This window comes from Macrotis lagotis, chromosome 1, assembly GCF_037893015.1.
Source record: "Macrotis lagotis isolate mMagLag1 chromosome 1, bilby.v1.9.chrom.fasta, whole genome shotgun sequence".
Lineage (NCBI taxonomy): Eukaryota > Metazoa > Chordata > Mammalia > Peramelemorphia > Peramelidae > Macrotis > Macrotis lagotis.
In genome coordinates, this window is record NC_133658.1 from 130992324 (window position 1) to 131114219 (window position 121896).

At 37.2% G+C, this 121896-nt stretch overlaps 3 protein-coding genes across 4 annotated transcripts; 1 reads left to right on the forward strand and 2 right to left on the reverse strand.

Moving 5' to 3' along the window:
* Positions 1 to 33406: 33406 nt before the first annotated feature.
* On the forward strand, positions 33407 to 35074 carry ASPRV1 (aspartic peptidase retroviral like 1). The gene has a single exon (XM_074224854.1). The coding sequence runs from the start codon at positions 33706 to 33708 to the stop codon at positions 34456 to 34458; it is 753 nt and encodes a 250-aa protein (XP_074080955.1). The 5' UTR covers positions 33407 to 33705; the 3' UTR covers positions 34459 to 35074.
* Positions 35075 to 53016: 17942 nt separating this feature from the next.
* On the reverse strand, positions 53017 to 85626 carry MXD1 (MAX dimerization protein 1). 2 transcript variants are annotated; one of them, XM_074208372.1, is made up of 6 exons: positions 85314 to 85626; positions 84101 to 84200; positions 77515 to 77544; positions 60217 to 60331; positions 58900 to 59059; positions 53017 to 58334 (listed from the first exon to the last, which is right to left on the reverse strand). In XM_074208372.1, the coding sequence occupies exons 1-6, from the start codon at positions 85393 to 85395 to the stop codon at positions 58147 to 58149; spliced, it is 675 nt and encodes a 224-aa protein (XP_074064473.1). In that variant the 5' UTR covers positions 85396 to 85626; the 3' UTR covers positions 53017 to 58146. The 2 variants fall into 2 exon arrangements, with proteins under 2 accessions (XP_074064473.1, XP_074064481.1); XM_074208380.1 differs by lacking the exon at positions 85314 to 85626 and adding an exon at positions 84418 to 84890.
* A 1051-nt stretch (positions 85627 to 86677) lies between these two features.
* Positions 86678 to 121556, reverse strand: SNRNP27 (small nuclear ribonucleoprotein U4/U6.U5 subunit 27). The gene is made up of 6 exons (XM_074208426.1): positions 121431 to 121556; positions 114623 to 114743; positions 112958 to 113070; positions 111950 to 112029; positions 100467 to 100531; positions 86678 to 99497 (listed from the first exon to the last, which is right to left on the reverse strand). The coding sequence occupies exons 1-6, from the start codon at positions 121462 to 121464 to the stop codon at positions 99443 to 99445; spliced, it is 468 nt and encodes a 155-aa protein (XP_074064527.1). The 5' UTR covers positions 121465 to 121556; the 3' UTR covers positions 86678 to 99442.
* Positions 121557 to 121896: the final 340 nt, after the last annotated feature.

Consider the following 121896-nt stretch of genomic DNA (forward strand, 5'->3'; position numbering starts at 1 on the left):
TCAGATTAAATGATCTTATTTGAACTAAATGGGATCCCTTCCAGTTCTGAAATTCTGTGATTATGTGAACTATGTTGAACCAAGAATTGAAGCCCTGTATAGATGAGGAGATGGGATAGAGCACAAAGCTACTCTGGATGCGTCCAAATATATGGAATCAATTTAAGTACATCCCAGGGTATTGCAAGAACTTATAATTGTGAGTGAGATACCATTTACTGGTGAGCTCATAGAGAATGCAAAAAGCACCTGGAGACTGGAGAAGTTCAGAAGTCACTCTGAGTGGGTTTGAAGTTGTTACTCTTGAAAAATTGCTAAATATAATGTGAAACACAGAATTTGTGACACACAAAAATCTACTTGACTATCTACAATAGACACAAATCTACTCAAATATCACAATACTTGACTATCACATGTTGTATTCCACTAACCTCATTTCAGAATATATTCATCATTATTATTTTGGTCTTGATTTGTAATTTTGTCAACATTGAGCAGGGCACCAAAGTTGTGAGTCTGAGTGACTAGAACCTCCACAGTTAAGGAGAAGTTAGGAAGAAGGCAGAGTTTTGGGGGCCAAAGTAATGAGTTAAATTTTGGACATATTGAGTTTAAGAGGTCTATAGGGTGTCCAGTTGGAGGTGTCAAATAGACAATGGGTCAGTGGAGTGGTTAGGGTTGGATAAGGAGATTTGAGGATTATCAGCATAAAGATGATATTTGAATCCATAGAGCTGATGAGATCACCAATTTAAAAGTATTTAGAGAGAAGATAAAAGTGCCCAGGGTAGAGTTTGGATGAAAGTCAGAAGATCTTTGTTCAAATTCAGATTTTATTATTTGTGAGACCCTAGGGATGTAGATCTCTGATGTTCAAGTCTCATCTATAAAATGATGATAATAATCTTTGTATTACCCTACTTCACAGAAGGATTATGAGGGACAGATAACATCATATACTTTATTCGAAGTCATGTGAGTTACTGTTTTTATAATATGTCAAGTTACAAACATTTTGTTACAAACACTTTAATAGGATGTATACTGCCTCATGATATATGACCTTTAAAAAACTGAGCAGTGGGATTAAGAGAAGTATGGTAAACCCCCCCAAATATTTTTTTTAGATTTTTCAAGGCAATGAATGGGGTTAAGTGGCTTGCCCAAGGCCACACGGCTAGGTAATTATTAAGTGTCTGAGGTGGCCGTGCTCTATTCACTGCACCACCTAGCCACCCCCCCCAAAATATATTTTTGATGGGTCAAAAACAAATGGCAAAAACAGAAGCTAGATAACTATTTAACAGTGATGCTATGGAAAGGATTCTTTTATGGAGGGGGAGGTTGAACCAATAATCTCCTGAGAGTCATTCTATCAGCTGAAAAATTGTAAGGGGAAGTGACTTTGAAAACAACTAATCAATGAGCATTTTTTAATTTTATTAAACATCAGGCACTGTGCTGGGTACTGGAGATACAAAAATGAAATTGTAACTGCTTTCAACCAGTTTATGCACTAGGAAGGAGATGACAGGATGCTATCTTTTATTTTTCTTTGTCTTCAAATGCTTAGCACAATGTCTGATTATAATAGACTCTTTATAAATGCTGATTGATTGAATGATTCTTTATATAAAATAACATATGCAAAATAAATAGAAGGTAGTAGAAAAGGAGTAAAAAGTAAGCAGTTGGAAGACCAGGAAAGTCTTCCTCTAGAACAAAATTTTAAAATTTTGAGTATGTGAATTTCTTTTAAAAAATACATTCTAGGTCAATAGAATTGGTTTTCTATATAAAGCTATGTATTTTATTTTATGTACTTGAAAACATTATTCTGAGAAGGGGGTCTGTAAGCTTTACTCCAAAGTGGACACACAAAAAGGCTAACAACCCTTAATCTCTGGAAGATGGTACTAGAACAAACCCATAGAGTAAACTAGGGGTTCTTTGGAGAAGGGAATGGCTTCCAGGCATAGGAAACAGACAGCACAATGAGACATTGAAAGACCCTCCTGCTCCAGGAAACTAATCACTTGGACTATGATTTGGTTTGAAAGCATTTGGGGGCCCTATTACTTCACAGACCCATGCTCCCACCACTGATCTCAGCAGTCAACCTACTTAATAGGGCATGACAAACACCTTATTTCCTTCCTTGGTATAGAACTGGCTGCCTGTGGAGAGGACCTCCCTCCCTGTATAATTCTTTCTGACTGGCTGGGCCAGTTGAGCAGGTCTTGGTGTATGTGTGGGCACTGCCATGCTAGCTACACTCAATGTAAACAGCAAACAAAATCTATCTTTCTCCACCCTGGCATCCCCTTTTCTCCATTTCCCAAAGTATATTAGAGAAGCCAAGTGATCTTTTTGTCCCCAAAAACTATAATAAAAAAAAATCTTAGCATTAGAAAAAGTATTTAGAGTCAATCTAGCCCAACTGATCCTTGATCAGGAATCTCCTCTACAACTTCCCTAATAATTTACTTGTTCATGTGTCTTCTGCTTTAGGACCTCTGGTGTGGGGGGAAACAATGATCCTCTGAAGCATCTAAATCTACTTTTAATCAGCTCTAAGTATTAGAACTAGTTCAGTTTATATTGAGCTGATATCTACCTCTACTATGTCTACCCATTCCTTTTCTGTTCTCTTGAGCCAAACAAAACAAGCTCCTTCCCTCTCTACTGCTCCATGTACAACTATATGATAATAGTGATAATAACTAGCATTTATAGAGCACTTTACATATGTGGTCTCATTTAATCCTCAAAATAATCCTTTGAAATTGGGGCTATCATTTCTATTTTACAAATGAGGAAACTGAGGCCGAGAAGCTGTCAGTTAACAAACTTTTCTTAAGTGTCTACTTAAGTGAGTTGCTCAGGGTCGCACACTAGTAAATATCTGAAGCAAGATTTGAACTCAGATTTTTATGACTCTAGGTCCAGAGTTTTATCCATTGTACCACCAAGCTATACAAAAAATTCTACAAATTCTTGAATATCAATAATCAATAATTATCTCCTTTTAAAAGCTTATCTCAAGGCTAAAAGTTCTCAGATCCTTTCATCTATCCTTAACAGGTTTCAAGTGGCCTTTACCATCTTGGTTACCATCCTGTGGACATGTTTCCATTTGTTAATATTCTTCCTAGAATGGTACCTAGAGCTGAATATAGCACTCCAGATATAACCTTACAAGAGCAGAGTACAATGAGATGAGGTTCACTTGAATAAAAAGTTTGGTATGATGGCTTTCCCAGTACCTCTTAGGTTATACCACATAGTGACCAACTATACTCCTTGAGGTTGTTGTTTCTTTGACACTCACCTGCTATATGACTCTGAATAAATCATTTCCTATCTTTTAGTCTGTTTCCTTATCCATAAAATGAAACAAATATTGAAGTTTTAAATCTTGAAGGAAGGTTATCTAATCCAAAAAGCACAATAACTTTATGAAAGTAAGACAGAATTAATGGTAGAATTGGCAGAGCACTATCTGGCTTATGGTGCCATTGTCAGGAAAGTGATTTTTTTATATCTTAAAGAACTATAGAAATAAGATATCATTGTTGTTACCATTATCATTATTACTACAGTTCTGGTTGCTACTGTACATCATCTTTGCTCAAAATTTTTTCTATCTCAGAACATCTGTCTTTGGGCATTCTCTCAGTCAAGTAGCAATTATCACTGAATGGCCTGAATCACATTTTGAAAAGTCTTTAAAATAGGAGAGAAGGTCAAGAGTAGCTCTCATCTCTGTCCTCACCATTATCTACTGTAATTATTGTTCTTTGATTTCTTACAAATGGGAAGGATCCTTTCTTAGTCCCCAAAGAGTATCCCCCACCAAAGTCTGAAATTCTTTATTCTGTAAATGTTCATGCCTCAATAGACCTAATTCCCACCCCACCCCCAATTAATATTATAGTTTTGTATTAACATTTCTAAGCTCCCTTCCCACTCTACATTCTAGGATTCTAATATTTTAAGATTTTTCTCGTTCTCTGAAATTTCATAGTTAGAGATTCATTTGGGTCAGCAAATGTCCTATTTTAAGTAATCAAAACAATAGTTCACATTTATAGGATACTTTAGTTTCCAAAACACTTTACTCATTATAATTCTATGAGCCAGGGAACACAAATATTATTATCCTCATTTTATTTATGGGGCAATGGAATCATAAAGAACTAAACAACTGGTTCATGATAACAGAATCAGTACGTACTAGATTTGAGGTTTTCTGCTGTCTTACTATCTTTTTTACCATACCACACCACAAATAATCCATGGAATCTGTTTACATAACTTAAGTCAGTGAGCTGGCTTTCTTGCAAATACCTAGAGTAACGAGGGAAGAGACATTTGAAATGAGGGTTGTTAGCATGGGCTGCAGGCAGTAATACTAACTTTGAATAACCCCAGTTAATGGATACCTAGTACCAAAGGAAGAAGGGACACTTCATAATGAGATATGAATTTGGAAATTGAGGTTTGAAGGAACCAGAAACACATTTCACCTACTTTAAAATTTTGCCTTGGATCTAGTTATAGTTACAGGACTTCTCTTTGCAGGACACTGGGAAAATTAAATTCCATTTTAGCCCACCTGCCTTTATTTTTTCATCTGAATCATAGGAAAACTGCTTTTAGGATTTTCCAGAAGGTAGAAACCATCACTGAGAATACATGATATGTTAAAAATACTAGGTTCATAAGATCTGGAGTTGAAAAAGACCTTAGAGACAATCTAGTCCATTCCATTTTTCAGATGAGGAAACTGAGGCCCAATGAGATCATGCGTCATATGTAAGATAACAGAAATAGTCAGTGGTATAGCTGGGATTCAAATCCAACTCTGCAGTCTCCAGATTTTCTGGAAGAGCCAACAAAGATGATAGGTAATCAAGATACAATCTGACAGCTACTCCAAGATGAAAGAAACCTAGGGAAGAATGTGCGAAAAGTCTACATGACCATTAAGTGTGCCTTTATCAATACTAGTTTCTAACAAAGGAGACTATTCTAGTGTTTATAGCCTAATTTCCTGGGAACAATTTCCCCCATTCAGTTAATTCAGACCCATTCCATTATAAAAGCATCTATTGGGAACCCACTGTGTGCAAGGTGCTGTAATAAGTGCTTGATATATAAAGAAGAAACAATATAATTCTTTCCCTCAAAGAGCTTACAGTCTAATGACCTGTGTATGTTATACATATATAAATATAATACCAATTACAACATAATAAGAGCAAAAGAGAAATGCAGATGAAATATTTGTAAATTTCTGGTAAGAGATGAGTTTTAACTGGTATAAAAGATAGACTGGATTCAGATTGAGGAGAACCTTATAGTCCAAGTTAAGATATTTCTATTTTATGATGTGAGTAATGGGAGTCACTGAGGATCTTTGAGCAAAGGTATGGTGAGACCTAAACTTTGGAAAGTCTTTTAATGTTTAATTTCATTTTAAAAGATATTTAATTATATATTTTAAACATTCTTTAAAAATTTGAGTTCTAGATTCTTCTCTTCCTTCCACTCATTCCCCACCCCTGAGAAGGCAGATAATATAACAATTAGACATGTGAAATCATGCAAAACATATTTCCATATCATCCATATCATGAAAATAAAACAAAAAAGTGAAGAAATTAGGCTTCATATTACACTTAGCAGTCATTTATTCTTTCTCTGAAGATAGCATTTTTTTTCCATTATGATTACTTTGGAATTGTCTTGGATCACTGATTTGATCAAAGTATCCAAGTCTTTGATCATTTTTACAACATTACTGTTACTGTGCACAATGATCTCCTTTGCATTACTTCATGTGGGTCTTGTCATTTTTTTTCTGAAACCACTCCCTCATCATTTCTTATAATACAATCCATCACAATCAAAGGCACAATTTATTCAGTCATCCCCCAATTGGTTAGCATTTTCTCAGTTTCTAATTCTTTGCCACCACAAAAACAGATGCTATAAATATTTTGGGACATAAACCTCCTTTTCCTTTTCCTTTGATATCTATGGGATACAGATCTAGTAGTGGCATTGCTGGGTCAAAAAAGTATGTACAGTTTTATAGTACTTTGGGCATAGTGCCAGATATTCTCCATAATGGCTGAATTTATTCTACCAACACTTTGTTATCTCCTCCAGTTTGAGGTGATCCCTCATAGTTGTTTTCATTTGTCTTTCTCTAATCAATAAAGATTTAGAGCATTTTTTTCAAATAACTATAGTTTTAATTTCTTCTGAAAATTGCTTGTTTATATACTTTGACCATTTATCAATTGGGGAATGATTCTTACGTTTATAAATTTGACTTAGTTCCATATATATATGAGAATTGAGGCCTTCCTGAGTGAAAAATGAAATAAAATTTTGGGGGGATTTTTTGTTGTCTGTGGTTTCTTTTAGCAAAATATAGTTTTTCTGATTATCTCTTTCAATTAGGCCTAATTTTGATTTTCTTTCTCTGAAATCATGATTGCCTCCTCTGACCTCTTCACTTCAGATGAAGCATAACAAATTCTGTTTCAGTCCTTCATTTCAACTCTGTGTGTCTTTCTGTCCCAAGTGTGTCTCTTGTACACAATATATTATTGGATTATGGTTTCCAATCCATTTTGCTATCCATTTATCATTCTATGAGTTAGCCCATCCCATTCACATTCACAGTTATGATCATCAACTGTGCAATTATCTCCATTCCATTTTCCTCAGTTTATCCTTCTTTTCCTTTTATTCCCCTGGTCCCTCATCAAAAATCTGTCTTTCTTCCAACTACTACTTCCCCCAATCTACCTTTTCCCTTATGAACCCCTACTTTATATCCCTTATCCTTCTTCCCTCCTGTCTTTCTTGGGTCAGATAGATTTGCATACATATGTTTGTATATATATATATATATGTATGTATTTAGATATATAATGTAGTATACATATAACATATGTTTGTATTAGAAATTTTTTTGTCAGCTACATGGTGGGATTAAATGGATTGAAGATGGGGAAAGACTGTAAATCCAATTAAGCTATAGCTGTAGGTCAGGTAAAGAGGAACAAAAGGAGAGGGGTCCCAATTCTATATCACTAATAAAACATGCATTGGTTTCATTCTTATTCCTCTAACAAATTAATCACAAATTATTGAGAGGATATAATTTAATTTAATTTAGGTTTTTTTTTTGCAAGGCAAATGGGGTTAAGTGGCTTGCCCAAGGCCACACAGCTAGGTAATTATTAAATGTCTGAGACCAGACTTGAACCCAGGTACTCCTGACTCCAAGGCCAGTGCTTTATCCACTATGCCACCTAGCCACCCTGAAAGGATATAATTTAGCACAATGGGGAAAAAAAAGTTGGATTTGAACTCAAAGGATATCCATTTAAGTTTGTATGAGGATAGGCAAACCATTTAATCTCTGAGTGACTTATTTTCTTATCTCTAAAATAGGGGAGAGAGGTTGGACTGTGATCACTGTGGTCCCTTATAGCTTAAACTCAATGCCCAGTGATTGTTCACAGACATAGTGAAAATATCCTACCTATTGTGGAGAAAATGTCCTATCATTCAGTAGGCCAGTAATACCATTTATTAACTGCTTTCTAGATACAGAACCCTAGAAAGCCACATACTTCATCATTTCAGTCAATCAATCCATTTAGAAGCATTTATTAGGTTCCAACTATATGCCAGACACTGTGAGAGTTGCTGGGATCACAGACAAAAGTGAAAGATCTATGCCCTCAAAGAGTTCATGATCTAACAGGGGAGACAATCGTTACTGAAAAAGAATTTATTAATGTCGAATATGTAGCAGATGTGGGGATACAGTAGCAAAGAATACAAACGTGCTCACTCTCGAGTAGCTTTCCAGCAAGCACATAAACAGCATTTCCCAAAAGTCTTAGGGCAGTTAAAGTTATTAAAGTTTAAACCAATTAAACCCGTTAAAGCTTACCAAGCTATTAATGCTTAAATTGCTCTAAGACTTTTCAGAAACCCTGTATAAACATATACACAATAAAAGTAAAGAGAATACACACCAATAAATACAAGGTAGTTATGGAGGGAAGGCAGCTAGGTGGTGAAGTGACTTCAGGTCTGAAGATAGCAAGATTTGAATTCAAATCTTATCTCAGATATTTACTGGCTATGAAACTCTGGGCAAGTCAAGCCTGTCTGGCTTTAATATCCTCATCTGCAAAAGGAGCCAGAGAAGGAAATGGCAAACCACTCAAGGTATTTGCCAAGAAAACTCCAAATAGGGTCAAAAAGATTTGAATACAATTGAACAACAAAAGTTGGGAAGAACCAGGAAAAACTAAATGGAGAAGATGGTGAGTTCATTAAAGTATGTGATACATTTACTGACCCAGATCCCATCAACTCCATGTCCTGAATGGGCAGTGTGTATGTTAGCATGATCAAAAAATAATAAGCTAGTAGCGAATCGCTAGAGGCCCCTTTCCACACTATGCTAAGTGGATCATCAGATGATAGACACTTAGACTATTGCTGGAATTATGTTCCCCAGTTTTTCCAAGCATGGTAGAACATGCAAGGGCTTGCTTTCTAGCTCCACTCCCATAGTCAGAGAACTCAGGCTTACCACTGTGACACTGGAGGACTGTGGCAGAGGGAGGGATGTAAAGGAAATAGAAGACACAATAGCTACCCTGGATGGAGTACATCCTGGTCTGATTACTAAAGATAGGGTTTTAGAATGATAGAACTAGAAAGGATCTTATGGATCATTCTAGTGACTTTTTTTCGTGATGAGCCCCTTTGCTATCTGATGAAATTCATGGACTCTTCTCAGAATAATGGTTTAGAATGAATAAAATAAGATATATAAAATAAGATAACAAAAGAATCTAATTGTTTTGAAATAGTTATCAAATATATTTTTAAATATAAAGTTTTTTTTAAAGTGCATTGGCCCCAGATTAACTTCTGCTACCAACAGATACCATTTTATACACAAAAGAAGGCTTAACTTGTTTGAGATTACTCAGATAGGATGAAGCAGAAGCAGGCCTGAGAGCCAGTTCTCTGACTCCCCAAATCCGGCATCTTTTTCATCATATCATATTGCCTCAAAGGAGTGAAGGTATAGTCAGGGAATAACAAGCAGAAACAGTGTTTTTTTGGAGTTAGGATGCTGCCTTGAGTTCTCTGTCACAGAGGTAGCCAAAGCTTTCCCCACGCACGAGGTGGATCCCAAATTTTAGAGTTACTGTTTTCTGAACATTTTCTCTAGCCATACTCTAATGCTTTGTTTGACTCAGTCCGATATTTCTCACAATTTTGGTTTACAGACTTCCTGGGTTATCCTAGCAGCATGTCTTGCTCCAGAAGTCTGTGAAAACATGACCTTAGTGGGTTTCTGTATAGACACTGATATTAGCTGCTTGACCTCAAGCTAGGCCTCAAGAATCCCCATCAATCCCAGACTCTATGTGTTGAAAATTTCTCTTCTGAGCATGTACCAAGCAGGGTCCTCTACTCTAGTCATCCTCCTACACTGACTTCTGGAGTTTATGACTTTATGACAGGGATTCAGACCCATAGGGCCCCAAGGATTGGCTATGTAGTTATTCATGAATCCCTACTCTCCAGAAAAATATTCAAAAGTGATTCTTTCTATTTTTCTCTTCATAGTACCCCCCCCAACAATACATACACTAAAAACACAGGCACATATATACCAATTCATTCATATATAAACATACGTGCATGTCTTCATACACACATACCCAACCTCACAAAATATTAACAATCTTGCACAATACACACTTATATTTATTGTTGTTTAATTGTTTCAGCTGTGTCTGACTTATCCTAACTATATTTGGGGTTTTCTTCACAAAGGTACTTGAGTGGCTTGCCATTTCCTTCTCCAGCTCATTTTAAATATGAAGAAACAGGGGCAGATAGGGTTAAGTGACTTGCCCAGGGTCACACAGCCAGTAAGTATTTAAGGACAGGTTTGTTTTGTGATTGTTGTTTGGAGGTAATGGGGTTAAGTCACTTGCCCAGGGCACACTCACAGCTACCATTTACCTGAGACCAAATTGGACCTCAGATCTTTCTGATTAGGGACTGGTGCTCTATCCTTTGGGCCACCTACCTGCCCTAAGAGGCCAGATCTGAACTTAGGTCTTCCTGACTCCAGATCCAGTACTTTCTCCATTGTGCTAATTGCCCCCTAAAAACAAATATACACATTCAAAAACATATACATTCTTATTTTTGCATGCACTCACATGCAAACTCATAAACTCACACTCACATGATTATATGCACATTTGTACACATACTTGAACATGTAAACTCTACAATCATACACACAGACTATCATTAAGTCTTGATGTTGGTTTAGAGACCTTATAACATAAAGTTGCCATTTCTGGGAATCTGAGCTCAGGTGGATGGTGTATATGGTTAGGTTGTTCACTTACCTCCTGTAGGGGTTGGTTCAAGAAAACACTTCAAGTGTACTTCAAGTGTAAAACATTTTTCTTTTGTGGTTTTAAAGAACTTCCTACACAGCTCTAGATTTTTACTGTAAAGGGACCCTCCAAATCCAGTGAGAATTGGTGTATCTAGAATCAGAGGACCTGGGTTCAAACCCTGGCTCTATCACTTACTACTCATGTGACCTTTGACAATTTATTGAACCTCTCTGGGTCTCAGTTTCTTCATTTGTAAAAGAAAGAACCAGACTATATAGTTTCAGGGAACCTGCCAACTCTAAATCTATGATTTTATGAAAAAAAATCATAGAAAAAGAGAAAGCAAGAAATTTTCCTAGGGCAAAGATCTCCATAGTTTCTGTGAAGACCTCTTCAAGGACTCAAATCTGTGGGCCTTCCATCTCCATATTGCTCCACTACACTAGTCCTAATAGGTAGGTTACTGATTCAGAATTCACCTCATGATCGTGGAGACCTTGGATCTTTGCATCATTGATGACTAATGCAACAAGCAAAGAACAACCTGTGTTGGGCATGGGGAAGCAGGCCAACTTTATGAAATTCTTGTGAAATTCCTTGGATGGGCACTAGTGTACAAACTGAATATCAAACTTCCTATTTACAATTCTATGGATCATTTTCCATTCCAGAAACCTTTGTCCTAGGAGAAGAGTAGTACCTTTAGCAACATATGCTGAATATTGATTTTGAATATTAATTGTTTGATTAGAAGCTGAGAGGGACAACTTAGATAGGCTGTTAAAGGAATAGTTCATGAGCATTTAGGAAGGAAAGCAGTGATCACTAGAAGTCAACACTGGTACTTTAAGAACAAGCATGTCTCGGAAATGTAGCCAAGAAGGCAGAGTAGGAGAAAGAACTTCCCCAAATATAACTTCTCCAAGCAATGAAAAATCAAAAGATAAAAAAACACTGGGTCATTTTCACAGCCCAAGATCACAGATCCAAACAACAGGCAAATGACCAAGGCAGGGTCAGATCAAAGATGGTCCAGACCCATGCTAACAGCTTGAGTTCACCAGATTTAGAACTGTAAGCGAAGTCACCAGGGTAGGAATATCCAGAGCTGATCAAAGACAGCCATAGACCAGGCCAGGAGCTAAGGGTTTTCCAAAGAGGCCTGAAGCTCTAGACACAATGTTTAGAACTCCAGTCTAGGACTGGATAGCACAGGTGTCCAAAGTTGATCTTAGACTGAGCTCCAGTCTAAGCTCATTCTTCAAGGAGGAGAATGAGCTCAAAACACTGTCAGTTCTTGGCAGAACCCTCCCACCCACAGCACCCAGAACCTCCATCATGGGATTACCTAAAACAGATTATTAATTCAGGATCTCATGCACAGAATAGGATCAAAGACTCATCCCTGAAAGACCTTTGAGTCAGAGCAGTAATGCCAAGTTGACCAGAGCATATTACTAGTAGTATGACTAAACAGAAAAAAAGATAAATGGCTATTATTTATCAAGATACAAGCTACACGTGCCAAAGAAAAGAATAAGTGCAAACCACCTAGAAGTAAAGCCTCAAAGTGAAACACAACTTCCCCACAAAACCAGTTAAAATTCCTAGAAGAAATGAAGTGATAAAGATGAATTTTAAAAGGTATTAATTGAAATTTGAAGAGTATTTTGATTGAAATGAGAGAAAAGAATGGATAAAATAATTAAAAAAGAAATGAGAAGAAACTGATAGAAAGACAATTATCATCTTGGCATAAAATATACAAAACCCTAATCAAGTTGACAGACTCTCTAAAAAATGAGAATGGACTAAACAGAAGTGAATGACCAGATGAGAAAATAAAAAATATTGCAACATACTCAAAATCTTTTTTTTTTTAGCTTTTGCAAGGCAATGGAGTTAAGTGTTGTGCCCAAGGCCACACAGCTGGGTAATTATTAAATGTCTGAGGTCAGATTTGAACTCAGGTACTCCTGACTCCAGGGCTGGTGCTCTATCCACTGCGCCACCTAATCGCCCTCAAGAGCTTTTTTAAAAATTGAAGAAAATATGAGTAACCCACATAAAAACCAATTGATCTGGAAAACAGATCAAGGAGAGATAATTTAAGAACTGTACTAACTGAAATCTATGATCAAAAAAAGAGTCTGAGTATCACATTTCAAAAAATCTTGAAAGAAAAAATCCCTCTCTCTTAGAACCAGAAAGAAAAGTAAATAGAAAGAACCCACTGCTAACCTCCTTAGGTAAACTCTCAAATGAAAATTCTCAGGAACATAACACAATCCAGAGCTTTTAAGTTAAAGAAAAATGCTGCAAGCTGTCAGAAAGAGTTTAAGTACTGAAGAACCACAGTCAGGATTATAAAAGATTTAGAAACAAACAACTCTAAAGAATAGGAAATAATGGACTCTGATATTCCAAAAGAAAAATGAAGGAGATGGATCTTTAATGCAACAGAAAATTCTTGATGAAAATATAGGAGCTAAGTAAAATCTTTTAAATACAAATATGAGATGAAAGAAAAACATAAAAGATAACTACAAGTGAATGATAGCAAAATACTTTATAAAGATGAAATGTTTTAATTCTAATGTAGAGGGGAGGATGATAAAATCATTCCCAAAGAATTGTGATGTTAGCAGGGATCATAGAGCAAGTCAAATAAGAAGTCATTTTTATTACATTTTGATATTGGAGAGGAAAGAGAGAAATTAGGGAAGAAAGGGGAAAGAATGGGGCTTGATAGCTTAAACAGAGGGTACAAATAAAATGCATATGAAGGAGACAAGATGAGTAGGTCTCATTTGAACCTCACTTTGAACTGATGTAGAATGAAGTAAGCAGAATCAGGGGAATAATTTATATTTTAACAAAAACATTATAAAACAATGAGCTAAGAGCTCCGATCAACACAATGTTTTCAGAGGATTGATGATTTAAAACACTTCCCACTTCCTGATAAAGAAGTGGTAGACTAGATTTGTAGAGGGGGACATGCATTTTTGGATATGACCAATGTGGGAATGGTGGAGGAATGTCTCCTCCTTGATAATATATATTTGTCTTTGGGTTTTTTTTTTAAGTATTAGAAGGAGGGGGGGAAGGCAAATGCCTGTAATTGAAAAACTAATTTGCCAGATTAACTTCATTTACTATCTTCCCTGTTTGTTGTTTTTTAAAGACTTGCTTGACTGGTAGATAAGGGAAATATCATAGACATAGAATTCCTGAATTTCAACAAAACATTTGAAAAAAATTCCAAGATAGAAAAATGTGTATCAGATGAAAGCAAACTCAGATACAAATCCCATGTCATTTTATAGGGCAATATAAATGATTTGAACAAATTATTATGGAATACTTATCAAATTTGTGGAGGACATGAAGCTGGGAGGTGATACTAACATATGACATGAAAGAAACTGGATCCCCAAAGAGGCACTATCTCTTGTCAAATATATATATAGGCAGCTAGGTAGCGCAGTGGATAAAGCACTGGCCCATGGATTCAGGAGTACCTGGGTTCAAATCCAGTCTTAGACATTTAATAATTACCTAGCTGTGTGGCCTTGGGCAAGCCACTTAACCCCATTTGCCTTGCAAAAACCTAAAAAAAGAAAAACAAATATATATATATATATATATATATGTATATATATATATGACTACATTTTTTATGATTACATTAAAAATGGGGTGTTTGTACATTTCTGCATTTGGTTACTATTACATATACTTCTACAAAGGCATAAGATATAAATATGAGAAATTCAATTCTAGGTTGCATTAATAAAGGCATAGAGTTCACTGATGGTCCTATTATATATTCTTGCTCTGATCAAACTATAATTGGATTGTTGTATTCAGTATGGGGTACATTTTAGGAAAGACATTAACAAGCTGAAGTATATCCAAGAGGAGAGTGACCACCATGTGAGGAAACTTGAAACCAAAACCATACAAAGATTGGTTGAATGAAGGAGGGGGGGCGCTATTTGGTCCTGAGAAGAGAAGACTCAGCAAGAGTCTTCAAATGTTTATAGGGTATATTGACAAAGAATTAGACTTGTTTTGTTTTTGATTCCAAAAGGAAAAAAAAAAGCTGAGGACAATAGAAGAATCAGGGAGATACAAATTTCAGTTCTATTCCAATTCAATCCAATAAACAACAGCTTAATATAAGAGGAATGGGTAGCCAGCCTTGGGAAGGAATGGCTCACCTCTTCACTGGGTATCTTAGAACCTGGATGACCACTTGTCAGGAATGTCATAGAAGGGTTCCCTGTTTAGGCTGGGGTTAGATAAAATGCTCTCTGCAGTTCCTCCTAACTCTGAGATTCTTTGATTCTATTTAATGGAGTGGGAAAATTGCTATGGATCCTTTTAAAGCTAAACTATTAGGTGGCTAGTGGTGGTGTATTTGAGAAAACCAATAAGCTCTAAGGTTATGGCTTCCAAAGAATGTCAGAATCAACCCCAAAAATGAGCAGAGGGTTTACCTTAGTCAGTGAAATACTAACTAGTCATGATATTCAAAAGAGAAACCTTGGGGAAGCTATACACAATCAGTATATTTAAAGAGGTCATTACAAATTTACTTCATCCCTATCCCCAAAACCAATTTCTCCTCAAATTTTTTTTGACTATTTAATTACCAAATTTCATGCTCTGTCCTATCCTATTCTGTTAGGGAATATGAGCAAGAGGTGTTAACTTCATGTTCTATTCCAGAAATTCCCATTTTTTTCTTCAACCTCTCTTGCTTCTTCACATACATCCACAAGAGTCATCCAGGAAGTCACAATATAAATATAGTTCTATGTCCCCTCCTCTGCTCCTCTTCCCCCAAACCCTTATTAATAGTTTCATCTTCATGAAATCTGAGGAGAAGAAGAGGTTCTTGGACCAGTTTTGGTGTCTATTATCCCTCCCCAAAATCCTCAGAGAGCCTCAGAATTTAAAGGTACCTCAGAGATCATCCAGTACAACGTTGACTGAGACAAGAATCTTTCTATGCCATTCCTGACAAGTTACCATCTAGCCTCTGCCTTGATGATCCTATATATTAATCCATAAGCACAGCTCTGAGCTCAGTAAAAAGAGAGGTATAAGGATAATTACTATAGTCCCTGCCTTAATGGAGTTTAAAAAGACATTTTAGGAAAATAATCTTGTGCTGAATGGTTTTCCTAGACTTTTCTTTTCTGAAAGAATCTGAAAAGGGAAATTGGGAAATATGAATTTTATGCTGAAACTCTTTGCAAGATTGCCTAGTTAAGAGTTCCTATTAGACCAGAAGCTTTTTCTCTGAACCCAATAGCAGATCATATATTCATCATCATCTAAAGATCATCATAGCTAATTGGGGACAGATTACTCAGTAGGAGGGTGGAACCAGGTGATGTTTTTATAATTTTGATCATGGAAACTTTTGGAGAAGATCTGCTAAGGATTTGTGATATGTATTGGTGGAGGGAGATGCCACACTCCACACTGAAGTCATCTTGAAGAAATACTAGGTATAAGGTCCTTGCTTGACACCATATAAAGAAGAGTGTCTTCACTTAAAGGGCTTACTATCTAGATGACATGTCTTGAGGCACACCTACAGATCTTGATGGGACCCCACTCAATTACATGATAGTCCTACTATCTATGTTGCTTGTCCTCTGCAGTTCCTATACCTCCACCTTTCATTCTCTACCCCCCCTGTTCAAAAATTGGCAATAGAGCATGGGGAAACCCAGGATATTATGAAACACAAAGCATGAATTTGCAAGTTAATTATCAACCCCAAAATGTCACAAATTTATGTATCTGTTGAGAAACAGTGTTTTGCTGGATCAAGATTTTTTTTTTTCTGAACCTTAGCTTAAGTTGAGCTTAGAATAATAATGATCCCAAATCTTGACTGAACTACAGAACCTCAGAAAAGTATGCTAGAGCACTTTCAAGAAGTATTCATTAATTTTTTTTACAACTTTTTTTTTAGGTTTTTGCAAGGCAAATGGGGTTAAGTGGCTTACCCAAGACCACACAGCTAGGTAATTATTAAATGTCTGAGACCGGATTTGAACCCAGGTACTCCTGACTCCAAGGCCGGTGCTTTCTCCACTACACCACCTAGCCGCCCCTTCATTAAGTTTTTATTCTGTCCAGTGTTATAGCATAAGCCACAGGGATAAATAGACAAAAAAAAAAATTAAAATGCAACAGTTCTGCTCTAAAGGGCCTTAACATTCTAATGGGAGAGACAACATATTCTAAGAGAAAGAAGTTTGGGTTAGGGAAAATACAGGAATGGTGAATACAGTCACAGGATAAACATATATTCTTTCTAAGAAAGGTATGATTACCAATGGAGTATCTGCTGTGGTGATATAGCATAGCAATGGCAAAGGAGCAGAATAATGGGTTTCAGTAAACTATCATTGATATCAGTATTTGTTATAATAAGTATTAGAAGATTCCCAACTTCACCAAGTCCTCTAATACCTCTTTATGACAAAAAAAGTGACCTTAGGTTCATAAAGACTGTGACAAATCTCTGGCAGGTCTTATCAAGTTTGAAAGGCTATGAATATGGGACTTATAATGCACTTTCATCCAAGGACAAGCGCAGGTGCAGTTTGAAGTGCTCAGTCCCTATAGTTCATATAATTACCTAATATGGCATAAAGGGGTTCTTGTGGGGAGTGACCCTTTACATTATTATAGGGTCATCAGTCTAAAGTTGAGAGGGACCTTAGAGGCTTCCCTGTCCAACTGTCTTATTTAACAATTGAGGAAAATGAAGCCCAAACAAGGGAACTAACCTGCCCAAGGTCACACAGGTAGTAAGGAGCAGAGTTAGGGTTTGAACTAGGTTAAGTAAGGCAATTGCTACTGCCCACAAGGAGCTCACATTCTAAGCAAGGAGATAACCAAGATGGAAAGTTTCATCTGCAAGTCAGAGGGAAAGGTATTGTGGTCCTTAGGAGATAAGAAGGAAGTACATTCGGGGAGAACAACTGCACAGTTTGATAGGATATGATGTATGGTCTGGGGATCAACTAGATGATAGTAGATTAACTAAGTTTATGGTCAGAGTAAAGAAGAAAAATTGGCTCCAAGGCTGGAGTTTCAAAGTTGAGTGGATCTTCTTTCCCAGGAAGTGGGACATGAAACCTAGAGGTCTGCTACAGAGAATAATAGCCCAAGTGAGAGGAAAAGGGACCTGAGTTCAAGTCATATCTCTTATATCTACTTGATGTCTGACCATGGGCATCTAATTTAACATCTAATGACCCAAGTAACTCTATAAGACTGTATATTGTTGTTATTCTACTATTTTTCATATCTGATTTTTTTTTACCTCATTGGGATTTTTCTTGGCAAGATAAAGGAGCACTTTGCTATTTTCTTCTCCAGCTCATTTTACAGATAAGGAAATTGAGGCAAGCAAAGTTAAATGACTTGCCCAGTGTTCCATAGCTGGATTTGGATTCCAGTCTTCCTGGGAGAGGTGCTAATTTGCATTGGTGTAAGGAATTTCCAAATCAGAAATTCCTTACACCAGTCATAGCTCTAAGTCTTCCAAAAAAAAAAAAAGGCATGCAAATCTGAGAAGAAAAGTAGGGCAGAAAGACTTTTGCAGATGGGACACACAGTTGGGAAAAGCACTGAGCATGGGGTCAGAGGACTTGAGTTCTAATCCAAATTTTGCCTCTCATTAATTGTGAGCATCTGTATTTATTTTCAAATTAATTAATTAAATTTACCTAATTATTAATCAAGGAAGTTTTCAACATTCCTTTTTGTAAATTTTCTCTGTCTTACTCTTCTCTCCCCCCCTTCCCAAGATAGCAAGTAATATGTTATAGGTTATACAAGTACAATCATGTTACACATATTTCTATATTAGTTATGAAGCAAAAGAAGAATCAGAACAAAAAGGAGGAAATTGTGAGAAGGAAAAAACAAAAAGCAAATTTAAAAAAAGCCAAAATAGTATGCTTTGTTCTACATTCCGATTCCATAATGCTTTCTCTGGGTGTGGATGGCATTTTCCATCACAAGTCTTTTGGAACTATCTTTGTTCACTACTTGCTGAGAAGAACTAAATATATCATAGTTGATCATCACACAATGTTTCTGTTAGTGTACAATGTTCTTCTGGTTCTCCTCACTCTACTTAGTATCAGTTCATGTAAATCTTTCCAGGTTTTTCTGAAATCTGCATACTCATTCCCTAATTGATGGGCATCCCCTCAATTTTCAATTCTTTGCCACCATAGAAAGAGCTGCTGTGAATATTCTTGTACTGTGGGTCATTTTTTATTTTTGTGATCTCTTTGGAATACAGACCTAGTAGTGGTATTGATGGATCAACACAGTTTTGTTGTCCTTTGGATATAGTTCCAATTCTCTCCAGAATGGTTGGATTAGTAAACGACTCTGCCAAAAGTGCATTAGTGTTCCAGTTCTTCCACATCCTCTTCAACATTTGTCTTTTCCCTTTTCTGTCATATTAGCCAAACTGACAAGTAGGAGATGGTACCTCAGAGTTGTTTTAATTTGTATTTCTCTTGTAGTAAAAAAAGCATTTTTTCAAATGACTATAGAAAGCTTTAATTTCTTCATCTGAAAACTGCCTATTCATATCCTTTGGCCATTTATCAACTGGGAATTACTTGTATTCTTATAAATTTGACTTGATTCTCTATATATTTTAGAAATGAGGCCTTTATCAGAAACACTAGCTGTGAAAATTGTTCCCCATCTTGATGCTTTTCTTCTAATCTTGCTTTTATTGGTTTTGTTTGTGCAAAAACTTTTCAATTTAATGTAATCAAAATTATCCACTTTGTATTTCATGATGTTCTCTCTCTCTTTCTTTCTCTCTCTCTCTCTCTCTCTCTCTTTCTCTCTCTCTCTCTCTCTCTCTCTCGTTTAGTCATAAATTCTTCTCTCCATAAATTTGTCAGGTAAACTATTCCTAGCAAATGGCCTATGGCATCACCCTTTATATTTAAATCCTGTACCCATTTCAACCTTACCTTTGTGAGATGTTGATCCAAGCCTAATTTCTGCCATACTTTGTTCTAGTTTTGTTATCATCAATTAGTGATTCTCATTCCAGAAGCTGGAGTCTGTGGGTTTATCAAACAGTAGATGGTATAGTTATTTATTACATCAGTATTTATTAACCATCTATGATATAGCAAGCAAGGAAGAAAGGAAACAAATATTTATGAAGTTCTAGAGCACTGTGATAAACACTTTTCAAACGTCTTGTCTGATCCTCACAACAATCCTAATAGTTTCCATTTTACAGATGAGAAAACTGAGACTCACACAAGTGACTTACCCAGGGTCATACAACTAGTAAGTTTCTGGAACTCAGATTTGAACTCTGGAAGTTCAGATTGGAACTCAAGTCCTCCTGTCACTACATCCAATCTCTTAACAATGGCTTCTTAACAGTGGTAAGTCTCAGTTTCCTATTTAAGAGATCAGGATGATAATATCTGCATTACCTATCTCATAGGATTGTAGGTTTTGCAGACCTGCTATAGCAATAATACCTGATATCTTTATAATACTTTAATGTTTGCAAAGTGATTTATATACATTATTTAATTGGCTCCTCATTACAGTATTATGAGTATTTTAGAGATTATCTTGTTTTTAACAGATGAGGAAACTGAGGCTTAGAAAGTAAAGCAACTCGCCCATGGTTATATAATTGATAAAATACTCTAGACAGGACCAGAACTCAGGACTCTCCTGATTCTAAGTCATCAACAAATTCACTAAGCATTTGTTGTCTCTATTATAGGCTCTGTGGATTCTGCGGCAAAAATGAAACAATCCCGGTCCTCAAGAAGCTTCTATTCAGCTGAGTAGAATGGCTGAACATGTTCCCAGAGGAATAAAAATAAAGTGATTTTGGGAGGGAGAATGGTTGGGAAGGGAAGTATTCAGTGCTTTGGAAATAGCCAGGAAAGCCTAGCCTTGTTTCTACCAGGAAAATCAGAGCATGTTTAGGGCTAGTTTAGGGTTGGACTAATGGAGATGCAATGGAGGACTTCTTCAGGGAGACAATGAAGTGGGAGCAGAAAGCTACAGTGGTCTCAGAGTCCCAACACATGGATTCACAAATCAACTCTGATGTTTTTACTAGATGCACAAATCACTTAACCTTTTTTGCCACAGTTTGGAAGGGACTTTGAATCTAATCTAGCCTGACTTTCTCCTATGACAAATGGGGAAACTGAGGTCCAGAAAAATGGAAGCCATAGAGTGGGGACTTGAACTAAAATCCACTGATTTCAATCCAGAGATTTACTTATTGTCTAAGATTCTTTCTTATTCTAAAATTCTAGTATTTGAATGACAATTTAAAAAATAGGATAAGTATTTGGCTTTCTTTCTACAATAATAATAATCAAACAGCACAAATTGCAGAATAGTAGAAAGAATTGAATGAGAAAACTTAGATTTGAATCACTATTCTGGCACCTTCTAGTTATGTGACCCTGGAAATGCTGCTTCAATTCTGGGTCCTCAGTTTCCTCTTCTATAAAAAGGGGATAAACAATTCTCACTAAAGTGCAGTGTAAACTGTTTAAGGGGGCAGCTAAATGACCCATGGATAGTGCTATGTCTGGAGTCAGGAAAACCCATCTTCCTTAGTTCAAATCTAACCTCAGACACATATTAGCTCTGTGACTCTGGGAAGATCAATTTTTTCCCCCTCATTTTTCTCATCTGTAAAATAAGGTGAAGAAGGAAATGGCAAAATACTCCTATATCTTTGCCAAGAAAACCCAAATTGGTAGGGGTCACCAAGGGTCAAACATGACTGTAAATGACTGAACAAAAATCTGTATAAACATTTACTGATGGTGAAGATAAAGATACCATTCTGTCTTACCTTTTAAAGCTGACTGAAGGAAAGAGATTACATGACATAGTGGAAAAAGGATGAAGTCATTTTTGTGAGTTCAGAGCAAAGACCCCAGTTAAGCATTACATACAAAGGTCTAATCCTCCATTTTAATGATTTTTGTTTCTATGTTTTCATTACAGAATCTCAGAGTTAGAAGAGACTTCCAAGAAGACCTCTAGTTATAGGGTAATTCTAAATATAACAAAATGGTCCTAATATTAAACTTCAATTTCTCTCTCCGAGATTTCTCCCCTTTGTTTCTAGTTCTATTCTCTGGGACAAAATCTGATCTCTTGTTCTATAGAACAAATCTTTAAATACCTGAAAACAATAATCATCCCCCTTCCCAATAAACTATTCTCACCCTTTAAATTTTCCTAGCTCCTTTGGCCACTCCTCATCTGATATTATCTCTCTTCCTCTCCCTATCTTGACCATATATCTCTGGATATGCTCTAGGTTATTAATCTCCCTTATTGATGCCTAGAACTAGGCACAAACCAGTGGTCTGACTAGGGCAAAAGGATCATAGAGTGGGTTGCATGATATGCCCAAGGTAATAGGCATTAGAGATGGGATTTAAATCTTGGCCCTCTGATTCCAGAGCCAGTGTTCTTTTCATTGACTTTCCATTCCCCTGCCCCATCCATTGTCTCCTCCCTAAGGCTGGACATCATATCATTCTTAATTTAACCTAAGTCAGGTGAGGTTTTATGGTTATCAGTTAGTTTGTGGTCCACTAAAACCCCTAGATCTTTTTCACAGAAGTTGTTTTCTGACCACACCTGCCCCATTATGTACAGAGACAATTGTTATTAGCATCAGCCGAAGCTATTTTGGACTCAGTTCAAAGCTGCCTTTGAGGTAATTTGAGTTTGACAGAAGGCCGCTCAATGTGGGCCAAGCTGTATGTTTGGTGGAGTTAAATCCACCTGCATTGGGAGGGTGACCCAATTCTTATGTTTCAGATGCCTCAAAACTTCACACATTGCAGAGTTATTTACCAAGAGCTATTTGATGTTAAAGAAACTGTTTAAACCTGCTTTACAAACATCCTGCCCCTCTTTCTGGGGTGAAAGGAGATAAAACAGGGAGGGAAAGAAACAAAAAGTTGAATAGAAGCATTCTTTTAAGAGTAAATAAACTCTTTTAGGTTTTTTTTTTTGAGTAAATAAACTCTTACCAAATATATTGTATCCCATGCCTCAAATAGTCCAAAAATGGGAGAGTTGATATGACTCTAGGTTTCTGAAACATACTCTAGAGAAGGTTGCATTACAGTCTCAGACAGTGTCAAAATCTCACACTTGAAAGGTAATTCTGAAGTCTCTAATCCAACCAAGTCTTGATGATGGTATCTTCAGTAATTTTTTACAGTTGTGTTCAGTGATTTGTGACCCCATTCTGGGGGTTTCTTGGCCAGTATAATGGAGTGGTTTGCCATTTCCTTCTCCAGATCATTTTATAGATAAGAAAACTGAGGCAAACTGGATTAAGTGACTTGCCCAGGGTCACACACCTAGTAAAGTATCAGCCTAGATCAAGAAGATGGGTCTTTCTGGCTCTAACCACTGTAAACATTCAATTTTAAGGCATATTTCTGTAACTTATTTATAATGTATATATGGCCTTGGGCAAGTCAACTTTCTCTAGGTGTCCATTTCTTCATCTTTAAAATAAGTGTATCTTCATAGGATTAACTCCTTCTAGATCTATATGTTATGATATCTGAGACATTCTCTTACAGATTCTGTTTGAAGATTATAGGTGATGGTGAGCTCATTCACTTTTTGAACAACTGATTAAGAGGAAGGTTTTTTTTTTTACTTTGAGTCCAAATCTTCTGAAATCTCAACAACTAGAAAATGGTCACTTTTGAGGGGCTGTTTTCTTCCCTGAATTAAAAATCTTTAAACTTTTAAAAATCTTTAAAATTGGGGTGGCTAGGTGGCACAGTGGATAAAGCACTGACCCTGGAGTCAGGAGTACCTGGGTTCAAATCCGGTCTCAGACACTTAATAATTACCAAGCTGTGTGGCTTTGGGCAAGCCACTTAACCTCATTTGCCTTGCAAAAAAAAAAACACCTAAAAAAAATCTTTAAAATTTCTCTCTTTGCTAGGGTTTCAAAGCTAAATTCATCCCATACCTGTATTGAACATAAAAAACATCAATTCATTCAAGAAAACTTCTGCTTTACAAGTCCATGTTTTTACTGTTTCATGAATATGACATTCTCCTTCCTTTCAATTTTAGATGCCACCAATGTCCCAGGCTGAAAACCTCTAAGTCACCTTTGACTCTGCCTTCTGTCTCAACTCCACCCTATCCAATCTAGTTCTATGTAGCTTACCTTTGCACCACCCTGATTTAAGACCTCATTATCTTTCACATGAACTACTGTAATAGCTTCCTATCTCATCTCCCTGTCTTAAGTTTCTCCTCTATTAAATCTACATAGTTGCAAAAAAAATGCCCAAGTCTGACCATGTGTCTCCCTGATATCAAAACTTTCAAAGGTCACTTATTGCTTTGCCAAGTAAGGTTCAAATTCCTTAGAATGGCATTCAACAATTTGATTCTAACCCACCATTCTTATTATCTCAAACTACTCTCCTTCACACATATACAAGATGGATTTCTCACCACTTACTTGATTTGTCTTGTCTATCACCTGAATTCCCAATCAATGTTTTCTTGAATTGATATTTTTATGTTCAATATAGTTCAATTAATTTAAATTCATTTGAATGGATATTTATTGAGTACTAGGGTACTACTAGGTACTAGGGATCCAAAAATAAAAAATGAAAGTTTTTTTTCTTTGATGGGGTTGTATTAATGAATCATGAGAAAAAAAATAAAGAAAACAGAGACTGAACAAAGTCAAGTGTCCTGCCTAAGGCTATACAGGAAACCAGTTGGAATTTGAACTCAGAAACTCTAACCAACAATTCTGACTTCCAATCCAATGTTCTTTCCACTGTACCATGTGATTTTCTATGAGTTGAACTGGAGGCCTATGCAACTCATGGTCCTGAATGGGATCAAATACGAATCAAATAGCATAGTTTTTGATACTCAAGCTCCTTAAGCCTGATATTCAACTCTTCTTTGCTTTGACTTTCATCCCTAGCCAGGCTACATCTTTATGAGCTCTACCCCAGGACATGAACATTTCAAGAATTCAACATTATGTCTGCTGTCCAAACTTCCCATGAGTCTACAAGATCAGACTTAAGACATCCTTTAGATGCAGCAGTAATAGGCTTAAGAAAAAGATCACCCAATAGGACAAGACAAACTTAAAAATAGAATGTCAGAATTTAAGACCATATTAGAGACTGGAAAGGATCCTTAAAATAGAAAAAAAAATCAGAGCCATAAGGGAATCTTCTTACATAGAATCTGGAATCACTTTATTATGTGCCAAGCATTGCTTGACATTGAGGGAAATAAGAATAAAGTGAGAGTGCATATGACCTTGAGGTGCTTATGCTATTGGGTGAGAGAACACAGACATGAGCAAGAATACACAAAATTCACTTATTAAGTTAGATCTGGAAAATAATAATAGCTAGTATTTATTCTGTATTTTAATGTTTGCAAACCTTTAGGGAATATTATCTCATTTTACAATCCTGTGGATGTTACTATGTGAGTTTTACAGATAAGGAAACTGAGGCAGTTTGTGACAGTGGTTGTGACTTGCCCAGGATCATATAGCTAGCAAGCATCTAAGGCTGGATTTAAACTCAGCTCTTTCTGTCTCTAGGACCATTACTCCTTCTAATGTATCACATAGTCATACATATTTTTCAAGTAAGGAAACTGAGTTTCATAAAGGCTTTCCTAGGAGATAACCTCATTTATCATTTTATCTTTCCCTTTGGTCTTGGAGTGGAAGAATTGGATACAATGAGGCAATGAACATGGACATCACATGGAACCCAGATACCAACTACTTATGACCCATTTAAAAAGAGGCCACATTCTTTACAACATAACTTCCGTAGAGACACCTTAGGATCCTAGAATCAGAGAGCTGGTAAGAACTTAGTGACAACCTAATGCAACTCAGAATAGTAACTTTTGCAATTCCTAGACAAATGGTCATCTCTTATTCCCTAAGAGATTTTTATTTATTGAGAACTCGCCATCTTTCAAGGTGGCACTTTCCATTTCAGAAAGCCCTAATTATTAGGAAGTTTTCCTTCACATTCAAGACAAACCTTATCTCTACAATTTCCTCTCTTGCCTTGAGTTCTGTCCTCAAGGCTAGAACTTTTTACTGACATCTAAGAGTCCTTAATAAGTGCTTGTTGACTTGGTTCAACTGCTCCCTGGAAGATGAACCTTCTGTCTCTTGCAAGGAGCATTCAGGAGATGTTAATTGATAATAATGAGGGTGTTACCTCCCCAATACCTAACCTTATTTATATAATGATCTGTGATTTTCTATGATCTGGGAAGAGGGAGGTGTCAATCAAGACCAAGTTACTTAACTAACTCACCCATCAACATAGCAATCCACCTTTGCTTAAGTTACTCTTGGGGAATTTGAGGTATCTGAAGGGCCTTACCTCTGCCAGCCTTCTAATCCCATTTTTCTACCCATGTTTTAATCATAGAATGACCCTAAATCAATCACAGCCTGACCTCTAACCTCATGAAGGCTTCCCCTATTTCCCTGCCCTATCCCCATATCCCATAGTTAGCACTTGGTTTTCACTTTTCTATTTTGCTTATCATAGGATTTAGAGCTATAAGGGGACTTAGAGATTATCTAACTATCATCTCCTAGCTTTACAGAGGAAGAAACTGAGACCTAAGGAATCCAAGTGACTTGTCCAATATTATACAGTTAGTAAGTGGGACAGCTGGGCTGAAAAGTCAGGTCTCTTGACTCCAAATCCAATGTTTTTTTTCACTAATCCATACATACCTTCTCTTATGTATTGTGCATGATAGGGTTTTTTTTAGGTTTTATGTGTTCCATGGGACTATTTATCTTCCCAGGGCACCACTTACTGAAGGTTTGTTGAATACATGAACCCAAATCATAGATTGACTTTTTCTTTCCCATTGTCAAATACTGTCTCCCTTATCCCAGCTGTCAACTGACCATGTGACAACCACAGAGTGACTTCTAATCCAATATCTCTAGTCAAACATTGGTTTGTATTCTGTTTATAGACTGACAACCCTCCTCTCTCTTCACTCCTCTCCATACAGAAAAATCATTTCAATTGCCTGGGTGGTGCAGAGAATAGAGCACTGGACCTGGAGTTAGTAGGACTTGAATCCAAATCCAGGTTCAGATATTTACAAGTTGTGTGGCCCTGGACAAGTCATTTAATCCTGTTTGCCTCAGTTTCCTCATCTGTAAAATAAGCTGAAGAAGAAAATAGAAAACCATTCCACCATTTTTGAGAAGAAAATTCCAAATGGAGTCATGAAAAGCAAGACATGACTGAAAAGGATGCAACAACAACAAGCAGTAGTTTATGTTTCTGTCACAAGAAAGAAAGAACAGGTTTGTGTGTTTGTGTGTATGTGTGTGTGTCTGTCTGTGTGTGTATGTTTCTGTCTGAGTTTGAGTCTATGTGTATGTATAGTATAATAAAGTGGACAGCTTTGACCCAAGAATTCTAGTATGAGAGGTGTATATATGAGTATGGTGGGTATGGTCTCTTTTTTTGCTCTCAAAGGGGAGGTTCATAAGACTGGACTTTCCAGGGATCAGCCTATCAACATTTTCCTTAGTTTCTCCAACTTAGTTCTGCTGTCCTTTTTGTGGGTTGCTTAGCATTATAATCAATATTAAACATTAGAGTAGAACTTAAGAAGATAATAATAATAATAAAATTATAATTGTCATTAATGTAGACTTTAAAATATCTTTGACAATACATTAAAATAAAAAATTAACTAAAAAAATTAAAAATAAAAAAGACCTCGGGATTGAGCAGTTTCTGGGAGGAGATTGTTTTTCTGTGGATGTTATAGCATTCCACTGACATACTCCTTTGATGCTTCATCATGACCATCTGCTCTTCCTCTTCCAACCTTCTCTTCACCCCCCCATGACTTTCCTTTATGTTCTTTGTTTTATATTCTTATATTTACTTACATTTTGAATGAAACCAAGGACTTAATTCCTATTCCCAACTGTCTTTTTCTCTCTACTAACTAGCACAGTAATTTTTTTTACAGTTACTAGTACACTATCTTAACCATAATAGGCACCTTTTGTAGTTGTCTAGTCATTTCAGACATGTCCAACTTTTCATACCTCATGTAGTATTTGTTAAATTGAATTAAGTTGAACACCATGGAGGTGACTTCCTATGTTTTAGCAATGGAACAAAGGTTCTGACAGTTTCTACCAAGTTGTAAAAGACTTTCAATATGCTATAGACTTTGTAACCATGACCTTAGGTCTGGTCTCAATAAATACAGAGAAGCTCATTATTCGAGGTTTGCCCACCAACACATGAGTTTTTTTTTTAATCATAGTCACTCAGAAAGAATGATCTGCTAAGGCACAGAGGAAGGGAGAAGGGTGTGTTCTGCACCTAGAAATGGAGCACCCATGTTAATGGATGTTAAGGCCTGAACTGAAATATGGATTGAGATATGAAGCAATGGCCCTTGTCTGATGGAAAAGAGCCAACCATGGTTTATTCCAGAAGCAGACTAGCAATAGACTATGCTTTATTTCATGTCTTTTTAAAAAAAAACTGTAAAAACTTCTTGAAAGAAGTTCTTAGCAAAATCCCTAAGCTTGGAGTTAGCACTGAGCTTTTCTGGGTATGAGGTCAAGCCATAAGTATAAAATGTTGGGAGATATCATGAAGCTGTGGGAGATCAATAAAGTCACCAAAGGATTGGTCCAGTGACCTATGACACTCTGTCAAGTTCTAAGATTCTGTGATTCTAAGTGTGATCATTTGGGATTATACTTACAAGATGACAGGATCTGAAATCTTAGTTATTTACCCAGGAAAGTCATTTATTCCCTGAAGAGGTCTACTGGAATGTAAACCAGAAAAAACCATTAGCTAGAACCAGTAACGAAAAACAGAGTACTCTTGGGGAAAGTCTTGGAAAGAAAAGGGGAATCTTTTCTTGTCCTCATCTGGGTATCTTCACACACCTTTTGCTTGTGTCTTTTCTATCATGGACAATGAACCTGAGAGCAAAAGAAGCAAACAAAATCAAAGCAACTCACTCTCTTATCTGCAAAATAAGGATGTTGGACTTGATTAACCATTGATGTCCTCCCTAGTTCTAGCTCTATGGTCCTTAGTCCTCTTCAATGTCCACAGTGCTGAACCAGTTCCAATATATTGCACAGTTCAAAAGTCTTCATTGTCTTCCCATTGTCTCTGGGATCAAGTGGGAAATAATGGGAAAAAAATAAAAACCAAGATCATCCAACAGTGTCAGGAGATAAGGATTCTAGTTTTGGTTACTAACAAGCTGTGAAAGTTTATATCAGTGATCCTAAACTTCATTACTTTTCATCGGTAAAATAGTGTTGCTGTGAGAAAATTTAAATGTTATGGATTGGTAAACTCTGTTTATTATACTCTCATATAGGTGATTTGGTAGGTGAGACAGAGCAGGATAGAGCCCTAACTTGGAATCAGAAAGATTCATCTTCATGCATTCAAATCTGGGCTCAGGCACCTACTAGCTGTGTGACCCTGAGTTAAGTCATTATTCCTCTTTGCCTCAGTTTCCTCATCTGTAAAATGAGTTGGAGAAGGAAATGGCAATCTATTCTAGTATCTGTGCCAATAAAACCCCAAATGGGGTCACAAAGAGTTGGACATGATTGAAATAACACAACAACAACAACATAATAATAATAATAAATTCTTACTGGTTGATAGACTTTTCCAAAAGATCTCCAATCTCATCAGATTAGATACTTTCTGAACCTGTATAAGGCCTATATTTGCCTGCTTTAGCTAATGGTCTTTATGAGTTTATGTGTCTCTCCAAAATTCTATCACTCGGACCAAGCTTCTGATGAGGAGATCATGTGTGATAAGCTGGGCTAGGCCCAGAAATACAGCCTTTTTAAAAAAAGATCATTCTCAAAAGTTTTCCAGTTCCTCAGAACTCACACCCCATTTTCACAGACTTGGAAAAGACAGAGTCAACCTGTACTTGGAGACATCCTAGAAGATTCTTCCTCTGTGATACTTTGCATTAGCTATCTCATACAGTTGTTGTTAAAGAGATATCAAGAGTATCAAGAACTTGAAGGAAACAGAGTCAGTCAAAATCATTCATTTTACAGAATAGGAAATAGGCCCAAGTTCCAGAAGACAAATCAAGCCACATTTCAAATCTGTGACTTCTGACTCCAAATTTAATATTATTCTTTCCTTCTACCATGCTTTTCTTATATATATGTGTGTGTGGATATATCTATATATGTATATCTATATACATATTTGTATGTATAATATAGCGCATACACACACACATATATGTGAGTTGTCGTTCCGTGTTACTTATCCTCCAACAGCAACAGAATATATTTCTTGATCATTCAGTGGAACGAAGTAAAAAGGCTTAAGCTGAAGTCCAAGCACCTAGAAATCTTAGATGGGAAAGAGATGTAAACCCCACAAATAAAGACATATCCATATTTCCTAATATAGAGTTTTAGGGGGTCCTTACATTAATATTACTCTTCAGGTGATCTAGAGGGATGAGATCACATAGCAGGTTTCAGGCTTGAGCTCCTATTCAGACAAGAGGGAGCCTGGCCCAACTGCTCTTATTCAAACCTGCTCTGTTTCCCCTCCACCCCCGCCCACACTTGGTTGATTCCAAGTATCTGTCAATAGCAGATGCCAAACAATGTAGGACTGTCAGGTGAACCAGGTGATCAATGTCATCCGCAGACTAAGGTGACTGGACTGGCTTCTCTCCAGATGCCAATGACAGCACTGTGGGCCAGGTCATAGTGGAGGAGGCCTAGACTAGATTGGGGAGGAAGAGAACCTGGGAGGTGGATGTTTGCAGAAGGAGGTCATCCAAACCATTGAGGTGGCCAGGTCAACTCTTAGGGATCAAGGTTTTTCCACAGGAAAAATGACAAGGTGGCCCACCTTCTTTTGGCCCCTCCCCCCATTGCTCCATTTGCCTTCCTCTGGTTTTCTTGGAATGCTCCCTTGGGCCCCACCTTAGCCAGGCAGCCTGTTTAGTGAATTTGTAATGTGCCACTCTTTGAAGTGGTTGAAGCAGAGATCACCCCAAGCATGAAGATGAGCTGGAGGATTTCTGTTGGGATAGAGGTGGTCTAAAAGCAGTAGAATTCATGGCCAGAGAACTAGTTCTGAAGTTCCTGAAGAGCCTAGGTTTTAATCTTAGTGTTTCAAGTGATTTGGGTTCAATACTTTCTCTTTTTTTAAACAAGTTTATATTTTTAAAAATTTTATTCATTTTTGACAATGGGGTTAAGTGACTTGCCTAAGGTCACACAGCTAGGCAATTATTAAATGTCTGAGGCAGGATTTGAACTCAGTTACTCCTGACTCCAGGGCCGGTGCTCTATCCACTGCACCAACTAGCTGCGCCCCCAATACTTTCTTTTCTTTGCCTCAGTTTCCTTATCTGTCAAATGAAGTAGTTGAACTTGATTTTTAATGTCTCTTGTAGCTTTGTATCCCATAATCTTTTCAGATATTGGTTTGTTTTGTGGTCAAAACCCTTCTGGGATTTGGATCTTATTGCCCAGAAGTAGGGCATATCCACCACATAGCTAAAAAACCATGGCTCAAGATGATTACCCTTTGGCTATAAATGTGTTACCAATTCCTAGTTCTTTTCTCTTCTAAACACTCCTAGAGAAATGAGTACTCACCTGAACTTGATATGTCTTAAAAGGGGTCCTCTTGGTTCTAGGCACGGAAAGGGACTTTCAGGACGAAGGACTGGACCAGACAAGGGATCCCTTTGTATGAGATGCTTCTTATCATTGAACATTGGGGCCTAATGGTTAATGGTTTCTAATTTCCTGGGTGCATATTGCTTCAGACAGCTGAAGTTGCCTAGGACCTTGAAGTTATAATATCATATTAGGAAGAAATCAGCTAAAGTAATAATAATAATAATAATAATAATAATAATAATAATAATAATATTTTCATATGCCTTATAAAATGCTTTCATATTAGCAACTTTGTGAGGTAGAATAGTTTCAGTATAATCCTCTATGATCATTGTACAGATAAGCAAAATTCATAAAAAAAGAAGTAACTTGCTTAAGATCACACCATAGGCAAGTGACAAAACGAGAATTCAAAGCTATGTCTACTGGTTCCAAGACCATCACTTCTGTTTTACCAAACTTTTTCAATTGTAGATGTGATAGTACCTTTAGGAGAATATTCATGAAACCAGCATAGCCCCAATAGACTGGGAGCATGGGTCTCATACCATATTAGCTGATCTAGGATTCACAATCTACCACCACTCACTCTTGGCATTGGAAGGAAATCAGAAGCTATCCAGGGCTTACATAACATTTCTTCTATAGCATTCCAGAAAAGCGGTCATTGAGCTGTCATGGAGACTGAGAATGGGATAATAGATTTAAAGTTGTGAGGGAACTTGGAGGTCGTCTAATCCAACTTCCTCATTTTACTGAGAAGAAATATGATCATGGCCCCAGAGAGGTTAAAACCAATCTAATTCAATCCAACTGCATTTATTAGGCACCAAGCTTGGGTCAGGCTCAAGAGATACAATGACAAAATGAAAATAGTTCTTGTCCTTGAGAAAGTTACATCCTACTGAAGGATACAACATGGAAATGATTTGTTCATGGTCAAAGAGGTAGCAAATTGCTGAGACTGTAGCCCCTGACTCTGGATCCACCATTCTTTTCCATTACTACCTTGGCTCTCTATGCCTTTCCATTCTTCTGTGAACTTTTAAGCACCTAGCCTGTCTCAAATTCAAAAAATAACAAAAGCTCAAACACTATGTAGTACCTGGCCCTGGGCCAAGTTTTTTCTCTGTTCTCAAGATTACATAGTCTAATTCCTACTTGGGAACAGGTCCAAAAGAGCCGTGATAGGGAAGAAATGATATTGAATTTGAAATCAAAGAATCTGAGTTTAAATCTGCCTTTTTCATTTACTTTCTTAGTGACACTGAGCAAATAATTTAACCTTTGTGGAACTCAGTTTTCTCATCTGTAAAAGGAGAAGGTTGAACTAGATAGATTCGAAGGATCCTTCCAGCTCAAGGTCTACAATATTATGAACATACATAGGAGATGTGGATCTCCATTGAAGGAGCCATATTCTAATTGATCATAAGACCACATCTTCTTCCATTATTCCCCCAGAATTATAATAATGTGATGGCAAATCAACTGGATGATAGAGGTTCACATCTTAGTTCTACATCTATTATCTGTATTGCCTTTGGCATAAATTCCCTCCTTGGTTTTCTGAACTTTTCTTCCATCTTGGACCATATTGAAGCATTTTTCAGGTGCACAGCTCTCTCCTTTTTTTTCTAATTGCTGGATGGGGGGGGGGGGAGAGTCTCTCTTTCACAGCCTCTAATCACAGAATTTGAAGGTTTTAAGAAACTGAATACATGACCATGCATTCCAAACCATATATTAAGGAATCTCCACTAAAACATGTCCAACAAAGTACACCTGATGTACATTTGAATATCAAGACTTCCTCCATTTCCTAATCTGTTATTCTTGGGTACATGCTGAGGAGGGTGACTGATTAAGGTGGGGGGGAACCCTGAGTGCTATTTCTTCCAATCTAGTGGCATAGATGCTGCTGGGTCTCTGGGATAGATGTAGCAAAGGTGGGGCACCTACCCTGCTTGTCTGTCAGGATGCTCCACAAGGGGTGGGGTAATGAGAGGGTGGAGCCTCATACAACAAAGAAAAACTGGGTAGCCTCAGGTGGTATGTTGGGAATCAAAAAGGCACAGTCTGCTGCAGAAGGAAAGCTTTGTTCCAACAGCCTCAGCCAGCACAGAGCAGCTGAAGAGGAGAAGGATCCAGTCACTAGCTGCCCAAGGTGCTGAGAGGCCCAAGAGAACACCAAGGTCCCTTCTGCTGACCAGAGATCCAGAAGTTCCAACTCTTCAGGCTGCTGAAGAGTTGGCCTAGTTTCTGCTGAGATTTGACTGGGACACCTCCGTGATTGCTCCTGTCCTGCTCTGCGGGTTAATCTACCTTGTGTGGATTGTGCACGGAAGTCCGGTGGAGAGCGGCATCATGGCTGGAATAAGAATCAGAGACAGGAATCGGAAGACCCATGCATTCACCCCCGAGTCCTTTGATGGGCACAATTTAAGTGTGGACCGATGGCTACACCAATTTGATGTCATTAGTGACCTCAACAACTGGGATGATTCTACTCAGATGAAGTTCCTGACAGAGTCCCTCAAAGGAGAAGCCCTAGATGTCTACAATGGACTTAACCCAGAGATCAGAGGTGACTGTCACGCTGTGAAAGATGCTCTAGCTGATGCCTTCCGTTCTGACACTGAGCGTATGCAACCTCATGGCCCCAAGGTGATTATGTTTGCCAATAGTATGGGCAAAGGATATTATCTCAAAGGGAAAATTGAGGGTATTCCTGTGAGGTTCCTAGTGGATTCTGGAGCTCAGGTATCAGTGGTCCATCCAGATTTGTGGGAGCAGGCCACTGATGGAGACTTGGACACCCTCCGACCCTTTGAAAATGTGGTAAAAGTGGCTAATGGAGCTGAGATGAAGATCTTAGGCATCTGGGACACTACAGTGACCCTGGGAAAGCTTGAGATGGAGGCTGAATTCTTGGTAGCTAACGCAAGCACAGAAGAAGCAATTATCGGGACAGATGTACTCCAAGACCATGGTGCCATCTTGGACTTCAAGCATCGCACATGTACCCTGAGAGGAAAGAAATTCCGCCTTCTGCCTGTTGGAGGTTCCCTAGAAGAAGAGTTTGACCTGGAGCTCATAGAAGAGACCTCTGACAACTGAAGAGTCTCTCTTTACTTAAGCCCAGAAATGTGGTCTGGGAGACTGCCAGGGAGGTGAGGGGTAGGTGGGGGAGGAGGGTAGAACACATCCCCAGGAGGAGTTACATTTGACTAATCTTTTGGAACCAATCCTCTTCTTCTCCTTCCTTCTTGCAGGGCTCAGATCTGTTCCTATAGATATGGGGTGGGAGGGAAAGAGCAAAGGTTTCCAATGAATAATGCATTGGTTAGGGAGAGTAGGCCTGCATTCATTACAGAAGTGGTCCCTAGGTGGGTGGCTTCCTTCTCTTGTCTTCTTGTTCTCTGTGGTAAAGACTTAACAATTAGAAAACTCCATCTAACGGGGGCTGGAATTACAATCTTTGTAGACAGGACTTTAGTCCTCAATTCCATCTACTAGAGATAGTTAAACTAAACTTCTAGGGGTTCATATTGAGAATCTCTGCTAAAATATCCCTTGACTGGATATTTCAGAAATCTTCTAGTAGTGTGGTTCCCTGGGGGTCCCCAAACTCCTGTCTGTTATGCATGGCCTATTTATTTCTGTCACCATCTTCAAATGATTACATAGTTTCTAAAACCAATAAATACTAATTTAACCTAAGTACAGAGTGCTGTGTTTATATGATGGGAATAGAGTGTCAATGAAGGGTAGAGGGGAAAGAGGAAACTCACTGTTCAATTAATTTGGGTGTTTGGGGGGTTTGTTTTATCTTGAGAACTTGCCTCCTAGCTAGATGATATAATAGAAGCTTGTACCATTTTGACATGGAAGAGATTTATCCCCTCATTTTATGGAGGAGGAAACCAGGGGTGGTGGGTGAAGGGTTCCCCATATAGCAGGCAGATAAGTAAAGATCTAAACCTATGATTCCACATTCAGAATGCTTGCCACTAAACTGCACCAGGGTTCTGCCCAGAAGTCCAAGTGGGGAAAGGAGGCAAGATGTGTTTAAATGGGAAATTATAGTATCATTCAAGACAGGATAGGATTACATATCAATGAGCGAGCTAAAAAAATGAAAATATATTTTGATGAGGAGAGAGGGTCAGAGAATGGATTATAGTGGGCACTGATTATCTGGGGGCATTGTCATGAAGGCAGAGGGATTTGAATGGGCGATAAACTGAGTAGGACTTGATAAATTCTGTCTTAGCTAAACTTTACGTCCCCAAGGTACAATACAATGATAAATCTTTGTCAAACGTAGGTGAGTTGAAAAGAGGATGGATAGAAAGTAGTGTAGGTCTGAGCAATGTCAGGAATTCTCTTTCTCCTTGTTTCTTATATCCTGTTTTTTTTTCAAGGGAGAGAAGGGTATTCTTAGCAGCTCAACAGCATCACAAATTTGGGAGGAAAAGAGTCAGCCCATTTTTCCATAAGTGCTTTATGATTTACAAAGCATCCTTTTCATGCCAACTCTCTAAGAAAGGTGCTGCAGGTGATGATTCCCATCTTTGGGATGAGAGAGTTGAGACCTGGGGGAAAGAATAGCCAGCTGCCATGTAGCTAGGTTAAATGCTGGATTCAAATCAAACAGCTGAATAGGATCTAGGCCTCGTGTGATTTCCATTTCATTTTCAAGATGAGAGAGAGAGAGAGAGAGAGAGAGAGAGAGAGAGAGAGAGGAAATGGGCACATTTGTCCAAGATATGTTTACTCTCAAAAGCCCCTTGGACGGCATCTTGTGGAAGATTCTATGCTAACTAGCTGTAGGCCCTCACAGGTGACAGGTGACTGGGGAACCCGGAGAAGGGTTAGGAAAGTAGCTCTGATCTTCTTTCATTAATATCAAAGGTCTGAGGTCTTTTCCCTTAAATGTTGGAGGAAGAAGCAGAGGCAGTTTGTATCTGAGGCTAGGGAGTGCCTATAAAAACAGAACTGCTCACACTCATGTGGTGCGGCTTTTGGCCAAGTGCTTTGAGAGGATGAAGATGAAAGGTGGGAAATGCCATTTTTACCTCATCCAGGAGTGGAATGAGCATCACAGCTGGGCATCACTGGGGAGACCAAGTGGGAGCCAAGCCTGAAAAATAGTAATAACTCAGTTTCTGTCACTCATTAATGTTCAAGTAATTATATTAATCCTAATAAGCATTCATTAAGTGTCTACTATGTGGAATCAATCAATCGACAATTTTCTGTTTGTTGTTGACAACTATGAGTCAGTCACTGTGCTAGAGGTACTAGGGTTGCAAGTATAAAGAATGAACCCTGCTCTCAATGAGATTGCATTCCAATGAAGAAGCATATATATACATATATATATATTTTTGAATGTGTGTGTATGTGTATGTATATATACATATATAAAGTTAATAAATAGATAACTGTTTTAGGCACTGGAGGTTCAAAGGAAAAAAGAAACAATAGTCCCACTTTCAAGGAGATTACATTGCACTGGGGACAGGGGTTGGATGGGACTCAAGCAGGGATAGAGTATTTACTCAATTAGTAAATACAAAGAAAATGAAGGGATAAAGGGAGTGATCCAGACTAAGAGTTCTAGGAGATGGGGAAGGAGTCAAGAGAAGAGTTCATGGAGAAGATGACTCCTTTTATTCTTAAGATTTTATTTATTTTGAATTTTACAATTTTCCCCCTAATCTTGCTTCCCTCCCACCCCCATCCATACAGAAGGCAGTCTGTTAGTGTTGAGAAGATGGCTCCTAAACAAAACCTTGAAAGGAGATTCTGAAAAGTGGCGGTGAGGATGGAGTTCATGATCCCAAGAATAAGTAACAATTTGTTGCCAAAGCTCAACCCAGGGTTGATGAAGGTCCTACTGTGGGGTTTAAAAGCAGCCACAAATCCTGATCTGATGCAGAATTAATTATGGAACAACACCCAAGTCTTCCCCGCCTCTTTCCCTCCTACATATAGCAGAAATGAACACACCTGTATAAATATAAATGGAGTAAAGTCACTACCCTCAGTAGCCTGTTGCTTCCCTTATCATGAGTGAAAGAGATAGAGACAGTTAGAGAGACCGAGAACCTGAATGAGAGAAAGACATTGAGTGAGAGACAGACACAGTGAGCTTGCTATTCTCACAAGTAATCCTGTGAAGTTGGAAGTGCAATATTATTACCCCCTATTTTGCAGATGAGGAACCTGAAGTTCAGAGAGATAAAGTTTAGTATAGTGGAAAGAACAGTGCACTTGGAATCCTGACTTTGTCTCCTACTAGCTGGGTGTCTTAGGCAAGTCACTTCAACTTTATCTTTCAGGATTTCAGTTGGATTGGGGTGACTCCAAAGCTAAGGTCTCTTCCAACTCTATTATTTTGTTCCTTCCCCCCTTCCTCCTACCCCAGGTTTCCATGACTATTAAGAATCAGAGATTGGGGCTTGAACTCAAGTATACCAGGACCACTGCTTTTCCCACTATGTCCCATTGACTGTTTTTCTGCACTGGGCCGAGATCTTGTTTCTCATTCTTCTCATAGACCAGAAATTATTATTGTCACTGTAATTAGAATAGTGGCTCTGCACGTGTGGAGAACCGAACTGAAGAAAAGACAGCATGAGACATTCCTTTTGGCAAATTAACTATTTTAATTAATTCACTGCTATTCAAAGGCATGGACTGCCCATTTTATACATGTACAGGATAGCTTCTTACTTTGTGGAAGAGGCTGTAGACCTTTCAGTTATCTGTAATCCTGAAGGGTTTTATTCCCTACAGTGGAAGGAGTGCCTCATTCAGCCTGAATGGCATAAGTGGATCAGTGACTAATCACAGGCATGTTGATCAGTATTAGGTGTGTAATGGCCTCACACCCATGCACCCAACCCTAGTGTGGGTCCTGGGGGAAACTGCACATCATCCGACCCCAGAATACCTTTGGGCACTGCTCCAAAGTGCCCTCATCATACCTTCTGGTTGCTCTAAGACCTCTTTGAATTATCTCTCCCTAGCCTACCCTCCTAGGAAGTCCCTATCCATTCCAATTTAACAGGTTCCTAGTGTATGCCAGGCACTATGGTAGAGAAAAACAAAAAGAAAAAGAAAAAAATGGTCCCTGATTTCAAGGAATTTACATTCAATACAGTCTCTATACTTTCTACACTTTGATAAATATACTCTGCTTTACAACCCCAACCCCTACTCCATTCTCTTGGGGAAACTTTCCTGCTCTTAGTCACTGGAAAAGACCTTACAGCTTCATTCATCCTGAAGTACTAGTGGCTAATAATGGGTTCATAGCTAAATCTTGGGGATAGTTATAGTTTAACAGTGTCAATAATAAAGTATGTCAGCCGGAGTAGAGCTAGTTAGGTGGGGCAGTGGATAGAGCACCAGCCCTGAAGTCAGAAAGACCTGAATTCAAATCTAGTCTCAGACACTTATTAGCTATGTTATCCTGTTCAAGTCATTTAACCCTAATTTGCCTCCAAAAATAAAATAAATAGCAATAGAAACTCTATAGTACTTCAAGGTTGTCAAATAACTTTCCTCACAACAATATGGAGAAGAAATATAATTATTGTAATCTTCATTTTATAGAAGGAAGAAATAGTTTTTGTCAAAGGAATCAATCCCTAATAACAAAATTTCAGGTTTAATCACAGACTGATAAAGGAGTTATTGGGAGTTGGAAGTCTGGAGAGGGGAATATTTCTAATGACCTTCAAATCATATCACAGAGGCAGAGACAGCGACTTTTTCTGCCTCTGGATAAGGCTGAATATGCCTTACTCCAAGCCCCTTTGTCAAGTTCTCCAGGAAAACTAGGTTTGGGAATGTTGATAGACACATTGATAACTTACTATTTGAACTTGGTTAAGTATATTTAGATCTCAGTTTCCTTACTAGTAAAATTAGAAAGTTAGACTAGATGATCTCCAAGGTCTCTTCCAGCTTGAAACCTCTGATGTTAAATGCCCCCCTTAGCCCCACCATCCCCTACCTCCTATACAGTCATCACCCTGGTGCTAGCTCTCATCATCTCATAACTAGACTATTTGCAACAAATTACACTTCACTCTGATTCATTCTTTTGTTTATTTGTTTGTTTTTAGTTTTTGCAAGGCAATGGGATTAAGTGACTTGCCCGAGGTCACACAGCTAGGTCATTATTAAGTGTCTAAGTTTAGATTTGAACTCAGGTACTCCTGACTCCAGGGCCAGTGCTCTATCCACTGCTCCCCCTACCTGCCTCTCTGATTCATTCTATATTAGCTATCAAACTGGTCTTCCTAAAGTGCAGGTCTGACTATGTAACCTCTTATTCAATAAACTCCAGTTGTTCCTTGTTATCTTCAAGAACAAATATAATGCTCTCTTTAACATTTAAAGTCCTTCACAACTGGGGCCCTTCCTATCTTTCTAGTTTCCTTAAATTTTATTACAATTAACATACTATACTATCATGATCCAGCAACATCTGCCTTTATCTCTCTATTCAAGAGGCTTTTTCTTTTAACTCAGTCTTCTCATTGGCTGATCTCCATACCTCAAATTCTGTTCCCTATCACTTCTACCTTCTGGCTTCCTTGAATGCTTTCAAAATTCACCTCAAATCTCATCTTTGGCTGACTTTTCACACCTTCCTGCTCCCATTCTAGTGCCCTCCCTCTGAGATTACATTCTCTCTCTTCTGTGTATCTGTGTGTATCTCATATGTACATAGTCATTTATATATTTGTCTCCCCTATTAGAACGTGGGCTGATCAAGGGCAGGGGTTTTTGTCATATCCATAAACAATGTAAGTATCAACTATGTGCCTTTGGTCACATAACAAGAAGAGAGGAATTATTGGAAAGGACCTTGATATTGAGAAAGAGTGAAGGTAAAGGGAAAAGGGAATGACAGAAATGAGATGGATGGATAGTGTCATGGAAGCCATGAACAAGAGATTGAACAAACTTCAGGAGATAGTTTAGAAGGGCCTAGCATGCTGTGATCCAGGAGATCATAAAGAAAAAGACAGGACTGAATGACTAGACAACAAACAACAACAAAATATGCCAGCCATTTTATTATGTGATAGGGTTCAAAAGAAGGTAAAAACCAGTCACTGTTTTCAAGGAGCTCACAACCCAATGAGAGAAGCAACACACAAACATAACTGTGTACAAACAAGATCTATAGGATAAATTGGAGACAATATCAAAACAAAGATACCGACATTAAGGTAGACTGGTCTTTCTTCTTGCCAGAGATCATATTTTAACTGAGACTTGAATAAGCTAGAGGAGAGAAATGAAGAGGAAAAAGATTAGAGACAAGGGAGACAACAAGTGAAAACATCTAGAGTTGAGAGATAGAGTGTCTTGTGTGAGAAAAAGCAAGAAGTCTACTGTCACTGAATTTCAAAGTATGTGGAGAAGAGAAATGTGCAAAGTTAAACATGACAGGACTAGAGGCTGTGACAAGAAGAGTAAGAGGAGTTGAGAATCACCCCAGAGGTGAGATCCTGAGTGATTAAGAGGATGATAGTGCCTTCAATGGTTATAGGAAATTTAGGAAGAAAAGAAGGTATACTGGGAAAAATACAGAAGTCAGTTTTGAATTTGTTGAATTTAATATCTGTGGGACATTAAGTATGAGATGTCCAAAAGGCAGTTGAAAATGTGAGAATGGAAGTCAAGAGAAATGTTAGGGATGGATAAGTATATCTTAAGTTCATCTTTATAGAGATGATATTTCAATTCCATGAGAGATCAACAAAACAGTAATGAAAGAGAAGAAAAGAAGGCTCAGGACATACCCTCGGGGCACCTAAAATTAGTGGTCTGGCTTGGACAAAGCTCTAGCAAAGGGGACTGAGAAGAAGCAATCAGACAGGGAGGAGGAGAACCAAGAGAGAACAGTAAGAAGAAAGCCTAGAGAAAAGAAAATATCAAGGAGAAGAGGGAGGTGGACAGTGTCAAAGGCTACAGAGAAGGCATGATGGATTAGGATTGAGAAACAGACATTGGATTTGGCAGTTAAGAGATCATTGGTTAATCTAAGGAGAGCAGGTTCAGTGAAATGATTAAGTAAGAAGCCAGCCTGCAGGGAGTTAAGAAGAGTGAGAGGAAAGGAAGTAGAAGCACTGGTTGTAAATGGTCTTCTTCAGCAGTTTAGCCATGAAAGGAAAGGAGAAAGATATTTGAGGATAGCTAAGGAGTGCGGACTGATAAGTGCCTTTCCTTGTGTCTCTAGTGCTTAGCACAGTCAGTATCTTTTAAGTGATTAAGAAATGCTTGTTGGAGCGGCTAGGTGGCGCATTGGATAAAGCACCGGCCCTGGAGTCAGGAGTACCTGGGTTCAAATCCGGCCTCAGACAATTCATAATTACCTAGCTGTGTGGCCTCGGGCAAGCCACTTAACCCCATTTGCCTTGCAAAATCCTAAAAAAAAAAAAAGCTTGTTTACTAACTAACTGCCTGACTTTGATTTCATAAACCATTCTGAAGGAACTTCAGAACAACAGATCATTCCACCATAGTTATAGTCTAAGTAAAAGTTCATCAGTCTAGAGAAAAGAAGTGAACCCTGGGCTCCAGAATTTCCAATCACCTCAACCATCCATTCTTTATTCAAGGGAAATGTGGCCATTCATTTGATACTTTCATATTTTCCTATATTGGTTGATAAAATCATAGCTATTAAGGCTGTCAGAGGAACTTTAAAAAACAAAATATTAGAACTAGAATCAGAACTTAGAAAACTACCTTAGAGAAACAAAATAACTAACAAATGAATTATTGGTAGAATTGAGACTAGAACTTGTATCATATAATTCCCAATCCAGTGTTATTTCTATTGTGCCACAACCTACCTTGTATAGTATATTAAGTAGTTCACAGGACCTAACAAAGACTATGAAATTTTTTGAAGGTGTGATATGTTCTAAATTACAGTACAATTAGGCAGATTCAAACCTGTTTGAATGACTAGCAATAATTCATAGATTGAACTCAACTCATAGAAAGTCTCTAGCGGAGAGCCCTAGAGCTTTGTAATTTGCCATATTTTGTTCTACATTGTTATCACTGGCTCAGAGAAGGTTTAAATCATATGCTGACAAAAATCTGCTATTGACAGGAAGAAGAGATAGCTGAAGGGATGACTAGAGTCAGTTAAAATTTCTATGTGAACATTTATAACTCAGAAATGACCAAACTCTACAAATCAGGGTTTGATTGACTGTTTGGTTGATTGTCTAAGTTTAAGAAAGTGATGGAGGAAGTATTATTGATTCAGATTAAACTTAAAATGTATAGGGCATGCCTTTTTCCTAGAGAGCTGATTGTTAAACATTTACCAGAATACCCTTGGTATAAGCCAAGACATAGGATGACATTATTGGGATCTTGGAAGAGCAAAACAGACTTGAACAATGAATCAAATCTACTAGAATGAAATTCAGTAGCAGTAAACAGAAAATTCTATATCTGAGTTCAAAAATTACTTAAAGGATAGTGATATTGCTAGACAATTCATGTAAAAGAGAAAAAAGATGTGGGTTTTTTCACAGGACCACTTGTGGCATCCTGAAAAGTCTGCAGTCTTAGACTGCATCAATAGATCTAGAGAGGTAAATAATAATCAGACAGCATGAGGTCAGAAATTTTCTGAATTTCTATCAACATTCTCCCTGGACCTTAATGGCTGGTTAGGTTGATCGTTCAACTCAAAGCAACCAACGTATATTAAGTACCTTTTACGTACCCAGCACTGGGGATACAAGACTTGGGTGGGTGGGGGGAGACAAAGAGTGACAGAGAGAGAGAGAGAGAGAGAGAGAGAGAGAGAGAGAGAGAGACAGACAGACAGACAGACAGACAGACAGACAGAGACAGAGAGAGTGTAAATGTGAGAAGACAGAGAGACAGAGACAGAGTATGAGTGTGAGAAGAAAGAGACAGACAGAGACAGAGATAAAGTCAGTCCCTGTGTTATTTTTATTATGTAAAACACATCCAAGAGATAAGTAAATGCAAGAAATTTGAGGAGGAAATAATTGAAGGAATCAAGGAAGGCTTCATGGAGGTTGAGCTCTGACACAAGAGGAATTTGAGGAGTGAAGATGGAGGGGAGTACATTCTCTTCTTGTAAATAGAACTCCTCTAGCTTTATATGTCCCTTTAACTTACCCTCCTACCTATTACTTTCTTCATCTCCATTAATTTTAATTACTACCTTTATATCTGGATTCCTTGCATGTTATTGCATCTGCTTCTTCTCTGTCTTTGTCCAAATGGTCCTGCACGTCTGGAATATTTTCCTTCCTCACTTCCATTTTAAAGAACTCCTAGATTCCTTCAAAGTATAGTTCAGGTAATACCTTCTACAGGGGCCCTTTCTCAATCTCCCCACTTAATAACATTCTTTCCCTAATGAGATCATTTTGCATATAATTTGTATTTATTTATTTGTTTATAGACAGTTTATTCCCTTTGAGGGGAGAGACTTTTTTGATTTTGTATCCATAGCAATTAATACAATATCACAGTATCTTTTAAGTAGAAGAAGCTTAATAAATGTTTGTTGAATTGAATGTTTAACCTCTTCTGCATGCTTTTGAACTTATCGGTATCCTTTACAAACTGTAGTGCTGAGAACCAAATGCCACACTCTAGGTGTGGACTGTGCAGACTGAAGATCAGTGGGATAATTTATCACTTCCTTATTCTTATGTGATGGGGTACTGACCAAGGACTGATCATGCTAATACTCAGAGCATGCTTGATGTTTCCCACCAGTTTTTTTTTAAGGTTTTTGCACAGCTAGGCAATTATTAAGTGTCTGAGACTGGATTTGAACCCAGGTCCTCCTGACTCCAGGGCTGGTGCTTTATCCACTACGCCACCTAGCCGCCCTTCTTCCCACCAGTTTTACTCCAACATGTGAAACTTTAGGGACACAACTTCTGCCCATGAATGAATGAGAGGCTGATTTGATGTAGAAGAGAAGTATGTTCTAATTGACTTCACAGTTAGGACTAATGATGGAGTCAGAATGAACTTGAATACCAAAAGGTCTATTTTGGGAGAGCTTCTTACTTGATTTAGTTGAGCAGGTAATTGAGTTGGTAAAATGTCTTTCCTTTCTTTAAAAGCAAAGCTTCCACCAAAATCTTTCCTGATGCTCTGTTATTAAATGATACCTGTTGAATTTGTCCAGGTTCACACATCAACTTTTCCTTTATGTATGCACCCTTGTCTGCATGCATCAGACACAAATATAATGTATATATATAGTATACATAAACATGTATATACACATATGTATCTATACACATCTGTATTTATATTCAAAATTGAACTAGCATTGAATTAAAAGGGTTAAAGCCAAGGTGACAAAAGTGACTGCTTCTGTCATCTAAGAAGGGAAAATACTAAACTCAATTAAGGAATATTGGTCTCTTCCAATTCTAATATTCTATGGAAAAAGCTAGATAGAAATATGAGTATTGAAGGCTTTATTTCAAGCCTGGAGCTCTAATTCTTGCTTATAATTCTTTCCTTAAAACATTCTCTGTCCCATTATAGACCTATTATTTAGTACTGGTAATTGAGGGGCTGAGTGTTTGCTAGAGGTCAGGGTAAATCTGGAGTCTAGTCTTAGCTCTGCCATCATGATTCTGGTCACATAGTCTTAGATCTACCATTATAATATTTATCACATCATATAAGCTAACTATCTTGAGTTTCCTACTCTGTACAATTTAATTAATCAACAAAAATACATTAAAGTGCATTTGTTGTTCAGTCATTTCAGTAATGTATCACTCTTCCCATTTAGGGTTTTCTTGGCAAAGATACTGGAGTTGGCTTATCATTTTCTTCTCCAGCACATTTAACAGAAGACACTGACTTGTGCAGAGTCACAAAGGTAATGTCTGAGGTCAAGTTTGAACTTAGGTCTTCCTGACTCCAGGCCAGGTGCTTTATGTAGCTGCCTCTGTGCAAGATTCTACATTGGGAATATAAATCTTGATGTGTTAGTGATTCCAGGACAGTTATCCTAATTGTTAGAGCAAAGAGGAAAATCAACACAATCAGAAGAAAAAATGATAAAAGGCATGAAATTAAAACAATTTCAACCTGAGCTATATTTTAGAATTTACTGATGCCAAAAACTGGGAAATGGATGGTGGGACATCAACTTTATCAATATAATGTTACAGAAATTCAATTGACAACTCAGTTGCCAAAAAAGTCATAGGCAGAAAATACTTGACTTACTTGCCAACTAACAAATTTAAACAAAAAGCAGACACTTTATCAAAACCTGCTACAGGTCAGAGACTACTCTTGTCCAGGGATTAGAAGAAAAAAAAAATGCAACAGTTTAAGAACTCTTAAAGAGTTCACAGTTTGTTGCCAAGATATAACAGTCAAAAAATTCTGGTAAAGGGAATGTAGACATAGAGATAGCTGTTACTAGAATTTTCAAAATTATATAAAATAATAGCAGAAAGAGTGGGCATCCTCACTTCACTCCCATATTTATTGAAAAAGATTCTAAAGTATCTATATTGTATATGATGCTTGTTTTTGGTTTTAATAATTTGGTTTTATTAATTAAATAATGTTTTGTGTTATTTTAAAAAATGGTCCCTCTATACCTAAATTTTCTAGGGTTTTTAGCTTTTTCCTGTGATTTTGGACATTTTGGTTTTTAATTGATTATGTGACTATTCCCCTAATTTGGAATCATCCTAGCTTCCCTGGCATAATCCTATTTGATCATAATGAATCATTTCTTGAATAAATGAACACTATAGTCTGTTTAATAGGATTTTGTTTAAAATTTCAGAGTCAATATTCATCAATGATGTTTGGTCAACAGTTTTCTTTCTCTTATATGTTCCCTGGTTTAGGCATCAGGACTAGATTTATCTTAACAAAACATTTTTTGCAAGACCTTTTTTTCTCTCAATTTTTGAGAATGATTAGTGAGAGAATTCTCCTGAGAATCTATCAGGACCAGATTTCCCCCCCCCCCCTTTAATTAGTTCCTTTGCAGCTGGATCTATTTCCATTTCTGATATTTCTATCTTTTCTTCTGATGGTTTGCGTATTTTTGAAAGTATTTAGTTTCTTTTGTGTTCTCACATTTGTTAGCATATAACTTATGCATAATATATTCTGATTTTTAAAATTTTTTCTGGTTTTGCTGTGATTTTACCTTGTTCATTTTCTATGTCATTGATTTGATTTTCTGCTCTCTTCTTTTTAATCAGATTAGTTAAGGATTTATCAACCTTATTAGTCTTTTCAAAGAACTAGCTTAGCTTTTAGTTTTATTTCTGTGGCTCTTGTTTCCAATTTATCTGTTTCTCCTATAATTTTAATATCTCCTCTTAATTGCTTATTTTAGTTTTATTGTTTATTTTCTGATTTTTAAAAATGCATAATCAGTTCATTAATCTTTTTTTCCAATTTTATTAATGCATATTTGTAAGTAAATGATTTCTCCCTGAGGACTGCTTAAGCTATGTCAGAAAATTTAGGCATGTTAATCCATCATTATTAACTGTTATCAATTATTTCATAGTCATTAATTGTTTCTATAATATGCTCTTTGATCTATTCACTACTTCCTAGTCTGAGGCAGCTAGGTTGGCACAGTGGATAGAGCACCCATCCAGGAGGACCTGAGTTCAAATCTGGCCTCAGAACATAATTTACCTAGCTGTGTGACCTTGGGCAAGTCACTTAACCTGATTGCCTTGCCAAAAAAAATCCCAAAAGACTCCCTCCCAAAAAAAGATTTTTTAAAGTTAAATCTCTATTTGGGTATATTTCTCTTGTGTCCTTAAACCAATTTCTATTTTTACTGTATTTTGATCTGTAGAGGATATATTGACTTTTTCTTTAAATATTTGTTTGCAATTATCTCTCAATGCTCAATTTTTGTAAAAGTTCCATGTGGTACAGAGAAATATATATATTCTTTTGCTGTTTTATTTAGAAGACTCATGAGTCTTTTAACTCTGTCTCGAAACATTTGTTTAGTTATATTTTCTCTTTTGTTTGTTTTTCTATTAGACTCATCCAAAATGGAGAGAGATTCAAAGTCTCTTGTCTTCTTCAAGCTCACGAGGATAAGGTTTACTTTATGAATTTGGGTGCTAAGGAATTTGGATTATATAAGTTTATTGCCAATGTTGGTTTGTTATCTGTAATTCCTTTCATTATAACATAGTTTTCTCATTTATCCACTTTTATTTTCTAAAGTTGTTTTTGTTTTGTCAGATGGCATGGTTGCAACTCTTGCTTTTTTGGATTCACTTTATGCATAGCAAATTTTTTCCGACCTTCTCAGTTTTATTTTGTATGTCTTTGTAGGCTGATGACTTTGTGCAATTCTACCTCACTTAAATCCAATTCATGTATAAGCTAAGACATCATCTTGTGATGTTATTGGTCTTCTTTGAAGGATGAACAACAGTTCATTATTTCAATTTTTTGCACCCTTTTCCAAAAAAAAAGTCTCACTCTCTTCATTATTCATTCTCTCTTCCCATCTTGTATCATTCTCTGATTCATGATCGCTATAATTATTTGCGCTCTCAATCTCTCTCTCTCTCTCTCTCTCTCTCTCTCTCTCTCTCTCTCTCTCTCTTATTTTTATGTATTCCTTATGGAATCAAAGCTTCTGTGGTATCCATGCTAGGCTCTCCCCTCTGAAAATTTTCTGCTACTGCCTTGTCAGATTTGTTCTATGGATTTACATTTTCCATTGTGCCTCACTCCCAGAGTAATGCCAATTGTTATTATTGGTGTCAGAGACCTTGTTTCAAAGAGGACCCCCTCCCCATATCTGTTTATGCAGCCTAATGAACTTTTTCATATTTGTCTCAAAAATCTCCTCCCAGAGTCCATGTTGCTCTACTTCCTCAGGTGCCAGTTATCTTCTGAGAGGCAAACTTTTCTACCATTGTAGAACATAAAGACTTTTCAACAACCAAATCTTAAGGTCCTTATCTGCCATCATAGACCATCTCTTTATACCCACAGGAGCATTCATCAATGGAACCCTGTTCCATAACCAAAGAAAGGCACCTTTCCCTTGTTGCTAGCCCTTAATTTTATCTTAGAACATCATATACTTCTAACTTCCTGCTCTCCTTCTTTTTCAGGTACCCTCCATGTTGTAAATGTACATAAAACAAATAAACAATACATTGACTTACACATAAGCAGGATTTTGTCAGGTTCTATGATGCCTTTGTCTTCCTCTTTTTTATTTCGGATACTAGATTTCTTCATCCCTGCCTCCTTGTGTATATTTAGAAAGAAATCTTTTACTGTTTCTCTGCTATTACATTGTTGCTGTCTTTAGTTGCTGCATTTATTCAGTTTCCTGCAAATCTGTTCTTTGGGATGTTTTAGAAGCAGATAATTTCTTAAGTTCTAGTTATCTCTCTATAAATGTTTGAAAGTTCTCTTCTCCTTATTGTTGAATTTCTGTATTTGAAATTCTATATTTCTGGTGCTCAAATTTATTGGGTGGGTCATTCTGGGCTGCAGTCTATTACATTCCTTCCTATATTTTCTAGTTCTGTAGAACAGTCCTGCATTATTCAAATGTCTTTCTTTTGTAGTTGAAGGTCTTCCTCCTGATTATCTGCAGAAATTGTTTCTGAATTGAACTGTTAAATTTAACCATTATGTGTCTTGGAGTTTGTAGCCTTTTTTTCTGGAAGCAATCTGTGAATTTTTTAGTTGGTATTCTATATTCTATCCTCAGAAGTTCTGGGCAGATTTATTATTTTCTTCAAATTGATGTTAATGTTTTATTGTTTTTTGTTTTCCTGTTGTTCTGGGAGACCCATGATCCTTTGTATTGACACTGTCTTCAAGATTAGTATCATTTACTTGTTGGTACCTGGGAGAATGATGGGACCAATGACAGAAACAGGGACAAAACAAATAGAATCCAGGACTGGCAATTCAGCTTGCTGTATGGTGCACTGTTACCTGTTAATAATACCTTTAATGCTTTGTTATCTGTAGGGAAATGCCATTGGTTTTGAAAATATCTGAACACATCCTAGAGATCAGGGTTTTCTTTTGGAGTATATAGGAAAAAGACTATTTATTTCAGTTTCTGGTCATTGTTCTATTGCCTATGTCTGATGCTAATCAGTTGGACCAACTGAACTTTCTTGTTTGGGATGGGGGAACATATGCGAGTGTAACAGAGTTACTGATGGATACCCTCTGACTCCAAAGGACTTTTTAAATAAAATTTGTTTAGTCTTATTCTACCTTTTTATGACAGCTATATTCAAAATTAACTGTGGTTTCTTGATCCAAGATGGGAGCATCTGTCTCTTTTTATCTTCTTCAGAATAAAACCAAATAGGGGTGGCTAGGTGGCACAGTGTATAGAGCACTAGCTCTGGAATCAGGAGTCCCTGAGTTCAAATCCAGCCTCAGACACTTAATAATTACCTAGCTGTATGGCCTTGGGCAAGCCACTTAACCCCATTGCCTTGCAAAAAAAAACTAAAAAAAAAGAATAAAACCAAATAGATCCAACATCTTGGGTCATCCAGAACCACTAGTCACCTACATTGAACTGCACACTTGGGTCTCAGTTCTGTACACAAAACTCCATAATGACATGAAGTAAGGGGATACACATATCTCGTATACTTCTTATATGAGTGAGTTTACCATTAAATTGAATTTTATATTAATCCTGTTGTTAGCTTAAAGTTGGGTAAGGCTGTGCCTCTGTTCTTTGAAATTTCAAACACAGAATCAGTGAGAAAGATGTGGAAAATTCAACATAATTTAGGTAAACTATGCAAGGCAGTATTCTGGGTGCTAGAAAGAAAAATGAGACATAGGGCCTATTCTTTTTTTTTTTAATTGTTATTTTTTAAGTGAACAAAAATTCAATTCTTGCCCTTTCCCTAATTCCTACAATGAAATAATCACAACATCAAACCTTTAAGAAAATTTGCATAGTTAAACAAATTCCTAAATAAGTTGGGTCCAAAAAAAGATATCTTAGTCTACAACTCTAGTTCATTACTTCTCTGTCAAGAGGTGGACAGAAAACTTCATTAACAGTCCTCTCAAATTACTGTTAGTCATTTTGTTGATCAGATATCTTATACACAAATATATTTCAAAGAATTGATGACTAAATAGGGAAGAAGGAAAAGAACAGAATAAAAAATCCCTATGATTTAAGGGAGAGTGAAATAGGTACAGAGATCCCAAATTGCAAGAAAAATTTGAGAGGAAAGAGATCGCTTTTATCTGAGAGGGGACTTCATGGGATGATCATGGGAAGCTTCATGGAAGAAGTGGGAACTGAAGAGTATCTTATATCATTCAAGAAATGAAACCAGAGGTCCAAATTGGAAGTTGAAAGAATAAGTTTTACTGCATTAGTTTGTGTGTGTGTGGAGGAGGAAACTTTAAGAAAAAAAAGAAATCCCATTATATGTATTTCCATTGCTATGAAAATGTCTCTAGCAAAGGGCCCCACAGTGTGGGGCTTTACTAGGAGAAAAGAGTAGGGAGATTATGAGACAAAAATGGTACCATCAAATCCTATGCCCAACATACTGCTCCTATGAGTCAGTGTGTTATGAGGGTGATCTTGGATTTTCCAAGAAAAACAAGAGAAGTGCAAGGTACTTAAAAGTCTTTCAAATTCAGTGGCTTTCCCATTGCTACTGCTAAGAAATTTCCACCCTAAGTAAGTGAGAGCTCAAATTCTTGTTGGGACATTTTCCTCATGCACCACATAATCTAGTGTCACAGAAGTCCATCTTGGACACCATCCAAAGGAACTTATCAGTGAATTACAGATCCGAACTAATTTGGTGGAGCACAGTGCCTTGAGGTAATCCCCATTTTATATGTCACCTGGTGTCACAGTGGAAAGAGTGCTGGGCCTGGAGTTTGGAAGACCTGAGTTCAAATCCTGCCTCTGACACCCATTAGTTGGATGTCCTTGGGCAAATCACATAACCTCTGTTTATCTGCTTTCTCAACTGTAAAATGGAGATAACAATGGCACCTATTTCCCAGAGTTGTTTTGAGAATCATATGAGATAATGTTTGTAAAGCACTCACAGTATAATGCTAGGTACCTATTAAGTACTATAGAAAAGTGTTTATTGTCATTGTTATTATCAGTTGGGGCATCTGAGGCCTAGAGAAGTTCAAGGTTAAGTAGCAAAGATATTGTTCCTGGGAATACTCAAAGAATGCTTAGAGTCTTAACACTTCTGTGGAATACACTTTAGAATTATAGGTTTATCCAAGATATTGTGGAATAGAAAAATGAAAAAAAGAATTTGGTGATGTCAGGATTCCTCAGTCTTCATTCCAGTCCATGCTGTTCCACTTTAGATAGATTGCTTGATCTCTTTGGGTTTCAGTTTCCTCCTCTGTCAAATGGAGCAAATAACACTACATTTCACAGGATGCCTGCAAAGAAAACATTTTGCAAACATTGCAAAACTATAGAAATCCCAGTTATAATTATTATTATTATTATATGAATACTCTGGATAGATATTTTTAGAATTAATTTTTAGGAAGGATCACAAATCATCCTTTCCTCTCCATTACTTAAAAATGGTTTGCTCAAGGTCAATATGGTCAAGCCAGAATGTGAAGTGGGAGCTGACTCCATACCTAAGGTTCTTTCTGTGGCCACTATACTACCTCAGTGTTGACCACCACCACCAAAATAATCCTTGGAGCATACAGCAACCTAGGTTATATGTTTCTTCTATGTAGATGTGAGTTAGTATGGTACTACACAAAGAGACCTAGACTTGGAATGTCTTTCAATTCAACAAGTTACTTAGGCTGCTTAATAGGCACTTGACTTGGTTGAGGGTTATAAAGGCAAAAAAGCAACAACCACCACTACCACCCCCCCCAACAAAAGTAAAAAAAAAAACCTACCAAATTTCTGCCTTTAAGGATCTTACACTTAGCAGACAATATTGCACACTGCCAAGTTGAGTACAGGACCTCACAAGCTGTTGGATCTTTACTAGGGGAGTTCTTAACCTGGGGGGCTATGGACCCTAAGAATCCTATGGATCGATTTCAGAAGGTCCATGAACTTGAGTGGAAAAAAAAATTAAATCTTCCTTTTCTTTATTCTCTGGATGCTTTTGTAATCCTATGTATTTTATTTAATGCATTTAAAAACATTATTTTGAAAAGGGATCCTTAGCTTCACCAGACTGTCAATAGGGTCCATAAGACACAAAAAAGTTTAATAAGTCCTAGACTGGATGATTACTAAGGTCTCTTCTAGTTTTGACATTCTATGTTTCTAAGTTCCTTTCCAGCTCAAGTCCTGTATAACTTTCAACTTTTGAAATAAATAAAAATAGATATATTTTGAGAATATCACCATAGGATATGGCTTCTACAGTCCACCAGGATATTCAGTAATAGTCTAATTAAGTTGTTTATGACATAATAGTGTAACAGAATTCTGAAAAATAGATGGCTGTAATTCGCAAACCTATACGATCTAAATTTGAATACATAGTGTGTATGAGAACATCCATGTGCTTGAAAAATTTTTGTTAATTTGGGGAATTAAAACTCAAAAATCTAACTGGATTAAATCAGACAACATATGGAGAGACCATGAAAAGCTGAGGGGTTGAGAAAGAAATTATGATGAGACAAAGTTCTTTAATAATGAAATAATTTATTTTCTTTTTCTTATTATTTTTAACAGTTGAACAATACAGAAGTTTACATATACACAGCAAGGTTCTCTAAAACATGTAGTTTCTAAAAATGCATGTGCTCACTGTAGTAAAAGCACCATTCTCTATGGTCTTGACCCAGGATTTACATTGGCGCGGTATTTACATTAGGAACTGAACATCTGGAAACAGAATTTCACACTCTCCCATCTGCTGCCCCCCTCCCCCATTTAGGATGTATTTACCCTTCAGAAGACATCCCCACCCCCAAATTGATGATTTTAAAGAGCAATATTAAAAAGAGCACCAATTCTAGGAATAAGGGATAAAGGCAAGTGTGGTTCTTAGGCAAAATTTAAAAGAACTGTCAAAAAAAAGAAAGAAAAGAAAAGTTGAAGATAAATTAAGTCGGATAAACCTACAGATTGGCCACTTTCCTCTGATTTTATGATTTTGTTAGAAGACAGAGATACTCAATTTTTTCAGTCATGCAACAGCTGTTTTGAAAATAATCTGTATCTAGCAGGGCCAGTCAATTAATTATTTTCTCATAAGTCTATGGCACAAGAAATTCATTCATGTCATAAATATGGAGAGTAAAAAAAAACCCAACCATGATAAATCACACTTATCACATTCCACTCAGGTAGTTGAAAGAGAAAGGGAAGGAAGAAAGAAGGAAGAAAGAAGGAAGGAAGGAGGAAGAAAGAAGGAAGGAAGGAAGGAGGGAAGGAAGGAAGGAAGGAGGGAAGGAAGGAAGGAGGGAAGGAAGGAAGGAAGGAAGGAAGGAGGGAAGGAAGGAAGGAAGGAAGGAAGGAAGGAAGGAAGGAAGGAAGGGACAGAGGGAGGGAAATCTTATAGTACTGCAAAGTCTACTTATGTAGCATGAGGCATCACTTTTGTCTGGGGCCCATTTGGGTTCTCTCCTCCCAGGAAATATTTTAAATAGGAGTAGTCAGCTATCTATCCACACAACTGTTGGTGTATAGCTATACAATGAGAATAATAGACATTTCCCCACATGTTCACATATCTGCCTTTTCCCACCAGACATTCAATGCCAAAGGGAGGGAAGGCAAGTAGGATGTCAGAGACGCCAAAAGGAAATAGGGGAGAAGGCAGCTAGCAATCACCCACAGCACAGTTTAAAAAAAAGGGAGAAAAAAAAAGCCTTCTCAATATAGCATAGTGGCAAAACTTGAAATTAATACACAGCTTGGGGCAGAAAGAGGATTACCTACTGATACCTTCATCCAGTCCTAAATATTATTAGATTGTTAATGCTTTCATTTGTTGATGTGGGGTGAATACTACCCTCTTCTCTCACATACACAGTGTATTCTTGGCCACATCTCATGGGGTCAGGGCAGAGGCAGTGGAATGCAAGTCAGAAGTTTTCCTTTCATTTCATTTGAAAACAAAACCAAAAACTCCCGAGGTGGAGGATGAGGGGTAGTGCCAGGGAGTCCCCCCAACCAAAGTGCTAAAGTGGTTGGCCAATTGCAGAACAAGTCCCTACATAATGCCCAACACTGAAATACAGTATTGAAATCATTTTGGCCTGTTTAAAGACAGGCAGAAAAGTTCCCTGGTCTGCTCAAAGTGCTGTGCTCTTTGAATTGGTATCAAATTAGCATTAACCTTGTGACTCAAGAAATTCACATGGTGTGGCTATCAGCACCTTGAAGAATTCAAGAGCTCTGCTTACCAGAAGAAAGCCTGAAATAAATACACAATGGGTGCTCAGCACTCAACACAAAGCCCCAAATAATAAAGACAATACTTTTTGGGATGTTAAAATAGAACAGCAACATGCTACATACACATACATTACGGTAAGAATTTCATTAAGCTTATTCTCGAAGTGCAAGAGTTTGGTTTGTTTGTTCCAAATAAGGACCACAAGCCTCAGTTTCACCATTTGCATTGTAATGGTGAAACCCAAGAATGCAGTGATTAGATGCTAGTTTAAATCAACTTTCATTCAAAAATATGCATGTACCTGCATGTACATACATATCTATCCATAGGTACAACTGTCAAAGTCTTAAAGGCTGGGGGTTTATATGTTTGGCCCCTCCCCTCCCCCACCTCAACTACCCCATCTAAAAGATTTTCTTTTTATTAAAAACAAAACACAAACAAAACCCCTGATGCAGCTCTTTAACAATAATGCTGGTGGATCAGTGAATTGGAGAGAAAAGGCTGGCAAATCAGTGCTACCATTTCAGCAATGGGGGGGGGGGATTAGCTGCCTTGGCATGAGTTGGTTTACAACCAAGAAGATCACAGAGAAGAAACTCCCAGGGTTGGTCCCAATAATTAAGGAATTGGTTCCCCTGGAGCCCAGCTTGGCAAGCTAACGTTATCTGCTTAGAACTTTTGAAAGCCATGTCTAACCCTGGTATCAGTTTGACATAAGTGCATTAATATATGTGTATAAATATATATACACGCGTGTGTATACACACATATATTTATATACTAATTTCCACATTTCTACACAATCAAATTGAAAAGGACCAGACAAACAGTGTGAAGGTCAAATAATTACTGCTTTATATTGGGACAACACATTTAATATTATTTCAACCAAAGAGACAAAAATGCAGTTTTAAATCAAAGGCACAACAACTAAAACACAGAAAATACTGGCGGCTTGCAGACGCCTTATTTCTAAATTAAATAAACAAGTACACAATTTTGTTCCCTCCCCCAATTCAGGCCCACAAGCTTTCCCTACCCCTCAAATCTACACTTCCTGATGCTTAAAGCATCTTGGGGTTTGGACTTGTGAAGATGGTTCTAATGTAACATTCATTAACAAACAAAATGCTTGTGAGGTCTTGCAAAGGGCATCAGAGCAGGTACCTCAAAGTGCAGGCATATCTGTACCTTTCCAATCATGTTACAGGCCGAGCTAACTCTCTTAACACTATCTTTCTGCTTGGACTCAGGAAGCAGGCTTAATAAATGCAAAAGGCATACAAGTTGTATTTCAGTGCAAATCTTCTGCTGGTAATCAGAAAAAGTTCCAGCTATTAAAAAAAAAATCCTTCTTTTTTTAACTCCACCCTCCCACCTCCCCTTTTCCCCACAAAAAGAAAATTAAATAGCACAAAAAAGGAAGGGGAAAAAACAAGGAGAGACTTTGGAGTTTAAGAAATCCACTAGCCCTAATTCTCATTTTCTTAAAAAAAATTCAATAAAGAATCATTTTTAAAAAGAGCCTAAGAGTAATCCAGTTTTATTTAGGCTGTTGATCAATTCTGAAGTCTAAGCATGGGCTCTCTGAATTTGTACTTTAGAATATATGGAATGGTTTGAGGCAGCTAGATGTATAAACAGGCTGAATACACATAGATATGGCAAAGTTTGCAAGTAAGAAAGCCCATGGTGGTTGTCTATCACTGATTAAGCTATGTAGCCCTTACAATTGTGAAATATCTATGGCATTTGGGACTGCTCTAATCTCCTTGTGCCAGTTACTGTATTTTAGTTTTATGCATCTTATGAATAGTCCAAATTCAAAATAAACAAATTAGCCAAAGATGCAAAATATCAAGGCCTTAAGATGTTCAAAAGAAAAAGATTAAGGGGAAATGAACAGATTTTAGTGAGCAGATATCTACATACAAAGTTTCCAGAACATCTATAAAAGCATGTTGTAAGAATTTCTTCTCCATTACATTAGTTATATAAAAATGAATAAATAGTATTTATAGATTTAATGTGTTTATGTACATATACATGTGCTCTGTTAAGCTTAAATAAAAATGCTACAAGGTGGGGGACCAAGCTGGGGAGAAACCATGGCCAAAGAGGAAAAAAAAATCAGCTTTCTAAATTAGCAACCCCAAAGCCTCCATAAACAAATTTCTGGGAGTATCTAAAAATAATTCAACTAGGTGAGGAACTGTAGTAACATTGTATTATATTCCCTTGTGTTTACTTGCAACATAGAAAGTAGCAATGTGAACTTTTCCTTTCACTAATGACAGAAGCTAGCTCAGCTAGCTCTACAGTTCAATTATTGCTGAAGGTTAAATAGGAAAATAGATTGGAACTGGACCAAATGTTGCTTTTTTAAAAAAAAAGAGGCATAATCATTTTTGTGCTAATGGGAAATGGAGATCATCTTGTTCATCTCTGAGGTAGAAAAAAAAATTATCCCAGAGACAAGTAGTATTGAACTTTGAGGAAAAATAAAGGTGTATCTTGGGACAGCACTATTCACAATAATATGGTGCAATCCCCAGAACATGAGATGGGGATCAACTGTACCATTTGGTTGGTGAGGAAAAACATTCAAGAAACTTGATGAGTTGTGTAACCCCGAAGACATGTTGTCGAGTCGAGGTACCTGGTTTAAATCAAGAGATACTGCCCAAGGCTACATACGGGTCTGGAGAAATTCATGTGCAGTGTTTGAGGGGTAAGTTTTCAGAGGATTAGGGATTTTTTTCCTAGCATTCCCAGGCAAACCTGGGGTGAGGCACACAGTTAAGCGCTCTTAAATGCTCTTTTCAAAGCTTACTTCATAGTTCTGAGATTAGGATCTCAACTTGAAAAGTTTGGTTCCTTCAGGTTTTTTGAACAGAAGTCACAATCAGACAATTTTGCTAGACAAGATACATAAACAAAGCAAACAAAAATTTAAGATAGGCTGAGAAGGCTAAATGATGACAGTAAGTAAAAGGGGGAAATTACTGATATTTGGGAGTTGGCTCTAAGTCTAAATATTCTTGGATGTTTCAAAATTTGGTTGGAATGTACAGTCTCACAGAGATGAATTTTTACGGACAGAAAGAGAAGCTAGTGGATGCAATCAGATGTGTGCTCCAGAGAGTAGCTTTGTAAACCCACGACCCTATGCACTTTTTCTTGAAAACTTAGTCAAAGCTGATTTGGGTAAAGGTGGTGGTACATTGAACTGACGTGCAAGGGAATTGTGGGAAGGTCCAATACACTACCTAAGAAGATCCGAGAGGGGAACCATAAGGAAGGCAGCCACCGCTAGAGCCATCTCTTAGAGACTCAGACAAGTCTTGTGATTGTCCTGCAGTTTTATTCTCTTAATGCTGGAGCTGGAGTAGCCCTCATCGCTGCACAGGCTCTGCATGCTCCCCCGCTCGTCCGAGTCGCTGACGCTGCTGCTGCTCCAGTCCAGGTCGCCTGTCAGATAGTCTGTGCTTTCGACATCAACGTCAATTTCTTCTACAGAGAAGAGCAAAAGGGAGAGTTGAGGGAAGGCACAGTCACAACTGAGCAGACAACTCAGGCCCCAATGCCAATGAACACAAAAACTTTCTTCCCTCCCTGAACGTGTCTGGGGAACTGAAGGAAAAAAAAAAGATTGTTTCCTGAAATAATCCCTTTTAGCTGCTGCTTAAATTCTTCAGTCGAGTGCCAGTTCTCCATTTCAATTTAGGTGGCATCATGCTGATGAGGTCAATGGTTATTATAGAAAGAATCCTGGATTTGGAGTCAAAGGAGCTTTGTTTGGATTTTGGCTCTGACACTTTCTAGCTGTGAACACAGGTAGGTTATTGACTATCCCTCAGAGACTAAATTTTCTCAATATCTGTAAGTCAGAGGTGGTCCTTGCATTTGCACTACCTGCCTTATAGACCTGTCCAGGTAAGTGATTGATAAACATCAAGAGTCTGAGGTAAATAGCAGGACCACTTTGTGGACCATAGAGAAGGGAAAGTATGGATGTGGAGGAGCAAAAGGAGGATGGTTTAAAACACAAACCCAATTACTGAAAAGAGGGTCTCACCTCTGTCTGAGTCAGAGCGTTCTGAGCAGACCGTTGATCCTATGCTGTCCATTCTTATTCTCTCAAAGCCCAATTTCTCCAACTGCCTTTTCAGGTGCCGCTGTTCTCGCTGTAACTGGTCTATTTGGTGTACTGCTTTTCTGTCACAATCTTCAAGCTTCTGCAGGTTAAAGGAGTTTTCAGAGGAATCCTTAGACTAGGCTTATAAACCAGTAATTACCTATCTTGAATCTGTGTCTCATTCCTGAAAACACACTCCTGTCCCCAGAAGGTTTTTTGGTGTCTTGACTTTCTTGCTTATCTCAGAAAGGAAGTTCATTGGGGAGCCACTGTTATTTCCCTCTAATGTCTATGATATCAATTCTCATTTCCTTATAGGGATTTACAGCTTTTGATCTTGAAGGAAACCTAGACTCCTTCTAGTTCATTTTCAAATCGAGGAAACCAGGGTCCAGAAATATTAAGTGACACAGGGAATGATCATGAGATGGAGGCACTGTACCACCTGCCCCCTGAAGAATGTGGCCTGTTAAACCAGCATTCTACCTTTAAGGTCAAGAATGCTCTGAACTCCATCTTACTTATAGGGGGGACACGTTGAATTTTAAGTCTCACAACAACTGAAGAGCTTTGAAGAAACTATAGGTTAAAGAGTCTTAAGCAATACTGCTCAATTTAAAGACATTTTTACTCAACATATCTCCCTCAGTTACAGAAGTATTTTTGTGACATGTAAAGTGTCAAATTAGCTTCTTTTAAAACCCATAAAATAAGTTCTCTTTAATCCAAGATTCTAATTACCTGGCACAAGAGCTTAGATATGATTTACATTTCCAGGGAATACTCATTTTAACACATTCCTCCCCCTCTCTGATGTATTCCTTGCCCTCAGAACAACAGGCATGTCAAACTCAAACAAGGGCCACTAAACCATACTAAGGACTTCTACAGGCAGCACACGTGTTTGTAAATTTCTTTTGCAATTGATATTTCATGGTATTAAAATCAGATAGGAAACACATTTTAATGTATATATTGAACTCCCCTTGGGAGTGTTGAGGGCCACATGTTTGACACCTCTGTTTTAAATGATAGTGTCTTTTCCCAGAGTTATCTTAGGAGACTTATCAACCAGAAGTCAAACCAGTATTTATCCATTGAGGAAATAAGTATAAAAGCATGAATCTTGATGACTGTGATATGTAATAAAATGAATATAATATTACTCTTCATGTAAATGTTTGTTAACAAGTGGTCCAGATCTTCATAATCAAGAAAGATAGAAATTCAAGGAAGGAAGGCCAAATGTACACTTGCCTTTATGTGTAATTTTGCTTTTGTTAATAAGCTTAAAGTAGTATGACGATTTGACTCAGGTCCAAGTGGTACGAGCCCCTTCAGCTTCTCAAGGCACAAGCGAAGATGGGCACGTCTGCAATGCAAAAAGTCACATTTGTATTTAAGAATAAAAGGTCAGGCAGGACAATACAGAATAAAAATAAATAATAAATACTAATAGTACAAAACAGACTTTAAAGATATCATTATCATTATTATTATTATTACTATATCAATATATAATTAAGATCTTGACAAAATCAACCTTTTCCCTATCAGATGACAGAGTCTTATATATAGTGTAAAACCCCTTTTATAACACAGCTAATTTTTTGTTGATGGTAGAGTGCTACCATTTTTTTTCTTATAGGCCATACTAGATCGATCATACTTCTCTTGTTTGAAGATATGTTTCCAGGATCATTTTATCCAAAGTATATATAAATTTGTATAATAATGACACATTATGTGGCTAAGATACTACTCAATTTGTCTTTAATATATACTTTTAAACAGATATTGTCAGATCTCCTATTAGGACTACAAAGAATAAGTATTTTATGGTAATCAATCAATTAGACAACAGGTATTTTTAAAATTCCTATTATGTACAAGATAGTAGGTGAAAATAATGAAAAATTCCTACATGAAATAAATATTCTAATAGGGAAAACAAGGACACATACAAGTAAATACAGCATAAATAGGTATATACAAAAATATATACAAAGTAGCTATATACAAAGTAATTTGAGGAGACACTAGCAGTTGGAAAAATTAAGAAGGAAAAGTTTCAAGCAGAAGATAGGACTTGAATTGCATCTTTAAAGGAAGAGAGGGATTCCATGAGATAGAGATAAAGGAGTACATTCCAGGAATATGGAACATTCAATGCAAAGGTCTGGTGATGGGAGATAAAATGATATGCATGAGGAACAAAGAGAAGGCCAATTTGGTTGATCTCAGAATGTAAGAAAGTAACATACAATGAGGTTGGAAAGAAAGGATAGGGCCAGATTGTGAAAAGATTTAAAAGTTGAATTGAGGGGTTTGTATTTTATTATAGAGATTATAGGAAACAATTGGAAATGATTAAATAGGGGAGTCTCACAGAATTAGGCCTCTATTTTATGAAAATTACATTGGTAGTAGTTGGTAGGGTAGACTGAAGTTGGTTGAGACTTGAAGGAGGGAAACCAATAAGAGACTGATGCAATAAGAGGTGATAAGGGCTTAAACTATAGTGGTTATCATCTGAATAAAAGTGGTTAAGACACCAGAGCTGTTGTGAAGATAAACATGGCAAAATCTGGCTACTAATAAAAAGATGTGGGGTGAGAGATATTGAGGTACTGAAGTTATAAACCTGGGAGAGCAGTGTTCTCAACAGAAATGGGAGACTCTCAAAAAGAAGAAAGTTATGGGAAATATAATAGGCCGAGTTTAAGATATCTCAGACATCCAGTTTGAAATGTCTAAAGGATAATTAATTTTTTTGTGGGGTGAGGCAATTGGGATTAAATGAAAGAGAAGGGGGAAGATACATTGTTTGATAATTTAAGGGAATGGTAGAATCCAGTGAAGAATATTTTGTTATTTTTTTTTTAAAGAATGGAGGAGACTTGGATGTGTTTGAAGATACATAGTAGGAAAGGTCCTTGGTAGTATAGTGGATGGAGCAATGGCCCTGAAGTCAAGAGGACCTGAGTTCAAATACTGCCTCAGATACTTAACACCTACTAGCTATGTGACCTTGGGCAAGACACTTAACCCTGACTGCCTCACATCCAGGGCCATCTTCCATTATCCAGATTCATATTTGGCCACTGGACCTCCATGTATCCAAAGGAGAAAGTGAGGCAGAGATTTAGCATAGCTCCCCTTCCTCTACCCACTCAAATCCAATTCACTTGCTTAGTTATGGCATTACCACCTGATGTTATGGTCTTCTTGGAGAACAAAGGACAAACATCCTCATCATCATCAGTAAGAAAGGAATTAGTTGAAAGGAAGAAATTAGTTGATAGAAAAGGTTGAAGATTTGAGAGGGAAGATGATACACTATGCTGGAAAAGGATGGGATCAAGTGTACATGAAGAGGAGTTGACTTTGGCAAAAGGGGCCACATTTTTGTCAGATCCTGGGGGAGGAAAAAGAGAGAGTGGGTGCTGAGATCAAGGGGTTTTAAGATGAAGAAAATGTGAGGAGGAGGGTGGAGCCAAGATGGCGACAAGAAGGGGTCGAGTCTTAGGTGCTCTCTGATAAAACTTGAAACTAAGGACTCTAACTAAACTTTCGAGAGACAGAACCCACAAAGGGACCCAGTGAGGCAGTTCTCCTACTTAAAGTAACCTGGAAAAGAGCAGAAAGGCTCTGCTCCCTAGGGACAGAGGGGCGGCCTGCCAGAGCGAAAGAACTTCAGCCTCCTGGAGGCAGCCCCAGGGCACTGGGAGCGCTGGCTCACAGCAGCGGGGTAGTCTCCTGAGCTGCACCCCGGGGAGCACTGGGCACAAAGTGGGGGAACAGCGGGGGACCTCTGCCAGAGCGAGCACATGGAGCCCAGCCCTCAGGGCACACAGCAAGCAGTGTGGCCACTGCATTCCAGATCCGGAAACAGAAGCTGGCGGAGCCGGTAAGCAGGAGCCTCCAGGGCAGGAGCCCATTGAGCTGAGGGAGGGGAGTGAAGAGAGAGAGACTGCAGGGCTCTGTCGTCTGCTCCTGGAACAGGACTCTGGGGCTCTGACCACATTCAGATCCTGATCCCAGTCTAGGGCCCCCATAGAAGAGCAGCCCCCCCCCCTCAGCCCTGTGGCAGAGGGGGGCGCTTATGGTCATTCACAGACCAGGAGGGAGGACAGAGCCTCACACACTGAGACTCTTGTGGGAGCGTCCCAAAAGCTCAGGAAGCACCCCAAAACCAGGCCCAGGCTGGGAAAATGAGCAAGCAGAGAAATAAGAGGAAGACCATTGAGAAATATTTTGCATATGAGCCCAAGAAGGATCAAAACACTCAGTCTGAAGATGAGGAAGCACTAGCTCCTGCATCTAAAGGCTGCAAGAAAAACAGAAATTGGGCTCAGGCTATGACAGAGATAAAAAAAAAAGACTTTGAAAATCAAATGAGGGAGTTGGGAAAAAAACTGGGAAAAGAAAGGAGAGAGATGCAGGAAAAACATGAAAATGAAGTCAGCAGCTTAGCCAAGGAAATCCAAAAAAAAATGCTGAAGAAAATAGCATGCTAAAAACCAGTTTAAGTCAAATGGATAAAACAGTTCAAAAAGTTATTGAGGAGAAGAATGCCTTAAAAAGCAAAATTGGCCAGATGGAAAAAAGAGATAAGAAAACTCTCTGAGGAGAACAAATCCTTCAGACAAAGAATAGAATTCAGGGAGATTGATGAATTTACCAGAAATCAGGAATCAATACTTCAAAACCAAAAAATGAAAAATTAGAAGAGAAAATGTAAAATATCTCATTGAAAAAACAACTGATATGGAAAATAGACTTAGGAAAGATAATTTAAAAATTATTGGAATACCTGAAAGTCATGATCAGGAAAAGAGCCTTGACATCACTTTCAAAGAATTACTACAGGAAAATTGCCCTGATATTCTAGAAGCAGAGGGCAAAACAGAAATGGAGAGAATCTATCAATCCCCCCGAGAAAGAGATCCCAAAAAACCAACCCCTAGGAATATTATAGCCAAGTTCCAGAACTCCCAAGTCAAAGAGAAAATATTACAAGCAGCCAGAAGGACACAGTTCAAATATTGTGGAGTTGCAGTCAGGATCACACAGGACTTAGCAGCAACTACATTGGAAGCTCATAGGGCTTGGAATATAATATACCAGAAGGCAAAAGAGCTTAGAATGCAGCCAAGAATGAACTACCCAGCAAGGCTGAATGTCCTCTTCTAGGGGAAAAAAATGGACTTTCAATGAACCAGGGGAATTTCAAATGTTCCTTTTGGAATGGCCAGAGCTGAACAGAAGGTTTGATCTTCAGATACAGGATTCAGGTGAAGCATGTAAATTGGAGGAGAGGGGGAAAATATGAGGGACTTAATGAGGATGAACTGCATGTATTCCTGCATAGAAAAATGACACTGATAATACTCTTATGAACCTTCTCAGTTAATAGAGCAGGTAGAGGGAGCTTTTACAGTTGAAGCAAAGGAGAAAGCTGAATTCGAAGAAAATATGGTGTAAAAATGGAGTCAATAGAAAAAAAGGGAAATGTAATGGGAGAAAGAAAAAGGAGAGGGGGAATATGCCAAGATATTTCATATAATAAGTTTTTTTCTTTATTACAATGAGCCATTGCAATGATATGGAAGGGGAGAGGCAAGGGGGAATGAGGGAACCTTTGCTCTCATCAGAGGTGGCTAGGAGAGGAAACAGCATATATACTCAATGGGGTATAGACATCTGGAGTAAGAAGGAGCAGGGGGAAGGGGTGGGATGTGAATGATGGAGGAGAGGATGGACCATGGGGGGAGAGTGGTCAGATATAACACATTTTCTTTTTTACTTCTTGAAAGGGGCTGGGATTGGAAGGCCTGTCCAGTACCATAGGGCCAGGTGGATTCTGGGCCTAAGGGGCGGTATGGGGGCTCAGGGCTTCTTGGCCCCAGGACCAGGGATCTGCCTGCTGCGCCACTCAGCGACCCTACAATTGAGTCAAAGTGAAAGGAGAAAGAAAATATAGTACATGGTAGTGGAAAAATAAGAAAGGAGGGAGTTGCAAGCAGCAATGGCAACGTTGGAAAAATATGGAAGCAATTTTTGCGATGGACTTACCATAAAGAATGCGATCCACCCATGACAGAGTTGTTGGTGTTGGAACAAAGACTGAAGCACATTTTTTATTACTATTATTTGGGGGAGGGTGCAGGGCAAATGGGGCTGGGTGGCCTGCCTGGGGCCGCATAGCAGGGTGATCTTTGGGTATCTGAGGCTGGATTTGGACCTGGGTGCTCCTGGCTCAAGGGTCAATGCTCTGTCTGCCACCCAGCCACCCCTACTATGATTATTATTTTATTTTATTTTGGGTCTTTTTTTTCTTCTTTTTGGTTTTTGCAGGGCAGTGGGGATCGGGTGGCTTGCATGTCACATGGCTGGGTGATTGTTGGGTCTATGGGGCTGGATGTGGGCTTGGGTGCTCGTGGCTCCAGGGCTGGTGCTTCGTCCATTGTGCCACCTGGCCATATGTACAATTATTACTATTATTTTTTTAATTTTAATTTTTTTCTCTCCCCTTTACTTTATTGCCCAAGCAAGTCTATACAAGTCTATATTCATGGGGGGAGGGGTATTTTGTTTACTCTTAAACAAGAATATTTTATTAATGTAAAAAAAACATTTGTACAAAATGAGAATTAAAAAATAAAATAAAAAAAATAAAAAAGAATAAAGAACTGCTATCCAAGTAGCCAAAAAGAATCTAACATTTTTTAGAACGTTTTAAAAAAATTTTAATGATACAATTAAGAAATACTATATTTGGTTAATATATTGAAAGCCTAAAGCACTAAAATAAAACCAAATTTTCACCAGTCAAAAAAACAAACAAAAAAAAAGAAAATGTGAGAAGAGGAAGCTTATGTAGGAGAAGAGGCTCTCCTTGAATGATCTCAATTTTCTCAATAAATTAACAAGCCAATTCCTTATCTTAGGAAGGGTGGAGGATAGGAAAGGGGGCTTAAAGAGAAAAAAGAAAGGTTGGAATAGCTCCTATGGGAAGAGAGATAGGGAAAAAATTAAGAAGAAATGAAATCACTGTCTTGATGAAATGAGGATCCACTTGAGATTGGATAACATGAATTCGTAATATACCTAGTCAGCAGAGTTGTGAGACTTCCTTCAGCTGTGTTCAGTAGGTCTTGAGTAGGAGTGAAAGAGGTAGATGTAGGAGTAACTCAGGGCTGAGGTTTGGCAAAAGAAAACTATTGACAGGGAAATGTCACTATAAAGATAAGAGACAGCCAGATATAATCATTTTCCAAGCCACTGAGCTTAAGTGAATAAAACAGGAAGGTGTGGAGAAAAGTTGGAAGAAGATATAAAAGAATTATTTTATTAAATTACAAGGTAAGAAAAGTTTACATGGTATGTAATTCACATATATCCCTTAGGTTTCTCTGAAATAACTGATACCTTGATATGGACTTTATTACACCAAAATTTAAGAATCAGTTCAGTATAGTTTCTGTGGATATAAGGGAAAAACCTATTACAATTTACTTTTTTCTTTAGGGCATAACTGAATTATACCTCTCCTATGAGGCCTTCTTAAACCACCCTAAAATAAATTTATCCCTTCTTCCTCTGAACTCATATCTTGGTTATTGATAATACTCATTTTGTCAAAACAGAAAACCTATGACATTTGTTGTATCCTTAGTTTCTCAAGTGTTCTCATGTTTCTCAAATACTTCCCCAATTAGAGAATTAGCTTTTTGATGATAAGAATAGTATCATAAATGTCTTTTTTGTCACAATACAAGTAGTAAGCATTTTATGGAAGGTTTGGAAGAAAATATTTGTTGATTGATTTGATGAGATGAAGGACCATAATAAAGAATTAAAAGAGGGTTAAGACTCCTTTTTTATAGTTCTAGAATTGGGACTTATGACTGGAAGTTACAAGAAGACATTTTGGTTCAACATAAGGTGGAATTAAGAATACAAATTTGTCCAAAAAGGGAAAAGGGCTGCCTCACATGATATTATGCATCCCTTTACTGGAAATGTTAAAGCAGAAGCTACATAAAAACCTCTTTATCAGGATTATGTAAGGAGAGATTGCAGTATAGGATAGATTTAGTGATCTTATTTACTTACTGACCTTCCAACACTATTCTGATAGTACATGCATAATTCTGTGAGTTTTAGAATTTCAGGTTCACTGCAGCCTATGATGGGCAAAATCAAATACACTGAAGCTTAGTTTCCTCTTTTGAATTTTCTCCTCTTAACAGTCTTGTTTAGTTGTCTTGTGGAAAGAAGGAAAGGTATTATAAAAAGTCTACTAAGAGGAGAACATATCTTTAAAGAAAGGCCAACTGGTCAGCATGCATGATTCTCACATAGAAGGTCATTTCTTATAATTCCTCATGACTTGAGGATTTTCACTTACTGTGGATCAAATAAACATTGTTTTAGGCTTTCAGGGATAATAGCATCTGAACAAAGAGGTCATCATCCATCTTCTCCTTTGATGTTGAACTGAATTTTACACTTCTCAAAAAGAGGAAATGGAATTGTGTGCTATCAGCAAAACAGTTGCCATAACATCTATAATATTTCCTTATCATCAGGTTTTCGTTGCAGAGAATAATATCAAACAGGTTTTAAAATGGAATTAGTTACAAAACGTAGAAGTGTGATTTCAGAACTAGTTTGGAGTAGGGAGTATTGACTGTATATACAAAAGTCCCACCCCTCCATAAGGTTTTCATTTTCTCTGAAAATCTTCATTTTTGGAATGATGTACTATCTGCAAGTGAGGAATCAGATTATCAGTTTATCTCACTTCATTACCACATAAAAAAATAAAAACTAAGAGAAAAAGCTATTAGTAGGTAAAAAATATTTATTTTGTAAGGGAATATTTTGGATGAAGTTCAGAAAACTAGACTATTTTATGAGAACACCATGGGAGGTTGTATTTACTAATTTCTTCACACAATACAGTTCCTACTTACTACATAGCTTATCAGTTAGTTTCCAAATTAACAATAAAAAAAAGCAAAGCTGATCAAAACCATTTTAAATTAGATGGGATGGAGAGGTGGCATTTGGCCTTTCCTTGGTGTACTTAGATATCTGAATATTCAAATTATTTTGAGGGTAGTGGGCAGATATAAGGATAAAAACAGGAAAACATTCTTCTATTTTTAACCATTTCTATGGTTCTATGATTCTAAGGATCAAAAACCAACCAATATAGTTGTTATTATTATAGATTTGGTAAAAATAACTTAACCTTGTCAAAAAACAAAACAATATCAAGTATCTCTTTTGTCTTTCTTTTTCTAGTAGTTCAAGCCAATGGTAGAAATAATAATTTTTCACAAACTGGCTTTGCATTTATAAAAATATGAAAGCAGTCTAAAGAGGGAAGGGGAGGGAAAGTAATATTTTTAGCTCCATGATATTTTATAGACATCCATAGTGAAGGTTCTTTACCTGCTGACTATTTAGAAAGGTCAGTTTAATTATTCTAAATATACCTTTGGCCTTTAATAGTCTTCATGGATCAATTTACCTTTGACCTCAACTGTAATTAGCAATTAGGAGAAACAAACATAGCCCCTTTGATGGCCATTTGTTTTTTGGGGGGTCCAGCCCTTTATTTCAACAGTATGGATAATTCCTAGTATAGAAACTCACTCAATTGATAACTAGTTTAGAACACAGGATTCAAGGATCTAGAGCTAAAAATAGGAGAACCTATTTAGACTAATCTATTTTATATAACAGATGATGAAACTAAGGCCGAGGGAGGTGGTAAATGATATTCTCAAGGTCATAAAAGTATTAAGACCGGAGGCAAAATTTGAATCTAAGTCTCTTATGAGTTCAAGGACAGTGTTTTCACAGAATTTTACTGACGCTCCTACAATTAAAAGCTTGTGTTTTGGCAGAGTGAGTGAGTGTGTGAGTATGTGTGTGTGTATTTGCGTGCGCACTTTGTTTTCTGTGGGAAGCATAGAGGCAACATTAGAGGAGTGTCAAAATTTTGAGTTGGTTTCCCTATTCACATTTTCTAGATCTGTGTGACAGGTATAACACTACAGTATGGGCAGATTATTAAGTAGGGAATTCTTTCAAACTTGTTTCTGTTTGCAGAAGGGTGATTACTGCTAGGGAAATGAAGATAATTAAAGCAATTTAATATTTCTTTTTAAATCAGTTGGGAACTGAACTGCATTTTACTAGGCAGATGAGAATTGAGGGATGTTATTCTATAAAGTAGATTGAAGTCTTCTGGAATTAAAAGATTTGAGGGAATGAAACATCTGACCCATTTCTAGGGAAGCACAAATCTTGTTTATGCACAGGGAACTTTTTTTTAATCTTAAAAAATTCACATGAAGTTAATATGTGCAAGAGGAAAGATTCCTTAATGGTCAATGATTTGAAAGAAGAAACAATTAGAAGGGAAATTAAACTACTTAGAACAAGGGTTCAAATAGATTCCAACTTCTCTTGTGTTTTGAGGAAGCAAGATTTGAAACTCAAGTGTAGAAATATGCATGGGAATGCTGTTAGCTAGAGTTCTGGTGGATGTTAAAAGACAGAAGTTAGGGATCATCTAGTCTATCCTTCTACCCTACACATAAATTTCCTCTATAAGATCCTTGACAAGTGTTTAGTTTCTGCTTTAATATTTCCAGCAATGAGGCACCTACTTATATTGAAGCCATCCTATTTCATTTCTGGACACTTCAAATTGATAGTAAATATTTCTAAATTATATTAAGCCCAAAGTTGCCTCCCTGTAGTTTTCACACATTGCATCCAGTTCTTTCTTCTGGAACCACAAAGGCAAGTATTATCCCTTTTCACATGGCAGCCATTCAAATATTTGACATTAACCAGCATGAACTCAGTAAATCTCTTATGGAGGAGCACTATCTCCAGTTTCTTCAACTATCCCTCATGTGGCATAGCCTCTAGTTCCTCAGTTTTGAATCATATGATTACAAATTAAGACAGAGAAAGAATGTTAGAGATCATCTAGTCCAACCTCTTTACACTTGAGGAAACTGGGACCCAGAGAGGTTAAATGAATTGCCCAAGATCATACAAGTATGAAAGTCAAACCCAGGATTTGAACTTGAGTCCTCTGACTCCAAATCCAGAGTTTATTCCACTATACCAAACTACTCTCTTCATCCAGATTATTTTATTGTATGCAAGATCAATTCTTGAATGTGCCCTGTATGATATGGAATCTAGAATTAGATACAATATTTTAAATGTAATTTAACTAGAACAGTAAGTACATTGTGGCTATTACTTCCCTTGATCTGGATACTAGACGTCTAATAATGCAGTCTTAGATTACATTCTTTATTTTGGTAGTTTGAATACTCTGTTGGTTCATGTTGGGATTTCAATCAACTAAAACCCATAGACCTATTGAGACTAAGTCAAAGAACAGAATTTGATGTTCCTCATTTTCAAACCTAACACAGAACATTGTTTCTACTTCTCTTATGTCCCATTTTGCCTTGCAGTTACTACATGTGTGACCTCTCTCTCCATTAGACTGTTAGCTCCATGAAATCAGAGACCATGACCTATCTTTGCAGTAACCCCAGTACCCATCACAGTGCTCTGCACTGAATTTAGGTTAACTCTAGACTCTTATCCTTGAAGAATTCAGGATACATTTGTAGACAAAACCATGAAAGAAATGAAATACAGTGTTATTCTAGGGAAGTGAATGTAGACAACATCAAAGATTAATATCTGGTATTATACACTTCTTCTGTACAATATCCCTTCTGAGGTCTTCATCTAATATCCCATGATAAAGGAAACCAGTGAAATGTAAGCTATGGCAGTTCCTGTCAGGCTAGAAGACCTCTAAATACAGGCTTAGTGATGGATAGTTCAGTTTTTATTTGAGGATGATCCTAACTAAGGTGATGATTTCTTCAGACAGTAACTACCTGCATCAAAGGAGGGAGTGCCTATAGAAAGGAAATCAGAGATTCTTTTAGTACTGAAATAAGTGATGGACATTGGGGCCAGCAACAAAATCACTATAGTTCCTGACCTCAGAGTTCATAATTTAGGAAGGATATAACATTTATACAAATGACTAGAATGCAAAGTAAAGAGTAGAAGGTGCATAGGAGAGGTCAAATTAGAGAAATAGGAGAATTAGATAAGAGGGATTACCTAGGTACCTTCTCTGCAATGCTAACTTATTGAGACAAAGGATATGACTGTGAGAGATAGATAAGTAGCTTTCGATGTTTATATCTTCCTTTCTAAAATAAGCAACTGGTATTCCACTACATCTACAATGTATTTGTATCCATTAGCTTTATCAGAAAATAATTTTACTTGAGCAGATAGGTCCAGAAAGGCTGCTAAAATTCCAAACCACAAAAATAATTTTAAAGTATTCATTATGGTGAAATGCTAAATTATGATATACTAATAAAAATTTAAGTTAATAATTAGGCCCAAACTTGCTATACTAATACACCCTTGTACACTATGTCAAATGGGACAATAGGTAAGGAATTTAAAGGTATTTTTAAATGACATTTTCCTAAAAAGAGGACAGGAAAAAAAGAAATCACATACTATATAATTACACTGTATGTTTTTCATGATTCATACCAGCAACACAGTAAACTCTATACCATATGAGGCATTCCTCTTAATCAAGCTGCAAATTGTAGGTAGGTAGAAGGACAGAGCAAACTACCAACTGATAGCTTTGAATCTGATATTCCTTATTTAAATCTTAGATTCTTCATTTTTTTTTTATTTAAGGCAATGGGGTTAAGTGACTTGCCCAAGGTCACACAGCTAGGCAATTATTAAATGTCTGAGGCTGGATTTGAACTCAGATACTCCTGACTCCAAGGCTGGTGCTCTATCCATTGCACCACCTAGCTACCCTGATCTTAAGATTCTTTCATTCACATTATGTATGCTGTCTTGCAAGGATAAGAAATTTGGAAGTTTGGGAAATGGGTAAGCCAAGGGGATAGATCACAGTTGGGCTACAAATGCCATTAATTGAGGGTACTACATCTAGCTACTGAATTTAAACAAAACAATTTAGACAACATATAGAGTTATATTTTTCATTTTTGCCATTTCTCAAAGCATTTCTTGATTTGCCAATTGTTGATTGTGAGTGGAAGTTCACAGGATTGCTGAGTCAGACATTATTGTGTTTTTGATGGATATCAAGGGGTACACTGTTAGTAAAATAATCATTTATATCCTCTATGGTTTAAGAATGAAGAGTGAATGACCTGGTGGGTATAAATAGGCTGCAGCAAAATTACAATAGTGACCCATGCCCATGAAATGTGGCATAAGGGCCATCCTTGAGGAAATTTATTATTTGAAAAAGAAGTGAATTGATTAAGCCCAAGTGTCATGCAGGATCCACAAAAGATAAAAAAAGAAGTTTTAAACACATTGGTTGTGTCTCTTACAGAGGGTTTATCATAGATCATAGACAAAAAACACTTAAAATGAAGAGGTATGGATTGGTTGTATTGTATATCAATGAATTGAACCCGCATGGATAAGATCACAGATTCCAAGGTAGCATTTAAAACTAATTAGTCTTGCAGTTATGAGTGAGGCATGGAAAGTAGTTATAGTATCAAGATAGAGAATAACAGTTGGAATATAATAGCTAATGTAAGTAGTAAAATAGGCAAGTTTGTTGAGGGCCTGAACTATATTTAGCCTTTTGTCATGGCCAAATCATTACACGGTACCTACTATGGTTGCTTTCTTCCTTTCAACCCAAAAAGATCCCTTCCCTGGTTCCCATTTCAAAAAAGATATTGCCTCCATAAAACTCTACCTTGTTTCAGTCAAGTTACACTACCCAGCTGCTCAAATATTTAATATTTCAATGTATTACTCTGTATGGTAACAGCTTTCCATTAGATACTTTTATGTATCTGCCTTCTGTGTGTGAATATACATATATATCCCTATCTCATTTTCTCCACTGGACTAAGGTCTTCCATGATAAAAACTGGGGTTTTCTGTTTCCTCTTTAACATTTCCATGGCCTGATAACAATGTTTTCTACATATCATAAGTACTAAAATAATATGATTGATGAATGAAATATGATATTTGAGAATTTTTCACCCTTTGAGTGCTCCTGAAAATTACCTTTTTAAATGAAGAATCCAATACCCAATAGAGTAAAGCTAGGTCAAATATTAGAATGATGACTGCCAGAGGGGGAAAAATGCTACCTTATTTATATAGGGAACATCTTACTAACATCTTTATATTTATAGTTATATAGGGAACATCTTCCTAACATCTGAGTTTCTCAAGGTAGCAAGATTTTCCTGATATTATAGTTTTGGTTCATTTCAATATGAACACTCATGGCCAATTATACAACTTTATAAGTATGGCATGATGTTTAGGGATTGGATAGGAAGAGACTAAAAGTAATCAATTAGGTGTAAGCATATTGTAGTCTTTGTGAGTATTTTCCTTGTTCTATCCCTCCAGGTCATATGAGGGAAAAGTAGGGGTAACTGCATATACTAAAGATGAAAGTTATATTAATGGTTCTGCAGTTTCTCACAGAAATATTTAAGTCCTCAAAAGATATTGGTGATCTCCAAAGTCCACAATTTTGATCAATAAGCAAGGGATCCAGTTTAGTCTTGATAAATGTAAGTGTATTTAAATGAGAGGAAGTCATACATATAGACACACTAGAGAGAAAGGGGAGACCGAAGGAGAAAAAAAGGCTCTAAGTTTATGCTTCAAAAGCAGCTGCAAAGTGGATTACTATCATCCTCTTGTTTCTCTCAAAGATTTTTATAGCTTCTTAATTTGAATTAACTTCTTCTTGAGTCACAGTTCATCCAGAGGAGGGTTATGATATACCATATATGTTGGGGGCAGGGGAGGGGAAAAGATCTTAACTAACTACAACAAAAAAGGAATGTCCATAATAATTGGTATTTGATGATTCTCTCTTTGTTTTGGTACTCTACCTTAGTTCAGAAGAGTGCTCTAACTGCTGATTTTTAAGCCAATCAATGAATTTTGACTAGATATATAAGAACTGTGCTGCAAGAATAGTCTTAAGGACAATCTCCTATTCAGTTTCTCCTCTGAGCTCTTATAAAACATAAGCTATTACAAAGACATAAGGTAGCAGGAACATACCTGATTTTTCTCCATATCTTTTAAACATAGATCAGACCTGAATTATTATATCATTCCAAGTACAGCACTAACCAGGCTAGTGACAACTAGTGATTCATGTGATTTCCATTTACTACATTTCAGAACAAGATTTGATGGTGGTTTAGGTGTGGATAGTGTAAATATGGTATAATGCCATATTTGAGGTCCAGTGGCCAGTGTGGTGGAGGGGAGAAGATATCTGTGCTTTTGGATATAAAATCTGCAGACATTTACCAAACCAAAAATCAGGAAAGTCATTATCAAGAACTTGCAATTAGGGAAGACTTTAGGGAATTAGGGAAGAGTAGTTCTGACCAAGGATTTATATCCTGCACCAAAGGCTGAAAAGCAGAAATACTTGAGGTTAATGAAAATAGCTGCTTGGATCACAGCTTATCAAATTCTTTCCCTAAACTATGCAATAAATCAATAGAGTTAGAAGGCTCTGATAGGTTAGTTGCTTAATTTCAGAAAGATTTGTATATATAAACCATCTAAGAAAGATACTCCTAAAATCATCTTTAGCATCCTTAGAACTATTTGAAATGATTTGAATGCCCACCCTACTGACTAGAATTTCAATTTTTTTTTAAAAAAAACAACTTTTATAAAAGGCTTCTCATGCATTTCCTTATCAGTTAAAGGATCATAGGATTTAGAGCTGAATCTTACACATTATCTATTCCTGTCCTTTCATGCTACACAGATGAGGAAACTGAGCCCAGAGAAGGAAAGTGCCTTGCTCAGGGTAGGGCAGGGAGTGTGTGCACAGAGGTTTTTATCACCTCTTCAAAGTAGGTGATAAAGTAAATATTCAAAGTAAATCAATCTGACTTAAAAGGAGATGTTCGGTGTTTATTAAGTAAAACACTAATTGATTATAGGATTTCCATGATGTTTTATAGAGCTCAGTTTTTTGAGAAATTCAAATGCAACTGTGCTCTACAGAATGAAAAAGAAATAATTCATGCCATCTGCTGCAAACTGTTTGCCCAAATTACCTTTTTCCTTAATAAGACATAGACAGTTCATTCTTTTAGTGACTCTTGAAAATACAAATGGCTAAATCCCCCAGAATTTACTAAGCCTTGATGTTATTAGTAGGATTCAACTAATAGGCACAGAAAGTTTCCATTAACAGATTTTGACCAACTTTTTCAGTCTGGTCAAATTTCAATTACCTACCCTAATCGGGAAGAGAGAGAGAATAGCATAAAAAAATTGAAATCATAAACATCTGAACCAGTGACTCTAGTCTTTTTCCCTAGGCCAGGGCTGTCAAGATTTTGCTTAGCCAAATTAGCTAGGCTAATTTTCAACTTTTTTGCTGTTACTCACATTTGAGGGCTGGGAGCAGTGGAAGGCTAGCTTTCAGATGATAGCCATGAAAGCAAAGGAATAGAAACAGAATTATGGTGAAATATAAAGAATCCTGAATTTACATTCAAAAGATTTGGGTTCTGATTCCCATCTTCCTATTTACTACCTGCATGACACTAGATAAGTTGTCTGATATCTGGGTTTTAGGTTACTCATTTGGGAAAAAGGAAGCTCTAAATCTTAGAGGTTAGTTTTGTTTTCCCAAAAGGTGGATTTTGGTGCCATATACAATACATGTTTAACAATTACAGCTGTCCAGAAATGGAATAGACTGATTTAGATATCCCCTGTCACTGGATATCTTCAATGGAGTTTTGGTCATTGTCATTTGGAAGCACTTAGAACTAACTAGCTCAACTATGGTTTCGATTCTAATTTCTTGGAAAAAAATTAGTCCAAGTTGTTAGGTGGCACCTACAGTACACTGTAGAACAAAAAGGAAAAGATTTGCAGTGCACTGAATTTTCTACTTGAAATTGAGAATATTCATAACCCCCCCCCAAAAATATCAAATTTCCTCAGCATGAAGATATAATTATGGGTCACAACAGAGTTAAAGGATTAGGGGAAGAAAATACAAAGATGATCATGTTGAAAATGACAAGACATAGATGAGTTTTTTTCTTTTGCCTTGGAAATCAAGACATATTTGAATTTCTGGTTAACTAGATATCTCTAAAGAAAAAATCTCAAGGTTCATTCAAAGTAGATTAAAATTAGGGACTTGGGTCACTGGTGAATTATAGTGATAGAGGCAATACAGTACAGTAGAAAAAGCACAATTCTTGAAGTCTATGTTTTGCTGTTTATTACATGGGTGGCCTTGGACAAAATATTTAACCACAATGAGGTCCAGTTTCCTAATCTCTAAACCAAAGTTGTTTGAATCAATGATCTTCAAATGTTCTTTTCATCTTGAAAGCTATGATCCCAAGTCATATTTGTAAAACTGAATAATAGGAGATAGAAGGAATACAGTACAGTGCAAAGTCAGAAATCTCAGAAGAACTAGGTTTTAGTCCTACCATTACTACTTATTAGCTATATCACCTTGAGAATATCACTTAGTCCGAGTTTTTTTCATTTTGAAAGTTAGGATAATTATACCTCTTCTCATCTCATACAATTGAGGAGCAAATAAGGTATATGAAAGCACTCTGTATATGTGAAAGACATAGCATTAAGCTCATATATTAGAGAAGGTTACATGCATGGAGTCGCAAATACTCTCATCTTTCAAGACATGTGCCCTATTAAAAGCTATAAATTCAATTAATCTTGAGAGACTAGAAAGAATCTCCCTATTTCAAAAACTTCACTCTCTAGTGAGTCAAAGATCCTGATACTTGTTCACATATAGTTTTCTACAAACATTTATTATTAATCACCTACTACATTTAGGGTACTGGAACTACCATGAAAGAAAAAACCAAACTATTGAATTATAGAGTAGCCAATAAAAATACTAATCAAAATGAATGGATTATGATCATAAGATTCAGAGTGGAAGAGATCTTAAGAGTCATCTAGTCAAACTCTTTTTATTTTATAGATGAAGAAAGTGAGACCCAGACTTGCCCAACCTTAATATAGATGTAAATAGCAGAACCAGTATCTGAAATGAGGCTTTCAAATTCACGTCTCTTTCCATAAATTCTTATAGATGTTTGAAACTGGATACATGTTTATACATTTAAAGTATTCCAGTAGAAAGGCAAAATATATGACCCATATAAACACATTTTGCATGTAAATAATGTTTTATTTGCATGTGTGTATATGTTTGAGTGTATATATGTCTGTATATGTACGTACATGTATTTTTTTTTGTATATAGTCTCTAAAATCTTTTGTTAAAAGTAGAGGGAGTTAAGGATGCAGAGTTGATTGTCAAACAATTTCATCAAGACCCAATGGGTTCTTAAAGTCACACATAAAACACCCACAACTCACCTATTCTTTTCCATTTCATTGTGTGTTGATCTGAAAAGGAGAAAAAAGACAGTAAGATTATTCTTGCCTAGAATGACCACAGAAATATTACCAAGTCTACCATTACAACAGTCTACCAACTAACTGCTAGAGTTAAAAAGGGATGTTGAAAGACAACCAGTCCTTGTTTATCTTCACTATATTAACTTTTTTTTTATTGCTTACAACTGTAAGAATGACCAGGTTAGACTAACTGAAAATAATAGAAAATATTACTAAGAGAAAAATGTATGTATCTAGATATTACTATGCAATAAGAAACAATAAATGGATGGTATTAGAGAAATCTGAGAAGACTTGTATGAACTGAGGCATTTTGAAACCAAACATTTTGAAAGATTTAAGAACATTGATCAATGTAATAATCAACCATTTTTTCAAAGGACCAATGATGAAGAATACTACTCACCTCCTAACAGAGGTGGACTAAATATGCAGTATGAGATACATAATTTTAGACATGACCAATCTGTTTTGCTTGATTATACATATTTGTTGCAAGGGTTTTTCTTTCCTTTTTTTTTCCAATAGGAGGGGAAAAAATGAAAAGTAATCAGTTTAACAAATGTGTGCAATCAGAATGTTGTTCTAAATAAAAGTAACAGAATTTTGAAGCATCTTTTTTTCCTTTGGGGAAAGAAATCAATTAAAAGAAAAGGACAAAGAGTGCTTGAAGTGTTCTAATCATGTCACAAAACTCCTCAATGACTCCTTATTGCCTATAGAAGAAGGTTCAAAGTCCTTTGTTTATTATTCAAGGACCTCCATAATAAGGAACCACCCCGCTTTTCTAGAGTTATTTCTTCATGTTCTATTTTCTAATTAAACTAGACTACTCTCTGCCTCCTGAATTCATTTTGAGAGTTTCCAACATCCTTTCTTTGCTCATGATTGTTCTTAGGCCCAGAATATTATCTCTATAGCTGCTGACTTCTTACTCACTCTTTAAAGTCAGGCTCAAAAGCCAGCTTCTACAGGGAGCCTTTCTTGATTTTTTCCCCCTCAGACTTCAATTAGCATTTTTCTTGTGACCACTATTGTATTTATATAATATTGTCTATCAAATTTATCTGTAATTTTATCTTATTACCCTACTAGACTATAAGTCTGATAAGGGTAGATTGTAGGTCTCAAGCTTTGCATTGCTCCATAGTAGAGAATTCTTATTGAAATGTGCATTACATTCAGAAAGGAAAATAACCCCACATCATATATGACATTAGGGTGGTGTAACACTACTCATTTCCCTTAGGTTGAGTGTAATACAACAGGCATTAGATTAGATGTTATTTTGCCGATTTGGCTTACATATCAATCTCAAACTGTTTTACTTACATCAAAAAACAAGCGGTCTTACTTTGATTAAGGACATTGTTTGGAATGAATAAAACAAATGTCATAGCAGTCTTACTTCTAGTAACTATGTTAACATCAACCATATTATTCTGAATTCCTGCTTAAGAACAGCTAAATAACAGCTTTTAGCAAGGAGGCACTTCAAGAAAGAGTTTGAGCTTGCTCAATCAGTGATAAGGGTTAGAGTTAAACCTTATTTATATCTTTACCATCAACATGCCCTATATCCTATGAAAGGAATGATACTTGACACTATCTATACAAAAGCGTAAATCCATGAGTTACTAGTTGTATGTGGACTTTCAGAACTTTAGATGAAAGGAGTGGATATAAAGTCTTAGTGCACTTATAGTTGATTCTTAATAAAAAGGAATCTTCTAAGTATTATATGGAAAAGCTTTCTACAAAAGGCATTAGAAATCAATAGTTTCCTGAATACTCTTTCCTTTAGTAAGGAATAGGAAGGAACTTCACCAGCAATCTGGCCCAAGGTCATCAGTTTTCAGTTTAGGAAAGTGAAGTCAGAGAGGTGAGGTAACCTGCTCAAGGTCACTGAGGTGGTAATTAAGAAAGATGGACTAGAGCGCAGGTTTTGATTCCAAGTCCAGCACTTCCCCACAATACCTGGATGCTACAATTTCAAGGGAGTTTTAAAGAATCAAAAAAAGATTGTGATAATAACAGGATTTAATTGGAATAATAGGAATTAAATCTGACTCTGATGTAGACCATTACAAGATAGCATCAGGATAGACAATGAAGTAATGGAACAGATGAGGGCAAACCTCAGGCTATGGTCTTGGAGGTAAGTACTTATATGAGCAAGTCACATGGAATTAATTGGAGAGGAATAGAGACTGCTGTCAAGAAGTTCATTCACATTAGTTATTGACTTTCTGTTCAATGATATTTTGGGATCACCTATGAAATAGGAAATTTCAAACTGAGCTTTAAAATTTTTTTTTCCAAAGGTCTCTGGGATATGAAGTTTTAATGAGAAAGAAAAGAAAAAGGAAATCAAGATTTTATGTTTGGAGATGATTTATTTACCATCAGAAAGACATCCAGATTTCAAAACTAATTATCTTGAAGGTTTTAATTCATTTGGTTTGTCATACATAACTTTCCTTATTTCATTGTTAAGTAGGGATCCATAAATTTATTTCCTAGACCAGTCAGTTGAATGGGCAACAGTTTATATAAATGTGTCCTGTTTAAAGGCACATGACATTTAATTTTAACAAAGATAAAATTTTACATCTTGCTACATTATGTTTTTGACTGTACACATGATTATGCCATGGCTAAAATTGAGAAGGTCCTCCTTATGTTGATCATAAGAAATATACTTAATAGAGGATGGATAGGAAGAAAGTATAGAACCAAGAGAGGGCAAAGGTAGAGTGGCTGAGTGTGTACACTCATATTAAAAAATAAACCCTAATTAAAAATCAACTGATGGAATATATGCATGCTAAATGTAAATTTCTTATTTATTTTAACATTCAAAAAATTAATTAAAGTTTGTACATCTCCTTTCAAGTTCTGAACTTATACAGCATTAAAAAAAATCCACAAGTCTTGACTGTTTACTCCAGAATTTTGCTAATACTATAAATTTTAAACTTCTAAAAGGGTCACTATTCCAAATCTCTAGCATATTTCATTCAGTCATTCAACAAACACTTATTAAATATCTATTGTAAATGTACGGTGATAAAGGTAGACATGAAAGATAAGACAGTGTTCCCTATTCCCAAGACTACAATGTAGAAGAGGAAAAAAATTGCACAAATAAAATAATTTTGAACATATATGTGTAAAAGGATTTATAAGCTAAATTGTAGTCAGTTATATTAACTGAGATGTTCTTTATTTAAAGAATTAAGATTCTCAAAACAGTACCCAAAGTGTTTATTCCTGAGCTCTTCCTTCCATCCTTGCTGTGAAACCAACTTGCTAATATCTTATGTCAGCTGGAGAATATGTCCCTTTTCCCAATATCCAATTTGATTACTGAAAATTCTTGATAAATATCAAATTTCTCCATTAAAAATGATGACATTGAAAAGAATAGTAAAGAATTGTAGTCTAATTATTCAAGTTTTAACCATATCAGACACTTGGAAATACTCCTCAGTTATAGAAATACTCCCCCTTTCAAATGCAGTCCATTGTTTTTATTACCATCTTGAAATAAAGCTAGTGAGCAGTCTTTCAACTGCTTATCTACTAATTTTCCAAAAGCTGCTTCACTTTTCAAAAATGCTCTGGTCTGCAATTTGAAACAAGGAATTGATTAAAAAATATTAATAAAGGGGAAAAAAACTACCACAAGCACTATTTACATCCTTTTACTCCAAAAATCTAAAAAAGGTAGATTCTGACGTTTCCAAATATGACCAACAATTCTTAGTAGTCGATCTAAACAGCTCTCAATAATCTAATCTTTACAATCATGCTTATTTGACTTTGGGCAAAGCATTTACTTCTCTGAGCCTCAGTTTTTTTTATCTATGAAATAAAGGATTGTTCTAAGTGATCCCTTTCTTTCTAGTTCTAAATCCTATGATCCTGTTATTTAAACATTACAGATAAAATTAAACTTCAATTTAACAACTTATTAAATGCTTACTAATCTGCTAAGTTAACTCCTGAATTTTCAATCCCATGAAGCTTTGACTTGCAGTTAAAATATATTATTCCTAATAACTGAATAGCTATTTTTTTTTCATTAAATCATACCAGGAAGAAGGAACCCAGAAATAACAAAGATAAAAAAAACCAATGAACATGGAACAGAAACAACCATGACTGTGCGATACAGTAGTAATTTCACCCTATCACCTCATTACAAAAGCAGTATTATAACCCTAACAAGGACTTGCATGCAATACCTATTCAAATTAAGGGGTCAAACTACATTCTCTAGTGAAAAGTCTCACTGGTTAGGTAGGGCAATTACAGAAATAGGTGACTAAGAAAACGACCACATTTAAAATAAGACAACCTGTTCATGCAATTGCTTGGTGCTATCTTCAGATTTAATTATATTTTCTTAAATATTCTTGAACATGTTTATGCTTTCAGATAGTATGCATTTATTTATTTAAGTAAGAATCATGCAAATATTATGTCTCCAACTCATAAAACTGAGGATACCATGTTTTCTATGAGAAAAGGATAGGCCTACTGACAGAAGTAAGAATGATAATGGTGCAAAAAAAGGTTTTCCAGTTATGAACTTGGCTTGGTTCTGAATCCATGTTATTTATTTCCATTCTTATTCATGCCATAAAATAGCCCTTTATGAAATCATAATATGGGCAAATGCCATCTTTAAGTATAATCTGTATAACATAATATATGAGTTGTTTTGAAAATCAGGGCTAGGCAAAAGTAAGTTATGCCCATTTTCCTGTATAAATATAATTTGAAAACAAATATTTCTTCTAAATATGATAAACTATGCCAAATTTATAACAAAAACCCCAAAACCAAATGAGCAAATGGTTGTTTAGTCATGAAATGGCTCATGTCTAATTAATTTCAGCAAGTATTTACCACCTTGTCTATGCTAAGCATTGTGTTTGGTACTGGGAATATACAAACAATAACCAAATAGTCCTTGTCCTCTGGGACTTTCATTCTATTGGCTAAATTTCTTTTCTACTGTAAAAAATATTTATGCTAACATACATTATTTCCAGATAAAAAGTACTTTCCCATAAATGATTTCATTTAATTCATAGCTTTATGGTTAAGTATCCCAGTTTTGCTGATGAGGAAATGAGACTTAGAGAGGTGAAGCAGGTTATTTGACTTATAATCAAAGCTACAATGCTGTTGGAAAAGTGGCAAAAGTGGTATTGTAACCTGTCTTCTAAGTCCTAGGTTCTTATCACTTTGCCATACCTGCCTCTTCATTTTGCATGAGAACCTTTTTCAAAGGGTCATACATAGTATATATACACACACATATATATAATATATATTATATATGTATACACACACACACATACACACTAGCAGCTCTAAACTTCATGTGATATCAAAGTGATGTCAAGAAAAATACCAAGTAAATACCAAATTTACTCTTAACATGTCTTCCTGAACCAAAAGTAAAGCACCTGTATGTCTCACATCTTGTAATTCCACTTGCAACACAATAGGGATAAACTAAGACTAGAAAGGTAGTGGGCTAAAAAATGATTGTTACCTTCCAAAGCCTTTAATGGCTTGACCTATACTATAGAGACTGTCCAAATGGAGCCACACTAAGAAGTTATTCATAGAAAAGAAACAAAACCGAAAACCCCAGAACAAAGGTAACAATAAAGTCACATGAATCTCTTATCCCAGTGACAGAAATGTCAATGTTTTTCATTTACTAGCTTGGAAGACATAGTTCAATGGCTCCATAAAAAAACAGCATTTCAGAAACTGACCATTCAACTTTTACACACAGCAGGTTGAATCTAATTTGAATAAATTCACTTTTCATGGAAATTCTTACCAATCAAGAATTATTGACAACTTCTGATCCCTACCCATATTTTCATAAAAATTCTTGACTGAGCCATTTTACCCTTTTCTCCTGCCCCTCAAAACAAAACATCTGCCAAGGTTTCGATCACTAAAGCTTCTATAACTCTTAGTAGGCTGAAATGGTAAATAAAATCAACAGCCCCAAAAGAGAACCAGTTCATTTACTCTAAATACCAAATGAGAATTTCTATGACTTCCTATGCCAAATTGAATAATTTAATCTGTTTAGGAAAAAAAAAATCCCACACAATGAAAACAAACCAAAGGAAAGACATTGTCCAGCATTTCCAATTACTGGGAAGTTGTTCTGAATTTGCAGCTTTTGAAAGCATAGTATTGTTACTGCTAATGCTTCCCCCCACATTTCTTTTGCACTCTTCCCCCAACCCCCCTTCCCACAGGGAGGCAAAACAAAACAAATAATCTCCCTCTCCCCCAAAACCACCTGGAGAAATCAAAATTTTCTTTTTCTTTTCCCCAACAAAAGAAGTGCTTTCTCCACAGGCTTGAGGTTGTGCTGTACATTATTGTATCATCGATACATACAGAATATATTTACAGGCACAACGGGCAATTGTATTCTGCAATATAAGCATACACAGAAGGGAGATAATGGACTAAAGAGATATATTTTTCAAATCACCTGCTGCTGCTGCTATTCTTCTTGGATTTGCTCCTCCGTTTTAAGGCATCTCTGTCCTTGTTATTGTATGGTAACATGGAGGCATAACCATGTTCAGCTTCTAGAAAATCAGAGGATTCAGTCAGTAAAATGATCCTAGATCGTTCAATCTTTCTTTCTCTACTTCCCTCATCCAGGACCGGACCCCACACTTGCGACAACCTCCTTTTATTGTTATTTTTTTATGGGATATGTTAAGACAAATAAATGAAAGTGGAATTCAGAGAACAATGAAAAAAGCCCCCAACCTCAACACATTAAAAAAAAAAAACATAGACCGAGTTTTAGGCAGGTGAAAAGGAGGATTCCAGATCCTCATTGTTGAATAAGAACAAAACACGCCACCGACGCTCAAAAAGCCAGATGTTTCTGATACTAAATACCCAGCAGGTTGGTGGTGTTGGAAATAGGAACACACACACACACACACACACACAGACACACACCGACACACGCACGCGCGCACACACACACATACACACACACGCGCGCGCGAGCGCGCACACACAAACACGCAGGGTTCAGACAAACAGGATCCGGAGAAGTGGAGAATGGAGGGGGGCGGGGTGGAATGGCCCTTCGGGCTGTAAGCGTGGGGAGAACGTTAGGGGGATGTGGGAGCGAGTCCCATTCGTGAGTGGGTGGTTGGCTCCGTGGGGGAGGGCATGTGGGCAGGGAACTTGGCTGAGGTGAATCCCGGGGCGAGCGCCACAGGTCTGCCGGCCTCCCCAGGAGGAGGAGGAGGAGGAGGAGGAGGAGCTGCAGCGCGCACCGGGCTGCCCAGCGGCGGCCCCCTCCCCGTCCATTCCATTCATTGCCTCGTGGTGGGAGGGGGCCGCCCCCACCCCCACTCCCGGTCCCGAGTTAAGGGGGGAGGTTGGGGAGCTCGCGGTGCTGCCCTTCGCCAACCACCCCCGGAGCGGCCGGGGCTCCCCGCCCCCACCGGGGCTTTGCACCTCAAGGTCCCTCCAGCCCGTCTTCCCTTCCCGTGCGTGTCCCCCTTCGGCCCGGGGCTCCGCCCCTGGGGCTGCCCCCTCGGCCCGCCGGCCCCCCGTGCCCCGCGGCGGGCTGCTCCCCGGCCCGCCCGCCTCCCCTGCCCGGGGCTTGCCCCCTCGGGGCCCGCTTCACCCCCCACCTCAAGTCCCCTGCGGGCGTCCTCCCTGCCCCCGTGCACCTCGCTCTCGCCGCTCCAGGTAGTCGGCCGCCTCCAGCAGCAACTGGATGTTCATCCGAACCGCCGCCGCCGCCACCGCCATTCTGCATCCACCGGGGGCCGGAGCCGCGGGACCAACCCCCAGCGCCCGCGGCCTCGCTGCCCGTCCGCCGGACAGACGGCGAGATGGTCGCCCCAGGACACACGCACCACGCCGGGAACCGCGATCCCTGGGGGTTGGTCGAGGGGCGCCGGGGACACGGACACCGTGACAGGAGCCGGAGCGGAGGCACTGCCACCTACACTGCCGAGTGTTTATCTCCGACTCACCCCCTAGCCACCCCCCCCCCAGCTCCTTCACTTGACAGGCCCGCCTTGGCGGCCGCCCTCATTGGACACGAGGTTTGACGCCCCGCCCCCTCCCTTGCCCTATTGGGGGAGGGCAGCGAGGCACCGCCCCGTGGACTCCGCTCCTCGCTCTGGTTGGGTGAGCTTGACAAGGCCCCGGCCCCACCCCCCCGAGTTCCTATTGGGCTGCTGGTCCTTGTAACTCCGCCCCACACCTCCTCTCCTAAGTTTTCATTGGTTCAGAAGCCCACAACCGGGCCCCCTTTTCACTTCGTTGGCATTGGCCAATTACTGTGGAAGACACGCCCCTTCCTCTATCTACCATTGGTGAATCTTTCTTAAACATCCCCGCTACGATGATGTCATTCCTTTCTCTAAGACAGATAAAGCGTGAGTGGTAGAGCACCAAAGGCCCGCCCATCCCGACTCCGTCCTTTCATTGGTCGAGAGAGACAACACGTCCGGGGAGAGCAAAGCGTCTCGCCCCTTTTCTAGCCGGACTCCGCCTTTGCGAAGGGTGGGGAAACCGGAGTTGGACCTGTTGACGAAGTCCCGCCCCTCGGGAAAACTCGCGTCCTCTCCGGGGCTCCTAGAATGCGAGCGATCACGTCACTCCTGAGGCTACGCCGCTCCGGACCCGCAGCATGCGCTCTGCCGCACTCCGCGAGGCCGGGCCCGGCAGGGCCGAGGCCGGGGGCCTGGGATGCTCGCGCGCACCCCGACAAGAGGCTCAAGGGCAGCCCCGACCCCCAGGGCCGCCCGATCCCGCCACGCTCACGCCTTTCCCGTCATTCTTACAGGTCTTCAGAAGTGAGTCAGATGACCACGGAAGGCATGAATTTCCCCAACCACAGAATGAATATTAGAGCTGAAAGGATCGCCTTGTCTGGGGACTTGTTGAGGCAACTTGGTCCCAGAGATGCCGGACTTTTGCTATTATCATGGAGATTATTGTTCTTCTGAGGAATAAAATCAAACTGAGCATTTAGCGAAGTCTAGTAATTAGCAGCAGCGGGGGGGGGGGGGGGGGGGGGCAGTGGGGGCCTTGCCAGGGTTGCCTTAACTATACGGACAGGTGCTCTCCTCCATTCCTGCCCTCCAGGCAAAGTGCTAGGCTCCCAAGGTCTGAAGCATGGGATTCTGGACTGGAAACAATCTCCGAGGTCCCTCAGTCTGAAGCCTGGTGAAAATTAAGCTTCATGGAACACAAGAGCACACATCCAGGGCCCTAGCTGGACATCCCTGAAGCACCTGCAATTCAGACAGTGTAGGCCGGCAGTCCCAATGCCTACACAACCCAAACGGCTTCCATCTCTTCTCCGGCTACCAAGTGTGGCGGGGACCATTCGAAGCCTATCATATGATGACTGTGCATAGGGAAGTGACACAAAAGCTTATCTGTCAAATGCCTCAGCAAGGAGACCTATTTTAGCTCAAACGTTTTGCCAGAAATGGAATTGGAGAATGAGAGGAAGAGGGAGAGTGTTGTGAAACCGTTCTGAAACAAAACTTCAGTCCCCAAGTTAAAGTATCATTCTACTTCAGATCTGTCTCTCCCTTAACTATAACAACCAACCTACCTTGCCCCCTCCAAAAAACTACCCCAAACCCAAAACCACCTAAAACCAAAAAAAACCTGTCCCTTAAAAACCAAACCCCCCAAAAGCAAGCTAGAAGTAAAAATTCCAGTTTAGTGTCTGCAAATAATTTTTCTCTTCATAATCTTACCTAAGGTTATGATTTGAGAAGTTTTTAGCACTTACAAAATAACCTAAGATACAGATTTTGATCCATCTGTAATCTCTGTAGGCTTCCTGAATTATATAATAAAAACTTCAAAATAACTTGTCTCAAGACATACCTGTAACTTAAGACCTTTCATCATACAAAGCAAAATTAATTATATGAAAACATTTTCCCCTAAAGAATGAAAAAAATCACTTATATTAATTAAATTTACTTACAATCTGTTCTCTAAATAAAAGTGGGCCCTTGCAAATTTGTTCAGCTTTATAGGCACTACCAATAAAGCTTAAAAAAGAAGACATCAATTCCCAAACCACTGGCTGACCAAGAAAAACAAATATATTTTTCCATTTCTTGAATAATTTCAATTGTCAAAGATTTGGTAGCTACTAAATTTTGGACACACACAGACAAAACAATCCAAGAATCCATTGTTGAAAAGATTTTTTTTTTGAAAAATAATTCTTTTCTGTGTATGTTAATAAATTTGTAGTTAACATTGGGAAAAATCAAAACAAAAAATAAACCACACAAAATGGAAAAGAGAAAGACAAAGGCTAACTCAAGGCAGCTACTGGAAATTAAAAAAATTTCAGGACTATTATTATATACTAAACTAAACTAGAACTGTATTTTATTAAAAAAAAAAGGGGGTGGGGATTAGATCAAGACAGGTAGTACTTACACTCCCTGTTTTGTAGTATTACTCTACAAGCAAAAGCTAGAAGTTTTACAAAGGGTTTTGGAAAGTGTATGGTGCCATCTACTGGAAATGAAGCAATTATTAAATATAAAACATGATGGAATTTCTAACTGTTAGACATTTTTATTCAAAACATGTGTTTTAGATGTGTTACAACTAATAGCTTAAGATAAATATAAAGTAAAGCTTTAAAAATACCCTAACATAATGAGGAGTCTTGTTTAATTTTTCTATTTATATTCTTAGCATCTTGCCTTGGGCATAGTAGGCACCTAATATTTTTCAAACATTTCAAACATAATTTTAAGGTAAAAATAAAAGTATGTATAAAAGCAATCTTTTTATAATAGATTATTTCAAGATTATTAACCATTATCTTTGTAGTATTTTTTGAATATGACTTTTCAAGAAGACTTAAGGAAATATTTAGAATTATAGGATCTGAGAATTGGATAGCCTTAAAGGCTATCTCTAATCTAACCTACCGCTCAATGTAGGAATCTTTCCTACAGTATATCTGAAGAATGGTCCCCTAGCTTCTGTTTGAGCAATTTGGTTGTAAAAAATTCACTCCTTCACAAGGCAACCCATCCCATATTCAGAGAGTTGTTAGAAATTTCTCCTTTATCTTAAGTTGAAATTTATCTCCCTATGGCTTTGACCCAGTGTTCTTAATTCTGTGCTCTTGAACAACATAAGTATATTTTCTTCTCCATGCTAGAGCTTCAAATATATTTTACAAACAGGGTTAGCCTTACACATAGGCAGAGTAAGTGGCCATATAATGTAATCTGATGTTAAGGATCTCAAAAGTTTCTTATGTATATAAATAAGATCTTAATCTGGGATTTATGACCACTAGCCCTGTCTTCTTTTCTGGAAAAATCCCATTTTAAAATATTTTATCCCACTATTCTTATGCCCATTATTCTTATATATTGATGAATTTGCCTTTTCAATGGTGCAGATTATCACCCATTCATGTTTTCTCCTCTTGTGTTATTCTTTTCCAGATTCTTACAAAAATCTTTCATATAGGATCTAAACAACTTTCTAGAGGTATCTGCTCATTCAAAGGATCAAGGGATCCTGTATACATTAAAGGGCATTCATTTAGTATAAATCCCATATTTTGCTTTTTAAAATACTATAATAGATAATAAAGTACCAAAAATAGAAATTTAAACCTATGAAAAATAAAGTTCCAAGAAATATCAAAATTAGAGTAAGTAGTAATCTAATGAATAAGAATTAGAAGACTGTAATCTACAAAAAAAGATAATCCTAAAGTGAACATTTTGACTGCTAAAGAAAATTCACAACGCTAGCCTATATTTTGTACATCTATAGCATATCTGTATTATATAAATACAACAATGATTCTTGTTGAAAAACCTGCAGTAATATGGCAACAAGGCAATATTAATTCACTGTGCGTCCTGCTTTTTTGGTTGCAGAACATATGATCATTGTAGACATATGCCTAAACTGGGTTAAGGAGGAGGCAATCTATTACCTAAGACACAGTAGTAAGTATATGAAGGGAATGTTGGGTATAATCTGCGACACATACCATAGAATTTAATTTAGGAACATAGATTTTTTAGGAATGGATAGGTAAGGTGTTCATGATTTGTACTTTCATTTTCTCATCCTTGCTATTAACTATTAACCTACTATACTCACTCTACCACCTTTCTCAATGAATTTAGCAACTGGCTCACATTTCTTCTCCTTGTCCCCTACCATAATTTTCAATATTAATGTATGTCCAAAACTGCATTTATTATCTTTTCACCTAAACTCTTCCTTCTGTTTTCATTATTTCTAGCAGTGGCACAACCAATTTTCCTTCTTTCACCTAATTCTATCAGTTACCAAGTCTTGTTGATTCTAACTTTGCTGTATTTCTGTTTCCCCTTCCCTTCCCATATCACTTTCTTACGGTATGGTTACATCATCATACTGGTCTCCATCTACTAGACTCTCTAGTTTATATAAAGTCTTTCTAAAATGAAGCATTCATTTCCAAAAATGCATTAAGTAGCCAGCAATATGCAATGTGAACTAGAATTATTAAGGCAGGGAGGCAAATTTGATCTGAGTCTTGGAGGAATGTAACAATATGACTCATGGCTGGAATATGACCAGGGAAGGGTATCCTTGATTCAAAAGGAACAGTTTAGATAAAGGAGATAATGGAGCAAAAGGATCTATCATGAGTCATTCTTGACTTTTCCTTCTCCTTCAACCCTTTATATTCAATCAAGTCATATTGCCAAGTTATGTTGATTCTACCACTACATCTCTCACATGATTAATTTATTAATTCTTATTTCCATTCACAGAACTTCTATCCTAGTTTGGGTCCTCATTACCATTCACAGGAACTACTGTAATAATCACTTAATTGGTTATGTTGCCTCCATTCTGTCCTCCTTTCCTATTTGTCTTCCATAAGCTGCCAAACCATTATTTCTATATCATAGATGCAACCATGCCACCTTTACTCAAAAATTTCAATGACTCCTCCCTTCTCTAGTAAAATATAAAATCCTCATACTGACCTAAGTCTGTCTACAACTTAAATTATATTTTTATACCTTTCTGGTCTTATTTCATCATGTAGTTTTGGTGATAGTCAAACTGGTCTGTTAGTTGTTTCCTGTGTACAGTATTCTATCTCCTATCTATGTGACTGTGTACAAGAGTTCTCCATATCTGGAAAACATTCCCCACCTTCCTCCCCTCTGCTCCACAGAATTCTTACCTTCCTGAAAAACACCAAGGCCATGCTACCTCGTAAATGAGGACTTTCTGTCTTCCCCACTTACAAGGATGCTTTATAGGAATTTTCTCCTTCTTGAAATTGTTGTTTCATTGTGTCAAACGGTGACTCCATTTGGGGTTTTCTTGATAAAGATACTGGATTGGTTTGCCATCTCCTTCTTCATTTGACAGATGAGGAGCTGAGACAAATAAGGTTAAGTGACTTGCCCAGGGTCACAAAGCTATTAAATGTCTAAGGATGGATTTGACCTCCGGAAGATGTCTTCCTGACTTCACACCTGGTGTTCTATCTATTGTGTCACCTATTTGCCCTTCCTGAAATTACTCTATTCATTTATATGTATGTATAATGTGTATTCCTCCAGTAGAATATAATCTCCTTGAAGGTAGGAACTGAATTACTTTTGTATTTCTATCTATAGTGCTTAGTACAATGGTTTGCACATTAGTAGGTGCTTCAAAATATTTGCTGAATGAATTAATGAAGAGTAAAGAATTACATGAACTAATAGGATGAGAGAAGGACTAAATTTGGATGAAGACAGGAAAAAAATAGAAGCAGTCAAAACAACACTTCTAAATCGTCTGAGAACTCTGACGCTGGAGTCCTTTGCTACATTCCCAGGTTTAATATGGCTATTTTGGTAAATCAGTTTTGCATAACCCAACTCACTCTAGCATCAGCCCACTCAAGTCATCAATGCAATAACTGATTTAAAAACATATACAATAAGAGGGAATTAAGAAGTAGAATAATTTTCTGACTTCAAACACAAATGGATACATATTTTCTATACATACATGATTCATGGATTAACTTCCTAGGAAACCACAAGTGGTTGGGGAAACTAATATGTGAGAGAAAAGGTGTGCAAAATTCTCCAGGCCTCTCAGTGTGTCTTCAGGGACTAGTCTGGAGAATTACTTTTGCACTGGCTCTGGCAACAAGTTGCCAGTTCTTTGCATAGAGTGAATTAGATGGGCACTCTGAGTAGAGCTAAAGGGCTGTCATCTTCTATTTGACAGACAGTGGTCCATGATATCTGGCTCCTCAGTTTACTTCTGCTTACAGCTGCTCAGATCCACTCTGGACCTCCCTTTTGATTCAGCCTCCTTATCCCTTATAACTATTTTTCAAACTCTCCCCTCTTTCTCTTCTCATCTTTTTCCATATTTCCAATACCTGACACATTGCCTTACCCCAATATACAAATCTTTCAGAATTCTGACATCCTAAAGCTTTCTAACCCCTTTCATAATTGTGGGCTTTTGAAGCTGTGTTGAGCCCTCATTAAAGGAGACATCCCATTACTCAATACTATAAACACTTCAAAAATGTTTTTTTTCTTCCTTCCTTCCTTTCTGTTTTCAAACCACCCAAATAGTAGAATATGGATGTCTTCATAGAATGACAGAATCTGAATTGGAAATACCTGGAAATCATCTGGTTCAGGCCACATCAGGAACAAAGAATCTCATCTACATCATCTCTGATAAAGGATTTTTCAGTAGCCACATAAGGCTGTCATGCAAGTCTGATAGTCTACTTTTTGCTCTAGCGAGTCTTAAAGGTACCAGACAGTTGCTGGACTTTTCTTTCAAAGAAAAGACAATTAATAAAAGTTATTTTTCTGTCTAGTCTGACCCACCTGCTCTGGCATCACTTCTCCTTCTTCATGGTTTTGATCTTATAGTTAACAAGTTCCAGAAGGCTTTCCTCTATTTGTCAATTCCTTGCTCTGTGGTCCTTCTACAGTGCTGTTCATCCATCAGGCCCAGCATCTGCTTTCTCAGATCCTATCCCAGACAGCTAAGCTCCTGAAGGAAGCAAAGCTGTGGCACCATGATGTCTGTGTCTACTATAGCTTCATGTTACTGAACTTCAGTTCATGAAAATACTTTTGTCATCCTGCACTCATGACATCTCCTCTCAAGTCCACTGCCCACAAGATACGCTATATGTGCCTTGAACTCCTGTCTGACACTGAGGTCACCCCTCCTAAGCTGCTCCTCTTACCTCAGAATGAACCTCCAGTCTTGGAGGAGATGATCCTCCACTTGTTCTCTTGATTCCATCTCCCATTCTCCTCCAAGAGCTTGCCCATTGAACATTCCTTTTTTGCTCATGTTCAGTTTCTCTTTATCTACTTGATCCTTCCCCGATCCCTAGAAACTTGTTCAGGTCTTCTCTACCCTTTAAAAAAACAAAAATTCCCTTGACCCCAGTCAGTTGGTCAGTCAGTCAACAAGCATTGTATTCATTCAGTATTTGCTTTTGTGTTGTGCTTTGTGGTAAACATTAGAAAGCCAAAGAAAGACAAAAGTCTCTGCACTCCCACTCTCCTACCATCCTAAAGCTGACTCTTTTTTGACTGATAAATTCAAATCAAATTAGATAATCTTCATAGAGTGCTAAGCCACATCTGGCACACTTGTTCTCTTCTCCCTAAGCTACTAGAACACCATCTACATTCATTTCCATCATTATGCCACCACCCATTCTTTCTGAATTCTTTGTCCTAGAGAATGATCATCAGAATGGGAACTAAAAAACAGAGATGACAGAAAAGGAAAAGTAGGACAGAAAGAAATAAGCATTTATACTAAGTATCATATGTAAGCTATGTAATATAGGACCTAATATGTGGCAAGCACTCTTTATAATTATTATCTTATGTGATTCCTATAACCACCCTGCAAGGTAGGCCCTATTATTACTTTGTCAGGTGAGAAAACTGAAGCAAACACAGGTTAAGTGCCTTGAACAGGGATCCATGACTAGTGTCTATGTCTACTACCAGATTTGAAATTGGATCTTCCTGATTTAGGAAGTCTGTGAGTTTGTGATTTCTGTAAAAAAAAAAATCACAGGGAATGATAGAGGGCTAGCTGGCCTGAAGACCAGCAAATATCCTGAATTTTTAAAAAGGGAAGGAAGGGGGAATAAACTTTATATAGTATCAACTAAGTGTTAGGCACTATTCTAAGCACCACATAAATCTTCTCATTTGATCCTCACAACAATCCTACAAGTAAAATGTTATCATCCCTAAATTACAGTTGAGGAAATTGGTTCTCCTAATTCTAGACCCAGTCACCTGGGCTGCCAATAAAAGAGAAAGGCAGTGTATTCTTCAAGCACAAACCTATAATAAGCCTGGCAAAAAACCTAGAATATGTTAATAAAAGGGAAATGTGTGGACACATGGAAAGGGAAGTATGGGTTCACTATGAACAAGATTAAACATTAGACAAACTTCATTTCCTTTTCTGACAGGATATTGGACTGAACAGATAAAAAATATGTCGGGGTAGAGCATACTCAGATGTTAGTTTAGCAAAGCATTTTCAGAAAGTCTCATATAGCCAAAGAGGGTCAATGGGAAGGAGAGAGTAGGCTGATAGAAGAGATGAGTGGATTTAGAACATTTAGGACTAGAGTTGATGGGCTGATACCATCTTGGCAGAAATCCTTGACAATGGTATGCTTAAGGATTTTGTCTTTAGAAATGTTTAGTTTAACATTCTTTATCAGTGATCTGGATGAAGAAATAGCTTGCTTATCAAATCTGCAGATAACATCAAATTAGGATGCATAGTCCATATGCTGGGTGACAGAATTGGTTTCCAAAGAGATTTCAACAGGCCTAAGTGGAAAGCTGAATTTGATAAGGGGAAATTTAGTTGGAAGAAATAGAAAGTTCTTCAACATGGGCTAAAAAAGAAATCAACTGCACAAGGAGTTATGGGTTAAGGAAGTCATGCATAATCAAGTATGGGAAATCATGGCTAGGTACCAATAGATGTGTAAAAAGTTAGCAGTAGTTTTAACATCATCAGGCTTGTTGCTTAGGAATGTTATTTTAGTAGTTATAATAAAGATGGAATGGGAGAAAAAAAGATTGAAGACCAAATAGGAATCTGCCATGAAGTGGTCTGGGCTTGAATTAGGATGACAGTCTTGTAATGGAGAGGGAGACACAAACAAGACGGATACAACAGATTTAAGAGAAATTGTGGAAGAGAATCAGTGCAGCTTAGCAAATGACTGAATGTTAAGGGTAAGGAAGAGGAATGAGTCTGGAATGACTGAAGTTTCAGTGAAGACTGGGAGAATAGTGACATCATCAAACATTAGGGAAGCTTAGAGGAAGGATAAACTGGGGAGGGAGGGAATTATTAGATTTTGGAGGGGGTATATTAAGTTTGAGATGTATATGGAACTTCCAGGATACGAATAAGCTGTCTTAAGACAATATATAAATGACAATTGTCATTTTGAGAATTCTGCAAATTTTATCACACTTCCAGTGTCACAGAACTAAAACTAGTAGGATTTAGGGCAAGGAATTTCTGATCAAACATAACCGGTATCCTTCTACAATGCTCTAAGCCAATTCAACTGTATCATTATGGTGCTAACATTTAGAATTGGGGAAAGCAGTGGGTGGACCAAATTGGAATACAGGTGGCCCTAGTATGGTAACTAGTTCTGATACTACCTGGGTAACTTCTTTGCATCTTAGTTTCTTTTTGTGTCAAATGAAGGAGCAAGATTAGATAATCTCTAAAGTTCTTTTCCCAGTTCTAGGGGTTTATTATTATTCTTGGAGAAATAAATCTAGAAAACAGGGCAGTGGGGGGGGCTTTGTTTTATTTTTAAAATTTAGTTCATAACTTATCTATTTCTGAGTACCTTGTTCTTAATACATATAAAAGTTTAAAAGTGTAAGGTTTAACATCAAATTTAGCTTCACAACTTTTCTGAGTATCTTGTTCTTAACATGTATAAAATTTTAAAAGTACAAAGTTTAACATCAAACTTTGTAAGTTCTTTCATTACACACTTATTATGGACATGGGAGAATTCAAAAGAACACAAAATAATTATAGTCTCAGATGAAATTCCTGTAAAAATGAAAGGTTGGGATGACATTTTAGAAGTTTGACTCTAAAATTCTATAGTTCTGATCTTATGTTTTTGTTTTTCTTTGGAGAAGTTGTTTTTTAAGTTATTTTTCTAACTTTCTTCTACTCAAGTCTCATTTCAATAAGCAGGGAGTGGAGGTGACTTGGGGTTTCTAATAATTACACTGATGGAAGATAAGCACTCAAAGAGTCTCACATAAGATGGGAAAAGCTTTGAGGACAGGGCTAACAACATACTCTGTACCTAATGAGCTAAGACCACTGCAACTCATGAAGTCAATCTAAGGAGCTGTGGAAAGGCTGTGCTTTGCATTTATTCAAGAGGTAGTCATATCAATTATTTTTTATGAACATTTACTCAGCATGATTCTGCCCTTATGACCCATCTTAGAAAAAATAGAAGCTCCAGTATAACAACTTCATTGGCATATAACAGCATTCAGACTCTAGTGCAGGGGTATTTAGATTTGGAGGTGCACCAATCTCTAAGGAATACACAAATTTCAGGGGTTCTGTTAAACTTGAAGAAAATAAATTTTATATTAATTTTCACTCACTGAAATGAAACATTTCTTTCAAATATAATTCAAAAAAAGAATTAACCCTTGCTCTAGTGCACAACTAGAAAGGGAGAAAAATAGAGCTGTTTGGTCTCTCTTTAGACAGTTCTATCTGGATTGGTAGCTAGACTTCCTTTTTAAAAAACAACAAAAGCAGAAACAAAAAAATCTAAGACTGGCATTATCAAGTGAATGGCTAGCATTTTGCTATAGGATATACTTGAAATACCTTCTTATTCAATGGGTCCAACCTAACACTGTCAGTTCTAAATTGTCTTTATTAACAGGAATAGGATACAGAATACAGAGTTTGGTTTTTAAGAAGCATCATGATTTTTCACCCAGAAAAGTTATCATTCTAACTCAAACATTATTCTGCATTCTTAAAGTATGCATAAATTGATAATCATGGAAGCAGTAGAAAGCAATACCGAGTGGGAAAAGCTTCCGGAATTAATATCTGGCACTGGCTAATTCATAAATGGACAATAAATGAATGGTAAAAGTTTTCTGTCCTTGCATTTGGATATCTGAAAGTATGTAAAAATATTCAATTCAAAATTCTATCACTATAATCTATCAAATTAAACTACAAAGACAGTACTGAATGGGATGACTTTTTTATGTTGGTAAATAACTATATATTCAATTCTATGAAATAATGATATGGGATATTTTCCATCTTTAGGACTTTAAGGGAGGTAGGCACATCATTTTATTTTTCATGGAATATACTTCCATGGATTATACTTTAAGAATTACTATCTGCAGTCAAACCTTAATACGAACAGAATCTCAGGTTCAAAGTTCCACAGGAAGATATTTAACAATATATTTAAGATCTAACAATGGATACTGCAAAAATCAAAACACTCAAAATGCAAAAATTATAAATGGGAAAGTCATTCCACAAAAATTAATCTTGGCGAACAGTTAGTGGCACAGTGGATAGAATACCAATCTTGGAGTCAGGAAGTCCTGAGTTTTCTGACCTCAGACACTTACTAGCTGTGTGATCCCGGACAAATCACTCCTATTGCCTTGCCCAAAAACCCAATTAATCTGAGATACTTTTCAATTAAATGATTGGTTAAGCAATAATGTTCATTATTGTCTTGGTCTTGGGGTCCAGGTGAAAGGGAAGTAGGTCTCTGGAGTCAGAACTTGAGTTGACTAGAATGGTCCTGCCCATCAAGAATGGGGTTATTATGGTCAAGTCATGAGGCATTTCTAAACCTTAGTTTTTGCACTAATAAATGATAATTGTACAATTTGCTTGTAGTATGTACCAGAATGGAGGAAGATGTTGAGATCATTTGGTGTGCTACAAAAATGGACCAGGCAGGAAGTGATGAAGTTCTGAAGTCTGTTGGTAGCAAGGAAAGTAGAGATAATGATGAATGAGAGGGAAGAGTCAGTAAAAAGCAAAGAGTCAGAGGTTTCAAACAGTAGGGATAGGGCAACAGCAGTACTATCACTGAAGGGGCAGGGAAAAAAGAAAGGAAAATAAGTTTTATTAACATTTTGAATATCAAGGGCTAGAGAGACAACTGTTCATCAGCACTAAAGGACAGGGTAGGAAAAAGCAGAAAGGGCTGGAGATGTAGTCTTGTGAATAGCCTACATGATATAATGTAAAATATGGGAAAGTAGAGTTCATCATCAGGAAAAAAAATTCTTGCTGGAAGTTTATGTTTAGGGGGCAGAAGAGGTAGAGGCAATTGTTTAGCAGACAATATAGCAGTGGTCAGAGAGGCAGAAGGAGAACTACTAGGGTATATTATCATCTAAGTCATGTGAAGCAGTTTTCAAAAGCTGGAGAAGTGCTGAAGATGATGAAGATGAAAGAAAGCCCATTTGGATCTGAAAATTGCCAGGTCATTTAGAATAGTAGTGGAAATGGAAGTTTGAGATGAGAGGGTGTGGTGAGAAACTAGAGGTAGTCAGTGTAGGCTATTCTTTCTGTCTGGCAGTAAAGATGAAGAGATATGATAGACTGAGAGGGCAGCAGGAAGAAATGAAGGTGGTTTTTAAACTAAGAGAGATGTGAGTTGTTTGTGGGGCTAGAAAAAAGGAGATTAGTAAAGCAAAGTCCTAGAGGCATCAGGACATGAAAACTGCAGTCAGGTAGGTCAAAACTGCCAAGAAGGAAGGCTATTCTATTCTCCAAGTAGAAAGAAGGGAAAGAGAATAGGTAACAAGAAAGAATTCTGGAAGCTACAGTAGCCTTTCTCAGTAATAAACAATGAATAATCAAAGTATTTTATCATCTTTTTGATTTAATAAAGCTTCAATTTTCTTGAAGGATTTTGCAAGGAGAAAAAATCCATATCTAAAGTAACAGGACATAAAGGTGAAAGCTCATACCTCCAAGTTTAATTAATTCTACTGAAACATATATTGTCATTCCATTAAAAACAAAAATAAAGATCTATTTTATCTCTAAATACTATTGAATTGTGTTGCTAGTGCCAATGGTAACTATATAATGACTATCTAAAACTGACGTTTAGGAAAACATGAAATCTCAACACACCCTATAACCTAAATTGACCAGCCTGAAACCCAGAGAGAGATCACATTATCAAAATACAGATGCCACAATTTAATTCTATTTAAAATCCCAAACTAGATTCTTCCTCCTATTCCTTGGACAATCAGAAGCATAGATATATTTCTTGGATCAAATTTTTCAGTGATCAAAATATTTGAACCATAAAAAGAAATTCTTTATTTTGGACAACTTGAATCCAACAACAGATTATTAAAAAAAAAAAAGTCCAGTGGGTAGGGGTGGGAAAAGGTGTCCATGAAGCAAATGACTCACACAGGATTAGAAATAATTGAAATAAGTTTGAAAAATTCCTGAAATGAGATTTTTTTTCCTAAAAGAAAGAAGTAAATCTTTCTTCCTTTGAGGCAGGGCAAGCATTCCGAGACACTTCATAAATAAGATTATCTTGCTCTTCAGGAAGAGAGAAGAGACATCCTGTTTTTGATATACAATTAAATATACTATCCTCTGTTGTGACCAAGTGGTGGAGAAATCACTCTTCAACAGTACAATCTAGACATCAAGCAATAAAATCCAAAGGTCTGTTGAATCCACCTTTTCTATTCATATATTGCCTGTGATGGGAGGAAAAAATTCGATGTTGTTAAGAAAAGCATTCTTATAAGACTAAAGTCAGTGGTTGTGTTCAATATATTCTTCAAGTTTGTGATGAGGCACTATTCAAAAATAGCTTAATTCTTAACAAAAAGAGAAAAAATTACCCAAGTCAAAGTCTATCAGAAAAATTACCCAAGTCAGAGTCTATCAGATTTCTTTAAAATATAAAACATAAATCATAATAGAAGAAAACTCAAGAGGAGGACAGCAGCAAAGGAAAAGGAAGGAGACTTCAAGGTCATCTCAAATAAAAATTCAAAATTCATATTAACTTTAAATAAAATTCAGAAAAGTTTAAAGAGGTATACAAGAATTTAACAATGGATTGGATTGATGATTAAAGAATGCTATGGCCAAATTTAGAATTATAAACTCTAAATTAATCTGAATGCTTCCTTCCTCCTTTATGCACTTTGTAATAAAAGGGAAAAGCAAGATTTCTAGTATTACAATGTGTCTCCACTGAGTACCAATATACCAGTACACTAGTACAGTGGTCATAAAAATATGCAAATCTATTGGTTATTTGAAGTCTTTACTTTAAATCAACATATAACCCAATTTATAAAGATAGTTTTCTAATAACTGGTCATTTTCAAAGATAAAATTAAAGGGGACAAAATTTGAAGGGCTAGAATTGGGTTATAGGTGAGGAATGGGGGAAGGGGGAACAACAAGGGGGGGAATAGGGGGAAGGGGGAAACAAGCAAATATTCAACTGTAAATCATGATGCAACTCTAAAATGTCAAAATACAAGAAAGAGCACCCCACATATAAACTGGGAACAACTACAGTGGACTAGGCTTTAAGTTTCTCCAAATGATTATCCTGGAACAGAAGTGTTTCTTTCTGATATGTAATATATTATTAGCTTAATCACAACAAAGCTAGGAACCTATAGTATAGATTGGGAAAATATACATACCTGTACTTCCTCTTCTGAGACACATTTATGGCATATGCATTTACAGAACCATCAACTTTTTTCCCCTGAAAAAACAGAACATGAAGGGCACAGTAAGTTCTTTCATTAAAGTTTCTTATTGAACTATGAGCTTTATTGGATATTGTAGATCTTCTAGCTGTGGAAAGATTTTTTTTTTTTGGAAGGCAAATGGGGTTAAGTGGCTTGCCCAAGGCCACACAGCTAGGTAATTATTAAGTGTCTGAGACCGGATTTGAACCCAGGTACTCCTGACTCCAAGGCTGGTGCTTTATCCACTACGCCACTACGCCACCCCTGTGGAAAGATTTCTAAGGGGATTGCTAAGGGATAAAGAACAGAGTATTTGTTTATTGCTCCTGGTAGCAATCAGTAGCCAAAGCTAGGTAGTGCAGAGGATAGAATACCAGGCCTGGAGTAAGGAAGACCTGACTTCTAATCTGAGCTGAACTCAGAAATGTACTAGCTGTGTATTAAATGTATCAGTTTCCTCATCTACAAAATGAGATGGAGAAGTTAACAGCAAACCACTCCAGTATCTTTGCTAAGAAAACCCCAACTAGAGTCACACAGAACTGAACCTGACTGAAACAATAACAAAAAGTAATCAATAGTCACAGGTTCCCCCCATTCTATGTTCAAACTTACATGGGAAGTATATTTATTATATTCTTACTATTCATAACTAAGAAACATTTCTCTTTAGAGATCAAACTTAAAAGTTAATTATCCTGCTACTTGATATCATTTCTAGTTTAGGTAGAATAAGTTCTAGGTAAGGGGCAGCTAGGTGGCACAGTGGTTAGAGTAACAGCCCTGCGGTCAGGTGGCCTCCGACACTTAATAATTACCAAGCTAGTCACTTGGGCTAGTCATTTAACCTCATTGCCTTAAATAGATAAAATTTTTAAAAAAGAGGGTCCTAGGTAGACAATGCATATAGTAATTCCTTAATTTATCTGAACAACAACAAAATTATCAGATGAATTTAGAAAGGATTATGAGAATATGACTCCTCTTAGGAACTTATGTATCAAACATCATCTTCAAATTACAGTTATTATATGTTTAGCCAAGTTTTAAAGCTATTGAATTTTACATATGAGATACAAAAAAGTAAACTATCAATGCACTGAATTGACTTAAGTACTTACCCTTTATAATTGTAAAATGCAAATAATTAATATTCTTCTCCATTGTCTACTCTTTTGTCCATTTATGCTTTAAATATCTGTTTGCATCAGTGATATCTGCTTTAGATTATGAACTCCTAGAACACAGGGATTGTGTCTATTTAGAACAGAACTTTGTATAACATCTACTGTTAATACCAGGAATAATACTCATCTTGTGTATGTTGGCATCAAAACAACAAAAAGCATCATTTATTTCCATACTAAGAAAAGTATGTAGACTTTTATGATGATCATATCATATTAGAGAGTTGCTTTATATGGGAAAAGATAGCTGTCAAAGTATTTAAAGCACTGTCATGAGAAAGAATAATGTTTTAAGTTTGTTTGGTTTGGTTCCTGAGAATTTTTAGAATTAGGACAACGTGCAGATGTTGCAGAGGCAAATTTCAGCTTGACATGAGTAAAAACTTCTACCTATCAAAGCTGACCAGAAGTGGAATGAGGTTTGCTATCACTAGAAATCTTCAAAGAAATGTATCTGATTACTTGTCAAGATTAAGATAAAAATTGGAATATATAATTCCCAAAGTCCCTTCCTATTCAAATTAAGGGCTAATACAAAAACCTTCAGGAATACTAAAAATATACCCTCTTTGTCACATATCTTTCTGAAAGCATCACAATCTCTGAATGACTTAGAAGAAAAAAAAATTCACTTTAAGGTCTTCCATCAATTTAGAATTCATTATGTGCCAAGTATTAAGGCCTTGGTTTTAACAGACAAAAAATAAAACACAGGTCTTATTTTCTAGAAATTTATCTTCATCTTATACACACTCTATCTTTCATCTCTGTCTTTGAGGTCTGTCATCCTCTGCCTAGAACATGTTCCCTCTTCACCTTTTCTAGACAATTCCTTTGACACCATCCCTCGGCAACACTTCTTCTTTTGAAGTTCACATTATTATCAAAATTTCCCACTCAATGAGGATTATGATGGTGATTGCCAATAACCCTCCACATTCTCCCAGGGCATTCTCCATCCTTTCTTAAGAAGTCCTCCTTTCCTCCTCAACTCCTACATTTATGTTAGAGATATGCATATTGATATTTTTTTCATCTAATCTGTCAATTCATCAATCTCTTAAATCCCTGGATTTACCCCTTCATTCCACCTCAGTCACAGAATGAGATGGTCACATACTGGATTTCACAAATTTTCATTCCTCTTCCTTAATAAAACAAAACAAAAAAACCCCACAACAACAACCACCACCAAAGACCAAATCTCTTGTTATTTCTCTGACCAAGAGCTCCCATCATTACATCTTCTTAAACCTCTTCTTTGCCCTCCTTCAATCCTCCCACTCCTCAGTAATTTCTTGAGTCATTAACCCTACTCTGCTTTCACTTTTCTTTCTCTTCCCAATTCCAACCCTATAGTTAACTAATTCAACATCACATTATCCAAACCTTAGCAATGAATTATTTTCACCATTTGCTTCCTTCACTCTTATACTACTGAAGTGGACTAGAGGGTATAGAACTAGAGAAGTCACAAGAATGCTGACTAGGAACACTATACATTCTTGTTATACAACTTCAACTGGGACCTCACTACAGCAAGACAATGCTTCTATTGCTTTGTATCTGGTTGCCATTAACCTCACTTTCCATAGAATTAATTCATTTAAGAATGGATTATGACAAAACGATTGCTCCCTTCTCTCTTCAAGTCTCCCACACATCCTCCTGCCCACCTCTCTGCTGAAAATCTCAATTTTCATTTTGCTGAAAAAGTTGAGGCCAATTGAATTCCTTCTTCTCTTGTTCTCATCTCAAAACATCTTGATATCATCTGTCACTCTCTCCTCTTTCCCCCAGTTTCTCAGAATAAAATGACACATCTCTTTACTAAGAACAACCTCTCTGCATTTGAGCCTATCCTTTCTGTATTTCTTGATAAGACTGCAACTTCAAACACCACTCACCTCTAAAATTCAACCTCTCCCTACTTTCTTGTTCCTTCTGACACTTAAAAACCCAAGTTTTCTCTATCCTTAACTAGTCTTTATTATCTCTTTAAGTTATCTAAATCTTCCCCCCCTTTTAAGTCAAAAGTTCCAAAAAAAACAAACAAACAAAAAAACAAAAACCCTAAACTAATTCCTTTTCTTCTCCCTTCCCTAAACCTTGGCAATCTGGCTTCCTAAACACTTTATTCAATTAAAATTATTCTTACCCAAGTTTAAAATGTCTCCTAAGTGCTAAATGAAATAGCTTTTTTGTCCTATGTGATCTCTCTGCTGAATATGACATTCTTTCTCAATTCCTTGACACTACATACACTTGGTTCTCTTCTAACCAATATGGGTTCCTTCTCTACATCTTTTGTTGTCTCATCATCCATATTCCTCTCTAATTTCGTAATATTCATATTACTCCGTAACTAGCTATTCCTGAAAGCTCTCAATTTCTCAGTTCCTATGGGTTTAATTACCATTTACATGCAGATTACTTCCAAATCTATATATTTAATCCTAGTCTCTTTCCCTGGATTTCAGGCTCACAAAACCAATGAGATATTTCAAATTGGAGATATTCCAAACCCAGTATGCTAAAAAACAAAGTTCAATATGATCCCCTCCCCCACTCCATGAGTTGACTATTTTCCTAAGTCCCATTGGCCTATATTTTCCCAAATTTGGATAGGAAACTATCCATCAGCACATATGCCTAGACTGTTAATTAGTCTCTAGATCAGGAGAGGAAAAAGTAAAAAATCCACCACTGACAAGTTCCAAAACACTCAAAATTCAGTTAGCTTAATAAATTGTGGACCAAAAACTATGAGACATCAGTTCTGGGAACTAAAAGTACAGTTTTAATATGTAAAACAGTTAGAAAGGTTTTATATAGGTCCCTATTATCTACTATGACAAATACCTAATAAGTATAGTACATATAGAAGTAGTATTATTTTTTTGTACTGTAAGAGAAGTTAAAGAAAGTATTATATGGAAGTTATCAGCAAATGAATTAAATCAACACTTGATCCAACCATTGTAGATCCATTCATAAAAGAAAGAAAAGATATAACAAATCAGCATCATTGTCTCCTCTCTGACACCAAATTTAGAACAAACTCAATACTTCTAAGAACACAATTGAATTTTCACACATTTCTTTAGACACAAATATGCTCTGCGCCACCTATAGGTTTATAATGATGGTCTATAATAATAGTTAACATTTATATAGCTTCATTATTACTGATTCTCAGGACTGTACATATATAATATCAGTTATAAGATACAAGCAGTTTATCTTCAATTTTGATTGCTAAAACGGCAAATTTACATCACCCCCCCCACATAAACATACAGTTCTACCCTAAATTATATAAGTACAACTATAATACATAATGATAATAGACTGTGTTTGTATCTTATTTCCCAAAAACCAATAAGCTCATGAGTACAGGGACCATGTATTATTAAGCAAAAGCACAGGAAAAGGAATTTCATTTGTTAAAATGAAATTTACTTAGGTGTGTATAAATTGAAGCTCCCAGGAGATTGTAAAAGGTTCCTGCATGTAAGAACTGAATTTTTCTTTTCATCTTTGTATCCCTAATAGTATATATTATATGCACCTAAAGTTTGTTGAACCTAACTAACTTAACTTTTCAAACGGATGTTGTGAGAATTAATTGCAATATTGAGAAAGTATTGTTGATAATGGTAAAGCTGAACGTTACTGTGGCAAAAACCAATATTTCATTGTAACATAAATGTTAAGTTAGATATCTGGTATTCCTTAAATATCCAACAATGTGTTCACTTAAAAAATGAGCCTGTCCAACAGGGGAATAAAAGGCCTCCTCACAGTTGATCTTGGGATTAGGCAGAGTCCAAAAGCACAATATATCCAAGATTCAGGTTATAAAGTTAAAAAAAAAAAGGAGAAAGCTATTTTAAAAGCAAGACTATATTTTGGAGAAATTAGGATTAACAATGTGTGTGTGTGTGTGTGTGTGTGTGTGTGTGTGTGTGTGTGTGTGTTTTGGTGAGGCAATGGGGTTAAGTCACTTCACCGAACTAGTTAGTATGAAGTGTCTGAGATTAGATTTGAACTTGGGTCCTCCTGAATCCAGGCCCAGTGCTCTATCCAATGCATCACTTAACTGTCCCTAGTTAATGGTTCCTTGATTGTAAAAACAATTTGATTTTTGACTATTGCATTAAAATATCTACAATAAATTAACAATATCATTATCCTATACCAAAGAATTAAATTCCATCTTCCTAAACCCATTTTAAAAAAGGCTATTTGGTAAAAATCATCAATCTAAGAAAAAAGGCTAAATATTTCTAAAATGCAAAATTATAGACTTCAAATTTTTTTCTTTCAAAAGTATATGCAAAAAAGATATTTAAAGATACTTTGTAGAGTTTTTCATCCTCAAATGAGAAATAAAGATTTTCTTTCCATTCATGTAAATATTTGTTAAGTACCTATGTGTTGGCACTAAGACTATAAAAAGAACTGACAAATTCCTCTTCAAGGAATAATAATATATGATGTAATAGTAAGTATATGTAATTAATAATAACATATGATATGTGCTAAGTAATGAGGATAAAAAGGAAAATGCATTAAGTGCAAAACTGAAGTCAAGAAATCTATGGGAAAAATCATTAGAATGGCTGACAGGGAAGGACTGTAAGACAAAGAATGAAGCATAGCACTTAGTTAATGAAGAAAAGGACTTCTATAGGTGAAGAAAAAGGATGAGAGGAATAGTGTTTCTAGCATGAGGGATAGTTGAAGATAGAGGAAGAGGACAGTGTAGCTGAAAGTATAGAAGCAATGAAATGCTATGAATGAGACCTGGAAAGAATTTGGAACCTTAATATGGATATGGATGGCCTTCAATGTTGGGTTAAGAAAACATTTAAGAATATTGAACTTTAGCATAGAACCTTTAAGGAAAATTAGGGACTGGGGTGAAAATTCTGGAGTAATTTCAATATCTGAAGCCATAAAATTAGATAACAATAGCAGCCTTGTCTTTTCCACCCAGGAGAAGTCTCTGCTTCCAATTGCCAAGATCCTAGTCTAGGCCATTCTTTTTTTTTTTTTTGGGGGGGGGTCCATCAATGCTTATTTCACTCTCAGTATGACTCACTCTTTGGATTTTCCCACCTCTTCAATTGCTACTTCTCACACTCAAACCCCCTTTTCAGCTTCCATTTATGTGTTGTCTTCCTCAATTAGAAGGCAAGTTTCTTGAGGGTAGGGATTATTGTGTTTATTTACATTTGTGCCTTGGTCCTTAATTGGCAAGAAGCAAGCGTTTTTTCAATGTCATATATGTCTTTAAAATGTGTTTTAAAATTTCATAAACTACTTTTCATGGATTATTTCATCTTGATTTTCCCAATTTTATGAAATATTTGTGCCTTGGTCCTTAATTGGAAAGAAGCAAGCATTTTTTCAATGTCATATATGTCTTTAAAATGTTTTAAAATTTCATAAACTACTTTTCATGGATTATTTCATCTTGATTTTCCCAATTTTATGAAATATTAGCTATATTTAACACATCCAAAAATGGGGTCTTAAGATAGGAAACAAAACTTGGCCATGATCAGAGAAAGAGGAGGGATTTGAAGTCAGATCTTCTTGATTCCAAGTCTAGCTGATAACACGAAGATGGCTACGGGCAAAATTCATGTTATTAAAAAAAAAAGCAGTTAAAAAAAGAAGAGCCAGACAAAGGAAAAAGAATAGTTAAAAATGGTAGATAATAAATTATACAAGTCCAGGAGAAAAGAAAAGGAAGGGGGAGATGAACAATGTCAAATACTCCAAATATGTCAAGAGGATGAGAAAGAAAATCAATGGATTTGGCAATGTGTATTGGGAGTCAATGAGGAGGCAATGAGCATAAGTTACTCTTTCTAGAAGGTTGGCAATGAAAGGAAGCCGATAGAATAGGCTGAGGTATTAGCAAAAGCAAGAACTGTTTTGTTTTGCATCCTTTGCTCCCAAAGGCAAAGGACACAGAGAGAAAATTTGGGAAGTAAACTATCTAAAAAGAGTGTATGAGAATTAGATTTGGATTTCTGGACCAGTTTAAAATACAGGAACGATGGACAGGAACTGATCTCACAAATAATTTTATCTTTTGCCTGGTGCTGTACAAATCTAACTAAAAAGGTTTTCCTATAAAAAGGACTCTGGAGAGAGAGCAAAAAATGCTTAGATCTATCTATTAAGCTGGATTTCATAAAGAGGAGCTACTGGGGGTGGAGCCAAGATGACAGCATGAAGGCAGGAATTCCTGGAAACTTGTTTCCCTCCAAAACTCCAAAAGCCGTCAAATTTATGACCCTAGCCAAAATTTAAAGGGTAAAACCCACAGTAAGATGACTGAGTCCAATTCAAGAGCACTTAGAAGTTCCGCAGAAAAGATCTGTTTCACCGGGACCAAGGGTTGGAAAAAGCCACTGTACAGCACAGCCAGGCAGAGTGCCTAGGTCCCTGGGGATGCCTGGGTCCATGGCAGAGGGGGCAGTTTCCAGACCTCTTGGCCCAGAGATCACCGGGAATAGCTTGAAGGGCGGGGGGTGGGGTGGGGTGGGGGTGGTGAGAGAACTCTGCAGCACCAGAGCGAGAGCCAGCCTCAGAGCAGCCCTGCAGTGAGAACCTGCAGCAGGAATCGGGGAAAACAGCCTGCACCTCCAGAGAGCAGTCCACAGGTAAGCAGGTCAGGGAAGACTACAGAGGTCTCTCTGCTCTCTCTGGGGCAGGACAGCTATTTGCCCACACCCAAATCCCGGTTGCAGTTTGGGCTCCCATACCACCATAGCCAAGAAGGGACTCTCCTCACAGCTCAAAGGCAGAGGGCCTGTGGTCTTCCACATACCAAAGCACAGCCAGGAGAGCAGTCAGAGCCTCATAAGACTTTGGAGGAATTAAGGTCCCTGTGGGTTGTCCCAAAACCCCCGAAAGCCTTAAGTGCAGTAGATCAGTCATAGGCTGAGGAAATGAGCAAAAAGAAAAAGAATCTGATCATAGAAAATTACTTTGGTCCCATGGAAGATTCAGAAGATGATAAAATTGAAGTTTCTGTACCCAAAACCTCCAAGAGAAATAGAAAATGGGCTCAGGCTATGGATGAGCTCAAAAAAGACTTTGAAAGCAATTGAGGGAGGTAACGGAAAAATTGGAAGGAGAAATGAGAGCGATGCAAATAAATCATGAAAATCAAATCAGTAGCTTTGTGAAAGAAATACAAAAAAATACTAAAGAAAATATGTTAAAAACCAGTTTAGGCCAAATGGAAAAAGCAACATAAAAGGCAAATGAGGAGAAGCCTTAAAAAGCAGAATTGGCTGGTTAGAAAAGGAGATTAAAAAAAGGTCTCTGAAGAAAATAACTCCTTCAAATGCAGAGTGGAACTAAAGGAAGCCAATGATTTGTGAGAAATCAGAAAGAAATAAAACTATTCTTAAAACAAAATTAGAAGAAAATGTGTGAAATACCTCACAGGAAAAACAACTGACCTCAAAAACAGGAAAAATAATTAAATTTTTTTTTGGTTTACCTGAAAGTCATGACCAGGAAAAGAGCCTAGACTTCATTTTTCAAGAAATAATACAGCAAAACTGCCCTGAGATTCTAGAAGCAGAGGGTAAAATAGAAATTGAGGGAATTCACTGGTTACTTCTTGAAAGAGAAAACACAAGAAAAACTTCAAGGAATATTATAGCCAAATTCCAAACTCCCAAGTCAAAGAGAAAATACTAAAAGCTGCCAGAAACAAACAATTCAACTACTGTGGCTCTATAGTCAGGATTACACAGGATCTGGCAGAATCTACATTAAGGGCTCATAGGGCTTGGGATATGATATTCTGGAAGGCAAAAGACCTTGGTTTACAACTGAGAATCAACTACTCAGCAAAACTGAACATCCTCTTTCAGGGGAAAAGATGGACTTTCAATGAAACAGGGGTCTTTCAAACTTTCCTATTCAAACAACCAGAGCTGAACAAAAAGTTTGATCTCCAAGTACACAACTCAGGTGAACCATAGAAAGGGGTAGATGAGAAGGATTAATTACGAGGAATTTAATGATGCTGAACTGTTTGTATTCTTGCATGGGAAGAAGATACTGATAACTCATATGAACTTTCTCATTTATAAGTGCAGATTGAAGGAGCATATATAGACAAGGCACAGAAAGGAGCTATAGTATAATATAGTAAAAAGATGGAGTTAATGGGTAATAAAGAAAAGTACTGGGAGGAAGAGAAAGGAGAGGAAGAAGGGGTTAAGATATTTCACATAAGAATCAAGAAAGCTTTTTCAATGGAGTGGAAAGGGGGGAAGGCAACAGGGAATGAATGAGTCTTCATTCTCATCGAAAAGGCTCAGAGAGGAAATAACATACACACTTAATAGGGTGTAGAAATCTATCTTACCTTAGAGAAAAATGAGAAGAAAGGGATGGGATAAGGGGGAATGGGGGAGGGAAGGGGAGGGGAAATAGATGATAGAAGGGAGGGAAGATCATGGGAGAGGGTTCTCAGATATACAAACTTTTTAACAGGGACAGGGTGAAAGGAGAAAGAGAATAGAATAAGTGAAAGTGGGAAGGAATAGAGTGGAGGGAAATATAGTTAGTAATAGCAACTTTGGAAAATATATTGAAGCAACTTCTTTGGTGGAATTATGATAACGAAGGCAACTCATCCCAGAGACTGAGCCATTGGAATCTGAACAGACTGAAGTACATTTTTTTCCTCTCTCACTATTCTTGAGGTTTCTCATCTTTTTTTTTGGGGGGGGGGCTCATGTTTACGCTCACAACAAGATTATTGTAATAATATAAAATAAACCAAAAAAGATAAAGAGATGGGGAACTATGTCCTCTTCTGTACTTTCATTCTGTGCATTAAAAATTTTTTTTGATTCTTCTTGTTGGTCCCTTCCAACTCTAAAATTCCATGATGCAGATAGATGAGCAAAGTCAAAGGAACTAGAATTGATGAGATCAAAGTTATCAGTAAAGCAGCTAGCTTTGGCAAGAAAAAGGACTACCTCTTCCTGGGGGACTGGAAGCAGTTATTTTTTTCTGAAGCAAACAGAAAGTCCAGGAGGAGGATCAGAAAAGAATACAGACAAAAACAAAGTTTTAAAAATCTCATATAGAAGTTATTATGTATGTAAAAAATATTTTTAAGAGTGTTACTATGATATTTTGGCAAATATGAGACTCTTCTGTTTTTTGATGTCCTTGATTTATGTCTGCCTAGCAGTGAGACTGCTAGTTCAAAAAGTATGGACATGGTATTGTTGCTTGGTATAATTCAAAATCACTTTTCAGAATGATTGAACAATTTACAATTCTATCAAGAGTGGACCACTGTTAAGCCCATTTAAATTCTGTTGTGGTGGCATAGCAGACAAGAGTGCTGGGCCTGGAGAAGGAAGACTCATCTTCCTAGGTTCAAATCTGGTCTCTGACTACTTACTGCATAACTCTGGGTAAGCCAGTTAACCCTGTTTGCCTCAGTTTCTTCATCTATAAAATCAACTAGAGAAGAAAAATGGCAAACCACTCCAGTGTCTTTGCTAAGGAAAAACTCAAATGGGGGTCACAAAGATTCAAATGCTATTGAATACAACTGAACAACAACAAAAGCTATTAGTCATCAAAAAAAAAATAAGGCATGATAGTTTAGGTTCTTAATTGTTGGCTAGTAAGCCGTATTCTTAGGTGACAACTCAAAGCACATTGCTTTCAATAATGTTTCTCAAAAAAAAAAATTACAATTTTTTTACTGCAAGATGAACTGCAAAGATTTTGAAAACTTTTTGCAAAGTAAAGGTTGTCTTCATAAATGTGAAAGAGTGTATATTATCATATAGCACAGTAAAGAAAGCATCCCTCTGGAACACCTGCCTTTTATACTTACTAGCTGTGTGATCCTGGTAGTCACTGAATTTGCACTTTTGTTTTCTCATTTGTGAGTCAGAGGCAGCTATACTTGTAGTGACTAATTCACAAGGCTTTTGTCAGTACCTATATAAAATGTCAGGTGTTATTCCAAATATCTATCCATATCCATCTAAATCTATAATCTAAAGAATGGAGGGAAAAGTATTTGTTTAATACTTATTTTTCATCTCCTTTCCTAAATTTAGCCACAAAGAATAGATGAGCTTCTTAAATTTTATATGGTATAAAAAGAACATACAAAAATGGTACAACTTTTCTGGGGGAATTCAAATTGGGCTGCTGAGTTTTTCTTACTTTTGTGGTGTCAAAAGAAGCAAATCCCATTAATTTCATCATTTCAATTTCTTCTTCTGTTTTGCCTTCCAAGTCTTCTTCTACGAAAATAAACAAATAATTTTTAAACTTTTTTTTAGGACAGGTAAAGAAAAATATAAGGCATCAACAGACTGATGTTTATTCTACCAGTTCATAACAAAGCCCAGCACTAAAATAAAAAAATTAAAAAACCTCAACAAGCTTCTCTCCATTTAAGAAAGACATACAAATAAGATTTCCACAAGTCTTGTCATATTTGAAAGACTGTTGTTAAAGAGAAATTTTTTGTAGCTTGAAGACAAAACTAGAATCAATGGCAGGAAGTTACTGAGGAGTAAATTTTTGGGTTCCAAATAAAGGAATATTAAATAATTAGAAAAGTCCAACAACTATATGGACTGAATTCCCTTATTAAGTAGTGAGCTCTACATTTCCAAAAGCATTTAAACAGAGGTTGTCTGGGATACTACATAGGGGATTGTTGCATAAGGTGAAGGCTCGATGGATCACCTCTAAGGTTCTAACTCTAGCATCCCATAAGTTCATGACTATAAATCAGGAACCAGGAAACATTTACATACCATGTTCCTTTTCTTGGATCAAAGGGCTAGAAAAGCATTGCCCCATACTACAATACAGAACTTTAAAATAACTCAATCCAAAAGGAATCTGCCTTGTTTTAATGATACTTCCTTGAAAGGAAATTCTTTAGATTCCTTTTAGAGTATAATAATTTTAGGTCATTAAGTGATTTTTAGCTAGAGTTCACAGAATCACATAAGAAAGCCTTCTAAAATTTCTAAAACATTACTGACAAATCTATTTGAAACTGCTATGTATCTTTATAAGGAATGATATAAAATTAGAGCAATATTTAAAAAGCAACAGGCACAAATTAAGATTAGTTTTTTCAAAAACCACTTAAAACATACTATTTTAAATGAATTTATCTCAATAAAGTTCTAAGTTAGATTTCAATAACATTACCAGTAATTTGACGTTCTTTGCTTTTTGTTTCTTTAGTTTCTTTCTTCTCATCATCCCTCCTTTCTTTTAGCCGGGAAGGGGAAGGAGAGGAAGATCGATGCCTTCTTGGGGATCTGGTATTAGATAAATATAAACTCTAGAAACAAATACATACTGCAGTAATAAAATCAACATGAGTCTGAGGACTAAAATGTCTGAAAAAGAAGGATGTAGGGAAACAAATAATAGTTGTCCCATTACCTATTCAAAGGATACAGGTATATTTTACCTATATTTTACACAAATTAAATAGAGTTGACTCATTTCTTATTGCTATTAGTTTCACTTCATTACTAATGTATATAAAGGGGTAGGTTTTAGGGTGATAAAGTTTAGGTAAGATGAGAGTCTATGGAGCTTGTCCATCAATATTTCCATCTGGATTAAGTGATAGATAGACAAACTGGACCCAGAATTGAATGGGAAGAGGGTGGGCTAAATTACCTTCTGGAAACCGCAAAACTCATTCATAAATCCTGAGCTTCACATGAAAACAAAGACCCATCTTTTAAATACTAATTGTTGATACTTCTTTACAGCATAAGATATATGATACAATTATTTCCTCAAAGAATTAAGTTTAAAAGATACCATGAAGAGGGCAATGAAAAAGTGGATATGTATAGATTTCAACATATAATCAAACAGGAACTCCAAAACCAATAAAAGCTGGCATCATGAAATTGTATGAAAGGAAGAGAAGATGGGCTGATCACATGAGATAAATAGGTGCTATACTACTACCCCCATCCTGAACGGGGTACAGTGAGCAAAATAATTTCCATAACAACAACAACATAAAGACAAATAACTTTGAAAGACATAGGAACTCTGATCAATACAATGACCAATCACAATTCCAGAAGACTCATAATGAAACATGCTCCCACATGTTGATAGAGAGATGATGGACTCAGAGCACAGACTGAGACATTAAAAAAAATAGGTAGACCCTCACTGTGATTTTATGGGAGACACAAGATGGAGAGACATTACTTAGTTTTTGATCTGCATCACTATAGGCAACTACTGAATTGTGAGATCACAGATCCATTTAAGTATTAAAAAGGGAGTCACTGTCTCATGAACTCAGTCTAATAGGAGAAAATACAAAAAATGCCAATAACTAGAATATAAAATATTATCAGTGACAATAATGAATCACCTGAAGTGGTCACATTATTCAAATTCACATTGCATTTTCTATTGGCCTGGAACCAAAGAACATTTTGTCTAATTACAATTTCAATGAATGAAAATTCAGATACATTGGACCACTTTACAGGATTCATTATTCACACTAATTGGGATCTAGTTGTATATAAAAGAATAAAAAAGGCACAAAGTTATAAGAGATCTAAGAAGGGAAAAACATGGTTAGTAAATGAACATGACACCTGCATGAATAAGTTGGGTAAAAAAGAAAAAACTATTAATTCATTGTATAATTAATATCACTGAGAGTAGAGAGCATCTTATTCTTTTAGGAACTTACATTCTGGAAAGCATACCTAAATAAAGTGAGAATAAGTCTTACTGACACTTCTCAAGAAATTCCAAAACTCCTAAGACTACAAAAAGCAGTCAACTTAATAATACTGCTTCAATGCCCCTTTGGCTCCTTACCTGGACCTCCTCCTATGTGGAGAACGAGACCGACTCCTCCTCCTGTCTCTCTCTCGGGATCGGGACCTTTCTCGTCGCCTTCTCTCTCTCTCTCTGGATGTAGAACGTGATCGCCTCCGTTCTAGAAGAATAGAATTTTAAAAAAAATAAGGAATATAAAGGACTTATGCACCATCTAATCCTAACCTATCATTTTACTAAGAAAGAAAATGAGCTATTGAAACAAAGTCACACAGTAGATGGTACAGGGGACAGAGCACAAAACTTGGAATCATCATGCTAGATGCTTGATATTTGCTAGCTGTGTGATTTTGGACAAGTTTTGTAACCCCATTACTCCCCCCCCCACACACACACAAAGTCGCATAACTAGACAGTGGCAAAAATTTCCACAGCCTGGGTTTTCTGATGACCAATTTCATTCTATTATATCATGCTGCCTTCCTCTGTTAACAGTCAAAACTATGTCTTACTTCACCGTGACTCCATCCAGTTCCTGGATCATTCCCCTTCCTTTTTAAGTAGTTCAGCACCTGGCTCACATAATCAGTCTCTAATCTCTTGCCTTCATAGTTGAGGTATTCATTCACATTGCTACCTTCCTAACACCTGCACTTCCCAAGTCATACCATTTATTACCATGTTCTGCATGTTCCTGCCACCTTAGCCACAAAGGTTCATACTCTTGATTTCATTCTTACCCATAATGCTGACATTCCTGATCTGAAACTATGAGATTAAGTTTCATAGGCCATACCCTCCTGTCCTTCCATCTCTCCTCATGTCTCATTTTTATTCCTCCTAAACTATTTATACTTTCCTGATCTTGCCACTATATTGCTTTCCAGTTTTGGGTTTTTTTTTTAGATTTTTCAAGGCAATGGGGTTAAGTGGCTTGACCAAGGCCACACAGCTAGGTAATTAAGTGTCTGAGGCTGGATTTGAACTCAGGTACTCCTGACTCCAAGGCCAGTGCTCTATGTACTGCGCTTCCTAGCTGCCCCTGCTTTCCAGTTTTTACAATCTCATTTCTGCTCTGAAACCACTTTCCTATCTTCAAAAGTTTGACTTTGGGGTGGCTAGGTGGTGAAGTGAATAAAGCACCGGCCCTGGAGTCAGGGGTACCTGAGTTCAAATCCGATCTCAGACACTTGATAATTACCTAGCTGGTGTGGCCTTGGGCAAGCCACTTAACCCCACTGCCTTGCAAATAAATAAATAAATAGATAGATAGATACATACATAAAAGTTTGACTTCAACTAGTGTCTTCTTTCCTTAAATCTTTCTTCAAATCTGTTGTCATAGCCCTGTCCCTCACCACTCATTCCTTTCCAAATATGAACCTATTTTATCTCTACCACCTACCTTTTCCAATCCTAAATGTTGAGAAACAATGCTATTTAGGTTTGCTACAAATTTATATTATATAACCTGAGTCTTTGCTACTATACCACAATTTCTACTCATATCAGACTAATTAACTTTTTAATCATTCCCCTTTGCATCTACTCCAAACCTTTTTTTTCTAGCCAGATATACTATTCTCTCTTCCCAGAAGAAGACCTCAAGCCTTCTGTTGTAACCTCCATTTTATACCATCTTCCCTTACCTCACAAAACATCATCTCCCTCAAGGAATTTTCCATTTCATTCTCATTCTCTCTAAAATCTCATCATATTTCACTTTACATAGTGGCTTTCCCTACCACCTATACACATCTCCTATGTCCATTAAATCCTATGACCAGATCTCCTATGAACTTAAAAAAAAATCACTCTGCAGAACCAAGAAAATGGACAAAATAACAATAACATAATCAGAAACATTGACAAAGGAACTAAAAACTGGATTGGGCAAAATAAGAATGATGAGAATAAAAGAAGACAATTTCCTCTGCTTCTCTGCAGAGATGAAGAAACTTGGGTATTGTATACAACATATAACGTTAGATTTTTCCAATGTGTTTTGCCATACAATTTCCAATAGTTTTGTCATAGTTTTTTTTCCTCTTATTTTTTGTCACATGGAACAGGTCTCTAGGAAGGTAAGGGAGAAGCTGAAGGGAGAGGTACATTGGGAAATTTGGTGATCTAAGAACAAAAGTCATCAATTTAATAAAGTTTCATGAGTTCAATTATCATTACCCCTATGCAGATAACTTTCAATTTACGTAATCTATCCTCATCTTTCTCTGGAGCATAATCAATTGTCTAATGGCCATCTCTATTGACATGCCTCATTCAACAGAGAACTAACTCATTATCTTTCCCCGCCAAAAACCCAACCATCCCTCCTCCTCTTCCTAACTTCCCATGTGCAAGGATACCATCATCCTTCTAATCAAGATCACAATCTAGAGCTATTCTTGAGAAGTAATATAGTAAAATGGATAGAGTGCTGGATAAGAAGCCCTGGGGTTGAACCCTGTCTTAGATACTTACTATCTATGTGACTCTGGAGTGTCACTTAACCTCTCTAAGTTTCTTCATTTGTAAAATGACTTCTAAGGTCTCTTACAGTTCTAGTTCTAAGATCTTTCCCTCCCCTCACCACCCATATCCAATCAGTTGCCAAATCTTATAAATTCTTTCTCTATAACATATTTTGTACATACCTTTCTATCCAGAAGTCATAACTCTAGTTCAGATACTTTGGTCTTACTAATCTCCAATTCTCCAATTCACACAGCTGTTAAATTTACAATCCTAAAGTACTAGTTTGATCATGTCATTCTCCTACTCAAGAAACTTCAATGACTCTCCACTGCTCCTATAATTAAAAACTCCTCTGGCATTTAAAATTACTTCCCAATCTGCCTTCAACCTAACTTTGAAGATTGATTTCGTGATTCTTCCTCATGGATTCCAAGTTCCATCCAATTAACACACTTGTGCTTTTGCAAAGATTGGCCACACGCACATGAAGTCTTCTCCCTCCTCACTTCCACCTTTTGGAATCCTAACTCCCTTCGGGACTCTGTTCAAGTAACTACTTCCAATATCAGACCTTTCTTAACCCCAGTTCTTAATGGTTTCCAGCACCATCCTCCCCAATTCCCCAATTTCTGTGTATATAATAGTTCCTGCCCTTAATAATAGAATATAAGCACCTTGATAGTAGTGACTGTTTCATTTTTCTTGTTGAATTAGACTGAATTCTTCCTTTTTATTTAATTCCTGGGAACAGTCAGTTCTGAAATCACTGTTTAGAGCATAGGGAGCTTTGGTCTCTTCTCCAACTGAATACCTGATTATCTTCAAATAACGCATGGTATCAAGGGCTAGCATTGTATGTTTTTTCCTTCTCCCTCAAAATTTTACCATCTTTTCAAAGTCCATTTCCCCATTATCTTTCCATGATTTTTTTCATCTAAACACCTACAGCACTTACTCTATCACTCATTTGAACTTAAGCAAAAACTTTTATTATTAATTAGCTCTTTATTTATTTATAATCTCTTTAAACTCCAAGAACCTGGGCAGAGATCAAGCTTTATTCAACATGATAAACAATGATTGAGTACTTATTGTACAGAACATTGTGATAGGCACTAGAGGTGAAACACAGTTGCCCATATTGATCTTATAATCCAGTAGGGAAAAGACAAAAATATTTTAATACACCATACTTCGAGATAAATGCATTGACATTTATATCTCTTTATGTGGGGTCCAAAAAAAGTCAGACAGTCTTTATGAAGAAGAAGCATCTTAATCAGATTTGAAAGAAAAATTAGGAATTTGACCTATGAAATTGTGTCCACAATATTGGACTTGGGAGTCAGGAAGCCCAGAGTTCAAATTCAACCTAACTTCTAGTTGTCTCATCTTAAGGAAGTCACTTGGTCTTAGTTTCTTTCTCTATGAAAATAAAAATAACACCAACTATGCAAGGATGTTGTGAGAATTAAATGATATAATAAATATAAAACACTTTTTAACTTAAAGTATTATAAGTGTTTGTTATAAATGTTAATAGTAAAAAAGAATTCAAATGAGATAATAAGTGTAAAACTTTTTAACTTATGTATGTTTGCTATTACAAGTATTAATGAGAAAAAGGATAAATAAAACAAGGAGGTAGTAAAGTGAGGAATATGTGGGGGGAAATGAAGTAAGTTTGTCAGGAACACAGAGTAGATATAGGGTAGAAGTATGAAAAAAAGTAGGAAAGGTGGGGTGGTGTCACAGTCCATGGTCTTCAATGCCAGGAAAAGGCATCTGAATTTCATTAGGAAGGCTATGGGGACTGGGAGGAAAAGGGAGGAGGCAAGGTGACACTGAAACACTGAGCAAAGGGGTATTCAAACTTTTAATCTATAGTTCAGGTCCTCATCATTTTTTTTAAAGGTTTTTGCAAGGAAAATAAGATCAAGTGGCTTGCTCAAGGTCACACAGCTAGGTAATCATTCAGTGTCTGAGGCCGGATTTGAACTCAGGTACTCCTGACTCCAGGGCCGGTGCTCTATCCACTGTGTCACCTAGCTGGCCCTCATCATCATTTTTCATCTGGGAGTGCGCCTTCTTCCGCACCATTCATCATATAGCTGCCAATTTGATATTCTAGAAACACAGATGGAACCCTGTCACTGAACTACTCAGAAATCTTCAGCAGCAACCTAGAATAAAATACCAGCTTTCAATCTGGCTCTTACAGTCCCCTACATCTGATTCCCAACTTTCCAAATTAATTTTAAAATTATTTCCCTTCCCGAAACCTCTATTCTATTTGAAATGGTCAGTTAGCTGTTCCCCATACAAACCATTTCCTCTCCTACATCTTTAGCTTTACTTAAATGGTTCCTTATATCTGGAATGCACTCCCTCATATATACCTCAAGTTTCTGTAGTTTCCTTCAAAACAAAGTTCAGGTGTCATCTCTTGATCCTCCACTTCATTGTGTGCTTTGTCTCCTGAAAGTATGCCCTTAGTAGAATAAAAGGCTATGTACTTATCTATTTTTGCCTTTGTATCTCCATCTAGCACAATATCCTGTATATATTAGGTACTTAATAAATATTTACTGAATTAGGCTGTGGAATTGCCCATTGAATATATAGTCCTCTCTGCATCTTTTATATGGGGAAGGAAGAAATGTACTGGTCTTTCTGGGTTCCAGTTTCCTCTCTCTCTGGCCTCAGTTGTGTCTTCTATAAAGAAAAAAAAAATCAAGACTTATACTTATATCAGGACCACAATTCAGTTCTGAAAATACTCTTCAGAGTACACGCCAATCACTGTAAAGATTTCAAAACTAAGTCCACTATGATCAAAAACTGTGAAACTCAAATTTTAATTCAGACCCCTTTAATGAAGATTGATTAACTGACTTTGTAAACACTAAAATACTATAAACTTATCAACAATAAAAACTGATTAGGGAGAAAAAGGGTTTATTATTGATTATGCTATAGGCAGAAAAAGCTCTGGTGTGAGAGTCAAGAGATCTATTTTTGAAATTCACTTTTGAGGTAGCTAGGTGGCACAGTGGATAGAGAACCGGCCCTGGAGTCAGGAGTACCTGAGTTCAAATCCGGTCTCAGACACTTAAAGATTACCTAGCTGTGTGGCCTTAGGCAAGCCACTTAACCCCATCGCCTTGCAAAAACCTTAAAAAAAAAAAAAAAAAGAAATTCACTTTGTCAGCTGAGTGGAGAATGAAATGGGGTGAGAGAGATTTGAAGCAGGGAGACCAATTAGGAAATTATTGCAATAAGCTAGAAGTGCACTGAAGGGTAGAGCAGTATCAGTGAATCTCAGAGAGGAGAAAGTATCTGGAAGTTGGTCATTAGCATCAAATTCAGAAGATAAGTCAAGAAAAAAACCTGACTGAGAAAAGACTATCAAATCTGCCAATTAAGAGATCCCTAGTAACTGTAGAAAGCAGCTTCAGTTAAGAGTCAGAAGCCATATTTGGAGAATTTAAGAAGTGAAAAGATGGAACTTTCATGGAATAGTCTCAGCTATAAATCCGATGGGAAAAACTATGAGAAGCAAAGAGGAAAAAGGAATATAATGGAACAGTGACTGGAAAGGAATAAAAGGATTGACTTGCAACTGTGTCAAGTCCCAGTTATGAGTGGATAACATTCAATTGTGAATAACAGACTTCAGGCTGTGCCTCAAACAAGAAATTCCAATTGTGGGCTCTGGGCATCTTCTCTGGCTGGCACCCCCAGGTCTCTCTCTACATCTCCACCTCCTGGCTTTGCTGCCTTCCCATCTTACAGGAAGCCTTTTCCAATCCTCTTCTTAATTCTAGGGCCTTCCCACTGTTAATTATTTTCTATTTGTCAGTATATATTCCCTACTTATCTGAATATAACGTATATACAGAAGAAACACGTATATAAGACACACACAGAGACATACACAACACAGACACACACACCCCCATAGTTATTTCCTACGTATCTGAATATAGCATATATACAGAATAAACATGAATGTAATATATAATATAATATGATAAAATAAAAGGCAGACACAGACACACATCCATGCCCACCCCCCGACAGCCCCCGTTTGCCGCCCTCGGTTGCGGCTGGCCGGCGCTCGGCCCAGCGCCCGCCGCAGGAGGCCAGGCTTGCCCCAAGCGCCCTCCCTGTCACCAAGTCCCGCGCCTCGGCCATGCCTAGGCTCCCTCTCTAGCGTACGTAAACAACGACCGCCTACTCCAGGCCTCGGGGCGCCGGCTTTAGGGGACCCAGGCTCCGGCCCGGCTTTCCCCGCGGGAGACACTCAGACCCCACCGTCAAAAGGAAGAAAGGAGGGTCGGCGTCTGGGCCCGCCCTCGAGCTCACCCACCCCTCCGAGGGGAACGGCTCCTACTCCGACCCATGAGCCGCCCCGGGAGAGCCGCCGCCACCTCAGGAGAAAGAGAAAACACGACTCCAAGCACTTCCGCCAGGGCCGAGCCGGAGCCCGGAAGTCACGCTTCGGGACGTTCAACTTCCGATTTCGAGGGCTGCTTCCGGTTCAGCCAATCACTTCCGGTTCGGCCGTTCTCTTGCCGATGGAGCTCCGCGCTTCTGCTAGTCCTCGTCTTCTGAGGAGCGGGAGCAAGTGAACTGCCCGGAGGCGCCTCTCCGCGTCAGGCCGGTCGGAACTTGGCCGAGAGACTGGAATGATTCGCGCTTTCCTTCTCCAGCCCATTGTATGGATGAAGAAGGTGCGGAGCTGAGGCCACCGGACTCTGGGCGGCCCCAGCCCGCTGTGTCAGCTGCAGGAGGGGAGATTACCTAGCTGTGTGACTTTGGGCAAGTTACTTAAC

What these genes read in the sequence shown, in the direction of transcription:
- ASPRV1 (XM_074224854.1), top strand. Translation starts at nt 33,706, where the DNA reads ATGGCTGGAATAAGAATCAGAGACAGGAATCGGAAGACCCATGCATTC.
- MXD1 (XM_074208372.1), bottom strand. Translation starts at nt 85,395, where the DNA reads ATGGCGGTGGCGGCGGCGGCGGTTCGGATGAACATCCAGTTGCTGCTG. An exon ending in AAGAATAGCAGCAGCAGCAG is followed by an intron (nt 77,545 to 84,100) that starts GTGATTTGAAAA and finishes TCTCCTTTTCAG; the next exon opens with ATCAACACACAATGAAATGG. An exon ending in AATGAAATGGAAAAGAATAG is followed by an intron (nt 60,332 to 77,514) that starts GTGAGTTGTGGG and finishes TTTGCATTGCAG; the next exon opens with ACGTGCCCATCTTCGCTTGT.
- SNRNP27 (XM_074208426.1), bottom strand. Translation starts at nt 121,464, where the DNA reads ATGGGTCGGAGTAGGAGCCGTTCCCCTCGGAGGG. An exon ending in CAAAGAACGTCAAATTACTG is followed by an intron (nt 112,030 to 112,957) that starts GTAATGTTATTG and finishes TTATTTTCGTAG; the next exon opens with AAGAAGACTTGGAAGGCAAA. An exon ending in TCTCAGAAGAGGAAGTACAG is followed by an intron (nt 99,498 to 100,466) that starts GTATGTATATTT and finishes CTCCCATCACAG; the next exon opens with GCAATATATGAATAGAAAAG.